This window comes from Ranitomeya imitator, chromosome 2 (assembly GCF_032444005.1).
Source record: "Ranitomeya imitator isolate aRanImi1 chromosome 2, aRanImi1.pri, whole genome shotgun sequence".
NCBI lineage: Eukaryota > Metazoa > Chordata > Amphibia > Anura > Dendrobatidae > Ranitomeya > Ranitomeya imitator.
The window spans coordinates 292983708-293127886 of record NC_091283.1 but is presented as its reverse complement, the minus strand read 5'-3'; the positions used below and the strand labels follow the sequence as shown (position 1 = coordinate 293127886).

At 46.5% G+C, this 144179-nt stretch overlaps 2 protein-coding genes across 2 annotated transcripts; both read right to left on the bottom strand.

The window, feature by feature from the left end:
* Nucleotides 1–34248: 34248 nt before the first annotated feature.
* Nucleotides 34249–122467, bottom strand: LOC138663264 (zinc finger protein 813-like). Its single transcript, XM_069749437.1, has 11 exons — nt 122404–122467; nt 117874–118023; nt 117565–117744; nt 117358–117481; nt 117181–117278; nt 48005–48154; nt 47696–47875; nt 47490–47613; nt 47313–47410; nt 47024–47114; nt 34249–36502 (listed from the first exon to the last, which is right to left on the bottom strand). The coding sequence occupies exons 2-11, from the start codon at nt 117928–117930 to the stop codon at nt 35040–35042; spliced, it is 2565 nt and encodes an 854-aa protein (XP_069605538.1). The 5' UTR covers nt 117931–118023; nt 122404–122467; the 3' UTR covers nt 34249–35039.
* LOC138666435 (gastrula zinc finger protein XlCGF17.1-like) lies at nt 34315–34810 on the bottom strand. The gene is made up of 3 exons (XM_069754656.1): nt 34800–34810; nt 34493–34678; nt 34315–34435 (listed from the first exon to the last, which is right to left on the bottom strand). Exons 1-3 carry the CDS (start codon nt 34808–34810, stop codon nt 34315–34317), a joined length of 318 nt encoding a protein of 105 aa, XP_069610757.1.
* Nucleotides 122468–144179: the final 21712 nt, after the last annotated feature.

Below are 144179 nucleotides of genomic sequence, written 5' to 3'. Positions count from 1 at the left end.
GGGGCAGCACATACCATAATGGATGCGCAGGTTGGGGGCAGTACATACCAGATTGGGGGCGCAGGATGGGAGCAGCGCATGACAGAATGGGGTGAAGAATGGGAGCAGCACATGACAGGATGGGGGCACATGATGGGAGCAGCTCATGACAGAATGGGGGCTCACGATGGGGGCAGCACATTACAGAATTGGGGAGCAAAATGGGAGCAGCACATGACAGAATGGGGGCACAGGATGGGAGCAGCACATGACAGAATGGAGGCGCAGGATGGGAGCAGGACATGACAGGATAGAGATGCAGGATGAGAGCACCACATGATAGGATGGGGGCACAGAATTGGAGTAGCAGATATCAGGTTGGTGGCAGCAAATACCATAGTGGGGGCGCAGGATGAGAGCAGCCCATGACAGCATGCGGGTGCAGAATCTGAGCACCACATGACAGGATGGGGATGCAGGATTGGGGCGTAGGATGGGAGCACATGACAGGATTGGGGCCTCAGGATGGGCGCACATGACAGGATAAGGGCACAGGAAGAGAGTAGCAAATGGCAAGATGGAGGCACACAAAGCAAGATGAGGGCACAGGGTGGGGGCTGCACTACAGGAAGGGGGCGCAGGATGGGGGCTGCACATGACAGGATTGGGGCGGAAGATGGGAGCACCACATGACAGGATTAAGGCCCAGGATGGAAGCAGCACATACCAGGATGGAGACCATATACCAGTATAAATGTAGAACGGGTCCAATAGCTAGTTCATTTATAAGTGCACAGTATCTATTGACCTTATAAATTGATTTCAAGTGATATATTACGAGACTGAAGTTGGCTTCTTCTTCGTCAGTTTCTTATTCAGCATTTTTTCCCCTTTTTGTTTTTTATAGGTTTAACAACAAAAAATAAGTAGCACAATAATAACATTGTTCTGTCCTCACTAAATGAGGCAGGCTCATACTTAGTTATACAGTCAGCTAAACCGCTATACCGGAGGTCCAATAAGGAGACTGTGGTTGAGTCTGTGCTTTATTAAACGTAGTGGTATATTGATGCGGTGAAACTGTGAACAATGATATACATAGAATCAGTGCATGGCATAGAACAGATACATAATACACATGATATACATTATGCATAACATTTAGAAAGCTAGTGACTAAACTAGGAGTACAACTGGTTAAACTAAGCTAATATAGAGCAGAAATATCTATAGGAAGCATAAAGACATACCGGCAATGCAATCGCAAGGGGGATGAAGTGAAGCGTCTTTCCTTGAAGGCAAACCAAAGAAAGTGAAAGGAAAAATGGAGGGAAATGGAGGCTGAGCTACCATAATGCATTGCAAAGGAGGAGGAGAATCAGACATGGATAATACAAAAACAAGATTGAACTGCCAACATAACTCTGACCGCTAGAGGGAGCCAAAGCACTAAAATCAAATAAAGATATGAACATCCATACTGAGAAACCTGCAATTACGCAAACAGATAATCAGGGTAACAATATTAGATGGCGGAGACAGAACACTCCCCGTCTGGCATCAACGGATGTCACTACTCCTTTCTTCCGAAGGCAACAATAGGACCAGTTCAGATACCGGTCTGGAAAATGTCTTAGGTTCATTCCCTTTGGTCATCCTTAGCTCAACTTTGCGGACGTTGCCGTCCCTGCTCGGGAACGTTGCGGTAACTAGACCAAGTGGCCACTGGTTCCGGTGAATCTGACAGTCTTTCACAAGAACAAGGTCACCTATGTTCAGATTAGGTTTAGTAGATTGCCACTTCGTCCGTGGCTGCAGGGTAGACAAATATTGTTTGCGCCACCTCTCCAAGAAAGTATTTGCAAGACTTTGTACCTGTCTCCATTGGCGCTTGTAGAGGTCCTTCGTGTCGAATCCTCCTGGAGGGGCACTGGACAGTCCTGTTTTCTGGGTAAGTAAAGTAGCTGGAGTCAATAACAAAGGCTCCTCAGGGTCGTTAGGAACTGGAACCAGGGGTCTTGCGTTAATTATAGCTGCAGCTTTAGCCATGAAGGTGATGACACTTTCGTGGGTGAGTCTCGCTGCTCCTTCTTGAAGAAGAGTGGAGTCAAGAATTCTCCGTACTAGACCAATCATTCGTTCCCAAGATCCTCCCATATGTAAAGAGTGAGGTGGGTTGAATGACCATGTGCAGCCTTGGTCACTGAGGAACCTCTCGAGAGTCTTATAGTTTAGATTTGAGGGTATTCCTAATTCCTTTGCTGCACCAACGAAGTTAGTACCTCTGTCTGAACGTATGTGCTTGATAGGACCACGGATGGCCATAAAACGTCTTAAGGCATTGATGAAGCTTGACGTGTCAAGGGACTCGATGACCTCTATGTGGACGGCTCTGATTGACATGCAAGTGAACATGACTGCCCAACGTTTACTATTGGCTTGGCCGCCTCTCGTACGACGTGTAACAACTGACCAAGGCCCAAACACATCGAGACCAACGCTAGTAAAGGGAGGGTCTGGGCTGAGTCTATCTGCTGGTAGGTCAGCCATCTTTTGGGTTTGAGTTGAACCACGAAGCTTACGGCAGGTAACACATTTGTAGATGACACTACTGATGAGTCTTTTTGCACCGATGATCCACAAGCCAGCAGATCTGATGGCTCCTTCTGTAAATAGTCTTCCTTGGTGCTTGACCAGATTGTGGTAATGTTGTACGATTAGGTAGGCAACATGACATTTTCCGGGAAGTATAAGAGGGAATTTCTCCACAAACTCCATCTCAGCTTCTTTGAGTCGGCCTCCTACTCTCAGCAGGCCGCTGTTGTCGATGAATGGGTCGAGTTTTCTCAATACGCTGCTCGCTGGTATTGGAGCTTTGTTAGTAAGACATTGGATTTCTGCAAAGTAGGTTTCTCTTTGAACAGTGAGGATGATGTGATTTCTAGAGAACTCTAAGTCGGAGGTAACGTAGGTATTTTTACAAAGATGCCAACCTTTACATTTTTCTGTGCCACAAGTTCTGGTAGCCATGAATGAGCGAGCTATATGTGTCAGGCAGGTAATGGCTCGAGTAAGTGACTTCCAACTTGAGAATCTGTCGAACCTGCAAGATCCAAGCTGGATAACAGAGGTCATTGTATGTAGTGTAGACACCTGAGGGCGGATTTCAGCATCTGAGTCCTCTCCTACAAGTTCGAAGGTGTCTGGAAAACATTCCTCAATGTACAATAGTTTTGGTCCAGAGAGCCACGTTGTGCTTCCTAGTCGATTTGCGTCAACTGCTCTAGTTGCATGATCTGCGGGATTCTGGTCTGTGGGTATGTAATGCCACTGCTGTGGGTTAACTGATCTCCTGATTCGTAGCACTCTGTTATTGACATAAACGTAGAATCGCCTGGTTTCGTTGTGGATATATCCCAGGACTACTTTGCTGTCTGAGTAGAACTTGGCCTGTGTCAGGTCGATATCCATTTCGGATGCGATGAACTCCGATAACTCAACGGCTAAGACTGCGGCACAAAGCTCTAACCTGGGTATAGTGTGCTCTGGTTGTGGTGCGAGTTTGGCCTTTCCCATGACGAAACCAATGTGGCACTGACATTTGGAGTCTACAGTTTTGAGGTAGGCAACAGCGGCAATTGCTTTGACAGAAGCATCTGCAAATACGTACAGTCTTTGGCTCTGTATCTCAGTAGATGGCACAGGGGTGTACGGTCTTGGCACATGCAGGTTGGAGAGTGCCGCTAAGGCTAGGTTCACACTAGCGTTGCGCCGCCCTGCGTCGGCGACGCAACGCGCGACGCACGTAAAAACGCGCGCAAACGCGTGCAAAAACGCGCGCGTTTTGCGACGCGTGCGTCGTTTTTGACGAAAATCGGACGCACAGAAAATGCTACAATGTAGCGTTTTCTTGCGTCCGACGCTAGCGTCGGAAACGACGCACGTGGCAAAAACGCCACCAAAACAACGCACGCGTCCCCTATGTTAAACATAGGGGCGCGTCGCCGCTGCGTCGCCGCTGCGTCGCCGGCGCAACAGCGACGCACATTGGCGGAACGCCAATGTGAACGTAGCCTAACGAGTTCTTCCACTCTTCCCACTGGATCCTCTTGTCAGGTGGCAGAGGTGCATCCCAGTCAGATGTTTCCCTAGTTAAGTCTCTTAGTAGGGCCTTGCCTTGTATAGTAACAGGAGCTGCGAAACCCAAGGGGTCGTACAGACTGTTGATGGTAGACAGGACGCCTCTACGTGTGAAAGGCCTATCTTCCTGGCTGACCTGAAAGGTGAAAGTGTCTGATTGTAGATTCCAGAGAAGCCCGAGGCTGCGTTGCATTGGTGCGGGGTCTGACCCCAGGTCCAGGTCTCTGAGACCATTACATAGGTCCTGAGAAGGGAACGCTTCCATGAGTTCTTGGCTGTTTGAGGCTATTTTATGAAGCCTAAGGTTCGAGCAGGCAAGCATGTCCTGAGCTCTCCTGAGAAGACTGATGGCAGTCTTATTTGAAGGCATGGCTTTTAGACAGTCGTTGACATAAAAGTCCTTTTCTATGAATTGTCTGACATCTGCTCCGTATTCTGCTTCTCCTTCCTGAGCCGACCTTTTGAGTCCGTAAATGGCGACTGCAGGTGAAGGACTGTTGCCAAAGATGTGCACTCTCATGCGATACTCCGTGACTTCTTTAGTAGGATCATTGTCTCTGTACCAGAAGAATCTTAGGAAGTTCCTGTCTCTCTCTCTCTCACAAGGAAACAATGGAACATTTGCTGGATGTCAGCGATGAAGGCAATGGAATCCTTACGGAAGCGCATAAGTACACCCAGTAGTTTGTTATTGAGGTCTGGTCCTGTCAGCAGAACGTCATTCAGGGAGACATCATTAAATTTAGCACTGGAATCAAACACGACTCTGATCTGGCCTGGTTTCTTAGGGTGGTATACTCCGAACATGGGTAGGAACCAGCATTCTTCAGAGTCTTTGAGAGTGGGAGCTAGTTCTGCGTGACGGTTTTCAAAAATCTTTGACATGAAGGAGAAAAAGTGATCTTTCATCTCTGGTTTCTTTTGCAGATTACGAATGAGAGAGGAGAAACGTTGTAATACCTGATTTCTGTTGTTCGGTAGACGTGGTCTGTGGGTCTTGAAGTGAAGAGGTTTGACCCAGCTGTTGGTCTCATCTTTAACGAGTCCCTTGTCCATTACCTCTAAGAACAAATTGTCCTCTACCGACATTGCCACTTGGTTGTCCTGCTTAGTTCTCTGGAAGACTGTGCATCCTAACTGATCCTCATAGCTTCCCGACACTATATTGCTGTCGTGAGTAAAGTCTATTAGATGGTTAGGCAGTTGGATGCTGTGCGGAAGTTCCCTGACATGGAACTCATTGTTACAAGGTTGAAACAGAGATGGCCGTCCTTTCTCCAATGTATTTGTCAGCATGCTTGTCACAGAAGATGGGGCGTGCATGCGTCCCAAGCATACGTTGCCAATTATGACCCATCCTAGGTCTAGCCTTTGGGCATAGGGAGCGTTGTGGAGTCCATTGATATGACGTCTCACTTTATGAACCTGCAGGATATCTCTCCCCAACAGCAGAATTATCTGGGCCTGATGGTCGAGTTCCGGTATAAGGTGTGCTATTCGTTTTAAGTGAGCGTGATGGATTGCTACATCTGGTGTAGGGATTTCAGATCTGTTGTCGGGGATCTGGTTACATTCGATGATCTTAGGTAGCGGTAGGCAGAATTGTCCATCTAAAGACTCGATCTGGTAGTCAGTAGCTTTCCTGCCTGCTGTTGTCACAGTACCTGCACACGTCTTTAAGGAGTAGGGAGTGCTTGGCCTTTTGATGTTGAATAGGTCAAAGAACGTTGATCTAGCCAAGGATCGATTACTTTGATCATCCAAGATAGCATACAGTCTTACAGCTTGGTCTCTATGGCCCTTCGGGTATACTTTGACGAGGCATATTTTTGAACAGGACCTACTGTCTATTGTCCCTTTGCAGACCTCGGTGCATTGTGAAGTGATCTCTGGCGTAGCTGTATCAGTGTTCCTTTCCTCCCCGCCATGATCACTGTCAGCAGGCGTGTTTTGTGTACTCCATGGAGCTGGGCCAGGGTGTAGAGCTGTGTTATGGTCTGTGGTGCCACATTCTGTGCATTTTACACTGACCTTGCAGTCCTTGGCGAGATGAGCTGTGGACGAGCAGCACTTGTAGCAGATACCGTTTTCTTTCAGGAAGCTTCTGCGATCTGGCATAGATTTTCCTCTGAAGGCTTTGCATTTCAGGAGAGGACGAGGCTTCTGATGAAGTGGGCACTGCTTGTCAGGGTCCTGCACCTTTGTCTCTGATTGGGAGCAGCCAGCAGACCTGTAATTAGAATCTGAAGAAGAAACATAAGTCTTGTGTACTGCCACAGATGTTCTGCGTGGATTTGCAGGTGGTGACGGTGTGGCATATGGTATTGCAAAGTCAAAGCTGGGATCGTTTCTAATTCTCGCTTGTTGGTGTATGAAGTCTACAAAAACGGAGAAGGGAGGGAATGGAACACTGTGTTTGTATTTGTACATGGAACCATGTGTGAGCCACCTCTCCTGTAGATTGTAGGGCAACTTCTGGACTATAGGGTTAACACCTCTGGCTGTGTCGAGAAATGCAAGTCCCTGTAGGTCGTCCTCGTATTTGGCAACTTGGACTTCCTTTAGCAAGTTGCTTAGCTCTCTACGTTTCTGGAGACCTTTGTTAGATATTTTAGGAAAGTCATCGATTCTTTTGAACAAGGCTCTTTCTATTACTTCTGCTGAGTCGTAACACTCATCCAGCCTTTTCCAGATCTCTTTGAGGCCAGTCTCAGGGCGGTTTATATTAATGTCTCTGATCCTTACTGCATGTTTGACTGACTCTTCTCCCAGGTATTTGACTAACAGGTCTATCTCTTCCCTGTGTTGCAGCCCCAAGTCTCTAATGACATTTTGGAAGGAAGCTTTCCAAGCTCTGTAACCTTCAGCTCGGTCAGTGAATTTCATGAGTCCCTTGGCAACCAGTTCACGTCGTGTGAAGAACTTGGCAAATTCTGTCGTGAACCGGTTGTCAGCAGAGTATACTGGTGATGGGTCGCCCTGATAGTGATGTGAGGTGCGTTCGTACCTGTTAGTGTCCTCATGGTAGCGCCAGCCGGTGTCGTATTGCTTCGGCCTGATGTACGGTGCGTCAGCAGGGTGATCCACGTTGGTTACCTGATGAGGGGCAAGGTAGTCATTAGCAGAGTTGTTTTGCCTCACATTTTCGAGTTTGTTTCTGTCCTGAGCCTCGTGACGACTCTCGCTCACTTCGCTGGAGGTGTCGTATTCTGGTTTTGGTACTGGTTCAGGGTTATAGTTTGGATCAGGAAGGTCATTAACATACTGAGATGTGCGTTGTGGTGAGTCTTGCAGTGGAAACTCCAGACTCGACGTACTGCTTTGGCTATGCAGCTTGGGATTTTGCGCGGCTTCTAGCGATTCTGCTTCGGCGAGGGCTGCGGCAGCTTCCCTTTTTGCTGCTAGGCTTTCTAAGGCGGCATCCACACGTGCCTTCTCTAACTGCGACCTTCTCTCTTGATCGGCTCTCTCATCATCTATGCGTGCTTTTTCTAACTGCAACCTTCTCTCTTGATCGGCTCTCTCATCATCTATGCGTGCTTTTTCTAACTGCAACCTTCTCTCTCTAAGTGGGACCTTCTCTCTTCGTCATCTAGGCGTGCTTTTTCTAATTTAAGTTGCATCTCTTGGTCAGCAAAGCTCGCTCGTATTTTGGCGGCTTCAGCATTTGCGCGGGCAATGGCGACAGCGCTGCTGATGGATGTTGTCTTTGTGGAGACGGAAGTAACAGATCTTGTCCTATGCGATTTGTGAGACATGGTGTCTTGGGAAAGTGCTTGGCTGTGCAGAGATTGCTGTAGCTGTATTTAGTCTCTGAGTAGCCGGTGACTTGAATCCCACTAGTTGGATGGCTGCCGTTTCACTGTTCTGTCCTCACTAAATGAGGCAGGCTCATACTTAGTTATACAGTTAGCTAAACAATTATACCGGAGGTCCAATAAGGAGACTGTGGTTGAGTCTGTGCTTTATTAAACGTAGTGGTATATTGATGCGGTGAAACTGTGAACAATGATATACATAGAATCAGTGCATGGCATAGAACAGATACATAATACACATGATATACATTATGCATAACATTTAGAAAGCTAGTGACTAAACTAGGAGTACAACTGGTTAAACTAAGCTAATATAGAGCAGAAATATCTATAGGAAGCATAAAGACATACCGGCAATGCAATCGCAAGGGGGATGAAGGGAAGCGTCTTTCCTTGAAGGCAAACCGAAGAAAGTGAAAGGAAAAATGGAGGGAAATGGAGGCTGAGCTACCATAATGCATTGCAAAGGAGGAGGAGAATCAGACATGGATAATACAAAAACAAGATTGAACTGCCAGCATAACTCTGACCGCTAGAGGGAGCCAAAGCACTAAAAACAAATAAAGATATGAACATCCATACTGAGAAACCTGCAATTACGCAAACAGATAATCAGGGTAACAATATTAGATGGCGGAGACAGAACAAACATACAATGCAGCGAGGTGCTCTAATGTGAATACACTTAATATCAGCTACAAAAATTATAAAATAGGCACAAAAATGCGCATCAAAGTGGGCACCTAAGGGTGTTAATGAAAGGGTTAAATGACTTTGGGCCACTGAGCTCACACTTTGAATACATAGATGGTGATGCCCCACATCAAAACCAGGTACCTCCAGCCAGCCTGTCCCAAATGCGTTCTGGACATCAGAACTGGAATCAAAGTTGGCAGGCACTCAATTTTGGCAATTTGAATAAGCAACTGGTGTTTTTAAGGGGTTAAATGACTTTAGGCCACTGATCTCACACTAAGAATACATAGATAGTGATGCCCTTCATCAAACCCAGGTCCCGTTAGCCTGGCCCAAATGGGTTCTTGGCATCAGAATTGGGATCAAAGTTGGCAAACAGCCCATTTTCACAGATTTGAATAAGTAACTGATGTTTTAAGGGGTTAAATGACTTTGGGCCACTGATCTCACACTAAAGGTACCGTCACACATAACGATATCGTTAACGATATCGTAGCTTTTTGTGACGTAGCAACGATATCGTTAACGAAATCGTTATGTGTGACAGCGACCAACGATCAGGCCCCTGCTGGGAGATCGTTGGTCGCTGGGGAAAGATCAGAATTTTATTTAGTCACTGATCTCCCGCTGACATCGCTGAATCGGCGTGTGTGACGCCGATTCAGCGATGTCTTCACTGGTAACCAGGGTAAACATCGGGTTACTAAGCGCAGGGCCGCGCTTAGTAACCCGATGTTTACCCTGGTTACCATTGTAAATGTAAAAAAAAAAAACACTTCATACTTACATTCCCGATGTCTGGTCACGTCCCTCGCCTTCAGCTTCCCGCAGTGCACTGACTGGTGAGCGCCGGCCGGTCGTAAAGCACAGCGGTGATGTCACCGCTGTGCTTTACGGCCGGCGCTCAGTCAGTGCGGGAAGCTGAAGGTGAGGGACATGACCAGACACCGGGAATGTAAGTATGTAGTGTTTTCTTTTTACATTTACAATGGTAACAAGGGTAAACATCGAGTTACTAAGCGCGGCCCCGCGCTTAGTAACCCGATGTTTACCCTGGTTACCCGGGGACTTCGGGATCGTTGGTCGCTGGAGAGCTGTCTGTGTGACAGCTCTCCAGCGACCAAACAGCGACGCTGCAGCGATCGACATCGTTGTCTATATCGCTGCAGCGTCCCTTAATGTGATGGTACCTTAAGAATACATAGTGATGGCCCGAATCAAATCCAGATCTTTCCAGCCTGGCCCAAATGGGTTCTGGGCATTAGACCTGGCATCAATGTGGGCAGATAGTCGATTTTTGCCAATTAAATAAGTAACTGGTGTTTTTAAGGGGTTTAATGACTTTGGGCCACTGATCTCACACTAAGAATACATAGTGATGGCCCGAATCAAATCCAGGTCTCTCCAGCCTGGCCCAAATGGGTTCTGGGCATCAGAACTGGCATCAAAGTGGGCAAACAGCCAATGTTCACATCTACTATATAATTGTCTAAGGGTCACTTCCGTCTTTCTGTCCTTCTGTCTGTTTTTCTGTCTGTCACGGATATTCATTGGTCGCGGCCTCTGTCTGTCATGGAATCCAAGTCGCTGATTGGTCTCACCAGCTACCTGTCATGGCTGCCGCGACCAATCAGCAACGGCCACAGTCCGATTAGTCCCTCCCTACTCTCCTGCAGTCAGTGCCCGCTCCATACTCCCCGCAGTCACCGCTCACACAGGGTTAATGCCAGCGGTAACGGACCGCGATATGCCGCCGGTAACTCACTCCGTTACCACCGCTATTAACCCTGTGTGACCAAGTTTTTACTATTGATGCTGCCTATGCAGTGTCAATAGTAAAAACATCTAATGTTAAAAATAATATAAAAATAACAAATCATTATATACTCACCTTTCGCGACGCTCCGGTGACCTCCGGCAGGTTCCGGTGCCAAGGATGGTATGGGAGAAGGACCTGCCATGACATCACGGTCATGTGACTGCGACATCATCACAGGCCCTGCGCGCCTGCGCGAGAAGGACCTGCCATGACACCATGATCATGTGACCGTGACATCATCACAGGGACTGTGCGAGAACGACCTGCCGTGATGTCACGGTCATGTAACCGCGACGTCATCACAGGCCCTGCATGAGAAGGACCTGCCATGACGTTACGGTCATGTGACCGCGATGTCATCACAGGGCCTGCGCGAGAATGACCTGCCGTGATGACACGGTCATGTGACCGCAACGTCATCACAGGTCCTGCGCGCCTGCGCGAGAAGGACCTGCCATGACGTCACGGTCATGTGACCGAACTACAAGGAGCCCTCGGAAGGTGAGTATATGTTTATTTTTTAACCTGTGACATACGTGGCTGGGGCAATATACTACGTAGCTGGGCAATATACTACGTGGCTCTGAGCTGTATACTACTTTGCTGTGCAATATACTACGTGGCTCTGTGCTGTATACATCACTGGGCAATATACTATGTCACTGGGCAATATACTATGTGGCTAGGCAATATACTACGTGGCTGGGTGTAACGGGGTCTACTGTGCTGTAGTACCTCTTTCAGCACCCCCCGTGTTTCAGGAGGTCCACTCTGCTTTTGCTGGATTCTGAATGAAGAACGCTGGCTGGAATTCCTTGATTACGTGAGAGCATATAAAAGCTGACTGCTACTCCACGTATTTCCAGTCTAAAAGAACACACTTTATTCACAGGACACAGAATATATAAGACAGATACAGAGGGCAAGCCAATAGAAAAAGCAGGCCAGACATACATTACAATAGCCGCAGGGGGCCGGAGCCTGCTGATATTTACTGTGGGAATTACAAAGGTGGAGGAGGTCAGAAGGAGAATATCTTGTCCCCTCTGACCAGGGGCGCAGCCTGTGGACTGATGCATTTCACATGGAACCTATTATACATAATATATACTGCATAACACATTCTTGGTGCTGGGGGTTCTGTAACACAGCTCCCCTCGGCATACACAGTCTGATCCTTAACGGATCGGTTTGGGGATGACCGAAGTTTATGGGGTTGGTTCAAGTTCCGTTTGTCGACTTAGTCCATCGGCATTACCGTTTTGTTTGCCGGGTCTGTAGTGGATGGTGAAGTCCAGAGGTTGTAGGGCTAAACTCCACCGCAGTAATCTGACGTTGTCTCCGGAGACCCGATTAAGCCAGACTTAATTATGGTCCGTTAGGAGGGAAAACTGTCGTCCATACAAATATGGTTGTAACTTTTTGAGTGCCCATACTATTGCCAGGCACTCCTTCTCGATGGCCGCATAGCTCACTTCACGGGGCAGTAGTTTCCGACTCAGGTAAGCTACCGGGTGTTCTTGGCCGTCCGGCCCGACTTGGCATAGTACTGTCCCCAATCCAAACATAGAAGCGTCTGTGTGAACAAGGAAACGTTTAGTTGGATCGGGTGCGGCCAATACAGGGGTATTGGTGAGGGTGTCCTTTAGCTGGCGGAAGGCTTCCTCACACTCTGGGGTCAAAGTTACCAGGCGGGGTTGGTTCTTACGGGTCAGATCAGTGAGGGGCTTGGCCACGCTGCTGTAATTGGGAATTAATTTCCTGTAATACCCCGCTGTCCCTAGAAACGCCATGACCTGGGTTTTAGTGCGTGGGGTGGGCCATTTGGCTATGGCCTCAATCTTGGCTGGTTCTGGTTTCTGTTTCCCACTTCCCACCCAATGCCCTAAATACTGAACCTCTGCTTTGCCCACGTGACACTTGTTTGGGTTCAGGGTGATTCCGGCCTTGTGGATCCTGTCTAATACTGTCTCTAGGTGATTTAGATGCTCTTCCCATGTCGCGCTGTAGATGGCGATGTCATCCAGGTAGGCACACGCATAGTCCTGGAGACCATCCAGAAGCCGGTCAGCCAGCCTCTGGAAGGTCGCCGGGGCAGTCTTCATCCCAAATGGCATAACTCGAAACTGGAATAAGCCAAACGGGGTGACAAATGCCGACTTGGGAATAGCATCAGGACAAAGGGGAATCTGCCAGTAGCCTTTGCATAGATCGATGGTGGTCAAATACTTTGCCCCTGCCAGCCAGTCTAACAAGTCATCCACACGCGGCATGGGATACGCATCCGTCACTGTTTTCTCATTGAGCTTACGATAGTCTACACAAAACCGTGTAGTCCCATCCTTCTTGGGCACTAACACTACGGGGGATGCCCAGGGACTATCTGACTCTTCAATGACCCCTAAACGTAACATCTCTTGTATCTCTTGTCGCATCCCTTCTCATACAGACTCAGGGATGCGGAAGGGGGGTTGTCGCACGGGGGTCTGATCCTGGGTCTCAACCTTGTGTTGTGCCAGGTGAGTGTACCCGGGTTTCCCCGAAAACATCCTCTGTCACTGCCTCAACAACTCCTCCGCCTGCTGTCTCTCCCGGGTACCTAAGTCTTCACCCCAGTGTACCTGGTCCCATGTTTTAGACTGAGTCCTCTCCCCTAAGACATCAGGCAAGGGAAGTCCGGCTAAATCCTCTGCTTCAGGTGCACAGATGGCCACTACCTCTTCAGGGCGCTCCGGATAGGGCTTCAGCATATTCACGGGGAACATGCGGATAACCCTGGGGTCGTCACAATCGGCGACATTATAGGTGGTGTCGGCTATTTTCCCCACTACCTGGTAGGGCCCCTGCCATGCAGCTTGGAACTTGTTCTGCCTAGTGGGCTCTAACACCAGGACCTTCTGCCCTATTTCCAAGGTGCGCTCTCTGGCCCTCCGATTGTACCATACGCGCTGGCGCCGCTGGGCCACCTGCATGTTCCCACGTACAGCCTGGGTCAGCTCCTGTAGGCGGTCCTGGAATTCCAGCACATAGGGTACGATCGGTACCTCTTCTATGATGCCCTCCCCTTCCCAGTGTTCTAGCACTAAGTCTAGGGGTCCCCTTACCCATCTCCCGTATACCAGTTCGAATGGGGAGAACCCCGTGGATTCTTGGGGCACCTCTCGATAGGCAAACAGGAGGTGAGGCAAGAATTTCTCCCAGTCCCTGTAGGTCCTGGTAAAAGTCTCAATGAGTTGTTTTAACGTCCCGTTAAAGCGTTCACACAACTCATTGCTTTGTGGGTGGTGCGGGGCGCTTCTAATGGACTTTACGCCGCACAACTTCCACAGTTGGTTGGTCAACTCTGCTGTAAATTTGGTACCCTGGTCTGAGATAATCTCCCGCGGAAATCCAACCCGTGAGAAAACCTGGAGCAGGGCAGCCGCCACCGTCTCTGTCAGTATGTTAGGTAACGCAACCGCCTCTGGATACCGTGTAGCATAATCTACCACTGTCAATATATACCTTTTCCCTGACAGACTGGGTTTGGCTAACGGCCCTATCAGATCGACTGCTACTCGGCTAAATGGTTCCTCCACAATGGTGAGGGGCGTAATTTGGCCTTGCATCAATCTCCCCTCTTGCCAATGTGCTGGCAACTGTCACAGGTCTGGCAGTATTGACGAACATCATAGGTTACCCCCGGCCAAAAGAAGTTTTGTGTCAGACGATGCCTGGTGCGACTGACGCCGAAGTGCCCGGCCAAGGGTATGTCATGAGAGATTCGCAGTAACTCCTGCCTATACTTCTTGGCCTGCCTATACTTCTTGGGAACTACCAGCTGTCGTTTTATAGTGGAGCTCGCCCCTGTGTGGTGCTGCTCTGTGATCTGGTAGAGGAGTCCCTGCTTCCATACAAACTGTTCCCCTTCCAGTACCCCTCTCCCCTCCTGTGCCTTCCCACGATATCCCTCCAATGAAGGATCCTCAAGTAACTCCCTCTTAAATTCATCTGGGGTGGCCCAAGAAATGTGTCTGGCTATGGGAATACGTGTAGGGCTGGGATGTCTTACCTGGGCCTCCTCTGAGTGTGATTCCGCCTCCGCAGCTCGAGCTTGTCTCCGGGTGGTCACAGGATATGTCTCAGCCAGAGGGGCAACCGAGAAGGCAGACAACATGGGCCCCAAGTCATTTCCCAGCAAAACGTCTGCAGGCAAATCCTCCATCAAGCCGACCTCAACAAGGCCATCCCCAACTCCCCAGTTCAGGTGAATCCTGGCAGTGGGCAGTCGATGTATGGCTCCCCCTGCTACACGGACTGCCACTGTCCGGTCCGTCTTCTCTTGGTCCCGGACGAGATGAGGCTTGACAAGGGTCAAAGTTGCTCCGGAATCTCTTAGTCACTGCATGCGTTTCCCATTAACCCACACAACCTGTTGATGCTGTTGTCGATTATCTGTACGGGCTGCCTGCACGGGGTCTACTTCATGCAGCACTTCCTCCATGTCTTCCATCCCTTGGTTAGTTGTAGCCCCCAATGCCGGGTCAGCTTCGCCTTGGTAGCATTGTACAGCGGCCCAGCGGAAGGTAGCGTTTCCCGCCTTTGGCCACTGGGTATGCAGAGTCCGGTTGAGACATTGTCTTTGCAGGAGGCCCAGCTGACGGCAGGTGTGGCATCGCGCCCCAGGGGAACTGTGGTAGGCCAGGTTTCTAGCTGGTACCCCTACAATCTTCGGTGGTTTGGGGCCCTCCAGGTCCATGGGCGGACCCTAGTGACGATCTTTGATCCGGACAACTGAGGCCTCCTGGCGTCATGATGTTCATCGGCCAGACGAGCGGCTTCCTCAAGAATCATTGGCCGCCTGTCCTGAAGCCATTCCTGTGTCTCGGGGTTTAGTCCATTAAAGAATCGTTCTAACAAGAAGAGCTGGAGGACGTCCTCCTTAGTGGTTGCTTGGCTCCCTTGTACCCACTGTAGCAGTGACCGCCGTAATTTACAGGCCCATTCAGCGTGGGTATCGGTTACTTGTTTTATAAGTCCGCGGAACTTTTGTCCGTATGCCTCTGGTGTCAGCACATACCGGGCCAAGATCACTTCTTTGATCCGTTCATAGTCCATACAGTCCTCATCAGGTAACGTGCAATAGGCGTCCGCTGCCCGGCCTGTCAGCTTGCTGGCCAGAATCTGAACCCGTTCCTCCGGCTTCACTTGATGAAGGGCACACTGCCACTCAAAGTCCTGCAGAAAGCCATCATTGTCTTCCTCTGCCTCCCCCAACTGCCGGAAGGCATTATACTGGATCTTTTTGTGGCTTACTGTTGAAGGTACCTGGGCGGAAGCCAGAACTCCCCTTGCTCACTGACTCTCCTCTCTGCCATCTCCATCTTGGCCAGCTCTATCCTGGTCCGCTCGGCCATCTCTTCCTTCAGATCAGTACGCACATCAGCCATCACCTCTCGTATGATCTCCACTACAGGGATTGGACCATAGAACGCCAGTCTGTTCTTTACCTCCCTCTGGAATTCAGTCTCCTCCACGTTCACATTGGGGGGCGCTGCACTGTCATGTTCCATGATGGCTGCTATCAAATCCGCTTTTGTTTTGTTGCTGGCGATTAAACCTTGGGCTTCCACCAGATCTTTTAATGTAGTCCTCTTTAACTTCTGGTAGTTGTCTTCCATTCATTCCTTTCCTCCTGTAGAAGGGATATCACATCCCGCTGTCTGCCACCAGTGTAACGGGGTCTACTGTGCTGTAGTACCTCTTTCAGCACCCCCCGTGTTTCAGGAGGTCCACTCTGCTTTTGCTGGAATCTGAATGAAGAACGCTGGCTGGAATTCCTTGATTACATGAGAGCATATAAAAGCTGACTGCTACTCCACGTATTTCCAGTCTAAAAGAACACACTTTATTCACAGGACACAGAATATATAACACAGATACACAGGGCAGGCCAATAGAAAAAGTAGGCCAGACATACATTACAATAGTCGCAGGGGGCCGGAGCCTGCTGATATTTACTGTGGGAATTACAAAGGTGGGGGAGGTGAGAAGAAGAATATCTTGTCCCCTCTGACCAGGGGCGCAGCCTGTGGACTGATGCATTTCACATGGAACCTATTATACATAATATATACTGCATAACATATTCTTGGTGCTGGGGGTTCTGTAACACTGGGCAATATACTACGTGGTTGGGCAATATACTTCGTGGCTGGGCAATATACTACGTGGCTGGGCAATATACTACGTGACTGGGCAATATACTATGTGGCTAGGCAATATACTACGTTCCTGGGCAATATACTACGTGGCTGAGTAATATACTACGTTAGAATCGGGCCACCATCTAGTATTTGAATAAGTAACTGATGTTTTTCTGGGGTTAAATGACTTTTGGCCATTGATCTCACACTATGAATACACAGATAGTGATGCCCTGCAACAAACCTAGGTCCCTCCAGTTTCTCTCTCTCTCTCGCTCTCTCAATCTCTTTATACAGAGGCATGTAACCTATTTTTGGACTCAATAAGTATCGCTCATTCAGTATTTACATAAGGGTAAAAATGGAGACAAGATCAAGTAGCATTGCTTGATTATGTAAACTATTTGCATAGTTTTTCCCTTTCTGCTTTATAAGTCAACAAACTGGCTCCATAATACAATGCATAATTAGCATATTAAGCAAACATCAGTAGTGATTAAGGATAAGCGCACAACAAAAGTCAATATTACAGGCTTAAACAAACAAAAGCATAACTAAATCCCATAATGGATACAATCCTGCTCCTATGTTTGTTCATCTTTTCATAGATGAACCATAAACACTGGGCCACAAAATCACAAAAGGACACTCCATACTTAGAGCATTAAACCATATACAACAACGGAGTTCAAGTCCAGATTAGTATATAAAAATATCAATTTTATTAATCTTCAATGTTAATAACAATCATAATAAAATACTATATATCTGACATTACATGCTCAGCAAGGGAAAGCAACAACGGTACCAGACCTGTGTGATCAGCCACTCACTGCCATAATCAAAATAAAGTGCTTAGTGCTACTGTCCAATATAGTGGGACAAGAAAAAGAACCCCAGGACCAAATATTATTATATATCTAACATCAAATGTAACTTATTCCTCCTGGCACTTTTCCTTACCCATGTAGCAGGCAGCGGATGGTCACACAGCACAGCCCCAACGCGCGTTTCGCGTTGGCTTCGTCAGGGGGCGGTACTGTGATGTGTGTAGGGGAGATATTTATATGGTAACTGATCGTCCCTAATGGCTGATCACACAGGTCTGGTACTGTTGTTGCTTTCCCTTGCTGAGCATGTAATGTCAGATATATAGTATTTTATTATGATTGTTATTAACATTGAAGATTAATAAAATTGATATTTTTATATACTAATCTGGACTTGAACTCCGTTGTTGTATATGATTAAACAAACAAAAGTCTGTTTTCTTAACCAACCAGAAATCAATACTTAAATTTGAAAGCCAACATACAGATAATATTCTATTATTCTTCGTTTGCTAAATATAGTCATCTGGTTAATTAAGATACAATGATGTATGTCTTCACAATGCCAAAAGTAAAAAAAAATGTTTTTAAAAATATAAAAAAAAGTAAAAAAACTACAAAAGTTCAAATTACACCCTTTCGCCCCATTCAAAATAAAATTTAAAAAAATCAAACATATACGCATTTGGTATCGCTGAGTTTAGAATCGCTCATTCTATCAGTATGAGAAAAAATTAACCTGATTGCTAAACTGCGTAACGAGAAAAAAAAAGTAAAAATGCCAGAATTAAGTTTTTAGGTCACCACAACATTGCATTAAAATGCAATAATGGGCGATCAGAAGATCGTATCTGCATCAAAATTGTATTAATTAAAAATGTCAGCTCGGCACATAAAAAGTAAGCCCTCACCCAACCCGAGATCACGAAAAATGGAGATGCGACGGGTATCGGAAAATGGTGCAATTCTTTTACACTTTACCTAATAAAGAAGAGTTATTTTTACAGATTTGGTTTATCCTATAAAACTCCCATATAAGGCTGGGGTCACACTGCGTTAGTGCAACCCGTTTAGCGCTAAGCGCTAGCGGGTTGAGCTAACGCAATGTCTTTTTCGGGGTCGCGTTAAACGTTCCCGCTCTCGCAGATCCCCGATCTGCGAGAGCGGGGAACGGACCTCGGGCGCGCCGCGGACGCTGCGAGCAGCGTCCGGGGCGCGCTACAAAAGAACGGCACATCGCTAGCGCGTGCCGAAAATGACACGCGCTAGCAATGCGCTTTTACATTGCGGGCAATGTGAGTGCTAACGGACGCGTTGCACGGCGTTAATTTCGCCGTGCAACGCTGTCCGCTAGCGCTCACATTAAAACGCAATGTGAACCTAGCCTTATATTCTCACCTTGAATTTATTCTATAAAACTCCCATATAATATTCCATCCTTGAACACAAGCCGCGCGCATCATGTTTTTACACAATTTGTCAATAACATATATAGTTTCTCACTGTCTGAGTTATTTTTGATGGTCAACAAAATACGATTTTCTCGTAATTCATTTCTCACACTCTAGGTATGATAATTAGTGGTGAGCGAGTGTACTCGTTGCTCGGGTTTTCCCGGGCACGCTCGGGTGGTCTCCAAGTATTTATGACTGCTCGGAGATTTAGTTTTCATCCCGGCAGCTGAATGATTCACAGCTACTATCCAGCTTGATTACATGTGGGGATTCCCTAGCAAAAAGGCAACCCCCACATGTACTCTGGCTAGTAACTGTAAATCATTCAGCTGGGGCGATGAAAAACCAGATTATTTACCGGTAATACTCTTTTATAGAGCCATGACAGCACCCACTTGACAGAGGGGATCTGCCCCTAGGAACAGGAAACCCTATTGAGAGATAAAAGGGGCGGTCCCCCTCACTCCCACAGTTGGGTTACAGAGATTGAAGGAACCGCCCACCAGTTGTAGTAGGCAATCCAATATTATTATTTATCTTTTAGCAAACTTAAATATGACTAACTGCAAGAACCATTCCGTCTTATCAGTGCTCTTATGAGAAAATAACTAATAGGGAGGGAAGTGAAGGGGTGCTATCATGGCTACCGGTAAGTAATCCGTTTTTTTCTCTTGGCCACAACAGCACCCACTTGAGAAACTTTCAGAGATAGTCATGTGGGGGATCATCGTGTTAAGAACTGATCTACCGAAAGATAAGTCAGATGAGGAAGATAAGTCCAATCTATAGTGACTACAAAAGGTAGTAGAAGACCAAGTTGCGGCCTTACATATCAGTTCTATTGGGACTTTTGCTCTCTCAGCCCAGGATGAAGCTATAGCCCGGGTAGAATGTGCCTTTACGGTTTCAGGCGGATTCTCCCCTTTTGATGAATAAGCCAGGCAAATTGCTTCCTGAATCCACCGGGATAACATGCTCTTCGTGACACCAGAACCATTCTTATGGCCGTGGAAGGAAACAAAGAGAGCCCTGCTCTTCCTCCAGGGGCTAGTTCTGTCTACGTAAGCTATTATAGCCCTTCTTACATCTAGTGTATGGTATTTTTCCTCTTCCTGATTTGCGGGGTTACTATAGAAGATTTCTTGATCTATGGAATTTGGAACCTACTTTAGGTAAGTAAGAAGGGTCTGTTTTTAAGACAATTCTCTCCTGGAATATTGACAGAAAGGGAGGATCTATTGACAATGCCTGGATGTCACTTACTCTTCTCGCTGATACTAGGGCAACGAGAAGAGCTGTTTTAAGGGAGACAAATTTTATGGGGGCCGAGTGTAGTGGCTCGATTGGGTCCCCTGTTAGGGCCTCTAGAACTAGACTAAGATCCCACGGTGGTATGTGGTGAATTTGGACTGGTTTTGACCTTTGGCATGCTGAAATAAATCAGGCTATCCACCTGTCTCCGGCAATATTGTGACAATACAAGGCTCCTAGAGCAGAAACCTGTACCTTCAAAGTACTGACTGATAGGCCTAAGTCATGCCCTCTCTGGAGAAATTCTAAGATAGCGGAAATGGGAATTTCTTTTGACAGAGCTGCTGGGTAGAAGGTAAGAAATTTTTTCCATTCTCTTACATATATAGTTGTTGTAGTTCTTTTTCTACTTAATAGAAGGGTATCAATCAATTTTCCTGAAAAGCCTCTTCGCTTTAGTAGCTGCCTTTCAAATTCCAGGCTGTCAACCGTAGGCCCTTCACATGAGGGTGGTTGAAGAGACCCTGGGAGAGGAGGTCCTGAATCTCTAATAGACCATTGCCCTTAAACTATCTGGTCTCCTAGATGTGCTCCCCAACCACTAGGACTGGCATCAGTAAAAATTGTTTTTGAAGGTTTAACTACCCAAGGAACCCCACCTAGAAGGTGATTTGGCTCTAACGACTAGGTCAGGGACTATATTACATTTAATGGAAGGTATAGGCGGCTACCTAAATGACCTTGTAATTTCTCTTCTTCCTGTAATATTGTATACTGCAATCGTCTAGTATGGAATTGAGCCCATGGGACTGCTGGAATGCATGATGTAAAGGAACCCAGAAGGGACATACCTTCTCTGAGGGAGATTACAGGGTTATTAATTACTGATTGTACTTTGTTTTTTATTGTTAACTGTTTGGATTCTGGAAGAAAAAAACTCTGACTTTCAGAGTCTAAGATAAGACCCAAGAATGTTTGACGGGTTGTTGGAGACAATCTGGATTTTTCCCAATTAATCAACCATCCCATTTCCTGTAGGGATGAAATCGTATTAAACAGGCGCTGCTGACATTGTGAAGGGGAATTTCCCACCACTTAAAGGTCATCTAAGTATGGAACTATGAGAGTATCTTTTAATCTTAAGTATGACATTACTTCTGACATTAATTTGGTAAAGACTTTGGGAGCTATTGACAGTCCAAAGGGCATTGCTGTATATTGGAAATGACATATCTGTACCTTCATCATGATCGCCACACGCAGATACTGCTGTTTGACATCAATTCGTAGATGGTAATACGCATCTTTTACGTCGAGGACTGCCATGAAGCACCCGGGGAACAGAAGTTTTACAGTGGATATGATAGACTCCATCTTGAAGGTTTGGTTTTCTAAAAAGATATTCAATTTCTTAAGATTTATTATAGTTCTATATGACCCATCTGGTTTTCGAACCAAGAATAAAGGGGAATAAAATCCCTTTCCTCTCTGATGAAACGGGACTTCTACTAATACTCTTTTGGATAGGAGATTTCTTATTTCCTGCTCCAAAAACTGTTGTTGAGATTGAGACTTTAAAGAGGTCAACAGGAATGAGTCCGGAGGGACTCGGGCAAATTTTAATTTTAGGCCTGAAGTTATGAGGCTAATTGCCCAAGAGTTGGAGGTTACTATACGCCATTGTGTGGAGAAAAAAGACAATCTACCACCTACTTGTAGATCTGTTCTAACGTGGTTTGTCTTCCATTTTAAATGGGCGTTTTCCGAAAAAAGAACCTTTTTGTTTGGTATCTCTATTGGCCCAGCGGTTCTGGTTTCTAAAATCCTTTCTCTTATTAAAAACTTGCTTCCGGAATGCTCTCCTATAAGATGGAAAATAATTATTAGGGAACCCCTTTTTCCTCTCACCCGCTTTGGTCAGGATTTCATCTAGTTTTGTACCAAACAGGTACTCACCCTGGCATGGAAGGCCACAGAGCTTTGATTTTGTTTGGGCTTCTCCTTTCCAACCCTTTAGCCAAAGCACTCGACATGCCGCGTTGGTTAAGCCCGCTGATTTGGCTGCTAACCGAATAGAGTCAGCAGATGAATCCGCCAGGAATGCTGTTACGCCTCTGATCAAGGGTAAAGAAGAGATTAGCTTATCTCTGGAGAGGCCGCCTTTTAGACCTTCTTCTAGGTCGTTTAGCTAGACTAACATGGACCTTGCCGTACATGTAGCTGATATAGCCGGTTTAAATGCCCCTGTACATGATTCCCATGCCCTCTATAACAGAGAGTAGGCTTTGCGATCCAGCAGGTCTTGTAGGAAACCAGAATCCTCTACTGGAAGTAAGGATTTTCTGGACGTAGACGCAACTGCCGCATCTACTTTTGGGGCTTTAGCCCAAGTAGACATGTCCTCGTCATTAAAGGGATAACGCCTCTTTGATGATGAAGGGAACCCTTTTTGCCCTTGGCTCTCCCATTCTTTTTAACTAAATTTTTGATAGCTGTTATTACTGGAAAGGTTAATCTTTTCCTTTTTGATAATCCTGCGAACATTATATCTTGTGGTGTTTTGGGGTCTTTGGTATCCTTAATACCCATGGTGTCACAGACAGATTTTACAAGATTATCAATGCTTTCTGTTGGAAAACACGTGTCTTGTTCACCTTCTGAGGAAATACATTCCTGGGAAATATCTGTATCTCTATCTTCATTACCAGTAGAACAGTCCGATTTTGGTGAATTATATTTCCTGCTTTTACTTTCAGGAATACTCTCTGAACTACGTAAGGCCCACAATTCGTCTCTGATCATGTCTGATGTCATCTGATCTTACTGAGGATTCTTCATGTAATGTGTAACACATTCTCTTTGTATTACTATCCAGGAGGGGCTGGGTACATAAAGCACATTGTGTTTTGATTTTTCGGTTCTTTTTGCCTAGGGTGCATAGAAAAAAAGAGGGACAACAATCAGCTTAATAGGGTGGAATACACACTCACCCCAATGAAGCTATCGGTCAAGGTACCAGCTGGAGAGGAGATGGAGGCACAGGCTGAGAGGTGGATCGTTCGGATCTTTTCTCCTTAGTGCTTCATGTGGAGGATCTGCTGTTTGGATCATCCGCTGCTTGTACGGCTGCGAGTTGCATTGGCTTTGTCTTCTAACGAAGGCACTGCTTAGTCCTGAGGTGATGCCATGATTGGACGCCGGGGTATCAGCGCTGGCGTCCTTTTACACTGGAGGCTGCCATCTTCTTCCTGTTGTACCCGGAAGTCTTCGTCACTTCCGGGTCACGGCCATCTTATGTGCACCTGTGCACTGCCTGCTTGCTGGTGCCATCTCTCTCCTTCACTCTCCCCGGAAGCTTTTGTTTCACTTCTGGGGGAACACACATCGGGCCCCACACTCGCGCGTACACCCCCCGAAAGCTGCGTCGTGGTTACCCGAGTACGTTTAGCTCTCCGCAGGCCAGCTGAAGGGTCCTCCTCAGTGAGCCAGGCGACTCCTCGATCCTGGCCTCACTGTGCCTGCCAGCAGAGGGGGTAGCTGAACCAGGACCCCCAACGCTGCTGGCAGCACTGGAGCCCCTGCCGTCTTCTAAGGTAAACCGTGCAAGTGGCGTACAGGCCAGGAATCCTCTTCTCCACGAGTTCCCTTAGGAACAGGAAACCAACTGTGGGAGCGAGGGGGACCGCCCCTTTTATCTCTCCATAGGGTTTCCTGTTCCTAGGGGCGGACCCCTCTCTCAAGTGGGTGCTGTCGTGGTGAAGAGCAAAACTAAATCTCCGAACACTAAGAAATACTCGGAGATCACCCGAGCATGCTAGGGAAAACCCGAGCAACGAGTACACTCGCTCATCACTAATGATAATGACTAGTGATGAGCGAGTGTACTCATTGCTTGGGTTTTCCTGAGCATGCTCGGGTGACCTCCGAGTATATATGACTGCATATATGACTAGCAACCAGGCAACCCCCACATGTACTAATCCTGGCTAGTAGCTGAAAACCATTCAGCCGCCGCAATGAAAACTAAATCTCCAAGCAGTCATAAATTCTCGGAGGTCACCCGAGCGTGCTCGGAAAAACCGAGCAACGAGTAAACTCGCTCATAATTAATGACTTCCCTCTGTGTGGGATTTTTGATGTTTAAAAAGGTTGTCCACTACTTGGACAACCTCTTCTCATTCCTCATGTTTGACCCTAATAAAATAAAAACACTTATACAAACCTCCCACACCGGCACCATTTCAGCAGTGTGGGTACTTGCATTCTTGGGTCTCTTGAGGTTTTTACGTCATGTGAGCCCTGTGCCCAAACAGCGCTGACATCACTGGCCCCACTTTCAGACAAATCGAGCATCATGAGGCAGTCAAAGACTAGTCTCAGCCCTGGCTTCCTGCTGATGTTCAATATGTCCGAAGGATGCCATTGATTGGCCGCAGAGCTCGTGTGATGTGATAAACTTACATAAGCCCCGGAACAGTGAGTCTCAACACCACTGAAGTGTAGCCAGCATGCCAGCAGAGTATGAGTGGTTTTATTTTAATGAGGCCAAACATGAGGAATGAGTTCACTGAGAAAAAAAAATATATGTATTTAATTATCCCTTGATTAGAAGATTCACTGACAAAAGGATAAAACTAAACTTTATTAATTCCATATGTAAAACTATACCCATAATTCCCCCCCCTGAAGGTTAGTCAGAAGGTGACCAATAGAAAAAAACATTTACCCCACATCTCAGTATATAAGTTGAGGTGACATATACAGTACACACTCCCTCTCCAAGCTTTCCGCCTCTGCGCTTTCATCGTCCTCCCCAAACATTACTCATCAAGAGACTATTTCATATTGACCTATATTCAAGTGAGACTAGACAAAAAAAAATTAAAATCATGTATCATGTTATCTGAAATAGTCAGAAAACTAGCCACATATTGGCAGATCACAGACTTCAAACTATATACTTCGTAAGTTTATAAGTCACTCCAGTGTCGGGAATGATAGTATGTGAAAATACAGTATATACCGCTCAGGGAACACAACTTCCAGAGATAATTTCCATATTCATACTAAATAATAGCACAGATCTCCCAGACATTATGGTTGCACATATCCCTAGTCTTTATAATGATATTGCACTCATTGCTTGACAGACCGCAGCATGGCCATTACTTACTGTAGAAGGTGGTAATGATCTTTGAAGCAGATAAGTTTCCCTGAGTGATACATATTTGGCCATCTGAAAACTGAGTTCAGTCTAGGACAATTTGCCTGCACTACTAATAGACAGCTGTTACAATACCAAACAAATAAAAAAAACAAAAATTATATTGTATTTTCACATACTTTCTATTCCTGACTGACCGCCACTGGAGTGGCTTATAAACTTACAAAGTATATAGTATGACGTCTGGGATCTGCCTATATATGGCTAGTTTTCTGACTGTTTTGGATAACATGATGCACGATTTTAGTTGTTTTTCCCCGTCTAGTCTAGCTTGAATATAGGTCAATATTAAATAAAGTCTCCCGATGAGTCGTCTTTGGTGAGGACGATCAGGGACGCTGCTTCCATTAGGCGATTTGAGCCCGTTGGCTCAGGCGGCAGAAGAGAGGGGGCGGCAGATTCCATAGTAACTGGATTTGCGCTGCTAGGTTTTTTTTTATTTTATATAAAACTCCGGGGTCAAGTGCCTGCCCCCCCTCCTCCCTCCCTCCTTTCCGTCCCCCCTCCTCCCTCCCTGAAGACGTAATACCTTCCTCCAGCGGTGGCTGCAACTGTGTCTCAGCGCCGGCAGCGCATCCTGTCTTCAGCGGTCACATGGTATCGCTCATTTAAGGTCATGAATATGCACATATTCATGACCTTAATTAGTGCTATCATGTGACCGCTGAAGACAGGAAGGAAGACGCTGCAGAAGAGATGCCAGGAAGTTCTGTTCTGTGCCGCGCGGTGAGAGGTGAGTATGACAGGGAAAAAGGATGGGGAGCCGTGAACGCAGGGGAGAAGGATGGGGGAGCCTGTTGTGAATTCCGCTCTTGGGCTCCCTCCGGTGGTTGTAAGTGGCACTTTTGTGAGTTCTGCTCTTGGGCTCCCTCTTGTGGTTTCTAGTGGTATGGCTGCTCCTTGGAGTTAGCTGTCTTCAGCTGCTTCCACCTGATCGTCGTTTCTGCTCGGCTATTTAAGCCTGGCTTTTCCTTCAACTTGTGCCACTTGTAAATGGTTTCTGGTTGGATTCACATCTCTTTGGATTTCCCTGTTATCCTGACCAGTTCAGCTAAGCTAAGTTCTTGCTTGCGCTTTTCTGTCCACAGATTGTGGACTTATCCATTCTGTGTTTTCTATGTTTGTCCAGCTTATCAGTATGAATTAATTCTGTCTTGCTGGAAGCTCTGGGAAGCAGATTTACCCTCCACACCTTTAGTCAGGTGTGGAGTTTTTAGTAAACTCTGCGTGGATTTTTGTAGTGTTTTATACTGACCGCACAGTAATCCATCCTGTCCTTTCTATCTAGCTAGACTGGCCTCCTGTGCTCATTCTGGTTTCATTCTGTGTATGTCTTTTCCCTCTCCACTCACAGTCATTATTTGTGGGGGCTAATCTATCCTTTGGGGATTTTCTCTGAGGCAAGATAGTTTTCCTGCTTCTTTCTTTAGGGGTAGTTAGCTCTTAGGCTGTGTCGAGATGTCTAGGGAGTGACAGGTACATCCCACGGCTACTACTAGTGTGGTGTTGAGCTTAGGGACTGCGGTCAGTACAGATACCACTTCCTTCAGAGCTCGTTCCATTTTGCTCCTAAACCACCGCATCATAACAGTACAAGTGGCCCAAAATGAATTAAATTCATCTCAAAAGAAGGAAAAAAAAAAAAGTTCTGAACCATTTTTTTTTCCTGTGCTCTGTTCTGTCTTTTTTTTCCTCTTGATATCTGGGTGGTGCAGGATATATGCTCTGGCATGGATGTACAGGGTTTTTTTTCTCGTGTGGATCAACTTGCTGCAAGAGTCCAGAATATCCAAGATTATGTTGTCCAGACTCCGGCTCTAGAGCCTAGAATTCCTACTCCTGATTTGTTTTTTGGGGACAGATCCAAGTTTTTGAACTTTAAAAATAGCTGCAAATTGTTTTTTGCTTTGAAACCCCGTTCTTCTGGTGATCCCATTCAGCAAGTAAAAATCATCATATCCTTGCTGCGTGGTGATCCTCAAGACTGGGCTTTTTCTCTTGAAACTGGGGATCCGGCATTTATGAATGTAGATGCATTTTTTCAAGCGCTCGGATTATTGTATGACGAACCTAACTCTGTAGAGCATGCTGAGAAAACACTGTTGGCCGTGTGTCAGGGTCAGGAAGCGGCAGTTATACTGCCAGAAATTTAGAAAATGGTCTGTGCTCACTAAATGGAATGAAGAGGCTCTGGCTGCTACTTTCAGAAAAGGTCTTTCTAAAACCCTTAAAGATGTTATGGTGGGCTTTCCTACGCCTACCGGTTTGAGCGAATCTATGTCTCTAGCCATTCAGATTGATCGGCGTCTGCGCGAGCGCAAAGCTGTGCACCATATGGCAGGATCCTCTGAGCAAAGTCCTGAACCTATGCAATGTGATAGAATTTTGACTAGAATAGAACGGCAGGAATTCAGACGTCAGAATATCCTGTGTTTTTACTGTGGTGATTCGGCTCATGTTATCTCTGATTGCCCTAAGCGTACTAAAGGCCCCATCACACATAGCGAGATCGCTAGCGAGATCGCTGCTGAGTCACAAGTTTTGTGACGCAACAGCGATCTCAGTAGCGATCTCGCTATGTGTGACACATACCAGCGATCAGGCCCCTGCTGTGAGATCGCTGGTCGTGTCGGAATGGCCTGGGCCATTTTTTGATCATTGAGGTCTCGCTGACATCGCTGAATCGGCGTGTGTGACGCCGATTCAGCGATGTCTTCGCTGGTAACCAGGGTAAACATCGGGTTACTAAGCGCGGCTCTGCGCTTAGTAACCCGATGTTTACCCTGGTTACCCGGGGACTTCGGCATCGTTGAAGACAGTTTCAACGATGCCGAAGTCTTTCCCCTGATCGTTGGTCGCTGGAGAGCTGTCTGTGTGACAGCTCTCCAGCGACCAAACAGCGACGCTGCAGCGATCCGGATCGTTGTCGGTATCGCTGCAGCGTCGCTAAAGTGTGACGGTACCTTAAAAGAGTCGCTAGGTCTGTTACCATTAGTACTATACAGCCTAAATTTCTCTTATCTGTGACCCTGATTTGCTCATTGTCGTCCTTTTCTGTCATGGCATTTGTGGATTCAGGCTCTGCCCTGAACTTAATGGACTTAGAATTCGCCAGGCGCTGTGGTTTTTCCTTGCAGCCTTTGCAGAGCCCTATTCCTTTGAGGGGCATTGATGCTACACCCTTGGCCAAGGATAAACCTCAGTACTGGACACAGATGACTATGTACATGGCTCCTGCACATCAGGAAGATTGCCGTTTTCTGGTGTTGCATAACCTGCATGATGTTGTTGTACTGGGATTTCCATGGTTACAGGAACATAATCCGGTGCTGGATTGGAAAACTATGTCGGTGACTAGTTGGGGTTGTCGAGGAGTACATAGTGACGTTCCTTTGATGTCGATTTCCTCTTCCCCCTCTTCTGAGGTCCCTGAGTTTTTGTCGGATTTCCAGGATGTATTTGATGAGCCCAAGTCCAGTTCCCTCCCTCCACATGGGGACTGTGATTGTGCTATTAACTTGATTCCTGGTTGTAAGTTCCCTAAGGGCCGACTTTTCAATCTGTCTGTGCCAGAGCATGCCGCCATGCGGAGCTATGTTAAGGAATCTTTGGAGAAAGAGCATATTCGGCCCTCTTCGTCACCATTGGGAGCGGGTTTCTTTTTTGTTGCTAAGAAGGATGGCTCCTTGAGACCCTGTATTGATTATCGTCTGCTTAATAAGATCACGGTCAAATTCCAATACCCCTTACCTTTGCTTACTGATTTGTTTGCTCAGATTAAGGGGGCTAGTTGGTTTACTAAGATTGACCTCCGAGGGGCATATAATCTTGTTCGTATTAAACAGGGTGACGAATGGAAAACTGCATTTAATACGCCCGAAGGCCATTTTGAATACCTTGTGATGACATTTGGGCTCTCTAATGCTCCATCTGTGTTCCAGTCTTTCATGCATGATATTTTCCGCAATTATCTTGATAAATTCATGGTCGTATATTTGGATGATATTTTGATTTTTTCCGATGGTTGGGAGTCTCATGTGAAGCAGGTCAGGATGGTGTTCCAGATCCTTCGTGATAATGCTTTATTTGTGAAGGGGTCTAAGTGCCTATTCGGAGTTCAGAAGGTCTCTTTTTTGGGTTTTATTTTTTTTCCCTCGTCTATAGAAATGGATCCTGTTAAGGTCCAGGCTATTCATGACTGGATCCAACCCACATCTGTGAAGGGTCTTCAAAAATTTTTGGGCTTTGCTAATTTCTATCGCCGTTTCATTGCCAACTTTTCCAGTGTGGTTAAGCCCCTTACTGATTTGACGAAGAAAGGCGCTGATGTGACGAATTGGTCCTCTGAGGCTGTTGAGGCCTTTCAGGAGCTTAAGCGCCGATTTACTTCTGCCCCTGTGTTGCGTCAACCGGATGTTTCTCTTCCTTTTCAGGTTGAGGTCGACGCTTCTGAGATTGGGGCAGGGGCCGTTTTGTCTCAGAGGGAGTCTGATGGTTCTTTGATGAAACCATGTGCTTTTTTTTCCAGAAAGTTTTCACCTGCGGAACGCAATTATGATGTTGGCAATCGGGAGTTGTTGGCTATGAAGTGGGCGTTTGAGGAGTGGCGACATTGGCTTGAGGGAGCTAAACACCGTGTTGTGGTCCTGACCGATCATAAGAATCTGATTTACCTCGAGTCGGCCAAGAGGCTTAATCCTAGACAGGCTCGATGGTCCCTGTTTTTCTCCCGTTTTGATTTTGTGGTCTCGTATCTTCCAGGATCTAAGAATGTTAAGGCTGATGCCCTCTCTAGGAGTTTTTCGCCTGATTCTCCTGGAGTCCTTGAGCGGGTTGGCATTCTTAAGGAGGGGGTGATTCTTTCTGCAATCTCCCCTGATTTGCGACGGGTGCTTCAGGAATTTCAGGCTGATAGGCCTGACCGCTGTCCAGTAGGGAAGCTGTTTGTTCCTGATAGATGGACAAGTAAGGTAATTTCTGAGGTTCATTGTTCAGTGTTGGCTGGTCATCCTGGGATATTTGGTACCAGAGATTTGGTTGCTAGGTCCTTTTGGTGGCCTTCCTTGTCGCGGGATGTGCGTGCTTTTGTGCAGTCCTGTGGAACTTGCGCCCGGGCCAAGCCTTGCTGTTCCCGCGCTAGTGGGTTGCTTTTGCCTTTGCCGGTCCCTGAGAGGCCCTGGACGCATATTTCCATGGATTTTATTTCGGATCTTCCTGTTTCCCAGAAGATGTCTGTTATCTGGGTTGTTTGTGACCGGTTCTCTAAAATGGTCCATCTGGTACCTCTGCCTAAGTTGCCTTCCTCCTCAGATCTGGTTCCATTATTTTTTCAGCATGTGGTTCGTTTGCATGGTATTCCGGAGAATATTGTGTCTGACAGAGGTTCTCAGTTTGTCTCTAGATTTTGGCGGGCCTTTTGTGCTAGGATGGGCATTGATTTGTCTTTTTCTTCGGCGTTTCATCCTCAGACTAATGGCCAAACTGAGCAAACTAATCAGACCTTGGAGACCTATTTGAGATGCTTTGTGTCTGCTGATCAGGATGATTGGGTGTCTTTCTTGCCGTTGGCCGAGTTTGCCCTTAATAATAGGGCTAGTTCGGCTACTTTGGTTTCACCTTTCTTTTGTAATTTTGGTTTTCATCCTCGTTTTTCTTCTGGGCAGGTTGAGCCTTCTGATTGTCCTGGTGTTGATTCTGTGGTGGACAGGCTGCAGCAGATTTGGACTCATGTGGTGGACAATTTGAGGTTGTCTCAGGAAAGGGCTCAACGTTTTGCTAACCGCTGTCGGTGTGTTGGTCCCCGGCTTCGTGTGGGGGATTTGGTTTGGTTGTCTTCTCGTCATGTTCCTATGAAGGTTTCTTCTCCTAAATTTAAGCCTCGGTTTATTGGTCCTTATAAAATTTCTGAAATTATTAATCCGGTGTCTTTTCGTTTGGCTCTTCCTGCCTCTTTTTCCATTCATAATTTTTCCATAGATCTTTGTTGCGGAGATATGTGGTGCCCGTTGTTCCCTCGGTTGACCCTCCTGCCCCGGTGTTGGTTGAGCGAGAGTTGGAATATGAGGTTGAGAAGATTTTGGATTCTCGTTTTTCGAGGTGGAGGCTTCAGTATCTTGTCAAGTGGAAGGGTTATGGCCAGGAGGATAATTCTTGGGTTGTTGCCTCCGATGTCCATGCCACCGATTTGGTTCGTGCTTTTCACTTGGCTCGTCCTGATCGGCCTGGGGGCTCTGGTGAGGGTTCGGTGACCCCTCCTCAAGGGGGGCGGGTACTGTTGTGAATTCCGCTCTTGGGCGCCCTCCGGTGGTTGTAAGTGGCACTTTTGTGAGTTCTGCTCTTGGGCTCCCTCTTGTGGTTTATAGTGGTATGGCTGTTCCTTGGAGTTAGCTGTCTTCAGCTGCTTCCACCTGATCGTCGTTTCTGCTCGGCTATTTAAGCCTGGCTTTTCCTTCAGCTTGTGCCACTTGTAAATGGTTTCTGGTTGGATTCACATCTCTTTGGATTTCACTGTTATCCTGACCAGTTCAGCTAAGTTCTTGCTTGCGCTTTTCTGTCCACAGCTTGTGGACTTATCCGTTCTGTGTTTTCTATGTTTGTCCAGCTTATCAGTATGAATTAATTCTGTCTTGCTGGAAGCTCTGGGAAGCAGATTTACCCTCCACACCTTTAGTCAGGTGTGGAGTTTTTAGTAAACTCTGCATGGATTTTTGTAGTGTTTTATACTGACTGCACTGTATTCCATCCTGTCCTTTCTATCTAGCTAGACTGGCCTCCTGTGCTCATTCTGGTTTCATTCTGTGTATGTCTTTTCCCTTTCCATTCACAGTCATTATTTGTGGGGGGCTAATCTATCCTTTGGGGATTTTCTCTGAGGCAAGATAGTTTTCCTGCTTCTATCTTTAGGGGTAGTTAGCTCTTAGGCTGTGTCGAGATGTCTAGGGAGTGACAGGTACATCCCACGGCTACTTCTAGTGTGGTGTTGAGCTTAGGGACTGCGGTCAGTACAAATACCACTTCCTTCAGAGCTCATTCCATGTTGCTCCTAAACCACCGCATCATAACAGGAGCCATGAACGCAGGGGAGAAGGATGGGAAGCCGTGAACGCAGGGGAGAAGGATGGGGGAGCCATGAACGCAGGGGAGAAGGATGGGGAGCCGTGAACGCAGGGGAGAAGGATGGGGGAGCCATGAACGCAGGGGAGGATGGGGAGCCGTGAACGCAGGGGAGAAGGATGGGGAGCCGTGAACGCAGGGGAGAAGGATGGGGAACCGTGAACGCAGGGGAGGATGGGGGAGCCGTGAACGCAGGGGAGAAGGATGGGGGACCTGTGAATGCAGGGGAGCCATGAACGCAGGGGAGAAGGATGGGGGAGCCATGCACGCAGGGTGGGAGGATAGAGGAGCCATGCACGCAGGGGAGGATGGGGGAGCCATGCACACAGGGTGGGAGGATGGAGTATAAATATGGAGTATAAACACTAGGCCCTATAGGGAGACACAGTGTGAGAGGACAGTGTGAAGAGGAGGCCGGTATAGAAAGGATAGGTCAGTGTGAAGAGCATGCACCATAAGAGGGACAGTGTGGGGGTCATATTTTGTGCAGACAATATAGTGAGGGGCAATTTTTTATTCCGGAGCATTATAATGACACTTGTATCTTTAAGGGCGTGTTGTGGAGATTTTCTGCAAAAGAGCGCAAAAGATGGAAGTCTGCAGAGACGGCTGTGGCTGAGAAAACTCATCATGGGGTCTGGACAAGATGAAGAAAAGAAGAACGGCTCCAGAGTCAACGCCATCTATAAGGTACCTGGATGTAAATGTTATTTGTGATACTAACTAATTCTCATGTTTTTATTTATGTTAGGAGCTTTAAAGGGGTTGTCCAGGTTTGTAATGAGTCTGCAGTCATTCTTTGTGACTGCAGACTTCTGACTTCTCACAGTGCGAACTGCACGCTGTCAGGATTCTCTCGTGCTGGTGATTTACATACATGCGGTCACGTGCTGACTAGACATGTGTAGCCTCCATCATTGAAAATGAACTAAGCGAGGCCGGGCACGTCTAGGCGGAATGTGGTCAGAAGTATACAAATCACATGCTTGTGCTGACATGACCGTCCACCGGCAAGGGAGAATCCTAGTAGTCTGCAGTGCATGCATTGTGAGAATTCAGAAGCTACGATGTCAGGATTCAGCTCTGCAGGTTCCAGTAGTCGTCACATGGACACTTCACTCATATGCGACTTTCATACTTATGGTCCTGTGACAACGAGCTTCTCTTCTGCTTCTCTCAGTTTTTCACTGAACATTGAGAGCATTAGGGAGAGGAGCTCGTGGGCACATGACTAAGTGTGCAAATCGCATATGTCCTTGGTGGAGGGGGGGCACCAAAATGAATTCTTGTCCCTGGTGCCAGAAACCCTAGATACACCTCTGCCGGTATGCCACTGCGAGCGGCGATTACCGGGTCCGGTGGAGGGATGTGTGTGCACAGGCAGTGAGGCAGGGACTGTGGGGGGGCGCCATTTTTCCGTTTGCCTCAGGCAGCAGAGAGGCTAGGTTCACCCCTGAGGACGATGAAACCCATAGAAGTGAGAGGCTTTGAGAGTGAGTGTGTATACCTCACCTCACCCTATATACTGAAATATGGGGTACATGTTTTTTCTATTAGTCACTTTCTGACTTACCTTCAGGGGGTGAATTATTGGTATAGTTTTACATTTGGAATTATTAAAGTTTAGTTTTATCCTTTTGTCAGCAAACATGAGGAATGACATGAGACAACCCCTTTAACAAGATCCAATTTTGGTTAAAACTATTCCAACATTATGAACATAAAAATGGCTTCTTCCCTATGTGACATCTCTGATGTTTATTAACAGTTGATTTCCAAGTAAAATATTTCCCACATTAAGAAAATCATAAAGGCTTCTCCTCTGTGTGACTGCTCTGATGTCTAATAAGATGCTGTTTCCGATTAAAGCATTTCCCACATTCTGAACAGGAAAAAGGCTTCTCCCTTGTGTGAGTTCTCTGGTGACTAACAAGATTTGCATTACAGTTAAAACATTTCCCACATTCTGAACAGGAAAAAGGCTTCTCCCCTGTGTGGGTTCTCTGGTGTCTAACAAGAAGATCTTTCCGATTATAACATTTCCCACATTCTGAACAGGAAAAAGGCTTCTCCCCTGTGTGAATTCTCTGGTGGTAATCAAGATGCGCTTTCGTGTTCAAACATTTCCCACATTCTGAACATGAAAAAGGTCTGTCCCCTGAGTGAGTTCTCTGGTGTATAACAAGAACCTCTTTCCGGTTAAAACATTTCCCACATTCTGAACAGGAAAAAGGCTTCTCCCCTGTGTGAGTTATCTGGTGGGTATCAAGATGCGCTTTTGTGTTAAAACATTTCCCACATTCTGAACAGGAAAAAGGTCTGTCCCTTGTGTGAGTTCTCTGGTGACTAACAAGATTTGCATTACAGTTAAAACATTTCCCACATTCTGAACAGGAAAAAGGCTTCTCCCCTGTGTGACTACTCTGATGTCTAACAAGAAGCGCTTTCTGGTTAAAACATTTCTCACATTCTGAACAGGAAAAAGGCTTCTCCTCTGTGTGATTTCTCTGATGTCTAACAAGATGCTCTTTTAGGTTAAACATTTCCCACATTCTGAACATGAAAAAGGCTTCTCCTCTGTGTGACTGCTCTGATGTCTAATAAGATGCTCTTTCCGATTAAAGCATTTCCCACATTCTGAACAGGAAAAAGACTTCTCCCTTGTGTGAGTTCTCTGGTGGGTATCAAGATGCGCTTTCGTGTTAAAACATTTCCCACATTCTGAACAGGAAAAAGGCTTCTCCCCTGTGTGTGTTCTCTGGTGTCTAACAAGAAGCTCTTTCCGGTTATAACATTTTCCACATTCTGAACAGGAAAAAGGCTTCTCCCCTGTGTGAGTTCTCTGGTGGTAATCAAGATGCGCTTTCGTGTTAAAACATTTCCCACATTCTGAACACGAAAAAGGTCTGTCCCCTGTGTGAGTTCTCTGATGTCCAGTAAGATGCTCTTTCCGATTAAAACATTTCCCACATTCTGAACAGGAAAAAGGCTTCTCCTCTGTGTGACTGCTCTGATGTCTAATAAGATGCTCTTTCCGATTAAAACATTTCCCACATGCTGAACAAGAAAAAGGCTTCTCCCCTGTGTGGGTTCTCTGGTGCTTAACCAAAACTGATTTCACGCTAAAACATTTGCCACATTCTAAACATGAAAAAGGTTTCACCCCTGTGTGGGTTCTGTGGTGCGTAACCAAAGCTGATTTCTGTTTAAAACATTTTCCACATTCTGAACAGGAAAAAGGCATCTCCCCTGTGTGGGTTCTCTGGTGCTTAACCAAATCTGATTTCCATTTAAAACATTTCCCACATTCTGAACATGAAAAAGGCTTCTCCCCTGTGTGAGTTCTCTGGTGCCTAACCAAATCTGATTTCCAGCGATAATATTTCCCACATTCTGAACAGGAAAAAGGCTTCTCCCCTGTGTGGGTTCTCTGGTGTCTAACAAGAAGATCTTTCCGGTTAAAACATTTCACACATAATGAACAGGAAAAAGGCTTCTCCCCTGTGTGAGTTCTCTGGTGGTAATCAAGATGCGTTTTCGTGTTAAAACATTTCCCACATTCTGAACATGAAAAAGGTCTGTCCCCTGTGTGAGTTATCTGGTGTCTATGAAGAACCTCTTTCCGGTTAAAACATTTCCCACAATCTGAACAGGAAAAAGGCTTCTCCCCTGTGTGAGTTCTCTGGTGGTTATCAAGATGCGCTTTCGTGTTAAAATATTTCCCACTTTCTGAACATGAAAATGACTTCTTTGCTTTAGGAGCAGTTTGTTTTTTAATGCCTCTTTTGTGACTTTGATTTTCCTTAGTAGCCGGTAATGAATCAGAAGACACGATCTGTTTCAAAGGATCAGCTGACAGATCTTTGCTGTGAATGGATGATTTTATAACTGGAGTAATAGCATTCACTTCAGTTGTATCTTGTAGGATCTCAAGATCATCATATTTAAAAATTGAAGAGGTCAGCTGTCCTTCTGATCTCCTGGTACAGTCATCTGCCAAGATAAAAAACAATTATTTTTTAATAAAATATTTTTGAGTTTTATATTTTTAAACATTTCTAATTAAACTGTCCATAAAAATGGCAGGCTATGTAAAAAAAACTTTAATTATTTACCAAGACAATGACAGTTCACAGTCTAATAGAAAACCTTATTAGATGAACCAGTAGTGTGTGGGGTTCAACTGTTTGTTCATTCTGCCTCCCAGATATAGAATAAAAAGAAACCAATCAATGTTATTTAGGCGAAAATAATACCAATTCTCATCTCCCAAAAAACAAGTCCAAACAGGTCCATGATCTGTCAATGGAAAAACATTAGGCTATGTGCACACATTGCGGATTTTGATGCGGATCTGCAGAGTTTTTGGACGCACGGAATTGCATCAAATCCACAGTGTAGTGCACAAGCAATATTAGTCAATGTGAAACTGACATTTGTAGTGCACATGCAGTGTAAAAATGCGCGGAATTGCAGTTTTTTTTCCCACAGCATGTCAATTATTTTTGCGGATTTCCAGCGTTTCTGAACCCATTGACTTCCATTATGTCAGGCCAATCCGCAGCAATATCGCAGGTTTAAAAAAGATCTGCGGAAGTGCTGCAGATGTGCCTGTGAGAAACACTGCAGATGGGGAGGGGGAAGAGTGTGGGCGGAGACTGTGTACGGAGAAGATGTGCGTGTCTGTGTGTGTATCTGTGTGTGTATGGCTGTGTGTGTGTGTGTATCTGTGTGTGTGTGGCTTTGTGTGGGCAGGCATCTTCCGATCAGACTACTAGTCCCATCCGGCTATGCCTGCTACAGTGACAGGAAGCCGGATAATGCGACAGTAGTAGTACCATCATCTGGCTACTGTGTTCAAGTTTAAAAAAAAAAAAATCATACACATCATACATACTGACCATACACCTAGTCTCCGAAGCCTTCGATCACCTGTAAAAAAAATAAAAATAAAAAACCAACAGTATACTCCCTGATCCGATGTGATCCATGTAATAATGAGCGTCCAACAACAATCTCCCGAGGACAGCTGTCATATCGGCAGATGCGACCGCTCTCCATTGGCTCCGGTGATGCAGTGAAGGAGGTAATCCTCTGCACTGTATCCCTCCGCCGTGAGTTCAGTATAGTTCATACTGTCAATTGCGGCACCGCTGCGGGGGAAAATTCTTACGCAGCGTTGCCGTAAAGTGAGAGCCTGAACTCAGGTAACCTCTTCAGTGTTGCACTGCAGGAGCCATTGTCTCCTGTCAGTGTGTCATTGGAGGCCTATAGTGCTGTCACATCTGCTGATGTGAACCCTCTATAGGGGAGATCGTCATGGGACAGTCATTATTAAATGGACTCCATCGGACCAGTGAGTATTTGTGTTGGTTTATTATTTTTTCTTTTTTTGCAGGAGATCGAGGGCGTCGCATGGATTGGCAGAACAATAAAGATGGCAAAACTGTGTAGTGTTTTATTTCACTAAAATACTTTTTTCTGGCTGTGTCTTTGCTTATTTAACCCATTAACAACTATAGCATTAGTAATGGATAGGTATCTTATTGACGCCTCTCCATTACTAAGCCGGCTTGATGTCACCTTACAATTCAAAGATGGTATCAACCCCCAACTACTACCCCATATGCCACCGTTACAGGGGAGTGGGAAGACAGGCTAAGTGCCGGAATAGGCGCATCTTATAGATGCGCCATTTCTGGGGCGGCTGTGAGCTGGTGTTTGTAGCCTGGGAGGGGGCAATACCCATGACCCCTTCCTAGGCTACGAATATCAGCCTGCAACTGTCTGCATAGCCATTTCTGGCTATTAATTATAGGGGGACCCCACATAGTTTTTTTTTTTGGGGGGGGCCCTATTTTAATAACCAGTAAAAACTAAATATACAGCTACAGAGTGATATTCATAACCTGGGAAGATCCATGGGTATTAACCCCTTCCCAGGCTATAAACATTGGCCCCTAGTCGCTGGCTTTCCCTCTATGGTGCAGAAAAGAGCACACGCCATTTTTTTTTATAAATTAAACAGATATTGCATTTAAGGCTGGGGTCACACTTGTGAGAAACTCGCATGAGTCTCTCGCGTGAATACTCGGCACTGCCGCCTGCACTCGGGACCAGAGTGTATGGCTGCATGTATTTCTATGCAGCTTACCACTCCAGTCCCGAGTGCCGGCGGAAGTGCCGGGTATTAATGTCCGAGACTCTTGCGAATTTCTCGCAAGTGGGACCCCGGCCTAACGCACATTTTGTGTGTGTCTTTATTTCACTTTTTTATGTACTATTTTATTATGTTTATTCCTAAACATAGGGCTTGGTATTATCTATCTATAGATCTATCTATTATCCATCTATCTATCTATCTCTTTCTTTCTGTGTGTGTAAACATTATTGTTCAATAGAGTATGTAAATGAAGAGGTTGGACAAGAAATGACATCACAATTCTTTTTTTTTTCTCTATATTTAGCTTTCAAAAACGCATACAAATCCGAATAAAAAAACGCATGAACATAAGCATCAAATCCGTGCGGATTTTTACCTGTGTTTTCTGCCAAGAAAATTTCACAGGCAATTCTGCAACGTATGCACATACCTGTAGCTTCTCAAAGGCTGTTGAGAAGCAACAGGGTTTCTATAAACCAATCCAGCAAAATGTCACCGGCGATGGTGGCACCTGTGCAGTACCATCTATAAGAGATAGATGCTACTGGACAGGTGCCTCCGGTGTCATTTTGCTGGATGTTATTTTTTTTCTAAGCCTCATAATAGCCACAATATTATAGGCAAAATCAACAATAATATCAACACTATTATATGCATTATGTAAAATAGGGGGCAGGTCACTGAGGGATCAGTGACCTGTCATAAGCCGATACAGATGAATATGTAATCAGAGTACAAAATAAAGCCCCGCACACAGCCCACACACAGCTCTGCCCACAGCCCCAGCCCCACCCACAGCCCCGCCTCAGAGCACGAGAATCTCATTAACTGAAAACTACAAATAAAGATTAAACAACAACCACAAGACGGATTTCATCACCAGGTATCAATGTGATCAGTATAACGGCGCTGACCCGACACTGTCTGTAGGTTACTGTGCACAATCCAGCTGACAGGTTCACTTTAATCCCTTCCCGACCTGTGACACAGCGTATGCGTCATGAAAGTCGGTGCCAATCCGACCTGTGACGCATATGCTGTGTCACAGAAGGATTGCGTTCCTGCGGGCCGGGTGACCGGGGTTAATGAAAGTTCACCCGACCCGCAGGTGCAGGGGGACCTATACTTGACCCGAGGGGGGGTTGCTTTGCCCCCCCGGGTCTACGATCACTGCTGCTGACCTTTTTGTCACCTCCCCTCTGATCTGATTGGAGCTAGCGTCCATGTGACGCTAGCCCTCCAATTAGATGTGGAGGGGCGGAGAAAAACAATGTCTGCCTCGCTCCTCAGCTTCATCCCATCCGTGGAAGCTGAGGAGCGAGGTGCCTGACTGCCCACCTGCCCCCCCAGACACCGCGATCGCCGCCGCACACCTCTTCACAGTGTCGGCGCCGCCGCTGCCACCGCCTCCCCCACTGCCACTACCGCCGCTGCTGCTACGGACAGGTAACTCCCATCTCCTGTCCTCCACTCCCCCCAACCCCTGATCACCCCCTGCTCTGGTGATCATCCCCCTGCCTCCCTTTGTCACCTGCAGCTGCAGTGCTTATTTCTGCTCTCCTACCGCCCCCTGCGCCTGTCTGCCCCTCCTCCCCTGGTGATCACTCTCTGCAGTGATCACCGCTAATCACCCCTGCCCACCCTGATCACCGCCTGCCCCACCTAATCACCCCCTGCCCCCCCCATCCACCTGATCACCCCCCTGCCCCCCTTTATCACCTGCTGCTGCCTGCTCTGTTTTCTCCTCTCCTACCCCCCACGCCTGTCAGCCCCTCCTCCCCTAGTGATCACCCTCTTTAGTGATCACCCCCTGATCACCCCCAACCCCCCCGCCGCCTCCCCCGACCCCCTAATCACCCCCTGCACCCCACTGATCACCCCCTGCCTCCCTTTATCACCTGCAGCTGCTGTGCTTATTTCTCCTCTCCTACCGCCCCCTGCGCCTGTCAGCCCCTCCTCCCCTGGTGATCACTCTCTTCAGTGATCACCGCTAATCACCCCCTGCCCCCCCTGATCACCCCCTGCGCCCCCACCCCCATGATCACCCCCTGCCCCCCACTGATCACCCCTGCACTCCTTTATCACCTGCAGCTGCTGCGCTAATTTCTCCTCTCTTACCGCCCCCTGCGCCTGTCAGCCCCTCCTCACCTAGTGATCACCCTCGTCAGTGATCACCACTAATCACCCCCTGCCCCGCTGATCACCCCCTGCCCCCCCTGATCACCCCCTGCCCCCCCTGTCCACCTGATCACCCCCCTTTATCACTTGCTGCTGCCAGCTCCATTTCCATCTGACGCTGCATCTCCTCAGCCCCTTCCTGCCCCCCCGTGCCTGACAGCCCCCTCGCGCCTGACAGCCTTCTCCTGCAGAATAGTTTCACCAAACACATGCAACACTATAATAAAGTTTAGATTTTTTTTTACACACGCACACACACCCCACACACAATGTCCCGCTCATCCCAGTCACAAAGGCTGTACTCAGCTGAGGAGGCATATTCCTTTCTTGCCTCCGAAGCTGATAGTGAGGGAGAGGACCCCACTTTTCTGTATTCCTCCCACTCTTCCTCCTCTAGTGACACCGACTCGCCACCCCCAAGATGTCGCAGGTCGAGAAATGGTCTGGAGCCCAGGGGAGGAGAGCCGGAGCCCAGGGGAGGAGAGCCGGAGCCAAGTGTAAGTAACCCCAAACCTAGTGCTAGTCACTCCCAACCTAGCACTAGTGCCCCCGTCTGGACCCCCATCCCTGAAAATTTTGCTCCACGGATTCCTGATTTCATTCCCCAATTAGGAATCCAATTCGAGACTGCCAACCTCCGGGAAATAGACTTTTTCAAAGTCTTTTTCTCTGAGTCAATCGTCAGTCTCATGGTGGAGCAAACAAATTTGTACGCCCTGCAATTTTTTTCCCAAAACCCAGTTTCATCATTTTCTGCTTGGAGTCCCGTTGACTCTGCAGAAATGTTGAAATATTGGGGACTGGTCCTTCACATGGGGATTGTGAAGAAACCAGAAATTCGCCAATACTGGAGTACTGATATTTTATATCAAACTCCAATATATGGCATGGTTATGAATCGCAAACGTTTTGAGGTGATTCATAAATTTCTCCACTTTAGGGACAATACGGACATCCTTCCTCGCGATGACCCGAATTTTGATAGACTGTTCAAAATTCGGCCAGTTATCGAACACTTCAGCAACAAGTTTGCTGAAGTGTACATTCCCCAAAGGGAAATTTGTGTGGATGAATCCCTCATCCACTTCAAAGGGAGGCTTCAGTTCCGTCAGTACCTGCCCAGCAAAAGGGCGAGGTACGGGATAAAGCTCTACAAGATCTGTGAGAGTACCTCAGGATACACTCTCAGCTTTAGAGTTTATCAAGGAAAGGACAGCAGTATCCAGCCCCCAGAATGTCCACCTGCTCTGGGGGTGAGTGGGAAAATAGTGTGGGATTTGGTCCACACACTGCTTGATAAAGGTTACCATCTGTACGTTGATAACTTTTATACAATCATCCCACTCTTTCAATCCCTCTCTGCCAGAGCTACCGTCGCTTGCGGTACCGTGCGCAGAAACCAGAGGGGTCTCCCTTTGTCACTAATTGAGCAGGCTCTCCCAAAGGGTGAGAGCCGGGCCCAATGTAGTGGCAACATGCTTGTGGTCAAGTTCAAAGACAAAAGGGACATCTTTTTCTTGACAACAATCCATGGTCCCGGCACCACGGCCACCACCGTTCGAGGTACCCCAGTACAGGTCCAAAAACCGGACTGTGCCCTGGGGTACAACAAACACATAGAGGGAGTTGATCTTTCTGATCAAGTCCTCCAGCCCTATAGTGCCATGCGGAAAACGAAGGTGTGGTATAAAAAACTGGCTGTGCACATCGTACAAATGGCACTGTATAATGCATAGGTGCTATCACGATGTGCAGACCAGACCAACAACACCTTCCTTCAGTTCCAGGAGGCGGTGATAAAGGCCCTGATGTTTGGAGGCGAGGAAGGAGCGGGCCCCAGCACCTCTGGAACTCAAGTTTCCCGTATGGTACTGGGGCAACATTTTCCCAGAGAGGGGATAAGAAAAAGGTGCCGAGTGTGCTATAAAAGGGGGACAAGAAAAACAACTCGTTTCCAATGTGAAACGTGTCCTGACAAACCTGGACTGCATTTGAATGAATGCTTCAAAATTCATCACACATCCATTGACTAAACACATCCTGACATGGACTCACCCACACCAGGCTTACATACACAACACCACACACACCAACCTGACGTACACTATACCACACCACACACCAACGTGACGTACACTACGCCAGACACACCAACCTGACACACTACGTCAGGTTGGTGTGTGTGGTGTAGTGTAGTGTATGTCAGGTTGATGTTTGGTGTAGTGTACGTCAGGTTGGAGTGTGTGGTGTAGTATACACCACACACACACCAACCTGACGTACACTATACGACACCAACCTGACGTACACTACACCACACACACCAGCCTGACATAGGTTGTGTACGTCAGGTTGGTGTGTGGGGTGTATACTACACCACACATGATGTACACTACACCACACAACAACCTGACATACACTACACCACACACACCAACCTGACGTAGCGTGTCAGGTTGGTGTGTGTGGCGTTGTGTACGTCAGGTTGGTGTGTATAGTGTATGTCAGGTTGGTGTGTGTGTATACTACACACACCAACCTGACGTACACTACACCATACCAACCTAACGTACACTATACCACACACCAACCTGACGTACACTACACCACACACAGCAACCTGACGTAGCGTGTCAGGTTGGTGTGTGTGGCGTTGTGTACGTCAGGTTGGTGTGTATAGTGTATGTCAGGTTGGTGTGTGTGTGTGTATACTACACACACACCAACCTGACGTACACTACACCACACCAACGTAACGTACACTATACCACACACCAACCTGACGTACACTACACCACACACACCAACCTGACATAGTGTGTCAGGTTGGTGTGTGTGGCGTTGTGTACGTCAGGTTGGTGTGTGGTATAGTGTATGTCAGGTTGGTGTGTGTGGTGTATACTACACCAAACACACCAACCTGACGTACACTACACCACACACACCAACCTGACATAGTGTCAGGTTGGTGTGTGGTGTGGTATAGTGTATGTCAGGTTGGTGTGTGTGTGGTGTATACTACACAACACACACCATCCTGATGTACACTAAACCACATACCAACCTGACATATACTACATACTTTCATTATGCAACGTGTCCGCTAATGATTGGAGCTAATTTTCCATTCAAAAAGTCAAATGGCGCTGCTTCCCTTCCGAGCCTTGCCGTGCGCCCAAACAGTGGTTTACCCCCACATGTGAGGTAGCGGTGTACTCAGGAGAAATTGCCCAACAAATTTTAGGATCTATTTTATCCTGTTGCCCTTGTACAAATTAAAAAAATTGAGGCTAAAATAAATTTTTTGTGGAAAAAAAGTACTTTTTCATAATTACGGATCAATTTGTGAAGCACCTGGGGGTTCAAAATGCTCACTATGCATCTAGATAAGTTCCTTGGGGGGGTCTAGTTTCCAAAATGGGGTCACTTGTGGGGGAGCTCCAATGTTTAGGCCCACAGGGGCTCTCTAAGCGTGGCATGGTGTCCGCTGACAATTGGAGCTAATTTTTCACTCAAAAAGTCAAATGGCGCTGCTTCCCTTCGGAGCTATGCCGTGCGCCCAAACAGTGGTTCACCCCCACATGTGAGGTATCGGTATACTCAGGAGAAATTGCCCAACAAATTTTAGGATCCATTTTATCTTGCTGCCCATGTAAAAATTAAAAAAATTGAAGCTAAAATAAATTTTTTGTGGAAAAAAAGTACTTTTTCATAATTACGGATCAATTTGTGAAGCACCGAGGGGTTCGAAGTGCTCACTATGCATCTAGATAAGTTCCTTGGGGGGTCTAGTTTCCAAAATGGGGTCACTTATGGGGGAGCTTCAATGTTTAGGCCCACAGGGGCTCTCTAAGCGTGGCATGGTGTCCGCTGACAATTGGAGCTAATTTTTTACTCAAAAAGTCAAATGGCGCTGCTTCCCTTCGGAGCCTTGCCGTGTGCACAAACAGTGGTTTGTGACCATATATGATGTATCGGTGTGCTCAGGACAAATTGCCAAACACATTTTAGGATCCAATTTATCCTGTTGCCCATGTAAAAATGAAAAAATTGAGGCTAAAAGAATTTTTTTGTGAAAAAAAGTACTTTTTCATTTTTACGGATCAATTTGTGAAGCATCTGGGGGTTCAAAGTGCTCACTATGCATCTAGATAAGCTCCTTGGGGGGTCTAGTTTGCAAAATGGGGTCACTTGTGGGGGAGCTCCAATGTTTAGGCACACAGGGGCTCTCCAAACGCGACATGGTGTCCGATAAAGATTGGAGCCAATTTTTCATTGAAAAAGTCAAATGGCGCTCCTTCCCTTCCGAGCCCTGTCGTGCACCGAGACAGTGGTTCCCCCCCACATATGAGGTATCGGCGTACTCAGGACAAATTGTACAATAACGTTCGGCATCCAGTTTCTCTTTTTACCTTTGGGAAAATAAAAAAATTGTTGCTAAAACATAATTTTTGTGACTAAAAAGTTAAATGTTCATTTTTTCCTTCCATGTTGCTTCTGCTGCTGTGAAGTACCTGAAGGGTTAATAAACTTCTTGAATGTGGTTTTGAGTACCTTGAGGGGTGGAGTTTTTAGAATAGTGTCATTTTGGGGTATTTTCAGCCATACAGACCCCTCAAACTGACTTCAAATGTGAGGTGGTCCCTAAAAAAAATGGTTTTGTAAATTTCGTTGTAAAAATGAGAAATCGCTGGTCAAATTTTAACCCTTATAACTTCCTAGCAAAAAAATTTTGTTTCCAAAATTGTGCTGATGTAAAGTAAACATGTAGGAAATATTATTTATTAAATATTTTGTGTCACATAACTCTCTGGTTTAACAGAATAAAAATTCAAAATTTGAAAATTGCGAAATTTTCAAAATTTTAGCCAAATTTTTATTTTTTTCACAAATAAACGCAAAAATTATTGACCTAAATTTACCACTAATATGAAGCCCAATATGTCACGAAATAACAATCTCAGAACCGTTAGGATCCATTGAAGCGTTCCCGAGTTATTACCTCATAAAGGGACACTGGTCAGAATTGCAAAAAACGGCCAGGTCATTGAGGTCAAAATAGGCTGGGTCATGAAGGGGTTAAATTTAGATCTTCAGCATTTGGAAGAGGCGATGGAGAGCTTTTTTAAGACTATCAGTTACACACTCACATAAGTGAGGTAGGCCGATCCCACCACAATCAAACTATCATACAGAATGAACAGGTAAAATAAACACAAAGAATAAAAAGTATGTTACATCCCCAACAACAACATATGTACGAGGGGAGAACTCCAACACTATACGAGAGTTGCACTCATTTATGGTGGACCATTGGAGCTACTATGAGTCCTGACCAGAAGAGTAGAGAAAGTATTAGCGCTCCCATTTCAGGAGAGATTGTGCAGTAAGGTAAACTCCTTAGGATCGAACACATAATGTCATTTAGGACGTGGAGTGAATCCATGAAACCAGGGCTCGAGCAAGGTCAACACATCTCCTGCAGGGGTGAATAAATGTATATTACAGCCATCAGCCACACACAGCTTAGAGAAATATCATGGCACAGGTGTAACGATTTTCCTGTAGTTTATCACAATCCTGTTTGAAGTTAGAAGGTTTTAAAAGAAATTTAAAAGTCAGGAGAAGGGAAACTGTTATTATTGTACAGAAATTCACACCTGGCCTCACCGCAAATTTAATGTTATCGATCATAAAAGTAAAATTTGCACAGGAAGACTGGACCTGGTCTTGTAGGGACCATATGAGCACATTCAGCAGCACAGAAGGGAGAGAAGGGAGATTCATCCAATAAGATATCAGGGATCTAGGAAGCCAGCAGCATCATTACCCTCTGCTTTCTCTTCCAGACCCATCATAATATAATTCTTCAAGTGATTTTTTAACTTGTCAGCACATTCTACTTGCGCTTTCTTGACTTTGTTGTTTACAGATCTGGGCAGGTAAGGTCAGTATCTTCAAATCCCAGGGGGTAGGTGGATCCTCCAGGTGGTAAGTTCTATAGAAAAGGGCTTTCAATACCCAAAGTCATTTGAACAGTTTTTGGTGGAGGAGAATGTCATGGTCGGGAGGCAATGATTGTGATACTGCCGGACTACACCACCGATAAAGCAGCCAAAGCCGATAGCGGAGAAGAATCTGTGACTTCTCTGCATTTAGTGATTACTACTCACCTGGGTAGTCATATGTAGGAAACTCCTCTTTACACCACTCATCACCCCTCACATATGTCTCTGTAGTATTACTATGGGTCAGATCTTCACCCTGAAACAAATATTGTAAAAGTCACAGACAGATGGAGAAGTCACATCTATGATCAGCTCTAATCCTGCAATCTCCACCATTCACATTACACATGTATAAAACATATAATACTGGGGGATAAAACAAGACTGAGCACAACACCTTCACAGCAGTCTACACTGCATAGGGGAGATCTCATGACACCTTCTCTCCATCTACCTGATGATCCTGAGGAACAATGGGATCTTCTTGTTTACAGTCCTGTAGAAGAAGAGGACGGGGACATCTCTCTGGGGTTGTCCTCTTACTGGATAGATCTGGAGGAAACACATACAGGGACTGAATTCATTCTTTACATACAGATAATTATAGGCCGTGTGTATTTAGTTCTATTACCTGGTGATGTGAGGGGCTGGGGAACCTCCATCATGAAGTCCTTAAACAGATCTTTGTGTCCTTCTAAATACTCCCACTCTTCCATGGAGAAATAGACAGCGACATCCTGACACCTTATAGGAACCTGACACATACAATGATACCGTCATCTCCTGATCCCTTCATAGTGTTACTGTATAATGTCCCAGCATTCCCAGCAGTGTCACCTCTCCAGTCAGCAGCTCAATCATCTTGTAGATGTGTTCTAGGAACTTCTGGTCATTGATGTCCTCATGTATCAGGGGGTGAGGTGGAGGCCTCGTGATTGGGCTCAGGAGTCTTTCGCATCCCTCAGAAAAGGGGTCCTGACAGCGTTCACTAGTGATCCTCTTCTCTACTGTGTAATCCTGGTTATGGAGAGACACATTAATAAATCTCACTACAGACATTCCCAGAGTCCTCACCTCTCCAGTTCTGTCCATCTGTTATTTCCATAGATAAGAATGATGTAATGTGACGTCATCAGAATCTCTCACCTCTCCAGTAAGACGGAAGAGGATCTCTAGGGTGAGGTGTAATATCCTCTCCGCCATCTTGTCTCTGTCCATATCCATCTTTGATGGGCGATTCAGAAAAATTATCTTATACAGAAGATCTTCACTGAGAGGATCCGATATTGTAGAGACCTGAATGAGAAGATGAGCCGATGTAACATCATAAAAATCCTGTGTAATAATACAATTACTGGAGATAATAAGGGAAACATATGAGAAGATTTATTATTTTACAGTATTTAGATTCCTTCTTTACATCTACTAATAAAACCTATATATTTAGGCCACAGACAACAAGCAGTTTCTTCATCGGAGTCGGCAGCTGAATACATTTCTCATAGACTCATCTTCTATAACGCTAATTCTTGTCTCATTTACCAAAATATTTAGAATTGAGAGTCCTCAGTGATTGATACCTTTTAATGGCTAACTGAAAAGATGGTAACAAATTGCAAGCTTTCGAGACTACACAGGTCTCTTCATCAGGCAAAGACTAAAACAAATTCTGAAGAATCACATATTTATGCACAACATGGCATAGAAAAAAAAGGGAAAAACCATGGATAAGACAGGTGATATGAAGCAGAATTACCATGGGTGATAAACAGTTACGTCCATAAATGTTGGGCCAATTTTTAGATAAGGATTGTTTTATTGTCCTGTGATTAGGGTCTCTGTTGTGATGACCCCACATGGTCTGAGGGGCAAGTTCCTTAGTTGATGTAAAAAGTCATAAATCCATGCGACACATTCATCCTGCAGTGTGAGTGTCAATTGGCCCAACATTTATGGACGTAACTGTTTATCACCCATGGTAATTCTGCTTCATGTCACCTGTCTTAGGCTGGTTTCACATTTGCGTTTTTTGCATATAAACGCATGCGTCGTGTTTTCCTATATTTAACATTAAAAATGCATCGTTTTTTTTGTTCGCGTTTGGCCGTGTTTGACGACGCATGCGTCGTTTCGATGCTTGCATCTTGGCGCGGAAATGCAACATGTAGTAATTTCTAGAGGCGTCTATTTGCCGCCAGGAAACGCATGCGTTTGATTGCGCAAGGTTTGCGTCTAAAAACCCATTGCTGTCTATGTAAACGCATGCGTTTTTAAGCACATGCGTTTTGTTGCGTCTTTGAACGCATGCGTTTCAATTGAGAAAACCATGTCTAGACACTGATAAGCCACCCCCCACCATCCAGGTGATAAAAGGGAGGGTGTGGACAGTTGCAGGTCACTTCTCACCAGACTCTGAAGCAGACGAGACACGACAGTCGGAAGTGGAGCATGTCAGCGAGGTGCGTATTTGCCTCGTCATACGTACGTATACAAGGCTGACTGTCCTCAGTGTAATATTCTTGAATCTTCCTTTCTTTCCACTCGTATTTCTTAATTTTTTTCTTCTGGAATCCTTTTGTATGTTGACTTTCCTATTCATGCCATTTCTCAGCATCTTTTTTCTTTCTTTTCCTTATGTAATTGAGCAAACTTTAATGACTTTCTTTAATTTTAAATTTTTAGGTTTCACAATGGGACGATGACCTGATAGACAATGACCTCCTTATCACCCTGGTCCAGGAGCGAGTCCCGTTGTGGGACAGCCGGGATCCACTGCACTCGAACAACACCACGCTCCGGTGGTTATGGAATGAGGTGGCCCTAGCGATGTGGGATGGCTGGGACAACGCCCCGGCACGGGTCCGAAGTGCATTTGGTAAGTATTGCACTGCAGTGTGAAGCAGCAGAGACCTTGGCCGTGCTCACTCGACTGTGTGTGATGAAAGAAACTCTCCGGAGTTTCTCTCATCACACACAGTTGTCTGAGCACGGCAAAAAGTCCATTTTCTGACCATAATGGTTTTTTTTTAACAGTGGACAAAGTCAAAACACGTTGGCGTTCGATGAAGGACCGCTTCAACAAGGACCTGCGTCAAGAGAGCCGTGTTCCCAGTGGTTCAGGAGCAAGGATCCGAACGTACAAATACCATCGCGTTCTGGCATTTTTAAGACCGGTCCTTGCCCAGAGAACGTAAGTATTTATCACATGCTTTAGGTTGTATTGTATTTCCATAATCTGTATTTTTAAATTCCACAGAATTTTGCTTCTGGTAAATTTTTGATAATAATTTTATTTTTCCTTTTTTCACAGCACATACAGCACGACTGTCAGCCCAGGTTCTGGAGCGGTCCTTCATCCGACAGCCACGGACCCATCCCAGCCATCCAGCAGCGCAGCAGTAAGTGGGCCTTCCACACTAACTGGATACCAGGGAGCTGGTCCATCAGGTCTTCCCCTTTCGCAGTCCTCTTCCACTGCCCCCTTTTTTTTGGGCTCATCCCGGCAGCGGCAGAGGGCTTCGGACAGGTCAGTCATGCCCGAGTTTTTGCACTTGAGCTCGGTTTTACACGAAGCAATCAAGGCTTTAGGTGACCGAATGGATGTTTCACATAACCTCTTGAATGCACGTATCCAGGTCACCAAAAGCCTTGATCAAGTGAAAGCCGACCTCCAGAGGCCAGCTCATCATTTTTTTAACCAAATTGAGCAGGGCATGTCGGAACACCTTACTCCTTATCTCCAGCTGAGTGTCATGCAGGTCTGCAATGCTGCTTACGTGCAGGCTATGCAGCAGAGTCGGTATTTCCAGCAGACAGTGGGGGCATATCCACCTGTGCCTTCACTGTCACGATTGTCCTCAATAACGACCTCTGCTGCATCCCACTGCACGGCCACCTCAATTCCTTCCACAGCCAGACACCACTACAGCACCACCATGCCGAGTGCAGTTGGACATCCCACCGCCAGCACCATGACATCCGCTGCTCCTGCTTGGACCTCCTCCACTGACACCACGATGCAGCAGGACCCTGGCATGGCATTCCGTACCGCCACCTCCACGATGCAGCAGGACCCTGACATAGCCTTCCGTACCACCACCTCCACGATGCAGCAGGACCCTGGCATGGCCTTCTGTACCGCCACCACCACGATGCAGCAGGACCCTCGCATGGCCTTCCGTACCGCCACCACCACGATGCAGCAGGACCCTCGCATGGCCTTCCGTACCGCCACCACCACGATGCAGCAGGACCCTGGCATGGCCTTCCACTCTACAAGCGCTATGGACTCTGGCATGGCTGCACGCTCTACGAGCACTATGGACTCTGGCATGGCTGCATGCTCTACGAGCACTATGGACTCTGGCATGGCTGCAGGCTCTACGAGCACTATGGACTCTGGCATGGCTGCACGCTCTACGAGCACTATGGAATCTGACACAGTGCAGCCAGACCCTGACAGGTCACCCGCCACCACGCCACGGCATATGAGCCCACCAAGAGCTCCCACAACCAGGCAAACAAAAAAAACCCAGAAAAAAAAAAACAGAGGACTCTTATTATTCCTCCCCCTTCACCTACCAATGTGTCTGTAATGTTAGGTTTGTCTCACCCTTCCAGTGCGTCTCAAGCCTCTCATGTGTCAAGCCCCATCACCGAACTTCCAGACCTTTCTAGTTTCATTGCCCCTTCTCCTGCCACCTCTGTGTCGTCCACAGATAGCCAGGCCTCAGTTCTTCACACCCCCCGTTTACATCACTACTCCAAGCCGGCGCAGTAAAAAATAATTTCAGTTGTTAACAAAATAAAAAAAAGTTTGATTTGCCACAATTAAGTTTGGTTTATTGTGTCTATCGCCGCCGGCAACACACACCGTGCGCCAAGAAACGTCGCCACACTCATTAGTTATGACACCTGACCTGTTGAGTAGAGAACTGCCTTGTATAACCACCATTTTCTCTTTTTTATACATAATCGATTACACACAAATTGATGGGACAATGGTGGTCACATGCTACATATCTATGCTCACCAGCACAGGTGTCAGAAATAGTGAATTCATGAGCCTGTATATGTTTATCATGAATTCATTATTTCTGACAGCTGACTTGATGAGTATAGATAGTGTGACAGTGATTGTCTCTTCAATTTGTGTCCAATGGATACAGGAGAAGACAATCATGACGCAATGACGTCAACAAGCTTACCAATAAAGCAACATGGCTGCCATTACTAGCAGTATGTGGCCAGTGTTTTATATCAGTATTTGTAAACCAAAACAAGGAGTGGAACAATTAGAGGTAAATTATGATATTAACATAATAACTAGCACCTCTGCCTTTATCACCCACTCCTGGTTTTGGATTACAAAAACTGATATTAAATACACATAAAATACTGCCAGTTTTAGGACAACCTTGATTTGGAGAGGAAAAAGATAGGAGAGACGGTCAACACAACCAAAACTAAAGTTTATGAATGAGAAATATTATTATCATTGTAGAAAATTACTGGTACAGATTTAATTATAACAGGACATTTACACATTGTCCTGCCATGACACACGTCCAATATCTGAATAAAAAAAGGCAGCAAATTGGTCCCGCATGTGACCAACGGCTGCAGTTGACCGCAGCGGGTGATGCTGGAAATCGGGCAGTGGGTGTGCAACTGGTTCATCCAGTTCAATGTTGGGTTGCTCCTTAACCATTATGTAATTGTGCAGAACCACACAGGCTTTGACCACCTCGTCGACTGTTTCCACTTTTAGATTTATGGCTGATGCAAGAATGCGCCATTTAGCGACCAGAATGCCAAAGGTACACTCTACTGTTCTTCGGGCCCTGGTCAGTCTGTAGTTAAAGATCCTTCTAGTGTGGTTCAAGTCCCGACTGGAATATGGCTTCAGTAGGTTTTCACACATCTGGAAGGCCTCATCCCCAACCATAACAAATGGCATCGGTGGACCTTGAGTGTTGGGGAGAGGTTGCGGCGGTGGAAAATTGAAATTGTTGCCATACACACGGCGGCCCATATCTGAGTTCTTGAAAGTCTGGGAATCATTGCCACGGCCAAAAGCTCCAATGTCCACGGCGATGAAGCGACAGTTCGCATCGGCTATTGCCATGAGCACCACAGAAAAATATTTTTTGTAATCGAAGTACTCCGATCCTGTCCTGGCTGGTTTGATAATGTGAATGTGCTTTCCATCCACCGCTCCTAAACAGTTGGGGAAATCACACACATTCCAGAAATTTTCCGCAATTTCAAGCCACATGTCCAAGATAGGTAGGGGTATAAACTCATCCCGGAGTACATTCCACAAAGCCCGGCAGGTGTCCGTAACTATTCCGGACAGGGTGGATATTCCAAGCCGGTATTGGAAGTGGAGGGATGATAAACTCTCTCCGGTGGCCAGAAATCTGGAAGAAAAACAAACACAAAAAAACATTACAATCTAATCTTTTTATGGTGTGGTTACGATAAAAAAAGAAAGGAAAATACACAAAAAATACATGTCAGAAAACACTAAATTTGTAGTGTCATTGGTTTAGATTTTGAACGTACCTTAATGTAACCAGCAGACGTTCCTCGGGTAGAATCGCTCTACGGAGCTGGGTGTCCTGTCGCCGTATGGCTCCTTGGACACGAGAAAGCAAATCCCGGAACGAGTCTTGCGACATTCGTGTGTATTCACGGAATTTCTCCGGGTTGGCATTAAGCTCGGCATAGAGCGTGTGATAGACTCCACGACTCTCACGTAGTTCGATAATGGGGTGCCTCCAAAAACGCCTACATTGTCTCCTTCTCCATCTTTCGCGACTTCTGTCTTGCTCCCAAGCAAAAGCACAGGCAAGAAACAGCTTGAAGCTGAAATCCATGTTGAAATAAAAGCTCTCCATGCGAAGATCCATCATGACACAGGATACAGTAGCAAACTGTTAAAATTTCAGTAGCCCTAGGGTCTATATATAGAGATCCCATCATACACGCCCTCTGTAGTCCCATTGGCGGTGTCTGGTTATCTTGATTTTTCTCTTGTGAAGTATCTCATCATGCGCATCAAAAACGCAAATGCAGGAAAAAACGCATGTAAACGCGTACAAACGCGGCGTTTTTTTAACCGCATGCGACAACGCATGCGTCTAAAAAACGCTGCGTTTGTACGCATTTATATGCGTTTTTTACACCACTTGCGGATGCGTTTTAAACGCTGCGGATTTAAACGCAAATGTGAAACCAGCCTTTTCCATGGTTTTCCCTTTTTTTTTTTATATGCCATGTTGTGCATAAATATGTGATTCTTCAGAATTTGTTTTAGTCTTTGCCTGATGAAGAGACCTGTGTAGTCTCGAAAGCTTGCAATTTGTTACCATCTTTTCAGTTAGCCATTAACTGAACCACTGAAGACTCTCAATTCTAAATATTTTTCTATCTACTGGCTAACACGGTACCAAGATATATTTCTTTCTCATCTCATTTACCGACACTGGAATCGGCATTAGCAATACTGCAAGAGATATTCATTACACATGACAGGAGAAATAACTACTTCATGATGAGGACGACATCTTCATCTTCTACTACGGCTCTAGAAACAAATTTGTCCAGAGTCCGTCACTGACTCCATCACCACCGGCCGTCTATATGAAGGTTTCCCATCTTCCCCGCACTCTAATCTTCTATCACGTTAGATCTCAGCTCTGATTCACACACAGATGTTTGAGGCTTTTATAAAAGCTTTTTTTTTCCCACAAACACCGCAGACAGAAATTATCTGATCTCAATGTCTCCATGTACAGTGTTTTATGGGGTTTATTTCTGTCATTAGGCTTTCCCATATTACAAGAAAAACACCAGAAAATAAACACATTGAAAATTGGCTCCAACAATTCTTGTAAAAAGAAAAATACATGGAAAAAGCAGAAAACACATTTTATTTTTTCACACAATAAACAATTGTTTAAAAAAAATTAAGTCTTTCGGGCACCAGAACATAGATGTTCACTGCAGGGACGGTACCGAGTGGCTGCAACAAAAACCCTGGCAGTTTAACCACTTACTGCTGCCAAAAGCAAACATGGCATCTAAAGGTACCTTCACACTAAACGATATCGCTAGCGATCCGTGACGTTGCAGCGTCCTGGCTAGCGATATCGTTCAGTTTGACATGCAGCAGCGATCAGAATCCTGCTGTGATGTCGTTGGTCGGGGCTAGAAGGCCAGAACTTTATTTGGTCGCTGGCTCTCCCGCTGACATCGCTGAATCGGCGTGTGTGACACCGATTCAGCGATGTCTTCGCTGGTAACCAGGGTAAACATCGGGTTACTAAGCGCAGGGCCGCGCTTAGTAACCCGATGTTTACCCTGGTTACCATCCTAAAAGTAAAAAAAACAAACGCTTCATACTTACCTTTCGCTGTCTGTCCTCCGGCGCTCTGCTTTCCTGCACTCACTGTGAGCACAGCGGCCGGAAAGCAGAGCGGTGACATCACCTCTCTGCTTTCCGGCCGCTGTGCTCACAGCCAGTACAGAGAAGCAGAGCACCGGGGACAGACAGCGGAAGGTAAGTATGAAGCGTTTGGTTTTTTTTACTTTTAGGATGGTAACCAGGGTAAACATTGGGTTACTAAGCGCGGCCCTGCGCTTAGTAACCCGATGTTTACCCTGGTTATCGGCATCTTTGGTCGCTGGAGAGCGGTCTGTGTGACAGCTCTCCAGCGACCAAACAGCGATGCTGCAGCGATCCGGATCGTTGTCTGGATCGCTGCAGCGTCGTTTAGTGTGAAGGTACCTTAAGGTGTGAGAGTTCGGCTGAATGCCCCTCTGCCCCCAAGTACTCGATAGTATGGGGCGGCCTAGTTACTACGATACTTACATGCCTAATAATGGTGTCTGGGCTGCAATGTATGAAGGTCTATTAGGCCGGGCCAGAGGCAGCGTCCAATAAGTTACCTTTCACCACCCCTATACACCTTAGAGTAAAGTTACATGAAAACACTGATTTCGGGGGGTTTGGCCGACCATACAATGTATTTCGGGGCCTCCCAACAGATGATGCTGGGGCAGAGAAGGATCTGGCATCCTGAATTTCAGAGGCTAATCCGTTTGTTCTTCCTGTAGATAATCCTCCGCTAGAGGAGTCTGGAGGCGACTCTCTCATACAGACCACAGGAAAGCTGGAATATTTGTGTGTATGGGGGAGTCGGGAGAGATAGGCGTCTGCCAAATGATCGTTCAGCCAACACTTATCTCATGTGTATGGGGCCGTTAGTATTACACTGACAGGCAGGGATGATACACGGCACTACAGTAGTACAGGGCATCACCGGAGCCATCAGAGGCTTGGATGTTGTATGATCGCAGTAATCAGAGGTGTTTAAAAAAGTTTTTAAAAAAGTTTAATGTGAAAAAAAATCACAGTTTTAGCAATAAGAAATATCCTTAACTATAGGGAAAACAGAATCACTGCACAATGTTAGTTAAGTCACGTCCATAACAATTTTGTTATACTTTATTATCCTGTACACTGTGGTGTAGATAGAAATCACAGGTCTGACAGCAATAGCTGGAATTGGACCCACAATCTCAAGAGGAAACTAAACCGTTGACTGATTTAACCAAGAAGGGTGCTGATGTGGTCAATTGGTCTTCTGCTGCTGTGGAAGCTTTTCAGGAGTTGAAGCGTCGTTTTTCTTCTGCCCCTGTGTTGTGCCAACCAGATGTTTCGCTTCCGTTCCAGGTCGAGGTTGATGCTTCTGAAATTGGAGCAGGGGATGTTTTGTCGCAGAGAAGTTCTGATTGCTCGGTGATGAAACCATGCGCCTTCTTTTCCAGGAAATTTTCGCCTGCTGAGCAAAATTATGATGTTGGCAATCGAGAGTTGCTAGCCATGAAGTGGGCATTCGAGGAGTGGCGTCATTGGCTTGAAGGAGCTAAGCATCGCGTGGTGGTCTTGACTGATCACAAGAGCTTGACTTATCTCGAGTCTGCCAAACGGTTGAATCCTAGACAGGCTCGTTGGTCGCTGTTTTTCTCCCGTTTTGACTTTGTGGTTTCGTACCTTCCGGGCTCTAAAAATGTGAAGGCGGATGCCCTGTCTAGGAGTTTTGTGCCCGATTCTCCGGGTTTGTCTGAGCCGGCGGGCATTCTCAAAGAGGGGGTAATTTTGTCTGCCATCTCCCCTGATTTGCGGCGGGTGCTGCAAAAATTTCAGGCTAATAGACCTGACCGTTGCCCAGTGGAGAAACTGTTTGTCCCTGATAGGTGGATGAATAAAGTTATCTCTGAGGTTCATTGTTCGGTGTTGGCTGGTCATCCTGGAATCTTGGGTACCAGAGATTTGGTGGCGAGATCCTTTTGGTGGCCGTCTCTGTCGCGGGATGTGCGTTCTTTTGTGCAGTCCTGTGGGATTTGTGCTCGGGCTAAGCCCTGCTGTTCTCGTGCCAGTGGGTTGCTTTTGCCCTTGCCGGTCCCGAAGAGGCCTTGGACACATATCTCTATGGATTTTATTTCGGATCTCCCCGTCTCTCAAAGAATGTTGGTCATTTGGGTGGTTTGTGATCGCTTCTCTAAGATGGTCCATTTGGTGCCCTTGTCTAAATTGCCTTCCTCCTCTGATTTGGTGCCATTGTTTTTCCAGCATGTGGTTCGTTTACATGGCATTCCAGAGAACATCGTTTCTCACAGAGGTTCCCAGTTTGTTTCGAGGTTTTGGCGAGCCTTTTGTGCTAGGATGGGCATTGATTTGTCTTTTTCCTCGGCTTTCCATCCTCAGACAAATGGCCAGACTGAACGAACCAATCAGACCTTGGAAACATATCTGAGATGTTTTGTTTCTGCTGATCAGGATGATTGGGTGTCCTTTTTGCCTTTGGCTGAGTTCGCCCTTAATAATCGGGCCAGCTCGGCTACTTTGGTTTCGCCGTTTTTCTGCAATTCTGGGTTCCACCCTCGTTTCTCTTCAGGGCAGGTTGAGTCTTCGGACTGTCCTGGTGTGGATACTGTGGTGGATAGGTTGCAGCAGATTTGGACTCATGTAGTGGACAATTTGACTTTGTCCCAGGAGAAGGCTCAACGTTTCGCTAACCGCAGGCGCTGTGTGGGTCCCCGACTTCGTGTTGGGGATTTGGTTTGGTTGTCATCTCATTATATTCCTATGAAGGTTTCCTCTCCTAAGTTTAAGCCTCGTTTCATTGGTCCATATAGGATTTCTGAGGTTCTTAATCCTGTGTCTTTTCGTTTGACTCTTCCAGCTTTTTTTTCCATCCATAACGTGTTCCATAGGTCATTGTTGCGGAGATACGTGGCACCTGTGGTTCCATCTATTGATCCTCCTGCTCCGGTTTTGGTTGAAGGGAAGTTGGAGTATATAGTGGAGAAGATTTTGGATTCTCGTGTTTCGAGACGGAAACTCCAGTATCTGGTTAAGTGGAAAGGTTATGGTCAGGAAGATAATTCCTGGGTCTTTGCCTCTGATGTCCATGCTGCCGATCTGGTTCGTGCCTTTCATGTGGCTCATCCTGGTCGGCCTGGGGGCTCTGGTGAGGGTTCGGTGACCCCTCCTCAAGGGGGGGGGGGTACTGTTGTGAATTCTGTGGCCAAGCTCCCTCCTGTGGTCGTGAGTGGTACTTCGGCTGGTTCTGTCTATGAGCTTCCTTTGGTGGATGAGAGTGGTACTGCGGCTTCTGAGTTTCCTTCCTCAGGTGTTGAGGTTAAGTCGTTAGGTGCTGCTCTATTTAACTCCAACTAGTGCTTTGATCCTGGCCTCCAGTCAATGTTCTAGTATTGGTCTTGCTTCCTCCTGGATCGTTCCTGTGGCCTGTCTGCTCTGCATAAGCTAAGTTTTGCTTGTGTTATTTTTGTTTGCTATTTTTTCTGTCCAGCTTGCTATATTGGTTTTTCTTGCTTGCTGGAAGCTCTGGACGCAGAGGGAGCACCTCCGTACCGTTAGTCGGTGCGGAGGGTCTTTTTGCCCCTCTGCGTGGTTGTTTGTAGGGTTTTGTGTTGACCGCAAAGCAATCTTTCCTATCCTCGGTCTGTTCAGTAAGTCGGGCCTCACTTTGCTAAATCTATTTCATCTCTGCGTTTGTATTTTCATCTCAACTCACAGTCATTATATGTGGGGGGCTGCCTTTTCCTTTGGGGTATTTCTCTGAGGCAAGGTAGGCTTATTTTTCTATCTTCAGGGCTAGCTAGTTTCTCAGGCTGTGCTCGAGGCGCATAGGACTGGTCAGGAGCGCTCCACGGCTACCTCTAGTGTGGTTGGATAGGATTAGGGATTGCGGTCAGCAGAGTTCCCACGTCTCAGAGCTCGTCCTATGTTTTTTGGTAATTGTCAGGTCACTTTGTGTGCTCTGAACTTCAAGGTCCATTGTGGTTCTGAATTACCTGTTCATAACAGATCTGGATGCCGCATGCTGTACAATGTGTGAGTGTGGACACTAAAACACGTTTGCTATGAACTTTTCCTGTGGTCACTGTCTGCACACTGAACAATCCCCGCTCTCACATAGCAACAACAGCAACAAACTAATAACCAGTTGCTGCAGCAAATTGCAGCCCTGCGTGAGGCACCTCTACCGCCGACCCTGGAATGTCGCGAGGCCCAAGTAAAGGTTTGCTCCGCTTTGAGGAAATTGAGTCTGGAAGACGACGTGGAAGTTTTCCTCACCATCCATGAGCACATGGCAGAGCGGGAGAACCTGCCAACGTTCCAGTGGGCCAAAATGGTGGCTCGATTCCTGAGGGGTGACGTGATAAACGCTTACTTTGACCTCAGTCGGACGGACGCCCAGGACTACACCATGCTAAAAGGTGAGATCCTTGCCTGACTAGGGGTTAATACCTTCATGCCATACAGCATTGGGTGGGGACCCGGGCACTGTGGACCAGGTGGTCAGGGCCGGCATCAGCACCCGGGCAAGTTCCGGGGCCCTGGCAAGACAGGGGGGCCCATTCAGGGCTGGCATTAGGGGCAGGCAGCTGCCTAGGGCCCCCGGTCCCCCAGGGGCCCTCAGCTAGCGGCTCATCACAAGGCCGCTATGGGGCCTCTGTGAGGCATGGGGGCCCGCCTGTCGCCAGCGCCAACTCCCCCGCCGCTGCATTGAACTATACAGGCAGTATACCGGTGTCTGCCTATAACAAAAAGGCCATGGTTCGCTCCTTTAACGTGGGAGATCGGGTGTTGGTTTTGGTGCCCACTACCAAAAGCAAAATTATGGCCAAGTGGCAAGGGCCGTATGAAGTTTGGGAAAAAGTGGGCGAAGTAAACTACAGAGTTTACCAATCCGGGGAAAGAAAACCTGAACAGTTGCATCACATTAATCTGTTGAAAGCGTGGAAGGACCGGGAGTGTATGCTTACGGAGGTGACTCCCAACATATCATCTGGGGACCCTCCGATATCGGCCCAGACGGAGGCCGAGGGAGAGGTAAAGATAGGATACACCCTCTCGAAACAGCAGCAGCAAGAGGTGCGGAAATTGGTAAAAGGGAATACTGATGTATTATTGGGTTTACCCAGTCAAACCTATGTCATCCAGCATGACATTGTCACCGAGCCTCACGTGACGTTATAAATGAAACCGTACTGTGTGTCCGTGGCACGCAGACAAGCGATCGTAAGTGAGGTGAAACAAATGCTTCTGTTGGGAGTAATTGAGGAATCCTGGAGTGACTGGGCTAGCCAAGATGGTGCTAATCCTGAAGCCGGATTGGTCATACTCATAACTATTCTGTATTGACTTCCGTAAGTTAATTGAGGTGTCAAAGTTCGACCTTTACCTAATGCCCAGGGTAGACGAGCTGATCGAGCACCTGGGTCAGGCCGGGTACGTCACCACGCTTGAACTGACTAAGTGATATTGGCATTTGCCTCTTACAGAGTCGGCAAAGGAAAAGACCGACTTCATAACACCGGAGGGTCTCTACCACTATGTCGGCCTGCCCTTTGGACTACATGGGGCCCCAGCCACGTTCCAGAGGTTAATGGACATAGTACTGGAACCCCATTGGAAGACGTTTTCATCTTTAGTACTGACTGGCATACCCACTTGTTCTAGGTGCAAGCGGTAGTAGATTTGCTCAAAGCCGTGGGCCTGATGGCGAATCCCAAGAAATGTGCTGTAGGCAGGAGGGGGCTGGGTGGCAGAGAGGCATTTGCCCTGAGCCAGTTAATTAGCACCTGCCCACCCTGTAGCGTGTACAATGAAAGAACACCTGACTGCGGCCCGCGGTAGTGGAGAGCGGCCAGCCACACACAGCTGACAGCGGGGCGGGCGGGACTCACTGCAGGCTGAGAGCGCGTTGCTATGGCACCCAGCGGGCATGCTGGGATTGGATCTGGATGGGGTTCAGAGAGTCTTGTCATGTACAGCGTGCTACGTAAGCATGCCTCTGAACCCTGATCTGAGGTTGAGAAGACAGGCAGTGGCCACCATTACAGTTTGCCACAGGCCCACAGCTCAAAGGATAGTCTGAGTTCCACTTCTACTCCAGTCCCTGCTGCTCAGTGCCTGTGCCCTGCGGTAAGTGGTGTCCATGTCCAATATTATCCCAGATACCTTTGGGTAGTATTATGCCATTTTTTGAATAGCAAACTGAATTAGATGGTATTAACATGAATATATGGTACGATAGTGTTTGTGCCAGTCTTATTAGTGCATTTGCTCAGTTGAATACTTAAAGGGAACGTGTCACCTCGTTTTGCTGCTGTAAGATGCGGCCACTGGCTTTTGGGGCTTATCTACAGCATTCTATAATGCTGCAGATAAGCCCCCGGTCCACCCTGAAAGATAAGAAAAACAAATTTTATTATATTCACCCAGGGGGCGGTCCGATGCGGTCCAGTCTGATGAGAGTCGCAGGTCTGGGTCCGGTGCCTCCAATTTCCATGCGATGTCGTCATCCTGCTTGCTTCGCATTGTGCTCCTGTGCAGGCGTACTGATCTGCCCTGTTGAGGGCAGAGCAAAGTCCTGCAGTGCGCAGACGCTGGGAAAGGTCAGAGAGGCCCAGTGCCTGCGCACTGCAGTACTTTGCTCTGCCCTCAACAGGGCAAATCAGTACGCCTGCGCAGGAGTACGACACGAAGCAAGCAGGATAACGACATCGCATGAAAATGGCAGGTGCCGGACCCGGACATGCGACATCCATTAGACTGGACCGCCCCTGGGTGAGTATAATAAAACTTGTTTTTTCTTATCTTTAAGGTCAGACCGGGGGCTTATGTACAGCATTATAGAATGCTGTAGATAAGTCCTGAAAGGCAGTGGCCGCATCTTATAGCAGCAAAACGCGGTGACAGGTTCCCTTTAAAATCGTCTATCTGATATTTATTGATTTAATGATAAAGGCTTGACTTGCTAGGAGAATATTTTAGTATGGGATATCAGAACCATCTGATGGCCAATTGTGGAAATAGCAACTACTACTTCATATTATGATTGTATTTGAGGCACAAATGAAATGTTAGTACATTTTTCTGCACTAAGCACTTTATAGCATTATAGCACCTATTTTGCACATGTACCTTTTTAATTAGGGTCAAGCCCAAAAATAATCATTGGCAACTACTGATATAAGCTATATGTTCTATGTCATTAAAAATTAACATTGGACTTTTTGTTCCTGTTATTTTAATCAATTTTTGTATGAATTAATACATTTCATCATTTTAATATATTTTCTTTGGTCACTTCAATTTAATTTTTGTTCCTAAATGGGATATGCAAAAATTTGTGTTTAATATATACTGCACCCTGTATGTAGTACCTGTGTATACTGCACCCTGTATATAGTACCTGTATATACAACACCCTGTATATAGTACCTGTGTATACTGCACCCTGTATCTAGTACCTGTATATACTGCACCCTGCCTTGCGCAGGCGTGTACTACGGAGGACAGAGAATGAACTTCAATCCAATATTGCGGACAGCATGCAGCCAGCGAGTAAGGAAAGGGTGAATCAAACACCTGAAAACTCCGCCCATATGACCGAAAACCGGTCCCGCCAAATTCAGGTGACAGGTTCCCTTTAAGCTGGTCACAGGTTTCAAGCAATATGGGAAATAAAAAGGATCTCTCTGCTGCTGAAAAGCGTTAAATAGTGCAATGTCTTGAACAAGGTATGAAAACATTAGATATTTCACGAAAACTTAGAGTGATCATCATACTGTGAAGAGATTTGTGACTGAAACAGAGCACAGACAGAGTTCATGCAGATAAAGGCATAATGAGGAAGGTTTCTGTCTGACTAGTTCACTGGATTAAGAGAGCAGCTGCCAAAATACCATTACAAAGCATCAATCAGTTAATTGAAGCTGCTGGTGCCTCTGGAGTCCCTCGAACCTCAAGGTGCAGGATCCTTCAAACAGTTGCTGTGGTGCATAAACTTACTATTCGGCCACCCCTAAACAGTGTTCACAAGCAGAAACGGTTGCAGTGGGCCCAGACATACATGAAGACTAATTTTCAAACAGTCTTGTTTACTGATGAGTGTCGAACAACCCTGGATGGTCCAGATGGTTTAGTAGTGGATGGTTGGTGGATGGCCACCATGTCCCAACAAGGCTGTGAGGTCAGCAAGGAGGTAGAGGAGTCATGTTTTAGGCCGGAATCATGGGGAAACAGCTGGTAGGGTCCTTTAAGGTTCCTGAAGGTGTGAAAAATGACCTCTGCAAAGTATATAATTTCTGACTGACAACTTTCTTCCATCGTATAAAAAGAAGAAACGTGTCATCAGGAGCAAAATCATATTCATGCTGACAATGCTCCATCTCATGCTGCAAAGAATACCTCTGAGTCATTGGCTGCTATGGGCATAAAAGGAGATAAACTTATGGTGTGGCCACCATCTTCACCTGACCTCAACCCTATAGAGAACCTTTGGAGTCTCATCCAGCACAAGATCTATGAGGGTGGGAGGCAGTTCATATCAAAACAGCAGCTCTGGGAGGGAAGAAATACAAGCAGAAACTCTCCAAAAACCCACAAGTTCGATGGAAGCAAGAATTGTGAAGGTGATATCAAAGAAGGGCTCCTATGTTAAAGGGACTCTATCACCTGAATTTGGCGGGACTGGTTTTGGGTCATATGGGCGGAGTTTTGGGGTGTTTGATTCACCCTTTCCTTACCCGCTGGCTGCATGCTGGCTGCAATATTGGATTGAAGTTCATTCTCTGTCCTCCATAGTACACGCCTGCACAAAGCAATCTTGGCTTGTGCAGGCGTGTACTATGGAGGACAGAAAATGAACTTCAATCCAATATTGCAGCCAGCATGCAGCCAGCGGGTAAGGAAAGGGTGAATCAAACACCCAAAAACTCCGCCCATATGACCCAAAACCAGTCCCGCCAAATTCAGGTGACAGGTTCCCTTTAACATGTAACTTGGCCTGTTAGGAGGTTTTGGAGTTAAATAGCTTTTTTGTTCAGTGAATGTGACCTCCTAATGCTGCAAATTCAACAAATGAGCATTTTCAGTTCTTTAAAACATATCAAATGCCTAGAAATTCTACTGTGCCTCATAATTTGGAACAGTGCATTTTGAGATTTTATTCATTTTGGAGATTATACTGTTATTATTGGGAGGTTTCTTCAATAAAATTCGATGTATACTCTAACGGGTGATGACTTTTATTAGACTGACTTATTTGCACCGACCATTTAGGAAAATCCGAGAAAAATGTCATTTGCATAATAATTTGGCACATGGTGTATATACTGCATCCTGTATATAGTACCTGCATATACTGCACCCTGTATATAGTACCTGTGTATACTGTACTATATATATATCTACTATATAATTGTCTAAGGGTCACTTCCTTCTTTCTGTCTGTCCTTCTGTCTGTCACGGATATTCATTGGTCGCGGCCTCTGTCATGGAATCCAAGTCGCTGATTAGTCTCGCCAGCTGCCTGTCATGGCTGCCGCGACCAATCAGCGACGGCCACAGTTCGATTAGTCCCTCCCTACTCCCCTGCAGTCGGCGCCCGCTCCATACTCCCCGCAGTCACCGCTCACACATGGTTAATGCCAGCGGTAACGGACCGCGTTATGCCATGGGTAACGCACTCCATTACCGCCGCTCTTAACCCTGTGTAACCAAGTTTTTACTATTGATGCTGCCTGAGCAGCATCAATAGTAAAAAGATCTAATGTTAAAAATAATAAAAAATCATCATATACTCACCCTCCGGCGCCTTTCCCGCTCTTCGCGACGTTCCGGGGCTAAGGATGGTATGCAACTAGGACCTTCCATGACATCACGGTCATGTGACCACGACGTCATCACAGGTCCTGCGCGCCTGCGCGAGAAGGACCTTCCATAATGTCACGGTCATGTGACCGCGACGTCATCACAGGTCCTGCGCGCATACGTAAGAAGGACCTGCCATGACGTCACGGTCATGTGACCGCGACGTCATCAGACCCTGGGACCGGAAGCTGGCGATAGAACTACAAGGGGCCCTCGGATCGTAAGGTGAGTATATGTTTATTTTTTATTTTTTAACCTGTGACATACGTGGCTGGGCAATATACTACGTAGCTGGGCAATATACTACGTGACTGGGCAATATACTACGTGGCTCTGTGCTGTAGACTACGTCGCTGTGCAATATACTACGTGGCTCTGTGCTGTATACTACGTCACTGGGCAATATACTACGTGGCTCTGTGCTGTATACTACGTCACTGGGCAATAAGCTCTGTGCTGTATACTACGTCGCTGGGCAATATACTACGTGGCTGGGCAATATACTATGTGACTGGGCAATATACTACGTAGCTGGGCAATATAGTACGTGACTGGGCAATATACTACGTGGGCTGTGCAATATACTACATGGCTCTGTGCTGTATACTACGTCGCTGGGCAATATACTACGTCGCTGGGCAATATACTACGTAACTGGGCAATATACTACATAACTGGGCAATATATTACGTGGCTGGGCAATATGCTCTGTGCTGTATACTACGTCGCTGGGCAATATACTACGTGGCTGGGCAATATACTACGTGACTGGGCAATATACTATGTGACTGGGCAATATACTACGTAGCTGGGCAATATAGTATGTGACTGGGCAATATACTACATAGCTGGGCAATATAGTACGTGACTGGGCAATATACTACGTGGGCTGTGCAATATACTACGTGGCTCTGTGCTGTATACTACGTCGCTGGGCAATATACTACGTGGCTGGCAATATGCTCTGTGCTGTATACTACATCGCTGGGCAATATACTACGTGGCTGGGCAATATACTACGTGGCTGGGCAATATACTACGTGGCTGGGCAATATACTACGTGGCTGGGCAATATACTACGTGGCTGGGCAATATACTACATGGCTGGGCAATATACTACGAGGACATGCATATTCTAGAATACCCGATGCGTGAGAATCGGGCCACCATCTAATATATATATATATGTATACCTGTGTATACTGCACCCTGTATATAGTACCTGTGTATACTGCACCCTGTAAATAGTACCTGTGTATACTGCGCCCTGTATATAGTACCTGTGTATACTGCACCCTGTATATAGTACCTGTGTATACTGCACCCAATACATAGTACCTGTGTATACTGCACCCTGTATATAGTACCTGTGTATACTGCACCCTGTTTATAGTACCTGTATATACGGCACCCTGTATATAGTACCTGTGTATACTGCACCCTGTATATAGTACCTGTGTATACTGCACCCTGTATATAGTACCTGTGTATACTGCACCCTGTATATAGTACCTGTGTATACTGCGCCCTGTATATAGTACCTGTGTATACTGCACCCTGTATATAGTACCTGTGTATACTGCGCCCTGTATATAGTACCTGTGTATACTGCACCCTGTATATAGTACCTGTGTATACTGCGCCCTGTTTATACGGGTGCTCTGAGAGCTCTGATGCTGGGAGGAAATTAACTTTATTCCATCCGACAGTCTCGCTCTTTCAGTCACGTGTTCACTGACTGACAGCAGGTTCTAATGCATAGTTAGCTGTCAGTCAGTGCAGCGGGCACGGTCGCAGACACTGCTCCCTATACACAGAGTGATGACTGAACCCACGCCGGCAGTAACCACATGGCTGAAAGAGTGAGACTGAAAGATGGAATAAAGTGAATTTCCTCCCAGCATCAGAGCTCTCAGAGCAGGTGCCTCACGGTGTCAGAACACTACTAAACTACAGATTATCCACATATCTGCAGCGTAATAGTTTTGGGGACATGCTAGGTTTCCTTTAAGGCCGGTTTCACACTAGCGTGTGTGATGCGAGAAACTCACATAGAAATACATGGAGCCGCACGCTCCGGTCCGAGGGCAGGTGACAGCACCAGGTGAAGATGTGAGAGACTCACATAGAAATACATGGAGCCGCACGCTCCGGTCCGAGGGTCGGCGGCAGCGCCGGGTGAAGATGTGAGAAACTCGCATAGAAGTACATGGAGCAGCAAACCAGTCCGAGGGCAGGCGGCAGCACCGGGTGAAGATGTGAGAGACTCACATAGAAATACATGGAGCCGCACGCTCCGGTCCGAGGGCAGGTGACAGCACTGGGTGAAGATATGAGAGACTCACATAGAAATACATGGAGCCGCACGCTCCAGTCCAAGGGCAGGTGGCAGCACCGGGTGAAGATGTGAGAGACTCACATAGAAATACATGCAGCCGCACTCTCTGGTCCGAGGGCCGGCGGTAGCGCCGGGTGAAGATGTGAGAGACTCACATAGAAATACATGGAGCCGCACGCTCTGGTCCGAGGGCAGGCGGCAGCACTGGGTGAAGATGTGAGAGACTCACATAGAAATACATGGGGCCACACTCTCCAGTCCGAGGGCAGGCGGCAGCACCGGGTGAAGATGTGAGAGACTCACATAGAAATACATGGGGCCACACTCTCCAGTCCGAGGGCAGGCGGCAGCACCGGGTGAAGATGTGAGAGACTCACATAGAAATACATGCAGCCGCACGCTCCAGTCCGAGGGCAGGCGGCAGCACCGGGTGAAGATGTGAGAGACTCACATAGAAATACATGGAGCCCTATTGTCCGGTCCGAGGGCAGGCGGCAGCACCGGGTGAAGATGTGAGAGACTCACATAGAAATACATGTGGCCACACTCTCCAGTCCGAGGGCAGGTGGCAGCACCGGGTGAAGATGTGAGAGACTCACATAGAAATACATGGAGCCGCACTCTCCAGTCCGAGGGCAGGCGGCAGCGCCGGGTGAAGATGTGAGAGACTCATATAGAAATACATGTGGCCACACTCTCCAGTCCGAGGGCAGGCGGCAGCACCGGGTGAAGATGTGAGAGACTCACATAGAAATACATGGAGCCGCACGCTCCAGTCCGAGGGCAGGCGGCAGCACCGGGTGAAGATGTGAGAGACTCACATAGAAATACATGGAGCCGCACGCTTCGGTCCAAGGGCAGGTGGCAGCACAGGGTGAAGATGTAAGAGACTCACATAGAAATACATGGAGCCGTACGCTCCAGTCCGAGGACCGGCGGCAGCACCGGGTGAAGATGTGAGAGACTCACATAGAAATACATGGAGCCGCATGCTCCGGTCCGCGGGCCGGCGGCAGCATCGGGTGAAGATGTGAGAGACTCACATGGAAATACACGCAGCCGCACGCTCCAGTCCAAGGGCAGGCGGCAGCACAGGGTGAAGATGTGAGAGACTCACATAGAAATACATGGAGCCGCACGCTCCGGTCCGAGGGCCAGCGGCAGCACCGGGTGAAGATGTGAGAGACTCACATGGAAATACACGCAGCCACACGCTCTAGTCCAAGGGCAGGTGACAGCACCGGGTGAAGATGTGAGAGACTCACATAGAAATACATGGAGCCGCACGCTCCAGTCCAAGGGCAGGCGGCAGCACCGGGTGAAGATGTGAGAGACTCACAAAGAAATACATGGAGCCGCACGCTCCGGTCCGAGGGCAGGCGGCAGCACAGGGTGAAGATGTGAGAGACTCACATAGAAATACATGGAGCTGCACGCTCCAGTCCAAGGGCAGGCGGCAGCACCGGGTGAAGATGTGAGAGACTCACATAGAAATACATGGAGCCGCACGCTCCGGTCCGAGGGCCAGCGGCAGCACCGGGTGAAGATGTGAGAGACTCACATGGAAATACACGCAGCCACACGCTCTAGTCCGAGGGCAGGTGACAGCACCGGGTGAAGATGTGAGAGACTCACATAGAAATACATGGAGCCGCACGCTCCAGTCCAAGGGCAGGCGGCAGCATCGGGTGAAGATTTGAGAGACTCACATAGAAATTCATGGAGCCGCATGCTCCGGTCTGAGGGCCGGCGGCAGCACGGGTGAAGATGTGAGAGACTCACATAGAAATACATGGAGCCGCACGCTCCAGTCCAAGGGCAGGCGGCAGCACCGGGTGAAGATGTGAGAGCCTCGCATAGAAATACATGGAGCCGCACGCTCTGGTCCGAGGGCAGGCAGCAGCACCAGGTGAAGATGTGAAAGACTCACATAGAAATACATGGAGCCGCACGCTCTGGTCCGAGGGCAGGCGGCAGCACCGCGTGAAGATGTGAGATACTCACATGGAAATACATGGAGCCGCACGCTCCAGTCCGAGGGCTGGCTGGCTGTGACTTTTGATTAAGTTATACAGATAGAATAAAAAACATAAAATTGGCAACCCTGATTTCATATCAGCTGGTTATAAGACAGGTATCTATTGTCGTTTTGTAAGTGTGGCATTTAAAATACAAATGAAAATGCCAAGTTACTTCATCTTTTTTAAAGGGAACCTGTCAGCTGTTTTGGCTGATATAAGACACTGCCACTGCCTTTCAGGGCGGTCCGGGCTTATGGGTGTCACAGGTACGGCACCTCCCATCTTATGATCGCCGCCATCCTGCTTGCTTCATGGCTACCCTGCATCACATTCCTGCACACACATACTAATCTACCCTGTTGAGGGCAGAGGAAAGTACTGCAGTGCGCTGGCACTGGGCCTCTCTGACCTTTCCTGGCGCCTGCGCACTGCAGTACTTTCATCTGTCCTCAACAGAGCAGATAAGTACTCCTGCGCAGGAGTGCGATGCCAAGGCCCATTAAGCAAGCAAAAAGACGGCGATCATAAGAAGATGGGAAGTGCTGGATCCGGGACTGCGACACCCATCGGACCGGACCGCCCCCGGATAATTATTGTCAGGAAATATGACGTATTTCATTGTATATTATCATGCACACTGAACTCTGCTACATCCATTAGGTCTGTGTAAGTCACATGCTACAGTTGTGGTTCCCCTCCACAGCTCCTCCTTCTCACTGCCTAGAAAGCTCCCCTTCTCAATCTGCGTAATTTTATACCACTCATTCCCCCTCCCTCAAGAATGTGTTGGTTAGCAGAAACCAGTTCTTTATTTGCAGCCATGTGCTTCCATTTGTGTATGAGAGTTATTCAAGATGGAATAACTCGAACCCCAAGTAGTGGTATAGGTGTGAAAGTTACATATTTGGGATGTGCAATGATAGAGCTACACACCAGTGCGTTGCCTAATTTCCCGTACCGGCAGAATCCAAGTAGTGGATTACAGCTTAACCGAGGCATATACCCAAATCGTGTTTAGACTTAGATGAACATCCCTTTGATGCTGAGAAAAATGATAATTTTGTCTTCCTTCTACAGGCTTCCCCTGCAGGAATTATGGCAAATAGCTGGATTTCCTAGTAACTAAAGCGGGGGCACCACAAAAGAAAAGGGGATCCAACCAGGTCTATATAATACTGGACCATGAGAAACAAAACAAGAAATAGACCATGAACGGGGATCACCCAAGGCAATGGATTGAGTATAAAAAATACAATCTTTATTGAAATAACACTTATGGACAAACAAATAACCACATGGGGCACACAATTAAAAACATTTAAAATTGGTCGCACATAGGACCTATAGACATAAACAAATGGCCCATAATAGAGCCCTCCCCCTTGTACGATCCCTCCCAAAAACACTCTATAATGGCTTATTAATAATGTGTATAGTGTGGGATGTCTGCATGAACAGCACTAAGAAGGATATCAGATAAAATACCCATACCCTAAGACAACAAATTTATCCAATAAGAGTTATGCACTAGTTGACGGATGCCTTATACCAGCAGGCTAACTTATATAGCATATAAAACAGATAAGTGTGGAAAAACCTAATTACAATGTCGCAGAAACATAAAAGAAGCTATAAATGAAGCATGCACAATGGATTAAGTTGGTTCTAAACCACAAATGTAACAAGTAAATCTGCTCACTTAGAATGTAACAATGTGTTATAACACAAAATAGGTTATATAGCGATTCCACTGATCTGGTCTGCCATATTATGAGACCTAAATCATGAGACACCAAAGCCTCCTATAGTGAGGCAAATAGGAAACCTGCTGGAAAATGAAAACTTATATGGCCAATAACAAAAACTTGTAAGCAAACCCAAGTGCTGTTCAAGCCCCGTACACAGCCAGGGGGGGTATCGACAGGAGGAGCAGAGACCCAATAGCTGGATTTCATAACTTTCAAAAAAGGGGAGTATCCAGCCCCTCAGTGATGTCACGAGCCGAGGGTATAAGAGATTCAGCCTCATTTTAGGAGTGTCTTTTGCCCAGGAAGTCAGCTAACAGAAACTCTGCAATCTGCTCTGATGCATTGGAATGTGTTGCCCTTCCCGCCAGCCACACAGCCTGCCATGATATGAGAGAACTGTAAGTGTTTTTCAACTTTAATCCCTTTTAGTTTGTAATCGTTTTGTACATACTATAATTGTTTCATCTCGTAATATCATTTTTTATACTTTTTGTAAACACTGGCTAATCTTTTTGAAGTAAAAGCTAAAATATCTACTAGTCTTGTTCTCCTTGCTCTAAAACGTACGTCCTCTGAAGTAAATCACGCTACTGATTGGGTTGGCTCCTGACTCATTATTAGTCATAGTAATAGGAGCTGGTGGCAGCGAAGCGTTCTGAGCTGGTTGGGCAAAACTGGCAGCGACGGACAGCGTTTGATAATTATAATACCTGCCTGAGCGGGAGTAGTTATATCGTCTTCGCTACAGTGTGTCCAATAGCCAGTACATAGCAAGGCAGCCTTTCTGGCGAATAATTATCCTAGGTGCAGTTCCCTGACTGACCTGAGGGCAAGGGGGCGCCAGAGAGCTGCAAGTTCCAAACCGGAACTGGGAAGTGGGATATAAATAAATCCCTGAAGAAAGAACTGGGGCAACCAAACAACCCCGCTTCATGACAAGTATAATAAAACTTATTTTTCTTGTCTTACAGGTCAGATCGTGGGCTTATCTATGGCATTCTAGAATGCTGTAGATAAGCCCTGAAAGTCAGTGGCCACATCTTATAGTGGCAAAACGAGGTGACAGGTTCCCGTTAAAAAATGTCAGAAGGTCGTAGGGCTGTATGCAGTCACTCTTACTTGTTTATAAAAATAAATTACTTGTTACTTTATCTATTTCTTTAAATTATGGCTGAAAATGTTTAAAAAGTACCAATCATATGCAAACATTTTTTAAATATTATAAAGGCTTTTGTGCTTCCAGTCATTGGGGTTTCCCGATTAGTCAAAAGAATGCTCTGAAATGCCTAGCTCCTGCATAGAGCATTGTATGGGCTCAATAGTAAGTATATTGGTCCACATACCTCTCTGGCATGAGATACACCATAAGTGTGCAGTCAAAGGACCGTATAAGTCGGATTAAAATCTGCCCACTATATACAGATTGGCCTGCAGCTTTCCCAAGCAGAACCTGGCAGATACATATGCAGCTGTCGTGCCCGACTCGAGAGAACTGCGGGCCATGGTAACATTGTGGGCAAATTTCAGTCCAACTTATATGGCCCTCTAACTGCACCTTCAGAGGGATATGATATAGCATGCTTTAACATAATCACAATGTTATAGAAAGATACTACAAATATTATGCTAACAATAATGGTAGTGATTGTAAGAGTGAACCCAATCTTTGCACGATGTTTTACCTTGAGTTCATGGATTTTCTTGTTGAAAGTCCTCAGTGGTTGATACCTTTTAATGGCTAACTGAAAAGATGGTAACAAATTGCAAGCTTTCGAGACTACTCACGTCTCTTCATCAGGCATAGACTATTTATGCAGAACACATCACAGAAAAAAAAACATAGATAAGACAGGTGACATGAAGCAGAATTACCATGAGTGATAAACAGTTTTGTCCATAAATATTGGACTAGTTCTTAGATAAGGAAGGAATGTTTTATTGTCCTCTGGGGTTTGGTTCAGTTGTGATGACCCCACATGGTCTGAGCGGCAAATTCCTTAGTTGATGTAAAAAGACATAAATCCATGCCACACATTCATTCCTGCACTAAGTGTCAAAGATCATCATCAGCTCATATTCCCAAACTCTTCTGTCTCTTTGAGATTTGAAGTTACTTTACCTGAAGTTACACCATCATTAAAGGGGTTGTCCACTACTTTCATGTAACCCCCCAATGTATCCCCCCAGGGCCCCTATTGTATTGTGTAAATACCTTGCGTTGTCGTTTTTGCCTGTGAGCGGCGCTATGGCTGCAGCTGGGTACGGGTCACATGACCCCCAGACTGCAGCCGCCGCTCATTTCCGCCGACGTCACGTCAATTTCCAGGCTCTGAAAATTGACGTGACGTCAGCAGCAGGCGTGACCAGCCCCCACAGTCTGCAGTCACTCAGCAAAAGTGACTGGGCTGGGGGCGGGGCTGCCTGCAGGGCTGTGCTGGGGGCGGGCGGGGCTATGTGTGCTCACTGCTCACGCTGGGATCTGAGGACAGGGCTGTGCTGGCTCTGCTGGGGGGAGTGCGTGGATGCCTGACGCTGGGGTCTGGGTGCCGGCATGTGCCGCTCGGCGCCGGCGGTCTCCTGTGCCGCTCGGCGCCGGGGGTCTCCTGTGCCGCTCGGCGCCGGCGGTCTCCTGTGCCGCTCGGCGCCGGGGGTCTCCTGTGCCGCTCGGCGCCGGGGGTCTCCTGTGCCGCTCGGCGCCGGGGGTCTCCTGTGCCGCTCGGCGCCGGGGGTCTCCTGTGCCGCTCGGCGCCGGGGGTCTCCTGTGCCGCTCGGCGCCGGGGGTCTCCTGTGGGGGGTTGTTGGTGTGTGTGTGTGTGTGTATGTATATATATATATGTGTATGTATGTGTGTGCAGGCATCGTCCGATGGGACTACAAGTCCCATCGGGCTCTGCCTGCTACACTGACAGTGACTGGCACATTAGCCAATGATGGGACAGTTGTAGTCCCATCATCCGGCTAATGTGTTGAATGAAAAAAAAAAAACACTCAGTACATACATACAACACACACCATGTAACATGCGACGACATGCACCATGCGACGACATGCTACATGCACCATGCGATGACATGCACCATGCTACATGCACCATGCTACATGCACCATGCGACGACATGCTGCATGCACCATGTGACGGCATGCGACATGTACCATGCGACGACATGCACCATGCGACGACATGCACCATGCAGCGACATGCACCATGCAGCGACATGCACCATGCAGCGACATGCACCATGCGACGGCATGCAACATGCACCATGCAGCGGCATGCGACATGCACCATGCGACGACATGCACCATGCGACGACATGCGTCATGCACCATGCGACGGCATGCGACATGCACCATGCGGTGACATGCACCATGCGGCGACATGCTACATGCACCATGCGCTGGCATGCACCATGCGACGACATGCAGCGGCATGTGACATGCACCATGCAGAGGCGTGCAACATGCACCATGCAGCGGCATGCGACATGCACCATGCGACGACATGCACCATGCAACAACATGCGCCATGCGACGGCATGTGACATGTACCATGCGACGACATGCTACATGCACCATGCGATGACATGCACCATGCGATGACATGCACCATGAGACGACATGCACCATGCGACATGCTACATGCACCATGCGCCGGCATGCGACATGCACCATGCAACGACATGCACCATGCGACGACATGCGACATACAGTACATACATACTACAGACATACAGTACATATAACATAGAGTACATACTCACCATCACTTGTCACTTTGTTCCCCGAAGCCATTGTCACCTGTAAAAAATATTAAAATAATAAACAAACAATATACTCCCTGTCCGCAGAAATCCAATTAAAACGAGTGTCCCACGACGATCTCCCGTGGAGAGCAGGAGCATCAGTTGATGCGACCACTCTCCAGGGGCTCCAGGAACACAATGATGGAAGGTATCCTTCCATCATGTATTCCTCACAAGGTATTCCTACGCCCCTGTGAGAAAATAGTCCCTAGTCTCACTATTGGCATTGCTGGGTGAGACATTTTCCCACGCAGCAATTGCCATAAAGTGAGACGAGTGACCTAGAGTAACCTCAGTGATGCACTGCAGGAGCCATTGTCTCCTGTCAGTGTGTCACTGAGGGTCCTATAGAGCAGTGACATCACCCGATGTCACTGTTCTATAGGGGAGATCGTCGTGGGACACTCGTTATTAATTGGACTGCGTCGGACAGGTAGTATACGGTTTATTATTTTACTTTTTTTTGCAGGCGCAGAAGTATGGTAAGTATGGTTAAATGAAGAATATTAAAATATTTTTTTCCAAATGTGTGTGTTTTATTAACCCTTTCTTACTATTGGATTAGTAATGGATAGGCGTCTTATTGACGCCTCTCCGTTATTAACCCGGCTTCATGTCACCTTACAATAGCAAGGTGACATTAACCCCTTATTACCCCATATCCCACCGCTACTCGGGAGTGGGAAGAGAGGGGCTAAGTGCCGGAATTGGCGCATCTTACAGATGCGCCATTTCTGGGATGGCTGCGGACTGGTATTTGTAGCCGGGGGGGGGCCAATATCCATGGCCCCTCTCTAGGCTATGAATATAAGCCCGCAGCTGTCTGCGTAGCCTTTCTGGCTATAAAATATAGGGGGACCCCACATCATTTTTTTGGGGGGGTCCTCCTATTTTAATAGCCAGTAAAGGCTACGCAGACAGCTGCGGGCTGATATTCATAGCAGGCTACAAATATTGGCCCCCGGCCGTCGGCTTTCCCCCTCTGGCGCAGAGAATTGCACGGGAGCCCACGCCGTTTTTTTCTTTATTTTTAAAAAATTCAACGCTCATTAAGGCCTCTTTCACTCTTGCGTCGGTACAGGTCCGTCGCTATGCGTCGGGCCGACGTACCGACGCACGTTGTGAAATTTGTGTACGAAGTGGGCAGCGGATGCAGTTTTTCAACGCATCTGCTGCCCATTCTGAAGTGCGGGGAGGAGGGGGCGGAGTTTCTGCCGCAACGGCCAAAAAAACGTTCACTTGAACGTTTTTTCGTGCCGACGGTATTCCAAAACACGACTGATCCGTAGCACGACGGACGCGACTTGTGGCCATCTGTCGCTAATACAAGTCTATGGGTGAAACGCATCCTGCGAGCACATTTGCAGGATCCATTTTTTTCCACCGGGATGTTTTTTTTCCGCCGGATCCGTTTTTTTCCGCCGGATGTTTTTTTTTTTCCACCAGATCTGTTTTTTCCACCGGATCCGTTTATTTTCGCCGAATCCTTTTTTTTACGCCAGATCCGTTTTTTCTCATAGAGTTGTATTAGCGCCGGATTACACCTGATGGCCACACGTTTCATCCGTTTTTGGCAGGATACGTCAAAAAAGCTGTTTCCGCCGGACGGAAAACACATACAGAGAAACGGTTTTTCGGTACGTCGAAAAAATGCACAGCGACGGATCTAGCAAAAAACGGATGAAACGTGTGGCCATCAGGCGCTAATACAACTCTGAGAAAAAACGGATCCGGCAAAAAAAAAAAAGGATCCTGCAAATGTGCTCGCATATAGTATATAAGACAGCCTCCCCCATAGAATATAATATACCCCACATAGTATATAAGACAGCCTCCCCCATAGAATAGAATATACCCCCGCAGTAGTATATAACACAGCCACATCTATAATATAACACTGGGAGCGTCACTCTGTCCGAAGCCTTTATAGACTGCGCAAGCGCCGGCGCAGTCTGGACCCCACAGAGTGACGCTCCCAGGAGATCGAGGTATGCGTAAACACTGAACGCACACCACGATCTCCAACGGAGAGGCAGGGACGCGCCAGGAGGGTAAGTATAAGCTATATTCACCTGTCCCCCGTTCCAGCGCTGCGTGCGGCTCTGTCTCCCGGGTCCTCTGCCTGTGATTTTCACAGTTCAGAGGGCGCGATGACGCGCTTAATGCGCGCTGCCCTCTGACTGAACAGTCACAGCCAGAGGACCGGAAGAAGTGGCGTGCAGCGCTGGAACAGGGGACAGGTGAATATAGCAAGTGTCGGGGGCCTGAGCTAGCGGCAATACCGGCACCTGACCCCCACAGCGCGCCGGTGTCCCCGCCTGCTCAGGCCCCCCAGCACTCGGTGCCCAGCGACGATAGGTGAGTATGTTATTTTTTTTTTTTTTATATATATATATCGCAGCAGCATACGGGGCATATAATACTATGAAGCATCTTATGGGGGCCATCAACATTTATGGAGCAGTGTATGGGGCATATACTATGGAGCATGTTATGGGGGCCATGAACCATAATGGAGCAGTGTACCGGCCATATGCATGGGAGCAGCAAATTACAGAACGGTGGCGCAGGATGGGAGCAGCACATGTCAGAATGGGGCTGCAGGATGGCAGCAGCACATGACAGAACAGGGGTGCAGGATTTGAGCAGCACATGACAGGATGGGGGCGCAGGATGGAGCAGCACATGACAGGATGGAGACCATATACCAATATAAATGCTCGCCACCTGGGCGTAGAACGGGTTCAATAGCTAGTAGTATATAACACGGCCTCCCCCATAGAATATAATATACCTCCCATAGTATATATCAAAGCCCGCATATAATATAGCACAACTTGCATAGTATATAGCACAGCCCATGTAGTAGTATACAGCACAGCGCGGGTCGTAGTATATACAGCACAGCCCGAATAGTAGTTTACAGCACAGCCCGTGTAGTAGTATACAGCACAGCCCGTGTAGTAGTATACAGCACAGTCCGGGTCGTAGTATATACAGCACAGCCCGCGTAGTAGTAAATACAGCACAGCCCGCGTAGTAGTATATACAGCACAGCCCGCGTAGTAGTATACACAACACACAGCCCACACAGTGGTATATACACAGCACAGCCCATACAGTGGTATATACACAGCACAGCCCACACAGTGGTATATACACAGCACAGCCCACACAGTGGTATATACACAGCACAGCCCACACAGTGGTATATACACAGCCCAGCCCACACAGTGGTATATACACAGCCCACACAGTGGTACATACACAGCCCAGCCCACACAGTGGTATATACACAGCACAGCCCACACAGTGGTATATACACAGCACAGCCCACACAGTGGTATATACACAGCACAGCCCACACAGTGGTATATACACAGCCCACACAGTGGTACATACACAGCCCAGCCCACACAGTGGTATATACAGCACAACCCACATCTCATCCCCCCGATAATGGCTCCACACTCTCCTCACCTTTCCTCTTGCCCGCGCTGCTCCTGGCTCCTGTCTCGGCGGCTGCAGTCTGCCCGGGACACAGCAGGTGTGCGATGATATGACGTCATCGTGCACCCGCAGTGTCAGAGGCAGAGCGGGGAATGATGGGAGAGGGAGCGTCAGCGGACGCTCTCTCCTCCATCATTGCATTGAACTATACCGGCGTCATGGACGCCGGTATAGTTGAATGCGGCGGCGGCACTGGCGGGAGTAGGGGGGAAAGAGTGCAGCGGCCCACTACTGGCACCGGCCCTTCTGGCATTTGCCAGAAGTGCCCGATGGCCAGTTCGGCCCTGGTCACCACCCACACACTTCCCTCCTCCTGAACTGCAGCGTTTCTTGGACCCACATCCGCAGCAAAACTGCAGATATTTTTTACATCTCAATGAAAGTTTGAGGCCGGAGTCACACTACAGCGAGATACGGCCGAGTCTCGCAGGTTAAATACAAGCTCTGGCACCGGCACTCTGGAGCGGAGCGTGCGGCTCCATGTATTGCTGTGCGGCTGCACGCTCCGCTCCAGAGTGCTGGTGCCAGAGCTTGGTTTTAACCTGCGAGACTCGGCCGTATCTCGCTGTGTGTGATCCCGGCCTAAGGGTGCAGAAACGCTGCAGTTCGGCACAAAAGAAGTGACATGCTGCGGAGAAAAAAAAAAGCTGCGTTTCGGTGCGGCCTTTTCCGCAGCATGTGCACAACAAGTCTGCGGCTCCCATAGACTTACATTGGTTGTGCACTACAATGCGGATTTGCTGCAATTCTGTGCGGCAAAAAACGCTGCGGATCTGCAATCAAATCCGCAACGTGTGCACACAGTCTTAGCATTTAGTGAGCCTAGCAAAAAGGCCAAGCAAAAAACAAGTGTGGTATTGCACTTTTTTTGCAATTTCATCGCACTTTGAATTTTTTTCACATTTCCTGTTACACGACATGGTGAAACCAATGGTGTCGTTCAAAAGTAGAACTTGTCCCGCAAAAGATAAGCCCCCACATGGCCATATTGACGGAAACATTATGGCTCTGGAAAGAAGGGGAGCGATAAACGAAAAAAGCTCCAGGGGTGAAGGGGTTTAGAAACATGGATATGGACATATCTATGGAAATAGATATATAGATATATCTGTATGTATCCATCTATCCCATATCTATCTAATTCTATCCATCTGTCTGTGTCTATCTATCTATCTATATATCATCTCTCTATCCCATATCTATCTATCTATCTATTATCTCTCTATCCCATATCTATCTATCTATTATCTGTCTGTGTCTATCTATCTATCTATCATCTCTCTATCCCATATCTATCTATCTATTATCTGTCTGTGTCTATCTATCTATTATCTCTCTATCCCATATCTATCTATCTATCTATTATCTCTCTATCCCATATCTATCTATCTATTATCTGTCTGTGTCTATCTATCTATCTATCTATCTATCTTCTGTCTGTCTATTATCTATCTATCCCACATCTATCTATCTATCTATCTATCTATCTATCTATCTATCTATCTATCTATCCCACATCTATCTATCTATCTCATATCTCTCTCTCTCTCTATCTAATATCTATCTATCTATCTATCTATCCCATATCTATCTATCTCTCTATCTATTATCTATCTATCTATCTATCTATCTATCTATCTATCTATCTATCGCTCTGTGTAATGGAGTGTGGGTTGGACAAATGTAAAAGAGGAGTTGGACAGAAATGACACCACAAATCTTTTTGAAGAGAGAGGAGGGAGAGGAGGGAGGGGTTTGGGTGTGTTTTTGGAGGGGGTGTGCTAGATTCGGGCTTAGTGGCATTGCAAAGCATCATGGAACTTGTAGTATTAGGTCACAATAAGGAAGTAGTCGATTAACCCCATGAGAGCTGAATCCAGCACTGAAGATGTGCTGCTACAGCATGATAACAGCTAATATTGCTAAAATAAACACAGTAGATGTTTTCAGTGGCACATAATAGCAAGATTTATGAAAAAAAAACAAAAACTTTATAGTAGTGGATAACTTCTTTAAGCTGCTGAACAATGAAATAGAAACATCCCTGTATCAGAAGCAAATCGACCGTCCAACATAAATGAGACAGTTTCCATACAAAACACATAAAAAAATTATATTGTCTACAGCCAAGCCATCAGATACAATTGTATATATGTTCATACCCCATGGATAGAGATGAACACCTTGGTCGCCTTACAAAGACCTTTTTGAATCAGGGCTACCATCCAAGAGCAACTGAAAACCAGATTACAAGAGCCACCAGAATATTAAGGAGTCATCTGCTACATTACAAAGCTAAAGAAGAAAACAACCGGGTGTCTCTAGTAATCACCTACAATCCAAATCTGGAGGTGCTAAGGGGAGCTGCACGGAAATTACATCCTTTACTACAAAAAGATGCCCGCTTACAATCCATTTTTCCAGACCCCCCCACTACTGTCTTTTAGGCAGCCCCCAAAGCTAAGAAGTATCATAGTCAGAAGCTCCATGTCCTCTCCAATAGCTGCAGGAACCTTTCCTTGCAATCAGAAAAAATGTAAAACTTGTTCATGTATAATGACCACGGACAAGATAAAGATCCCCAATTCACATCAGGACTACAAGATACCAGGTTCTTTCAGCTGCATCACTTCTAATGTTGTGCACCTAATCATTTGTACTAAATGTCCAACTTGGGGTCTGTATGTGGGGGAGACAGGGCAGAAACTAAGAACAAGGATGAACTCTCATCGCAATACAATGAGAAAAAAGATTGGACCTACCTGTAGCAATACAATTTTTGTCTCGCCAATCATAACATTATGGACATGAAATTATTTGTATTAAAAGGTAGCTTCAAATCTCAAAGAGACAGAAGAGTTTGGGAATATAAGCTGATGATGATCTTTGACAGTCTTAGTGCAGGAATGAATGTGTGGCATGGATTTACTGTATGTCTTTTTACATCAACTAAGGAACTTGCCCCTCAGACCATGTGGGGTCATCACAACAGAACCAGACCCCAATCAGAGGACAATAAAACATTCCTTCTGTGGTGAAATATGTGTATATATATTATATATATCGGTGTGTGATTTATGCTCCCCTTACAGCATAGGACAGAGGTTGAATGTTGGACTGAGAGTGGGGAGATAGATTAACCCTTGCAGGCACAACCCAAGTCACGTGTGAGAGCAGGCACTTGACTAATAAGTGACACCATGGAGCAGCGATCCGTGACAATTGGTGGCAGCGGTGGCCCTAAAGTCGGCATTGGTTAGTTCACCCGTCCTGCAGGCCCCAGATTTCACTCGCCGGTTTGTAGTGCAGACAAATGCCAGCACCTATGGGCTAGGTGCAGTTCTCAGCCAGGTGAACCAACAAGAAGAGGAACACCCAATTCTGTACCTAAGCAGGAAACTCCTGCCCAGAGAAGTGGCTTATGCCACCATTGAAAAAGAATGTTTGGCAATTGTGTGGGCTCTGCAGAAGCTGCAACCATACCTCTATGGGCGCAACTTCACTGTGATCACAGATCATAACCCACTGAGTTGGCTCAACCGAGTAGTTGGGGACAATGGGAAACTGCTTAGATGGAGTTTGATACTTCAGCAATATGATTTCACAATTCAGCACAAGAAGGGAGTTGATCATGGCAATGCCGATGGCCTTTCTCGCCAAGATGGGACAGAACCAGATACGTGCTCGGGAGCTGGCCTGTAAGTCAACCCCCATGCACGTTCATAAGGAGGGAGGTGTGGTGAAATATGTGTATATATATATTATATATATATATCTATATGTGTGTAGTGACCTCTGGCATCTGTCTAGGGTTATATGTATGACAAGTGATAATGTAGCATCTGTCCTGAAGGCCAGTGGTACCTAGGTGTTAATATGTACTTCCTTGGGAAGAGTAAGAATTCTGTCTCCAGATCTCACCAGGGGGTCTGGCTAAGGCCAAAGAACAAAAGGAACACTTGACACCTCTGAGGTCTTGGAGGGGAGATGCTAAATCTGAGGGAAGGTATCCCTGGGAACCATTTCACACGTGTCCCAGAGGAAAAGAATATATATTCATTGGTAGAGCGGCTGTGCCCAATCAAACAGACCGCAATTATGATATTAACCTGGGAGGCCGGTCTAGAAACCTGACCTCAGACCAAAGTTATAAATTTAGGCTGCAGACAGAGAATTGTGTTCACATGATGAGGGCAGCCTGAAAAGCTGATGTGTTCCACAACTACACTCACCCCCCCTCAGGGAGCTGAAAGCAGACTACAAGTTAGATGATTTCTGTAAGTTTTCTCCTGTTTATTTTGATACTGTTTTGCATAAGTTGTATGTCTTTTATTATCATATTTTTATACCTTTTTCTATTGTAAGCATTGAACCTTTTTCTATTAAAGTATAAACCTTTAATAAGTTGAACCTTGAATGTTCTAAAGAATCCATAGCCTAGAGGTGTGTGAGCCTTATGAGTGATAAACATATTTTTATTAGTATTATTTCTGGGACTCATCGCCCGTGTATTCGATGAATGGTGGCAGCGTGTATGAGCGGGTGTGTGGACTGGGTCGGTGTGCGATTTATGCTCCCATTACAGCATAGGACAGAGGTTGAATGCTGGACGGAGAGTGGGGAGATAGATTAACCCTTGCAGGCACAACCCCAAGTCACGTGTGTGAGCAGGCATGTAACGAATAAGTGACACCACGGAGCAGCGATCCGTGACACCTTCCTTATCTAAGAACTAGTCCAATATTTATGGACATAACTGTTTTATCACTCATGGTAATTCTGCTTCATGTCACCTGTCTTATCTATGTTTTTTTTCTGTGATGTGCTGTGCATAAATAAGTGATTCTCCAGAATTTGTTTTAGTCTATGCCTGATGAAGAGACCTGAGTAATCTCGAAAGCTTGCAATTTGTTACCATCTTTTCAGTTAGCCATTAAAAGGTATCAACCACTGAGGACTCTCAATTCTAAATATTTTCCTATCCACTGGCTAACACGGTACAAAGATATACATCTTTCCTGTATCAAAATGGATTTTCTTGAGCATATTACGTTCATTTGGTTTCTGCACGAATATCTTTAAGCCGCAGTAACACCTAAATATATGATCATTTTCATTATCCACTAAAAATGGTTGAGCTTTTGGCAGTTTCAAGACCAATGAAATGTCACCATGTCCATATTGCTTTAAAGATTTACACTTCAAATGTTTAATAGTAAAACCTACTACCTTGGATTGCGACCACATCCCATTTAAGGAGGCAGATTTCTATTATCGGAGGAAACAAAATGGAGATCATGTTATGCGCTCTTGGCTAACCTTAAAGGTGATAAATCGAAAAATTTAAGCATTTTTCTGCAGCATATGCATTGGCTTTTCAAATGCTGCTTCACCTTTTACTGATGGCTCTACAAATTTTAGACACTGCTACCAAGCTGTTGTAAAACATGAAGAACAACCAAAAAAACCAATCAATGGATCACCAGAGAAGCACCACACAGGTAATAGATTATAAAATGCCTTTATTAATTATTGATGGCAATATTAAAAAACAACAAAATATCTGTATATCAAATCCAAATGTAAAAATAATATCATATATAAGGTGCAGGGTGCACAACTTGCAATGTGCAAATATGCAACTGTGCAAAGTGCAGTGTGCAAAAAGCAGCAATGAAAATCTGATCACACAATCAAGTGTTTCAATAGAACAAAAGGTGCAAAGTGCAAAAAAGAGGGTTAAAAAATGCTCAATATCTACCTGATGGGGTCGCCACGTCCGATAATTGCGCACCCCGACTCGCGTTTCAGAAGCTATCCTTCATCAGGGGTGCACAATTACGGGACGTGGCGACCCCATCAGGTAGATATTGAGCATTTTTTAACCCTCTTTTTTGCACTTTGCACCGTTTGTTCTATTGAAACACTTGATTGTGTGATCAGATTTTCATTGCTGCTTTTTCGCACACTGCACAGTTGCATATTTGCACATTGCAAATTGTGCACCCTGCACCTTATATATGATATTAGTTTTACATTTGGATTTGATACACTCCCTATATTTTTTTGAAGTCTTTGAGCACACAATTATATATTGGCACATTTTTGTGTTTTTTTTGAGGGACTCTTATTTATAAATATATATACAGTAGGGCAAAAAAGTATTTAGTCAGTCAGCAATAGTGCAAGTTCCACCACTTAAAAAGATGAGAGGCGTCTGTAATTTGTATCATAGGTAGACCTCAACTATGGGAGACAAACTGAGAAAAAAAAATCCAGAAAATCACATTGTCTGTTTTTTTAACAATTTATTTGCATATTATGGTGGAAAATAAGTATTTGGTCAGAAACAAACAATCCAGATTTCTGGCTCTCACAGACCTGTAACTTCTTCTTTAAGAGTCTCCTCTTTCCTCCACTAATTACCTGTAGTAATGGCACCTGTTTAAACTTGTTATCAGTATAAAAAGACACCTGTGCACACCCTCAAACAGTCTGACTCCAAACTCCACTATGGTGAAGACCAAAGAGCTGCCAAAGGACACCAGAAACAAAATTGTAGCCCTGCACCAGGCTGGGAAGACTGAATCTGCAATAGCCAACCAGCTTGGAGTGAAGAAATCAACAGTGGGAGCAATAATTAGAAAATGGAAGACATACAAGACCACTGATAATCTCCCTCGATCTGGGGCTCCACGCAAAATCCCACCCCGTGGGGTCAGAATGATCACAAGAACGGTGAGCAAAAATCCCAGAACCACGCGGGGGGACCTAGTGAATGAACTGCAGAGAGCTAGGACCAATGTAACAAGGCCTACCATAAGTAACACACTACGCCACCATGGACTCAGATCCTGCAGTGCCAGACGTGTCCCACTGCTTAAGCCAGTACATGTCCGGGCCCGTCTGAAGTTTGCTAGAGAGCATTTGGATGATCCAGAGGAGTTTTGGGAGAATGTCCTATGGTCTGATGAAACCAAACTGGAACTGTTTGGTAGAAACACAACTTGTCGTGTTTGGAGGAAAAAGAATACTGAGATGCATCCATCAAACACCATACCTACTGTAAAGCATGGTGGTGGAAACATCATGCTTTGGGGCTGTTTCTCTGCAAAGGGGCCAGGACGACTGATCCGGGTACATGAAAGAATGAATGGGGCCATGTATCGTGAGATTTTGAGTGCAAACCTCCTTCCATCAGCAAGGGCATTGAAGATGAAACATGGCTGGGTCTTTCAACATGACAATGATCCAAAGCACACCGCCAGGGCAACGAAGGAGTGGCTTCGTAAGAAGCATTTCAAGGTCCTGGAGTGGCCTAGCCAGTCTCCAGATCTCAACCCTATAGAAAACCTTTGGAGGGAGTTGAAAGTCCGTGTTGCCAAGCGAAAAGCCAAAAACATCACTGCTCTAGAGGAGATCTGCATGGAGGAATGGGCCAAAATACCAACAACAGTGTGTGGCAACCTTGTGAAGACTTACAGAAAACGTTTGACCTCTGTCATTGCCAACAAAGGATATATTACAAAGTATTGAGATGAAATTTTGTTTCTGACCAAATACTTTTTTTCCACCATAATATGCAAATAAAATGTTAAAAAAACAGACAATGTGATTTTCTGGATTTTGTTTTCTCAGTTTGTCTCCCATAGTTGAGGTCTACCTATGATGTAAATTACAGACGCCTCTCATCTTTTTAAGTGGTGGAACTTGCACTATTGCTGACTGACTAAATACTTTTTTGCCCCACTGTATATAGGGTCGACCATTATTATTTTTCTTTTTTAAGCAACTACATATGTTGCTCTTTGGTCCTGTTATGCGCACAGATATTTTGTTGTTTTTTAATATTGCCATTAATAAAGGCATTTTATAATCTATTACCTGTGTGGTACTTCTCTGGTGATCCATTGATTGGTTGTAGAGTGGAGGAACGGAGGGATCGCAGGCCAGACCGAGGAGGTGCGCGTGCGCTGCTGAAGCTGGAGTGCGAGATACGCACGCGCACCCGACGAGATCCAGGGACCGACAGTGAAACAGGAAGAGAGGACGTCGGGTGACGCACGCACACTCCAGGAGCGCGCCGAGACAGGTAAGTATACCGGGAATCAGGGAAGGCAGCGGCAGGCACGTCGGCAGGAAGAGGCGACGTGACAAGGTGAAAGCTCAGTTGATGAACGGCCGGCTGATCAAACACAACATTTTCGTGTGGAAGTATACAGGCCAATTTTAGATCAGGTTTTGACAAGCCTCACTGAACGATTTTCAGAAAATAAACAGTTGATAATTGATACTCAATTTTTGCAGCCAAAATTGTTTTTAAATATTCGAATTGACCCAAACCTACTCAAGGAAGGCAAACTAACAAGAATCTCAGAGTTATCAAAAGTTAATGAAGAAGCTCTTATTAGTGAGCTCAGAAGTTTTGCAAATCTCTTTCCTAAGTTGATGGTACACTTGGATGAACCAGAAAAAGCAACTGCAGCTACAGAAGAATATGGAGGAGATGGAGATGAATGGGGTGTACCTACAGACGTTGTCAAAATGAAATGCAAGTCATGCAAAAATTGCTTCCTCTGCTGTCACCGATTACTCATGAAGTACAATCTCTACAGCTGCCTACGAGACTCTGTCTGTGGCATATGAGCACTTACTGACTCCATCTTTTTCACAAGTTGCATGTGAAAGAGCATTCAGCAAGCTTAAACTCATGAAGACAAGACTGCGGGTTACAATGGGACAAGACCTGCTTGAAGCCTTTAAGATCATGTCCGTGGAGCGAGATCTCTTGGAACTAGTTCAATTTCAAGATGTGCTGGAAATTATTCGTGAAAGTTCACCTCTGATGAGATCTTTGCTAACTGTATGAGAATTCTCGGTGTTTAGAGCACCACTCTAGCGATTTGTTTTTCTTCAGTGCTGGAGTGGTGATCTAAATGTAAGTCTCCTGCTCCCTGCTTTACACTCACCCTCCGCCATCATCATCTATTTCCAGTGTTGCTCCCATTGGGCTCCTTTGTGACCTTCCGGCAGATCCAGCGTTTCATGGAGTGTATCGGAGGTCACAACTCAATACATTTCTGAGAGCCTCACTGGCACCGTTCTGGCTCTCATAGAGATACATTGATATAGAGATACATACGTAACTGGCCAGTCAGAAATTATGGGCACAAACTGCTAAAAAAGGATGGAGCCACTACAGGGTGAGAATAAGACAGGGGGCTTACATTTAAAGTGCTATTCCATCCATAGCTGAACAAAAATGCTGGAGTGGTGCTTTAACCCCTTTCTGCCATTAGACGTACTATTGCGTCCATGTGGGGTGGGCTTTACTTCCCAAGGACGCAATAGTACGTCATATGCGATCGGCAGCGCTCACGGGGGGAGCGCCGCCGATCGCGGCCGGGTGTCAGCTGCCTATCGCAGCTGACATCCGGCACTATGTGCCAGGAGTGGTCAAAGACCGCCCCCGGCACATTAACCCCCGGCACACCGCAATCAAAGATGATCGCGATGTGCCGGCGGTGCAGGGAAGCATCGAGCAGGGAGGGGGCTCCCTGCGGGCTTCCCTGAGCCCCCCGCAGCAACGCGATGTGATCGCGTTGCTGCGAGGGTCTTACCTCCCTCCCTCCCTGCTCCAGGCCCGGATCCAAGATGGCCGCGGATCCGGGTCCTGCAGGGAGGGAGGTGGCTTCACAGAGCCTGCTCAGAGCAGGCACTGTGAAGCAGCCTGCACTCCTATCAGATCGGTGATCTGACAGAGTGCTGTGCAAACTGTCAGATCACCGATCTGTGATGTCCCCCCCGGGACAAAGTAAAAAAAAAAATTTTTCAAATGTGTAAAAAAAAATTTAAAAAAATATTCCAAAATAATGAAAAAAAAAAAAAATATAATTCCCATAAATACATTTCTTTATCTAACGGCCCGACCTATAAAACTGGCCCACTAGTTAACCCCTTCAGTAAACACCGTAAGAAAAAAAAAAAAAACGAGGCAAAAAACAACGCTTTATTATCATACCGCCGAACAAAAAGTGGAATAACACGCGATCAAAAAGATGGATATAAATAACCATGGTACCGCTGAAAGCGTCATCTTGTCCCGCAAAAAACGAGTCACCATATAGCATCATCAGCAAAAACATAAAAAAGTTATAGTCCTGAGAATAAAGCGATGCAAAAATAATTATTTTTTCCGTAAAATAGTTTTTATCGTATAAAAGCGCCAAAACATAAAAAAATGATATAAATGAGGTGTCGCTGTAATCGTACTGACCCGATGAATAAAACTGCTTTATCAATTTTACCAAACGCGGAACGGTATAAACGCCTCCCCCAAAAGAAATTCATGAATAGCTGTTTTTTGGTCATTCTTCCTCACAAAAATCGGAATAAAAAGCGATCAAAAAATGTCACGTGCCTGAAAATGTTACCAATAAAATCGTCAACTCGTCCCGGAAAAAACAAGACCTCACATGACTCTGTGGACCAAAATATGGAAAAATTATAGCTCTCAAAATGTGGTAACGCAAAAAATATTTTTTGCAATAAAAAGCATCTTTCAGTGTGTGACGGCTGCCAATCATAAAAATCCGCTAAAAAACCCGCTATAAAAGTAAATCAAACCCCCCTTCATCACCCCCTTAGTTAGGGAAAAATTAAAAAAATGTATTTATATCCATTTTCCCGTTAGGGCTAGGGTTAGGGCTAGGGTTAGGGCTAGGGTTAGGGTTGGGGCTAGGGCTAGGGTTAGGGCTAGGGTTAGGGCTAGGGTTAGGGTTGGGGCTACAGTTAGGGTTGGGGCTATAGTTAGGGTTGGGGCTAAAGTTAGGGTTAGGGTTTAGATTACATTTACAGTTGGGAATAGGGTTGGGATTAGGGGTGTGTCAGGGTTAGGGGTGTGGTTAGGGTTACCGTTGGAATTAGGGTTAGGGGTGTGTTTGGATTAGGGCTTCAGTTATAATTGGAGGGTTTCCACTGTTTAGGCACATCAGGGGCTCTCCAAACACGACATGGCGTCCGATCTCAATTCCAGCCAATTCTGCGTTGAAAAAGTAAAACAGTGCTCCTTCCCTTCCGAGCTCTCCCGTGTGCCCAAACAGGGGTTTGCCCCAACATATGGGGTATCAGCGTACTCAGGACAAATAGGACAACAACTTTTGGGGTCCAATTTCTCCTGTTACCCTTGGGAAAAAAACAAACTAGGGGCTAAAAAATAATTTTTGTTGGAAAAAAAAAAGATTTTTTATTTTCACGGCTCTGCGTTATAAACTGTAGTGAAACACTTGGGGGTTCAAAGTTCTCCCAACACATCTAGATGAGTTCCCTGGGGGGTCTAGTTTCCAATATGGGGTCACTTGTGGGGGGTTTCTACTGTTTAGGTACATTAGGGGCTCTGCAAACGCAATGTGACGCCTGCAGACTATTCCATCTAAGTCTGCATTCCAAATGGCACTCCTTCCCTTCCGAGCCCTCCCATGCGCCCAAACGGTGGTTCTCTCCACATATGGGGTATCAGCGTACTCAGGACAAATTGGACAACAACTTTTGGGGTCGAATTTCTCCTCTTACCCTTGGGAAAATACAAAACTGGGGGCTAAAAAATAATTTTTGTGGGAAAAAATTTTTGTTTTATTTTTACGGCTCTGCATTATAAACTTCTGTGAAGTCCTTGGTGGGTCAAAGCGCTCACCACACATCTAGATAAGTTCCTTAGGGGGTCTACTTTCCAAAATGGTGTCACTTGTGGGGGGACTCTACTGTTTAGGTACATTAGGGGCTCTGCAAACGCAATGTGACACCTGCAGACCATTCCATCTAAGTCTGCATTCCAAATGGAGCTCCTTCCCTTCCGAGCCCTCCCATGCGCCCAAACAGTGGTTCCCCCCCACTTATGGGGTATCAGCGCACTCACGACAAATTGGACAACAAATTTTGGGGTCCAATTTCTCCTGTTACCCTCGGGAAAATACAAAACTGGGGGCTAAAAAATAATTTTTGTGGGAAAAAATGTTTGTTTTATTTTTACGGCTCTGCATTATAAACTTCTGTGAAGCCCTTGGTGGGTCAAAGCGCTCACCACACATCTAGATAAGTTCCTTAGGGGGTCTACTTTCCAAAATGGTGTCACTTGTGGGGAGTTTCAATGTTTAGGCACATCAGTGGCTCTCCAAACGCAACATGGTGTCCCATCTCGATTCCAGTCAATTTTGCATTGAAAAGTCAAATGGCGCTCCTTCGCTTCCGAGCTCTGTCATGCGCCCAAACAGTGGTTTACCCCCACATATGGGGTATCGGTGTACTCAGGACAAATTGTACAACAACTTTTGCGGTCCATTTTCTCCTGTTACCCTTGGTAAAATAAAACAAATTGGAGCTGAATTAAATTTTTTGTGAAAAAAAGTTAAATGTTCATTTTTATTTAAACATTCCAAAAATTCCTGTGAAGCACCAGAAGGGTTAATAAACTTCTTGAATATGGTTTTGAGCACCATGAGGGGTGCAGTTTTTAGAATGGTGTCACACTTGGGTATTTTCTATCATATAGACCCCTCAAAATGACTTCAAATGAGATGTGGTCCCTAAAAAAAAATGGTGTTGTAAAAATGAGAAATTGCTGGTCAATTTTTAACCCTTATAACTCCCTAACAAAAAAAAATTTTGGTTCCAAAATTGTGCTGATGTAAAGTAAACATGTGGGAAATGTTACTTATTAAGTATTTTGTGGGACATATATCTGTGATTTAATTGCATAAAAATTCAAAGTTGGAAAATTGCGAAATTTTCATAATTTTCGCCAAATTTCCGTTTTTTTCACAAATAAACGCAAGTACTATCAAAGAATTTTTACCATTGTCATGAAGTACAATATGTCACGAGAAAACAATGTCAGAATCACTGGAATCCATTGAAGCGTTCCAGAGTTATAACCTCATAAAGGGACAGTGGTCAGAATTGTAAAAATTGGCCCGGTCATTAACGTGCAAACCACCCTTGGGGGTAAAGGGGTTAAAGAGATACCTGTTATATCTCCTGTGATGCCTTTTTGTATATTTTTTTTTCTTCCCCAAAATAAAAATATGAGGCTGAAATATTGGGTGGTTGTATAGGCACTACTACAACCACTACCGATAATTTAGTAAAATTAGTATTAGCATGTACTGACGGTGGTGTTATAGCGTGCCGAGGGTTGAGAGCTGGACCTGCAGCAAGGCAGGATTTGTGCTGATGACAATGTTATGGTATGCTGTGGACCTCTGGCTGACACGCTGATGTGAAGCAAATGAGAGAAATACATTTGTTAATTGAGCACTTACTTGCGTTATCGGTGGTGATACAATAACAGGGCATAACATTAAGCTGTAAAAATTTAAAAAAATCAAATTTTTCCGACAAAATATCTTTTTTTAGCTACAAATTTTGTATTTTCACAAGGGCAAAAGGAGAAAATGGACACAAAAGTTTGCATTGCAATTTCTCCTAAGTTCACCGATACCCCATATGTGGTCGAAAACTACTTTTGAGGCCCAGTGCAAAGCTCAGAAGGAAGAGCGCCATATTACAGTGCAGAGGTACCCCCCATAAGGGACCCCATTTTGGAAATTATAACCCTTTGGGAATTTATCTACAGATGTAATGACGATTTTGACTCCATGGGTGTTTTCCAGAAACAGGCAGCAGTGGATGATGCAGAGTGAAAATTGCAAACAGCTATTGTAGTGACCAGTACACTGTAGGGACCAGTACATTATGCCCAGCTCATGCTTCTGGAAACTCGCACCTGTAAATTAGTCGGGCTCTCGTCACTACAGAAATGCCAAACATGTGGGTGCTAATCGTTGTTTAGGCACATTGGGGCTCAGAAGGGAGGGGGCATTTGGTTTGGGAGCGGAAAATTTGCTGAATTTCTTTTGGCGGGTCAGGAGCCATTTTGCTTTTCCAGAGCCTTTGTACTACCAGTAACGTGGAAGCCCCCTATATTTCCGTTAACAGATGACAGATCTGAGTGGGGACTTGCTTTTTTTGTGGATTGAGTGATCTGATCTGAAACTTAGCACTGCAGAGTATCAGATCAGCGATCTGTTAGGCAGTGAAGGAGGCTTCTCAGGTCCTGCAAGCCACCTCCCTGCAGGACCTGGAAGAAACCCTCGGCCTTTTTGGTGCTGGCGTCTCCATGGAGACCCTCAGGACAATGCGATCGCATTGTTCTGAGGGAAGCGCACAGGTAGCCCCTTCCCTGTGCGATGCTTCTCTATGCCGCTGTCACTACTGATAGCGGCATCAGAGGGGTTAAACACCCATGATCGGTATAGCACCGATCGTGGGCATTGCTGCCGGTTGTCAGCTGTCACATACAGCTGACACCCACACGTGATCGCCGTGGCCACGGTAATCGCGGCGCTGTACTAGTATTGCTCTGGGCACAATAGCACCTCCTGCAGAGCAGTACTAGTATTATTATTTATTTATATAGCACCATTGATTCCATGGTGCTGTACATGAGAAGGGGTTACATACAAGTTACAGATATCACATACAGTAAACAATGACGGACTGATACAGAGGGGCGAGGACCCTGCCCTTGCAGGCTTACATTCTATAGGATTATGGGGAAAGAGACAGTAGGTTGAGGGTTGCAGGAGCTCCGGTGTTGGTGAGGCGGTAGCTCCGGTGTTGGTGTTGGTTGGTGGTAGTATAGAGCATGTTGCGAAGGGGTTGTATTTGGGAATGTTTATCTTGAAAAAAAAGGCTAAGGCCTCTTTCACATTTCCGTCGGTACGGGCCCGTCGCAATGCGTCGGGCCGACGTACAGACGGACGTTGTGAATTCTCTGCACGACGTGGGCAGCGGATGCAGTTTTTTGACCCATCTGCTGCCCATTCTGAAGTCCGGAGAGGAGGGGGCGGAGTTTCGGCCGTGCATGCACGGTCGAAAATGGCAGACACGACATACAACAAAACGTTATATTGAACTTTTTTGTGACGACAGTCTGCCAAAACACAACGGATTCGTCGCACGACGGACGCGACGTGTGGCAATCTGTTGCTAATATAAGTTTATGGGCAAAAAAACTCATCCTGCGAGCACATTTGCAGGATCCATTTTTTGCCCTAAACGACGGATTGCAAACGACGGAAGTGTGAAAGAGGCCTAAGAGGAGACTTAATAACAGTCTACAAATATTTGAATGGATATTTCTATAATTGTTCTCTTGTTTCTACAAGACTGGGGAGTCCACCACTCCTCTGTGGGCTATTTGCATAGAAGCTGTTCCACCCTGGATGTCCACATGGATATTTTCTCTTTGAACCCTGCTTATACAGGTACTATACAGATGATCAGGTTTTTAATACATCAGATAGGGATTATATACATTAGATAGGACTGCTCTATTATGGCGATTGGTGGAGCAGCTTAATATACATTTTTTTGCAAAAAAAACGTATTAACTAAATACCCTGTATTTTATTGATTTTTTGACTAGCACTTGCTCATTTACTATGACTAGAGTTGAGCGACCTTTACCTTTTTAGAGTCGAGTTTCGCGAAACCCGACTATCTTAGAAGTCGAGTCGAGTGGAATCGGCCGATTATCACGAAAAGTCGGGTATCGCCCGAAACACGAAACCCAATGCAAGTCAATGGGGGAGCATAGTCGGCAGTGAGTGGAGGCCAGGAAAACACCTACACTGCCCATTTTAATGGCAAAAACATCCATTCTTGTTACAGAAGCTTGTCAATCGTAATTTAGCTTATAATAATTGGAAGGCATTTGAAATTGGGGGTCATTTGGCTAAAGTTGTGGGGGGTAGGGCTGGTTCAAGTAATTAGTGGGCCCAGTAAATCTGGACCACGTCACGGCAGTGGAGCAGGGAGAGGTAAGTATTTCAACTTTGCAAGTGCTGTGATCCTGAGCAAGCAGGGGGGGCCCACTCGTTGGCATTGGCACTGGCACAGGGCCCCTCAAAGTACAGCGGTGTGTTTGCACGGCGGGGGCGCCTCCCACCGGCAGCAACACTTTTGCTTACTATGAGAGGCCCTGTGCCAGTGACGTCGCCAACTAGTATTCCTCCCCCCACCTGATGAAGGAACCTGCAATTTCATCTGCACCTTCCTCTTTGTCCCCGTGTAAGGTGGTATGGTATGCGGGAAGAGGAACCTGACTTTCAGCAGGGTCACAATCTTGCTGTGTAGCGTGCACGGGGAATTTTGCGTTATGGGTCAATGTACCAACAGACTCATCTATCACTGGCTGGGCAATGGGCAGGATGAGGAGGAAACACAGATATAGGCCCAAAGAATAAAGTTGGCTAAATGCAGTTCAAAATTGGTAACACAGGAATAACCAGGGGGCATTGCAGTGGAGGACAACTGGAATGAGAGGCTGACACAGAGAGTAGGCCCAAATCAGTAAGTAGTCGAAATGCAGTTCAAAATTGGCAACCGTAGTAAACAGGCGGCACAGCTTTGTTCAGTGGAGGAGAACAGCAAGGAGTGGCAGACACCGATAGTAGGCCCCAACCCAACTAGTAGGCCAAATGCAGTCTAACATTAACAACTACTTAACGAGAGCCTGAAAATGGAATTTCAGGACAGGAAACCAGGAGAACAGCAAGGAGTGGCAGACACCGATAGTAGGCCCCAAACCAACTAGTACGCCAAATGCAGTTGTTCCATTTAACCACAATTTAATGAGAGCCTGAAGATAGAAGCTCAGGAAAGGCAACCTGGAGAACACATTGGAGTGTAACACACCATCTCTCTACACCCCATACCCAATTTGTAGGCCTAATGCAGTGTAGTTTCCAACAACTACTAAACTAGAGCATTAAGATCGAAGCAATGGCGAGGAAACCTGGGGAACACCTTGGAGTGTAACACACCGTCTCTCTACACCCCATACCCAATTTGTAGGCCTAATGCAGTGTAGTTTCCAACAACTACTAAACGAGAGCATTAAGATTGCAGCAATGGCGAGGAAACCTGGGGAACACCTTGGAGTGGAACACACCATCTCTCTACACCCCATACCCAATTTGTAGGCCTAATGCAGTGTAGTTTCCAACAACTACTAAACGAGAGCATTAAGATCGCAGCAATGGCGAGGAAACCTGGGGAACACCTTGGAGTGGAACACACCATCTCTACACCCCAGACCCAACTTGTAGGCCGAATGCAGTGTTGTTTTCAACAACTACTTGAGAAGAGCCTGAAGATCAAAGCTCAGAAAAGGCAACCCGGGGAACACCTTGGAGCGACAGACACTGGTAGTAGGCTGTAAACCCCAAATTTTGGTCAATGGAGTTTATGAAATGTTCCAGGGGTACACAGGCAGCATTGGTGTGGTAAGCGGAGGACAATTTATATTTGGGACTGCAGACAGACTTTGTAGGCTGTCCCCTGTGGACCATGCATCCACAACATTAACCCAGTGCGCCGTAATGGACATCTAACCTTTCGTGGACATGCCTACTGGTCCATGCATCTGTTGTCAGGTGCACCTTTCTACTATTAGATAGCCAGAGCGCATGGACAATGCGGATTTTTACATGATGCTGGAGTGCTGGGATGGCTTTTCTCGCAAAAGAAGTGACGACTGGGTAGATCTTACCGTGGTACAGCGTAGTCCATCTGGGCTTTATAATTGTAAAATAGAGAAAAAAAATTGGCTGTATGCACTTTAAAATAGGTTACAGGGGTACACGGGCAGCAGTGGTCTGGTCAGTGTAGTAGTAGTAGAAAGAAGGGACCGCAGACAGGCTTCGAAGGCCTAACATAAAAAATTGGACAGGCTGTAGGCACTTTTACATTGGTTCCAGGGGTACACGGGCAGCAGTAGACAGGTCAGTGGAGACCTAGTGGAAGGAGGGACCGCAGACAGGTTTCGAAGGCCTAACATAACAAAATAGGGCTGTTGGCAATTTAAAATTGGTTCCAGGGGTACAAGGGCAGCAGTACAATGGTCAGTGGAGGCCTAGTGGAAGGAGGGATCGCAGACAGGCTTCGAAAGCCTAACATAACAAAATAGGGCTGTTGGCAATTTAAAATTGGTTCCAGGGGTACAAGGGCAGCAGTACAATGGTCAGTGGAGGCCTAGTGGAAGGAGGGACCGCAGACAGGCTTCGAAGGCCTAACATAACAAAATAGGGCTGTTGGCAATTTAAAATTGGTTCCAGGGGTACACGGGCAGCAGTACAATGGTCAGTGGAGGCCTAGTGGAAGGAGGGACCGCAGACAGGCTTCGAAGGCCTAACATAAAAAAATAGGGCTGTTGGCAATTTAAAATTGGTTCCAGGGGTACAAGGGCAGCAGTACAATGGTCAGTGGAGGCCTAGTGGAAGGAGGGACCGCAGACAGGCTTCGAAGGCCTAACATAAAAAAATAGGGCTGTTGGCAATTTAAAATTGGTTCCAGGGGTACAAGGGCAGCAGTACAATGGTCAGTGGAGGCCTAGTGGAAGGAGGGACCGCAGACAGGCTTTGAAGGCCTAACATAACAAAATAGGGCTGTTGGCAATTTAAAATTGGTTCCAGGGGTACACGGGCAGCAGTACAATGGTCAGTGGAGGCCTAGTGGAAGGAGGGACCGCAGACAGGCTTCGAAGGCCTAACATAACAATATAGGGCTTTTGGCAATTTAAAATTGGTTCCAGGGGTTCACGGGCAGCAGTACAATGGTCAGTGGAGGCCTAGTGGAAAGAGGGACCCCAGACAGGCTTCGAAGGCCTAACATAAAAAAATAGGGCTGTTGGCAATTTAACATTGGTTCCAGGGGTACACGGGCAGCAGTACAATGGTCAGTGGAGGCCTAGTGGAAGGAGGGACCGCAGACAGGCTTCGAAGGCCTAACATAAAAAAATAGGGCTGTTGGCAATTTAAAATTGGTTCCAGGGGTACAAGGGCAGCAGTACAATGGTCAGTGGAGGCCTAGTGGAAGGAGGGACCGCAGACAGGCTTCGAAGGCCTAACATAACAAAAGAGGGCTGTTGGCAATTTAAAATTGGTTCCAGGGGTACACGGGCAGCAGTACAATGGTCAGTGGAGGCCTAGTGGAAGGAGGGACCGCAGACAGGCTTCGAAGGCCTAACATAAAAAAATAGGGCTATTGGCAATTTAAAATTGGTTCCAGGGGTACACGGGCAGCAGTACAATGGTCAGTGGAGGCCTAGTGGAAGGAGGGACCGCAGACAGGCTTCGAAGGCCTAACATAACAAAATAGGGCTGTTGGCAATTTAAAATTGGTTCCAGGGGTACACGGGCAGCAGTACAATGGTCAGTGGAGGCCTAGTGGAAGGAGGGACCGCAGACAGGCTTCGAAGGCCTAACATAACAAAATAGGGCTGTTGGCAATTTAAAATTGGTTCCAGGGGTACACGGGCAGCAGTACAATGGTCAGTGGAGGCCTAGTGGAAGGAGGGACCGCAGACAGGCTTCGAAGGCCTAACATAACAAAATAGGGCTGTTGGCAATTTAAAATTGGTTCCAGGGGTACACGGGCAGCAGTACAATGGTCAGTGGAGGCCTAGTGGAAGGAGGCACCGCAGACAGGCTTCGAAGGCCTAACATAACAAAATAGGGCTGTTGGCAATTTAAAATTGGTTCTAGGGGTACACGGGCAGCAGTACAATGGTCAGTGGAGGCCTAGTGGAAGGAGGGACCGCAGACAGGCTTCGAAGGCCTAACATAAAAAAATAGGGCTGTTGGCAATTTAAAATTGGTTCCAGGGGTACAAGGGCAGCAGTACAATGGTCAGTGGAGGCCTAATGGAAGGAGGGACCGCAGACAGGCTTCGAAGGCCTAACATAACAAAATAGGGCTGTTGGCAATTTAAAATTGGTTCCAGGGGTACACGGGCAGCAGTACAATGGTCAGTGGAGGCCTAGTGGAAGGAGGGACCGCAGACAGGCTTCGAAGGCCTAACATAACAAAATAGGGCTGTTGGCAATTTAAAATTGGTTCCAGGGGTACACGGGCAGCAGTACAATGGTCAGTGGAGGCCTAGTGGAAGGAGGGACCGCAGACAGGCTTCGAAAGCCTAACATAAAAAAATAGGGCTGTTGACAATTTAAAATTGGTTCCAGGGGTACAAGGGCAGCAGTACAATGGTCAGTGGAGGCCTAGTGGAAGGAGGGACCGCAGACAGGCTTCGAAGGCCTAACATAACAAAATAGGGCTGTTGGCAATTTAAAATTGGTTCCAGGGGTACACGGGCAGCAGTACAATGGTCAGTGGAGGCCTAGTGGAAGGAGGGACCGCAGACAGGCTTCGAAGGCCTAACATAACAAAATAGGGCTGTTGGCAATTTAAAATTGGTTCCAGGGGTACACGGGCAGCAGTACAATGGTAAGTGGAGGCCTAGTGGAAGGAGGGACCGCAGACAGGCTTTGAAGGCCTAACATAAAAAAATAGGGCTGTTGGCAATTTAAAATTGGTTCCAGGGGTACACGGGCAGCAGTACAATGGTCAGTGGAGGCCTAGTGGAAGGAGGGACCGCAGACAGGCTTCGAAGGCCTAACATAAAAAAATAGGGCTGTTGGCAATTTAAAATTGGTTCCAGGGGTACAAGGGCAGCAGTACAATGGTCAGTGGAGGCCTAGTGGAAGGAGGGACCGCAGACAGGCTTCGAAGGCCTAACATAACAAAATAGGGCTGTTGGCAATTTAAAATTGGTTCCAGGGGTACACGGGCAGCAGTACAATGGTCAGTGGAGGCCTAGTGGAAGGAGGGACCGCAGACAGGCTTCGAAGGCCTAACATAACAAAAATGTCAATACAATGGTATTGTCAGTGCCAAGAATTGAAGGATGTCAGCGCATAGACTAAACATTGGTGGAGCTGTGAGAGATAATTTTGCAAGTGGTAGAGCACTGTTTGAGCTGGGGGGGGGGGAACTGTCTTCTGGCCGGCAGTACAGGCCCAGGGCCCCTCATATTACAACGGTGTGTCTGACGTTGGGTGCGCACCACCACCGCCAGAGACACTTTATTGTACTATGAGGGACCCAGTGGCAGTGCCGTCGACCAAAAGCGGGCACACCCACCTCTTCAGACAAACAGCACTCTCACGGGTGCTGGCGCCAAGTGGCGATACCACGGCCCCGTGTGGGGAGTTTGGCCATTTAGGGAGGTGTAAACATGTCGTATGCTGGACAATCAGGTGCAGAAAATTACGAGATTGGAAAAGTCATTCAGAATAGGGGGCGGTCGGGCAGATCCCCTGGGCCATCCCTGTATTCCCGAATCCACCGGTAATCATGTACTTTCTATGTACTCTATGTACTTTGTGTATATCGCATTGTTATATTCAGCATTACCATTAGGCTGTTGGAGGTGGGACTATTAGGTCCATATTATATACACCTCTACGCCTGGTGGATAAATATGTTACACTTTATGTGTCCTACTCTTTTGTGATATACCTTAGGTGGAGAGAGATTTACATGGTTAATTTGGGGTATTGTGATCAGCTCAATGTCCTTTTTGTAGTACGCTTATTTTACATATGGCCCAGTCGGTATGCTGCCGACCTCTAGCGTTTATTTTTAATGTTTTCCTTATGTGATTTTATTGTTGTTGCCACGTTCTCCTACATTCTGTGCATTTTTCAATAAAGTTTATATTTTTTATATACATACATTGGACTGCTTTGTATCGTGAGGTGTTCTGCCTCTTTTTTTCTGTATCCCCCAGCGACGATTGTCCATATTGAGTCCATATAACATTGGTGTATATATTATCCTCTATCTTTTTGGATATTTCACAGATATTTAACCAATGATTTTCATTAGTGTTTGCCAGAATAGTCCACAGGCAAGACCTTTTCATAGGAAAGCTAGGTGTCAGCCGGGCAAGGTGGGGCAAAAGATTTCGAAATCCAGTTGTGTTTCATTTTAATGAAGGTTAGATCATCTACATTTTGGGTAGCCAGACGAGTCCTTTTTTCTGTTAGTATTGAACCTGCAGCACTGAATACTCTTTCTGATAGGACACTAGCTGCCGGGCAAGCAAGCTCCTGCAATGCATATTCTGCCAATTCTGGCCAGGTGTCTAATTTGGATGCCCAGTAATCAAATGGGAATGACGGTTGAGGGAGAACGTCGATAAGGGATGAAAAATAGTTTGTAACCATACTGGACAAATGTTGTCTCCTGTCACTTTGAATTGATGCTGCAGTACCTGTCCTGTCTGCGGTCATAGCAAAATCACTCCACAACCTGGTCAGAAAACCCCTCTGGCCAACGCCACTTCTGATTTCTGCCCCTCTAACACCTCTGGTCTGCTGGCTCCTGCAGCTCGTGTGAGAACGATCACGGGCGCTGTGTGCAGGGAATGCCAGAAGCAAACGGTCAACAAGAGTTGATTGTTTGGTTGCTAATATTAGTTCCAAGTTCTCATGTGGCATTATATTTTGCAATTTGCCTGTATAGCGAGGATCAAGGAGGCAGGCCAACCAGTAATCGTCATCGTTCATCATTTTAGTAATGCGTGTGTCCCTTTTGAGGATACGTAAGGCATAAACCACCATGTGGGCCAAAGTTCCAGTTCTCAAATCTGCAGTTGTGCTTGGTTGAGGGGCAGTTTCAGGCAAATCCACGTCACTTGTGTCCCTCAAAAAACCAGAACCCGGCCTTGCCGCGCCACCAATTTCCAGTGGCCCCGGAAAAGCTTCCTCATTAAAAATATAATCATCCCCATCATCCTCCTCCTCCTCTTCGCCCCCTACCTCGTCCTGTACACTGCCCTGGCCAGACAATGGCTGACTGTCATCAAGGCTTTCCTCTTCCTCAGCTGCAGACGCCTGATCCTTTATGTGCGTCAAACTTTGCATCAGCAGACGCATTAGGGGGATGCTCATGCTTATTATGGCGTTGTCTGCACTAACCAGCCGTGTGCATTCCTCAAAACACTGAAGGACTTGACACATGTCTTGAATCTTCGACCACTGCACACCTGACAACTCCATGTCTGCCATCCTACTGCCTGCCCGTGTATGTGTATCCTCCCACAAAAACATAACAGCCCGCCTCTGTTCGCACAGTCTCTGAAGCATGTGCAGTGTTGAGTTCCACCTTGTTGCAACGTCTATGATTAGGCGATGCTGGGGAAGGTTCAAAGAACGCTGATAGGTCTGCATACGGCTGGAGTGTACGGGCGAACGGCGGATATGTGAGCAAAGTCCACGCACTTTGAGGAGCAGGTCGGATAACCCCGGATAACTTTTCAGGAAGCACTACACCACCAGGTTTAAGGTGTGAGCCAGGCAAGGAATGTGTTTCAGTTGGGAAAGGGAGATGGCAGCCATGAAATTCCTTCCGTTATCACTCACTACCTTGCCTGCCTCAAGATCTACAGTGCCCAGCCACGACTGCGTTTCTTTCTGCAAGAACTCGGACAGAACATCCGCGGTGTGTCTGTTGTCGCCCAAACACTTCATAGCCAATACAGCCTGCTGACGTTTGCCAGTAGCTGAACCCATAATGGGAGACCTGGTGTGCAACAGTGGCAGCTGTGGATGGAGTGGTTGTGCGACTGCGGTCTGTGGACGAGCTCTCGCTTCTGCAGGAGGACGAGGAGGAGGAGGAGGGGGTGCGAACGCCTACAGCCAACTGTTTCCTAGACCGTGGGCTAGGCAGAACTGTCCCAAAATTGCTGTCCCCTGTGGACCCTGCATCCACAACATTCACCCAGTGTGCCGTGATGGACACGTAACGTCCCTGGCCATGCCTACTGGTCCATGCATCTGTTGTCAGGTGCACCTTTGTGCTCACAGATTGCCTGAGTGCATGGACGATGCGCTCTTTAACATGCTGGTGGAGGGCTGGGATGGCTTTTCTGGAAAAGAAGTGTCGACTGGGTAGCTCGTAGCGTGGTACAGCGTAGTCCATCAGGGCTTTGAAAGCTTCGCTTTCAACTAACCGGTAGGGCATCATCTCTAACGAGATTAGTCTAGCTATGTGGGCGTTCAAACCCTGTGTACGCGGATGCGAAGCTAAGTACTTCCTTTTTCTAACCATAGTCTCATGTAGGGTGAGCTGGACTGGAGAGCTGGAGATCGTGGAACTAGCGGGGGTGCCGGTGGACATGGCAGACTGGGAGACGGTGGGAGATGGTATTGTTGCCGGTGCCCTAGATGCAGTGTTTCCTACTACGAAACTGGTGATTCCCTGACCCTGACTGCTTTGGCCTGGCAAAGAAACCTGCACAGATACTGCAGGTGGTGCGGAAAATGGTGGCCCTACACTGCCGGAAGGGATGTTGCGTTGATGACTAGCTTCATTGGCCGAGGGTGCTACAACCTTAAGGGACGTTTGGTAGTTAGTCCAAGCTTGCAAATGCATGGTGGTTAAATGTCTATGCATGCAACTTGTATTGAGACTTTTCAGATTCTGCCCTCTGCTTAAGGTAGTTGAACATTTTTGACAGATGACTTTGCGCTGATCAATTGGATGTTGTTTAAAAAAATGCCGACTGCACTCTTTCTAGCATCGGATACCTTTTCAGGCATTGCAGACTGAGCTTTAACCGGATGGCCACGCTGTCCTCCAACAGGTTTTGGCTTTGCCACGCGTTTTGGGCCAGATACGGGCCCGGCAGATGGAACCTGTTGCGATGTTGATGCCTGCTGCGGCCCCTCCTCCTCCGCTTCAGAACTGCTGCCGCCTGCACCCTGTTCCCCCAATGGCTGCCAATCGGGGTCAACAACTGGGTCATCTATGACCTCCTTTTCTAGCTCGTGCGCAACTCCGTCTGTGTCACCGTGTAAGTCGGTGGGAGAGCGTTCGTGACGGGGCAACATAGTCTCATCAGGGTCTGATTCTTGATCATTACCCTGCGAGGGCAATGTTGTGGTCTGAGTCAAAGGACCAGCATAGTAGTCTGGCTGTGGCTGTGCATCAGTGCACTCCATGTCAGATTCAACTTGTAATGGGCATGGACTGTTAACTGCTTCACTTTCTAAGCCAGGGACAGTATGTGTAAAGAGCTCCATGGAGTAACCCGTTGTGTCGCCTGCTGCATTCTTCTCTGTTGTTGTTTTTGCTAAAGAGGACAAGGAAGCGACTTGTCCCTGACCGTGAACATCCACTAATGACGCGCTGCTTTTACATTTACCAGTTTCACGAGAGGAGGCAAAAGAGCTAGAGGCTGAGTCGGCAAGATAAGCCAATACTTGCTCTTGCTGCTCCGGCTTTAAAAGCGGTTTTCCTACTCCCAGAAAAGGGAACGTTCGAGGCCTTGTGTAGCCAGACGACGAACCTGGCTCCACAGCTCCAGACTTAGGTGCAATATTTTTTTTCCCACGACCACCTGATGCTCCACCACTACCACTACCCTCATTACCAGCTGACAATGAACGCCCCCGGCCACGACCTCTTCCACCAGACTTCCTCATTGTTTTAAAAACGTAACCAAACTAACGGTATTTGTTGCTGTCACACAACTTACACGGTGAGCTATAACTTCAGTATGATTTAGCTACCCCTTTACAGGTGGGTGAGACCACAACGAAAATCAGGCACAATGTTACACACTCTGTTTTTGGTGGCACCAAATGAGAGAGATGCCACACACGCAAGACTGTCACTGAAGCACAAATGTAAATATTAATCTCCCACTGTTTTTTTTTTTTTTTTTTTTTTTTTTCAGGGAGACTTTAGAAACAAAATAAAATAAAATGATTTTTTCAGGAAGAATTTAGAAACCAAATAAAATAAAATGATTTTTTCAGGGAGAATTTAGAAAACAAATAAAACAAAAAATAGGCTTTCTATGGCCCACTGAGTGAGAGATGACGCACACAGGAGTCAGGAGTGGCACACAAGCCCAGAGGCCAATATTTATCTCGCACTGATTGATTTATTGATTTTTTCAGGTAGAATTTAGAACCCAAATCAACCAAAAAAATAAATAGGCTTTCTATGGCTCACTATCTCAGAGAGAGAGAGATGGCACGCTTAGGACTGGCACACAAGCCCAAAGGCCAATATTAATCTCCCTTTTTTTTTTTCAGGGAGAATTTATAAAACCAAAAAAAAAAAAAAATAAATAGGCTTTCTATGGCCCACTATTTGTGAGAGAGATGGCACGCTCAGGACTGGCACACAAGCCCAGAGGCCAATATTAATCTCCCACTTTTTTTTTTTTTTCTTCAGGGAAAATTTATAAACCCAATAAAAAAATAAATAAATAGGCTTTCTATGGCCCACTATCTGAGAGAGAGAGATGGTACGCTTAGGACTGGCACACAAGCCCAAAGGCCAATATTAATCTCCCTTTTTTTTTTTTCAGGGAGAATTTATAAAACCAAAAAAAAAAAAAAAAATAGGCTGTTAGGAGTCGAGTTTCCTCTGCTGCACAGGGGGAATCTCGATCCGTCTCCGCTGCGGTCTCCCATTCTCCTCCAGCCGCAGTGGAGTCTGCTCAGCAGGGACGTCGCTCCCAGTGTCTTGCTCGCTCTCACTCTGTACAGAGAGTTACTGCTGCTTCTTCAGCTCCTGCCATTAAAGTCAGTGCTGGTCAGCGGCGAGCGGACTTCCCTGGGACTAAGTCCTTGTTTGCGCACACTGAGCATGCCCAGAGCAACATCTCCCGTTGGAGATCGAGGGTCATGTGCTCTGGCTCTGCAGCGCATTCCATTGGTCCTCTTGGCAGGCCCTGGAAGGGCAAAGTTTCTGTGGCCACTTCCTGTCCTGCAATTATATAAACTGCGCATGACCGCACGGCCATGCGCTAGTGTACAATTGAATATGTGTGTTTGTTGTGAGTGCAAGTCGTTCATTAAATACCCCTACCCTATTGTATGACTGTTCGCGTATGGAGTATGGCTGCTATCTAGCGCCCGACAAATCACTCAACGTGTCACACGTATCAGCGTCTATTGCTGTGACCGCCAGTGCGGCGCCACGCGCCAGCAGTGCGCTTCCTGACCCACATCTGAGTGCTTAGTGGTGCCTGCCAGCACGGCACAGTTCGCACTACGGTGCTCTAATTATAAGAGTTGCCTAACACACCCTGTTGCGGTGTTGTGTCAGCAAGTGGTCTAATCGGACTTCAATCCTAGTTGGGGTTAAGTTCGCTGACTGCTTGCTCGCCTTCTATGTGCGGTACCGCGATCCTGTGACGCAACAGGATCACTTCCTTCACGTTGGGTGAAGTTTAACCCACGCGAGTATACTTATGAGTACCGCCATATAGTCCGTCATTACTCAGCAGCAGGTTCCATCTCTGCACGGTGGACCCCGGGCTACGAACGCACCGTACACTATCAGTCTTATTATTTGGTGCGTTCCGCTAGCCCTAACATTACACTAGCGCCAGGGTCTGGCTAGTGATGACGGACAAACAGCAATCCCTGCGGTATATACAGCAGCTGGAGGGTAGGTTGGCGGCTCTCGAGAGCGCAACCTCAGCTGTGGATGTTACCGCAGTTGCTGTACAGGCTGCCAGCGTGGCTGCAGCAATTTTGTCCATTGCCACCCCTGTTCCGACATTTTCTCGCCTCCCGCTGCCAGAAAAATTTTCTGGTAATAGCAAATTTTGTAGGGGATTCGTGAGTCAGTGCTCTATTCATCTCGAGCTTCTGGCTGCACGTTTCCCCACAGAGCGGGCTAAGGTGGGATTTATTGTGTCTCTATTGTCGGACAGGGCGTTGGAATGGGCTACGCCGCTGTGGGAGCGTGGCGATCATGTGGTGCAGAGTGCTCCTCTGTTTTTGAGCACTTTAAAACAGGTCTTTTTAGGACCTCAAGTCACCCATGACACTGCGCTCCAACTGCTGGCATTAACTCAGGGTGAGTCCTTGGTCAGTCATTTTGCCGTCCAATTCCGCACTTTAGCATCTGAGCTGGAATGGTCGGATAAAGCTCTTATCCCCATATTTTGGAGGGGCTTGGCTGATCATGTAAAGGACGCTCTGGCCACTAGGGAGATTCCTGCCACACTGGAGGAGTTAATAACAGTCTCCACTCGAATTGACCTCCGTTTTAACGAGCGGAGGTAAGAGCGAGCCCAGTGTAGCCAGAGGTTTCGGCTGGCTCCTACTTTCGCCAAACCTCTGGAATCTCCGGTCCTGGTTCCTGAGTCACATGAGGCCAGGGAAGTGTCACAAGCGGGACCTAAGTCCCGGACCGCTTGTGCACTCAGGATCTGTCATGTTTGCCAGCAGTCTGGACATTTAGCCACCAGATGTCCTCAGCGGTCGAGGAAACGTGGAAACGTCAGCGTCTAGTGGTCGTAGGTGGAGGTACACTAGACACGGCGACGTTTGCCTCTAAATTGTCCTTTAAGGGGACAATTACTATAGGCTCATTCTCCCACTCGGTAGAGCTCTGCGTGGATTCTGGGGCGGAGGGCAATTTTATGTCTTCTGCCTTCGCCCAACGCCACGCAATACCTCTGGTTATGCTAGCTCAACCTGTAACGGTACGAGTGGTGAATGGGTCGACTCTGCCCTCACAGATAACTCACCAGACCATCCCTTTTACTCTGTCCATGTCGCCATCTCATCAGGAGATTATTTCTCTGCTCGTCATTCCAGAGGGAATTGATGAAGTCCTGTTGGGAATACCTTGGCTATGGTACCACTCTCCTCATATCGAGTGGTCCTCAGGCAGAATTCTGGGATGGGGTGAATCTTGTGGGGGTAGGTGTCAGAGGGAGTGCGTTCAGGTAGCTACAACTGAGGTACCCGCAGATCTTTCCTCTCTCCCCAAGCAGTATTGGTCGTATGCAGACGTATTCTCCAAAAAGGCGGCGGAGACCCTTCCGCCCCATCGCCCCTATGACTGTCCTATTGACCTCTTGCCTGGTGCTGAGCCTCCCCGGGGTCGAGTCTATCCGCTATCTCTCCCGGAGACGGAGGCAATGTCACAGTACATCCAGGAAAATCTGGCAAGAGGGTTCATCAGGAAGTCAGTGTCACCTGCTGGGGCAGGGTTCTTCTTCGTGCAGAAGAAGAGTGGGGAATTGCGTCCATGCATAGACTACAGGGGTCTTAACGCCATCACCGTTAAGAATAAATACCCTTTGCCTTTGATATCTGAACTGTTTGATAGGCTTCGGGGAGCAAGGGTATTTACTAAATTAGATCTGCGGGGTGCTTACAACCTGATTCGCATCCGTGAGGGGGACGAATGGAAGACGGCTTTTAACACCAGGGATGGGCACTATGAATATCTGGTGATGCCCTTCGGGCTCTGTAATGCCCCAGCCGTTTTCCAAGACTTTGTGAACGATATCTTCCGGCATATGCTTTCCACCTCGGTCGTAGTCTATCTGGATGATATTCTCATCTACTCTCCAGATATTGACTCCCACCGGAGAGATGTTTGCAAAGTCTTCGACCTCCTACGGGCAAACTCCCTCTATGCCAAGTTGGAGAAGTGTATGTTTGAGCAGGAGTCCTTACCTTTCCTAGGCTACATCATCTCAGCCCAGGGATTGGCTATGGATCCTGCCAAACTACAGGCTGTGATGGACTGGCAGGAACCCCATTCTCTTAAAGTGGTGCAGCGCTTTATGGGGTTCATCAATTATTATCGCCAGTTCATCCCGCATTTCTCAACTTTGGTAGCTCTCTTGGTTGCCCTCACCAAGAAGGGGGCGAATCCCAAATTGTGGTCTGAGGAGGTCTCCAAGGCTTTTATCTCTATAAAGTCACACTTCGCTAGCGCTCCCATTCTTCATCGCCCCGATGTTGAAAAGCCATTTATCATGGAGGTGGATGCCTCTTCTGTTGGTGCTGGAGCAGTCCTCTTCCAAAAGGATGCTCAAGGTCTGAAGCATCCTTGCTTCTTTTTCTCCAAGACCTTTGCACCAGCAGAGAGGAATTGTTCCATCGGGGACAGGGAGTTGCTAGCCATGAAGTTGGCTTTCTCGGAGTGGAGACATCTCTTGGAAGGAGCACGTTTTCCCTTCCAAGTCTTCACAGATCACAAAAATTTGGTGTATCTGCAGACAGCTCAGCGGTTGAATTCTCGCCAGGCCAGATGGTCCTTGTTCTTCTCCCGGTTTCATTTCACCCTCCATTTCCTTTCTGGGGAGAAGAACATTCGGGCCAACGCTCTCTCTCGCTCCGTTGTGTCATCTGCGGAGGAGGAGGAGGAGCCTCGGCTTATTGTCCCCACCGAGAGTTTGAGAACCGTGGCCCCGGTTTCGCTGGAGTCTGTGCCCCCGGGCAAGACTTTTGTTCCATCTAGTTTGCGACCGGAGGTTCTCTCTTGGGCGCACTCGTCCAGAGTGGGTGGACATTTTGGTACTAAAAGGACATCAGAGTTACTGGCGAGGACATACTGGTGGCCGCATATGGCTCGTGATGTCGCAGAGTACGTTCGGGCGTGTGTCTCTTGCGCCAGGAACAAGACTCCTCGGCAACGGCCAGCTGGTTTGCTTTATCCTCTGCCCGTGGCTGACAGGCCCTGGGAGATGGTCGGGATGGACTTTGTGGTTGGCTTACCCAAGTCTCGTAATTGCACCATTATCTGGGTGATCACCGATCATTTTTCCAAAATGGTGCATTTGGTGCCTCTTCCACGGCTACCATCTGCACGGGCGTTGGCTGTCTTGTTTATCAAGCATATCTTTCGCTTACACGGTATGCCAGACAAAATTGTTAGTGACCGGGGTCCCCAGTTTGCGTCTCGATTCTGGAGGGAGCTATGTCGTCTACTCAGTATTGAGTTAAATCTCTCTTCGGCATATCATCCCGAGACGAATGGGTTGGTAGAAAGGGCCAACCAGACCTTGGTCACATATCTGCGACATTTTGTTTCTGCCAGACAGGATGACTGGGCATCCTTGCTACCGTGGGCAGAGTTTGCACTTAACAATGCCGTAGCCGACTCCACCGGTCAGACTCCATTCCTCTTAAATTACGGCCAGCATCCGCGTGTTCCTGTGCCCATGCCTGTGTCTTCCGCTGATCTCAGGGTGGCAGACTGGGCTGTGGAGGCACGGGACATTTGGGATCGCACGCAGGATGCCATTCGGGCCTCCAAGGAGAGAATGAGGTCCTCCGCCGATGTTCATCGGCGCCCCGCTCCGACTTTTGCCCCTGGCGACTTGGTGTGGCTCTCCGCCCGTAACATCAGGCTGCGAGTTGAGTCCACTAAGTTTGCTCCTCGCTACTTGGGTCCCTTCAAGGTTCTCGAACAGGTTAATCCTGTGGTCTACCGCCTGGCTCTTCCTCCACGCTTGGGTATCACCGACACCTTTCATGTGTCCCTCTTGAAACCCGTATACATGTCCCGGTTTTCCGAGTCATCTGCCGGGACATCGGGTTCGTCTACGGACGATTACGAGGTGAACGCTATTTTGGGGTGCAAGGTGGTACGCGGCAAAAAGTTTTATTTGGTGGATTGGAAGGGTTATGGTCCAGAGGACAGGTCTTGGGAGCCTGCTGAAAACATTCGGGCCCCACAGCTCATTGCTGCCTTCGAGCGTAGCGAGGCCCAAGGAGGGGGGGTAATGTTAGGAGTCGAGTTTCCTCTGCTGCACAGGGGGAATCTCGATCCGTCTCCGCTGCGGTCTCCCATTCTCCTCCAGCCGCAGTGGAGTCTGCTCAGCAGGGATGTCGCTCCCAGTGTCTTGCTCGCTCTCACTCTGTACAGAGAGTTACTGCTGCTTCTTCAGCTCCTGCCATTAAAGTCAGTGCTGGTCAGCGGCGAGCGGACTTCCCTGGGACTAAGTCCTTGTTTGCGCACACTGAGCATGCCCAGAGCAAGATCTCCCGTTGGAGATCGAGGGTCATGTGCTCTGGCTCTGCAGCGCATTCCATTGGTCCTCTTGGCAGGCCCTGGAAGGGCAAAGTTTCTGTGGCCACTTCCTGTCCTGCAATTATATAAACTGCGCATGACCGCACGGCCATGCGCTAGTGTACAATTGAATACGTGTGTTTGTTGTGAGTGCAAGTCGTTCATTAAATACCCCTACCCTATTGTATGACTGTTCGCGTATGGAGTATGGCTGCTATCTAGCGCCCGACAAATCACTCAACGTGTCACACGTATCAGCGTCTATTGCTGTGACCGCCAGTGCGGCGCCACGCGCCAGCAGTGCGCTTCCTGACCCACGTCTGGGTGCTTAGTGGTGCCTGCCAGCACGGCACAGTTCGCACTTCGGTGCTCTAATTATAAGAGTTGCCTAACACACCCTGTTGCGGTGTTGTGTCAGCAAGTGGTCTAATCGGACTTCAATCCTAGTTGGGGTTAAGTTCGCTGACTGCTTGCTCGCCTTCTATGTGCGGTACCGCGATCCTGTGACGCAACAGGATCACTTCCTTCACGTTGGGTGAAGTTTAACCCACGCGAGTATACTTAAGAGTACCGCCATATAGTCCGTCATTACTCAGCAGCAGGTTCCATCTATGCACGGTGGACCCCGGGCTACGAACGCACCGTACACTATCAGTCTTATTATTTGGTGCATTCCGCTAGCCCTAACATAGGCTTTCTATGGCCCACTATTTGTGAGAGAGATGGCACGCTCAGGACTGGCACACAATTTCACGCCACCTCCCCCCAAGCAAAATCAAGGGGAGTATTGATAGCCATAGCTAAAAATATTCCCTTCTTACTACACGACCAAAAAGTAGATGCAAATGGCCGCTATATACTGATAAAAGGAATCTTGGCGGGGGTGGCTGTCACTATTTGCAATGTGTACGCCCCAAACAGGAAACAATTAAAATGGCTTCTGTCCATATTTAAAAAAATAAAAGACTTTGGAGAAGGCTCACTCATGATGGGAGGAGACTTTAACCTGGCCCTTGAACCATCTATTGATACAACTAAGAAAAAAAGCGCAATCTCTTTGAGAGATTTAGCAAGGTTGAAGCAAGCTCTTCTCCCCCTAAATTTAATCGATATCTGGCGCTACATGCAACCAGCTAAACGTGATTATACCTTCTTCTCTCACCCACATGGCTCTTACCATAGACTTGATTACTTGTTTGTTCCACGGTCCTTGTTACCCAATATACAACAAACAGATATAGTCCCCTCACTCTTCTCTGATCACTCGTATGTAATAATGGAGCTAACCCTATCTAAACAATTCAGTCCTAGTAGATCCTGGCAATTAAATGACACTCTATTAGACAATCCCACGACCAAAGATCGTATTAAAAAAGCCATAAAAAGATATTTTGAACTAAATCATACAGCCGAGCTATCTCCCTTAATATTGTGGGAAGCGCACAAATCAGTAATACGAGGAGAACTTATCTCTATTGCGTCCTACTTAAAGAAAATAAAAAACAAAGAATTAGATTCCCTCTATAGTGAAATAATATATCTAGAATCTCAACATAAGAAAACATTACAGTCGCAAATACTATTAGAACTCACAGGAAAAAGACAGAGATTAAAAGATATCCTTAGGGAGCAATCGGCTAAGCTCTTTACCTCTTGGAAAAATCGCATTTTTGTACACGGGGATAAAGCTTCTAAATTAACCATGTCACTAATTAAAAAGAGACAGGCTCGCACTTTCATTCACTCTATTAAAACGAAAACTGGTCACACAACCCAGAATTATTCCCAGATAGAAAAAGAGTTTTTAAACTACTACAAATCTTTATACCAATTGTGCCCAAACGAGGGGGGAAAAGAGAAAACCCAGAGAAAGCAAGAAATCCAAACTTTCTTTGAAACCTTAAATCTCCCAACTCTCTCCACTTCCCATCAAGAACAATTAATTAAACCATTTACCCTTGAGGAGCTACGGACGGCCCTGTCAAAATGTCCCAAAGGGAAAGCCCCAGGACCGGATGGCTTTACAACTCAGTATTATAAATCCAATTCAGACATCCTACTTCCTCACCTCCTAAATGTGTGTAATTCCCTACAGAAAGGTGAAAAAGCGCCACGCCAATTTCTGGAAGCCAGAATTTCTCTGATCTATAAAGAAGGAAAAGATCCAGAACAATGTGGCAGCTATAGGCCTATATCATTGTTAAATATGGATCTAAAGCTGTATGCGAGAATGATGGCAGACAGAATCGCGATCGTGCTACCACAATTAATCTCTCCAAACCAATCTGGATTTGTGAAAGGTGGAGAGGGGAAAGACAACACATATAAAGTATTGCACTTGATGCAATACGCGAAGCTGAAGAAAATACCATTGGCGCTAATGGGTATAGATGCTGAAAAAGCATTTGATAGGGTTGACTGGACGTTTCTGCAGGAAACTTTATCAAAATTTGGCATCCCCCTGTCAACCACAACTGCAATAATGGCAATGTACTCAGAGCCCACAGCTAGAATTAGACTAAATGGGGCCATTACAGACTCTTTTCAGATTTTCAACGGTACAAGACAGGGTTGTCCGTTGTCTCCTTTACTCTTTGTTCTGTCATTGGAGCCTCTTCTGCAGGCCATTCAACAATGCGCTAGTATAGAAGGTTTGCAAATTAAGGGCATACATTATAAAACTGCGGCATTTGCAGACGACTTATTATTAATCATTTCTAAACCCTTAAGGAGCATTCCAGCCATAATGAATATTATGGAGATCTATAGCAAATTATCTAATTTCAAAATAAACGAAACAAAATCTGAACTATTAAATTTAGGATTACCAGTCAAAGTAGTAAATAACCTTAAATCTGCATTTCCCTTTCCCTGGCAAACGAAAAGTCTAACATATTTAGGTATACAGCTATGTGCATCTGACAAAGATCTCTTTACTCTTAACTTTAATCAATTATTACCGACCACAACATCACGAATCCGTTCCTGGAAAGACACTTTCCTGTCTTGGATAGGGAGGAAAAACATCTTAAAAAGCTTAATAATACCAAAATTTCTTTATATCTTTAATATGCTCCCAATCCAAATCCCCCTCTCTTACCTATCCAAATTACACTCCTTATTCTTCAGCTATATCTGGCAAAAAAGAAAACCACGCATTAATTCTAAGACCCTTACTCTGCCGAAAGACTTCAGAGGAATGGGTGCCCCGGATATTGTAAAATATTACCAAGCAACACATGTAACAAGAATGATCTATTGGATTAGAAAATCGGATGATAAACAATGGTTAAACATAGAAGAAGCAATGTCTCCTCTCCCTTTGCGTTCCATTCTACTTGGACAAAACAAAGATCTGTCCTCATACAAAATAACAAATGTACACACAATAGCCACAGTTAAAATTTGGGAGAAACTAGGCATGGCCTTAGCCCCACCTCTATCTCCACTGACTAAAATCTCAGATCTCTTAGACTCACTTCCCAGTACCGCTATGCACATACCAATAGAACAGTTGTTTAAGGATGGAGTACTACTATCCTTACAAGATTTAAACAAAATACCTGGACTCTCGGGTCTAACGTTCTTGCAACATGGCAAACTCTCCTATCTTTTTCACCAAAAGTACCGGTTGATTGACACTAATAGATCTCTAACCCCCTTTGAAATCTTATGTGCAAGAGCGAAAACCCCTACCCGAACCCTTTCAATAATATATCAATCATTAATTAGTATTGATACACCATTGAAACGTGCTTATTTGGCTAGATGGGAAAAAGACATAGGTACCTCCTTCTCTGAAACACAAACTAAATATATATATAGAAACTCGCATGGTCCATCTACATGTGTGCGGATTCATGAAAATTCGTATAAAATTATCTCCAGATGGTATATAACGCCCAAACTCACCCAGAGATGGCTTTGCAATATAAATACCAACTGTTGGAGATGTGAAGTAGCGGATGGTTCCTACATACACATGTGGTGGTCCTGCTCGCAACTTACTCCAATTTGGAGTGAGATTAACTCTATTATATATAAGGTTTTGGGAAAACAGACAACTCTGAAACCGGAAAATGTCCTTTTAAATTTTCCTCTTTGGCCAAATGAAAAGAACGTCTCCAAAATGGCTCAATTCATTATAGCGGCTGGGAAATCTTTAATTCCGTCATATTGGAATACTAAGAACATACCCACCTCCAGCCAGCTTTACTCCAAAATTGAGCAATTGTTCCACATAGAAGAATTAGCTGCAAGAGTGAATCATACCACTGATAAGTTCTATAACACTTGGAATTCATGGATCCAATTCAGAACCCAAAATACTTTTTACTTTGCAATAGCATAATAAACCATTCAATCCTCAAGGTGTCATCCTAATCCACCCCCCCACCTCCTCCCCCCCCTATCTTACCTCTATCTCTCTCTGTTCCCCCTTATACCTTCTCATCTCTCTAAATCTATAAAGTTACTCACGTATTAACAATTTTGAACGAGTTGTTAGGCTCATTTTCTTTAAAAGTATATGGACTTATGAGTGTCAGTTGGCCTGAGTTTATATCGCTAACTTGTCACATGTTCTTTTGCACTTTGATATGCTCATTCATAGTTCTTGATGTTCCACTTGTCTGTAATTATTAAAACTTCAATAAAAAGAAAATTGAAAGAAAAGAAAGGACTGGCACACAAGCCCAGAGGCCAATATTAATCTCCCACTGATTGATTTAGTGATTTTTTCAGGTACAATTTAGAACCCAAATCAACCAAAAAAATAAATAGGCTTTCTATGGCCCACTGAGTGAGTGATGATGCACACAGGAGTCAGGAGTGGCACACAAGCCCTGAGGCCAATATTTTTCTCCCACTGATTGATGTAGTGATTTTTTCAGGTAGATTTTAGAACCCAAATCAAGCAAAAAAATAAATAGGCTTTCTATGGCCCACTGACTGAGAGATGGCACACACAGGGATGGCACTCTAGCAGAAATGCCAATCTTAATCTCCCACAAAAAAAAAAAAAAAAAAAAGAACAGGGACTGTCCTACAATTACTATCTCCCTGCAGTAATCTCAGTCAGGTATGGCAGGCAGCAATAAGGAGTGGACTGATGCACAAATTAAATAAAAAGTGTGGACAAACAAACAAGATAGCTGTGCAGAAAGGAAGGAACAAGAGGATTTGTGCTTTGAAAAAAGCAGTTGGTTTGCACAGCGGCATACACACAGCAATGCAGCTATCAGGGAGCCTTCTAGGGTAGCCCAATGAGCTACAGCGCTGAGAAAAAAAAAAAAAAATGTAGCTTCCACTATCCCTGCACACCGAAGGTGGTGTTGGACAGTGGAAATCGCTACAGCACAAGCGGTTTGGTGGTTAATGGACCCTGCCTAACGCTATCCCTGCTTCTGACGAAGCGGCAGCAACCTCTCCCTAGGCTCAGATCAGCAGCAGTAAGATGGCGGTCGGCGGGAACGCCCCCTTATAGCCCCTGTGACGCCGCAGACAGCAAGCCAATCACTGCAATGCCCTTCTCTAAGATGGTGGGGACCAGGACCTATGTCATCACGCTGCCCACACTCTGCGTTTACCTTCATTGGCTGAGAAATGGCGCTTTTCGCGTCATTGAAACGCGACTTTGGCGCGAAAGTCGCGTACCGCATGGCCGACCCCGCACAGGGGTCGGATCGGGTTTCATGAAACCCGACTTTGCCAAAAGTCGGCGACTTTTGAAAATGAACGACCCGTTTCGCTCAACCCTAACTGTGACTTCTTTACAACAGAGTATTTTTGACCTCGCTGTGCTCTTTTTGTGTCTTCAAGTTTCTTGGTGGTGTGAACAGGTTTCTACAGACTTGTTCACTGTGCAAGTAGTCCATGTGTTTTTTGGTTCTACAAATATTTGAATGGATGTCACAGTGTAGAGAGATCATCCTTATTCTCATTTGCATATGGAAACACGAGGAGCAATGGAATATAACTGAAACTATGTTTCTAAGTATAAAACATATACCGTATATACTCGAGCCCAGGGGTCGGCAGGGGAGCGGGAGCAGCAGCTGTCTAATACTCACCTGCTCCTGGCACAGTCTCTGGTTACCCGGCATCAGCAGCGTCTTCCTGTAGTGAACGGTCACATGGTACCGCTCATTACAGTAATGAATATAGACTCCCATAGGGGTGGAGCCGCATATTCATTACTGTAATGAGCGGTACCATGTGACCGATCACTACAAGAAGAAGCTGCCGGTGACGGAGAACCAGGGACTACACCGCGCCAGGAGCAGGTGAGTATAACGCAGTGCGCAATATTCAACTGCTCCCCATTCCACCGCCGCCGCTGCGTTCCCTGTCCTCTGCAGTAACGCTCAGGTCAGAGGGCGCGGTGATGCGATTAGTGTGTGCGCCGCCCTCTGCCTGAACAATCATTGCAGAGAACGGGGAACGCAGCAGCGGCGGTGAAGGGACGAGAGGTGATTATGAGATTTTTTTTTTTAACGCAGCAACAGCATATGGGGCAAATGTCTACAATGGAGCATCTTATGGGGCCATAAGTAATATTTGTGAAGCATTACATGGGGCAAATAACTGTTTGGAGCATCTTATGGGGCCATAAGCAATGTTTGTGGAGCATTACATGGGGCAAATTTTATTGGTACCCATTTTTATTTTTGACATTTATTGGTAGCTGCTGCATTTTCCACCCTAGGCTTATACTCGAGTCATTAAGTTTTCCCAGATTTTTTGTGGCAAAATTAGGGGCCTCGGCTTTTACTCGGGTCGGCTTATACTCGAGTATATATGGTAATACTGGTGGATAAAACAAGACTGAGCACAAGACCTCCACAGCCATCTACACATCATAGGGGAGATCTCATGACACCTTCTCTCCATCTACCTGATGATCCTGAGGAACACTGGGATCTTCTTGGTTACAGTCCTGTGGAAGAAGAGGACTGGGACATCTCTCTGGTGTTGTCCTCTTACTGGATAGATCTGGAGGAAACACATACAGGAACCGAATTAATTATTTACATAAAGAAAATTACAGGCCGTGTGTATTTAGTTCTATTACCTGGTGATGTGATCGGCTGGGGAATCTTCATCATAACGTCCTTGTACACATCTTTGTGTCCTTCTAAATACTCCCACTCCTCCATGGAGAAATAGACGGCGACATCCTGATACCTTATAGGAACCTGACACATACAATGATACCGTCATCTCCCTGATCACTTCATAACATTACTGTATAATGTCCCAGCATTCCCAGCAGTGTCACCTCTCCAATCAGCAGCTCAATCATCTTGTAGGTGAGTTCTAGGATCTTCTGGACATTGATGTCCTCATGTATCAGGGGGTAAGGTGGAGGACACATGATTGGGCTCAGGGGTCTTCCCCATCCCTCAGACACAGGGTCCTGACTGCGTTCACTAGAGGTCTTCTTCACTACTGTGTAATCCTGGTTATAGAGAGACACATTAATAAATCTCACTACAGACATTTCCAGAGTCGTCACCTCTCCAGTTCTGTCCATCTGTTATTCCCATAGATAAGAATGATGTAATTTGACGTCATCATAATCTCTCACCTCTCCAGTAAGCCGGAAGAGGATCTCTAGGGTGAGGTGTAATATCCTCTCCGCCATCTAGTCTCTGTCCATATCAATCCTTCATGGATAAATTAGTAAAATTCTGTTTTATAGAAGATCTTCACTGAGAGGATCTGATATTGTAGAGACCTGAATGAGAAGAAGATGAGCCGATGTAACATCATAAAAATCCTGTGTAATAATACAATTACTGGAGATAATAAGGGAAACATATGAGATTTATTATTTTACAGTATATAGTTTTCTTCTTTACATCTACTAATATAATATTCTAAGGGTCACTTCCATCTTTCTGTCTGTCTGTCATGGAAATCCGAAGTCACTAATTGGTCGTGGCCACGAACAATCAGCGACGGGCACAGTCAGGCCGCGAAATGGCCGCTCCCTACTCCCCTGCCGTCAGTGCCCGCTCCATACTCCCCTCCAGTCAGCGCTCACACAGGGTTAATGGCAGCATTAACGGACCGCGTTATGCCGCGGTGTAACGCACTCCGTTAACGCTGCTATTAACCCTGTGTGACCAACTTTTTACTATTGATGCTGCCTATGCAACATCAATAGTAAAAAGATCTAATGTTAAAAATAATTAAAAAAATAAAAAATCATTATATACTCTCCTTCTGCCGGCCCCCGGATATAGCCCAGGCCTTTCCTGTTCCTCGCGACGCTCGGGTCCATGCATTGCGGTCTCGCGAGATGATGACGTAGCAGTCTCGCGAGACCGCTACATCATCATCTGGCCGAACCGCAATGCACTCTTGGGACCGGAGCGTCGCGAGGAGCATCAGTAAATGCCTGGGCTGGATCTGGGGGCCGACAGAAGTTGAGCATATAACTATTTTTTATTTTAATTCTTTTTTTAACAGGGATATGGTGCCCACATTGCTATATACTATGCGGGCTGTGTTAGATACTGTGTGGGCTGTGTTATGTACTACATCTCTGTGCTATATACTATGTGGACTGTGCTATATACTACGTGGCTATAGTATATATTACGTGGCTGGGCAATATACTACATTGCTGTGCACTATACTATGTGGCCTGGGTTATATACTGCATGGCCAGTGTTATATACTTTGTCTCTTTGCTATATACTATGTGGCTGTACAATATACTTCGTGGCTGTGCGATATATTACGTGGCTGGGCAATATACTACTTGGCAGGGCAATATACTACGTGGCTGGGCAATATACTACGTGTCTGGGCAATATGAAAAGTTCCCAGGCTCGAGTTCATATGAGGACTCGAGGTAACTACAGGTCATTGACCTACATTCCATTCATTCCCCGGGGTTTTACAGCCACGAGCACAGCTGCATTAGCAGAGCTTCTACTTGTAAAATTAGTTAACCCCTTCAGATGGATTTACATCGTTGGACGTGAAAGAACGGCGGAAGGTATGGGATATTGTTGTTTTTTTATTTTACCTTTTTTACAGAACGAGGGTCTTCAGGTGGATTACCAGTATAATAAAATATTACAAAAACCTGTGTATTTATTTCATTAAAATACTTTGTAATAATGTGTGTGTGTTTTTTAACCATTTCATACTATTGGATTAATAATGGATAGCAAAAACTGTAGAAAAAAGTGGGCACTCACCATCTGCTAATATTCAGTCTTCATTGTGCCACATGCCAAATGCAGAAATAGCAGGGAGAAACGTGAAATAAAAAGACCTTTTTATTTCACGTTTCTCCCTGCTATTTCTGCATTTGGCATGTGGCACAATAAACACTGAATATTAGCAGATGGTGAGTGCCCACTTTTTTCTACAGTTTTTGCTATTGCATGGATTATATTTCTGTGGCAGCACCCTAGTTCTGCAAGTGGCATATACGCTGGATATCTGACACACACATGTACAGGTGTTTTCACTAGCGGTTGGTGCGGCAATCTGTTTTTCTTTTTGCTTTGAATTAATAATGGATAGGTGTCATATTTGAAGCCTCTCCATTATTAATTTGGCTTAATGTCACCTTACAATAGCAAGGTGACATTAACCCTTCATTACCCCATATCCCACCGCTACACGGGAATGGGAAGAGAGTGGCCAAGTGCCAGAATAGGCACATCTTCCAGATGTGCCTTTTCTGGGGTGGCTGGGGGCAGATGTTTTTAGCCAGGGGGCGGGGGCCAATAACCATGGACCCTCTCCAGGCTATTAATATCTAACCTCAGTCACTGGCTTTACCACTCTGGCGGAGAAAATTGCGTGGGAGCCAATTTTTTCCGCGATTTAACCCTTTAATTTAATAGCTAGAGCGCCCAAGTTTTGCACATACACACTACTAACATTAGTAGTGTGGAATATGCAAAAAAAAGGGATATGAGATGGTTTACTGTATGTAACCATGTTTCATATCATGTCGGGTTTGAGAAGGAGATAGGAAAAGCCGGCCTTACACGGAGAGGCAGTGAGATACACAGCACTACAGTAGTACAGTGCATCACCGGAGCCATCAGAGGCTTGTATATTGTATGATCGCACTAATGAGAGATGTTTAATAAAAATTTTCAAATTGAAAAAATTTTTTAGCAACAAGAAATATCCAAAAAAAGCGTCACTGCACAATGTTAGTTAAGTCACGCCCATAACAACTTTATTATACCCTATTAGCCTATATGACTCTATATGAGTTTCACATTTTGTATTGAAGAACTGAAAGAAATTAACTTTTTGATGATATTCTAATTTTGTGAGATGCACCTGTATGGGTGGGGGTTCGGTGAAACTGTGGAAATATATTTTGTGTGAGAAATGCCAGTACTGTGGAAACTTTATACTGTGTGAGGGGAATCATAAGGGGTGTAAAATGGTGTGTCATAAGAAGAAAGAATCCTCAGGGCTGTGCTGCATTTGTACAAAATAACTGCCATCAGTCGTCCAGATGGGACCCTGCGGAATCAATGGGAAAACGGAGAGTTTCAGGAAGAAAGAGTCTAGAGGGTACACCAGGTCAGGTGACCTTGATGACACAGGCCATGGTAAAGTGCCCGAGGTAGCTGGTTGTGGCAGCAGAACCCAGGCGGCACCAGATGAGTCTCAGAGTCCAGATTACGTCAGCCAAGGCCCGAGAACCTGACCTGCGTCAGTCAAGACCCAGAGTCCAAACTATGCCTGTCAAGGCCTGAGAATTTGACCTGCGCTGGTCAAGACCCAGAGTCCAAACTATGCCAGGCAAGAGCAGAGTCACAGCTCTAATTATTTCTGGGACAAGACACATCCGCCTTCGGTCAAGCACTGAAGATCTGTGAGGAGATTCCGCTCAGTAGTACAGGCCTGCAGAGAAGAGCAGGAGGGGCGACTAACAGGGGCTATTGCTTCCAGCACTGACATCAGTACAGATAAAGAAGGTAAAAAAAACAGCACCAGGTGATTTCCATAAAAAATTCACATTTGTCTTTTTATTTAATCCATAGTTTGCAAAAAGTTAAAAACATAAGTGTAATTAAATATCAAGGCATCTGTGCCTATGAGTAAGGACATGAAGTCTGAAGCGCGTTAGACATGTGGGTGACGTTTGCCCCTTGACATTTACTGACACGTATGTTTTTAACTTTTTGCAAACTATGGATTAAATAAAAAGACAAATGTGATTTTTCTATGTTAATGACCTGGTGCTGTTTTTCTTCTTCTTTGCCTGCATTTACAAGTTGATTCCAGCCATATTTAACCTGGCACCCATGGTCCAGTGATACTCTGGTCAGCACTGATTTAATTCCTTTTTTCCTTTCATTATGTTGAGTCAGTACAGGTGTTGGTCCAGGGTGACACAACAGACAAGGTGAAAGATGACTGAAGTGAAGGCGGCCCAGCGAGCCCTGATAGGCCATAAGTCCTCCTAATAAAGTCTAACGGGAAGAGGTGGAGACCCCACTATGGCCGGTGTTCGCAGAGTAGAGTGTTGTGGACTATATGTATCAGTAAAATCACCCTTGTCAGTAGCTAAAGTAACATGTGGTTAGAGGCTGCTAATACAGTGAGAGTGAGGCGGAGAATTCATTGTATATCTAATATTGTATATTTCACCTCGTAATCACCCTGTTCTGCATTATTCACTGTTGCCATAGTGATCACAATTCCCATTATCAGGAAATAAATAATTATATTGGTTACTTCCGCCTTGTGTTTGTCGGTGTGTTGTATCCGGTCATCTGATTACAGGGGCATAATGGGGGCATTATACTGTGGGGGGGGGGGGCATTATATATACTACATAAGGGGCATATTGGGGGCATTACACTGTGTGGGGGCATCATATATACTGCATGAGGGGCATATTGGGGGCATTACACTGTGTGGGGCCAAGAAAGGGGCCCTGTACTGTGAGAACAATCCGTTCCCTCACTTCCTGTCTCCCATAGTTGGGTCGTATGTATCTATTACAGGAAGCAGAAGAAAAACACAATAATTCCTATAAAGTGGCAACAAAAAAACCTCAAAAGAGTCTCAGTGGGTTAATGTCCCCCGTGCACAGTAATGGGGAATCTCCAGCACCTACCTCCACCCGCAGAGCCGCACTCCACATATATGGCTGCTCTGTGCACAGGACCTGTGATGAGGTCACAGGAGGGGAGGAGTCAGGGGTCACATGATCAGGGGCCTCAGTAAATGATTATCATATCTGGAGTGCTGTGAACCAGCCATGGTCGTGGAAACTTCTCCTCAGTCAGTGACATTTCCGCCATTATTCGCCCCTCACTACTGGCACAATTACCCCGCGCCGCCTTTTCTACACAGTGTTATGTGTGGAATGTAACGTGTGATTTCTCTGGAGACAAATAGACCCCACACATGAGGGAATTATCACCAGTTACCAGACGTCTACTATATGGCGGCATATGATTGTGCTATCGACTCCATATAAGGAGCTAAAATGCCGAAATCTCATTTATTTAACCCCTTCCTGAGTCCGGCTAAGGATCATACATGACCATCCACCTCTCCAGTCACTGTGTTTTGTTTTTTTTAAAGGCTGGAGGGCTGTGTTCATGCTTGGATTTTAGAGAGATTAGTAAAATCACAGCTCACCTTCCCTATCCTTTACCCCTTATACGTGACCTGTTTAGCCTATTACCTGGAGATAAATGATTTTACAAACTCAACGTGAGAGGGGCATATAACCTTATACGTATACGCCATGGTGACGAATGGAAGACCGCCTTCAATACACCTGAGGGGCAGATTGAACATTTGGTGATGCCATTCGGATTAAGCAATGCTCCAGCAGTCTATGAACTTTTCATAAATTATATGTTTTTCTCACTGGTTGGTAGATTTGTGGTAGTTTACCTGGATGATATATTGAGTTACTCGCGTACTCTGCAGGAGCATCATGAGCATGTCAGACAGCTGAAGTGGGAAAAACATTACCTAGCAATCCCTTTTTGACATTTCGAATAGAGCTCCATCATTAAAAAATGTTCTAGCACCAAGAAAGATAAAAAAAATGGAAGATTCACTAAAAGTGGCCTGTCTTCCAAATAAAGTCATTACATGCAATCTGAAAAATTGTCTATGTTGTCACATGATCTGCCATGGTCTCTCTAAATTCACCCTTAATTCTACAGGTGAAATTTTCCCTATCACAAGTCCCTTGTCATGTTCCACCAGTTATGTTATATATGTGATTATATGCTAATGTCGGAATTTACATGTGGGAAGGACGACCCAACCCCTCCACAAAAGGCTGAACTCACACCATTCCAATATTCAATAGGGTTTTCTCAATCATGGGCTTTCACTCCACTGCACCACCAAACACAATAAAGATTACTAACAACCGAAAATATTCCCCATAGAGGAGATTCCCCCACAGGTTCAGAATCGCACTGGACAGCTTAATCAGAAATAAATCTTTTGGATTTATAAACTAAACACCCTTACTCCAAATGGACTCAGTGAAATTACAGATGTAGTTTTGTCACCACCTATTTTACTTCATAAATTGTATTATTTATTATAACATATTATTGTCATATTCATCATACATTTTTTGGTCTATTCATTGGGGATCTTAGTTATTTTAATATTTTTAACATACTTCTAATACATTCAGACATTTGTCATTTTTTATTACCTTTATTTATAATACAGTTTTAATACATTTCTATTATAACACATAGTTTGTTTATATCAAATTGGGTAATTATTCTTTTCATATCCCGATATATACTATATTATATACTACATAGCTGCCACCAATTTCTGTGTATGTAGTACATTCCCCCAGTGTTTTTTGTTGTCTCCAGCATCCAGAGCGCTCCTCCAATGGATCCTCCGTTCTGTAGCCTGAGTGATCAGCCGACGCTCCTTGTATCGCATTCTTCACCTCAACACCTCCCTCATTTTCCCTCACTCCCATTCACTACACGTTCTATCAGTTTCCACCATAGTAGCTTGACCCTGATACATGCTCGCTAGGTTTATGTCTCCTGTTACCAGAACAGCGGCGATAAGGAACCAACACGCGCTCATCGAATAGAGAGCCGTCACATACAAGATTCAATCACATTCTAGATGGGGGCAGGAGTAGGGCGTAGCTAGACGGAGGTCCCCATGACTGCTTTGGGCCGGGCGGTCTTTTAAATAATGCTACAGTTCAAGGTAGGGGGATGGCAGTGGGGGGAGGAGCTATAAGGGGGGGGAGTTGGGAGGAAAAGTGCGGGAAAACCGCCATTCCATTCCATAATCCAGGCTTAGGCAGACGTACCTGATGGAGTCTGCCGAATCAATGATGTCCCGGCTGCAGGAGATGGCTCGGTCCAGGAGGGGAGGTTGGCTTGAAGCCCAGCTGTCCTCGATCCTGGGAATGGCAGAGGGATCCAGAGTGAGCGCACGGGGCAGGAGGACCAGGCCCCCAGAGAGACTTTCCCCCGAAGTGGCGGCGCGTGGCAGGCGCAGGCTCCGAAGCCTCTCCAGGGACCCTGTAGGTGGTGAGTCCAGCGGCGCTGCCCCCTCCCAACGCTCCCGCTCCGGCAGGAATCCACCTACCCGGCTTGCATGCGCCCGTCGTCAGGCCCAGAACATCGCTGCTGCTGCTGGGAGCGCTGGACCGGAAGTGCGGCCTGTGCGAGCCAGGCAGCGCGCAGCCGCCGCTCCCCCTGATTCCAGCAGGTCCCCGGCGACCAGGGGGCGCACGGCAGCAGGAAGACGAGGTGTGCAGCAGGAACGGTCAGAGGCGGCGGTGAGGAATGCGGACCCTCCACCTGCGGCAGGCACCCCCAGCGCATCTCCTTCCAGGGTGCCTGCTGGGGTCGCAACCAGAAGGGCACAAGCTGCAGGCAGGCAGCAGCTGGGAGCTCCTCCGCTGCCTGTATCCAGGGCACGGCGCAGTGAGGAGAGAGAGACAGGCAGCAGTGTCGAGCTGCCTGCCTGGCAGCGAGGAAGGGTGTACGACCGTGCTGGCTTGTCCGGGTCTGCGCATCAGGATTGTTCGAGGTCACCTGTGAACCCATCGAACGGCGAGGTGGCTGGGGATACTGGCCGCGGACGGAGTAGTGGGTCGGTCCAGCAGCTTCACCACGCTCGGGTCCCCCTGGTGATGAGGAGGCCAGGGGCGCGGGCCTGGGGCAGAGAGGGCTAGCGGAGCAGCGGTCCCAACACGCTCGGGACCCCCTGGTGAAGAGGAGGCCAGAGGCGCGGGCCTGGGGCAGCGACGCAGCGAGGAGGTATCGGCGGCCGGCAGCGATCGTCACGGAGGGGCGGAGCAACAGGGATCCGGAGGTCCGGCTGGCGGGGACACAGCACCCGCGCAGCAGTGTGAGTATGATTCTATGTCTGGTTTGTCGCCCACAGGGGCAGGGTTGCATGAGGCTAGGGGGGGCCGGGTGGTAGGGATTGAGGACCAGCAGAGGGGTGGGCCGATTGTGGCGGAGGTGCCAGGCCTGCAGGATTTATTGCAAGGTATGTCGCAAATTTTGCGGAGACTAGATGTCGGGGCAGCGACTGGGGTCGCTACATCGCCAGTTGGGGTGTGGATGCCTGAGCGGGGGGTGGAACCCCCATCGGAGATTGGGTTGCTAAGTCCTGGTCGGGTGTTGGAGGTAGCATCGTCAGGTGTATCAGTTTCGGTTCAGACAGAGAAGGAAAAAGGCGATACGGTAAAATAAGACGACAGAGCGAAAGGGGAAGTCTATGTGTGCTTTGAGGGGCCGCTGGGAGCTCATTTGAAGAAGGAGGTAAAAGAGAAGATTTGGCGGGATGAGTACGTGGACATTTTTTCCCTGCCTCCTTTGGAAAAGTTTAACTTAGATAAAGGAAAAAAAGAAGATAGCAAAAAGGAGGAGGAAGGCATTTGCAATATCGGCGAGTGTGGTGGGGGAAAAAGCGCCTGAGAATTGCTCGGGATTGTTTTGCTATTTAGACTCGATTGGGGAAGCACATCGTACATATGGCAGTCAGACGTGGCTGCGGTATGATGAGCAGTTTAGGCAGAGAAAGGCGGTGAGGCCGGAAATTAGGTGGGACCAGAAGGATATAGGCCTTTGGCTGAAGGTTATGGCCCCAGCTAGACATGGGCAGTCCTTTCACGGGGCTGGACGTGGGGGCAATCAGCAGGCTGGACACGGTAGCGGTAGTCAGGGTACACAGGGAGCAAAGGAGAAGTCTGGAACCTGCTGGCAGTTTAATGACGGCCAGTGTAAATATGAGAATACCTGTAAGTTTAAGCACGTGTGTTCCCACTGTAACGGAAGCTCCCATGGGGCTTCAAAATGTTTCAAGAAGGGAAAGGGAAAGCCAGCATTGGGTGCCGGTCAAGGGGGAGAGCCCGGTGAGGCTTCACGAGATGGCCCCCTTTCTAAATAGGTACCCTGATGAAGTGAAGGCGGGTATTATTTTTAATGGTTTTGCGGATGGTTTTAGGATTCCTCCCCGGGTCACGAGGTTCCTTTCTCGATTAAGAATTTGCGGTCGGCAATGTTACATGCCGAGGTTGTTGATGCTAAGCTCAAAAAAGAAGTGGAATTGGGTAGGATGTCGGGGCCATTTTTGCACCCGCCGACGGAAGGGATGGTTGTTTTCCCTTTGGGGGTAGTGCCTAAAAAAGAGCCGAAATTTTGGTTGATTCAGCATTTGTCATATCCGAAAGGCCGGTCAGTAAATGATGGCATCGCCCAAGAGCTGTGCTCTGTTGAATATACATCATTTGACGCAGCGGTGCAGTGGGTGAGGAGACACGGCCCTGAGGCTTTGTTGGCAAAGACGGATATTGAATCGGCCTTCCGTTTGCTTCCTGTGCACCCGCAGAGTGTTCCGTTGTTAGGTTGTTTTTGGAATGGTGGTTACTATTTGGATAGATGTTTACCAATGGGTTGCGCCATTTCTTGTTCCTTGTTCGAGACATTCAGTTCTTTCTTGGAGTGGGCGGTTAGGGAAGTTGCGGGAGTTCAGTCAGTTATCCATTATTTGGATGATTTTTTGTTTATTGGTCCGCCTGATTCCATGGTATGCCGGAATGCATGAACGGCTATGTTTTGGGTTGCGGAGCGTTTTGGGGTTCCGCTAGCAGCAGAAAAGACGGAAGGCCCCAGTACAGTTTTGAGTTTTTTGGGCATTTTAATTGATTCAGAGAGAATCGAGTGTCGGTTGCCGGAGGACAAGCTGGCCCTCCTGCAACAGGAGGTGGGTAGAGCTAGGAAGATGCGGAAGCTGACTGTGAAAGAGTTGCAGTCTTTGTTGGGTAGGTTGAATTTTGCCTGCAGGATCATACCCATGGGTAGGATATTTAGTCGCAGGTTGTCGGTCGCGACGGCGGGGGTGAAGGCGCCGCTGTTATGAAAGGTAATTCAGTACCACAATGGACATAGAGGTCAGCGCACATACAGTGACCTGGCAATAACCCAAAAAAACAAGAACGAGCTCTGAGACGTGGGAACTCTGTTGACCGCAATCCCTAATCCTCTCCAACCACACTAAAGGCAGCCGTGGATTGCGCCTAACGCTCCCTATGCAACTCGGCATGGCCTGAGAAACTAGCTAGCCTGAAGATAGAAAATAAGCCTACCTTGCCTCAGAGAAATACCCCAAAGGAAAAGGCAGCCCCACATATAATGACTGTGAGTTAAGATGAAAAGACAAACGTAGAGATGAAATAGATTTAGCAAAGTGAGGCCCAACTTTCTGAACAGAGCGAGGATAGGAAAGGTAACTTTGCGGTCAACACAAAACCCTACAAAAACCACGCAAAGGGGACAAAAAGACCCTCCGTACCGAACTAACGGCACGGAGGTACACCCTCTGTGTCCCAGAGCTTCCAGCAAGCAGTAAAAAACAAATTGACAAGCTGGACAGAAAAAAAACAGCAAACAAATAGCAAAGAGGAACTTAGCTATGCAGAGCAGCAGGCCACAGGAACGATCCAGGAGGAAACAGGTCCAATTCTAGAACATTGACTGGAGGCCAGGATCAAAGCACTAGGTGGAGTTAAATAGAGCAGCACCTAACGACTTCACCACATCACCTGAGGAAGGAAACTCAGAAGCCGCAGTACCACTTTCCTCCACCAACGGAAGCTCACAGAGAGAACCAGCCGAAGTACCACTTGTGACCACAGGAGGGAGCTCTGCCACAGAATTCACAACAGTACCCCCCCCTTGAGGAGGGGTCACCGAACCCTCACCAGAGCTCCCAGGACGACCAGGATGAGCCACATGAAAGGCACGAACAAGATCGGGAGCATGGACATCAGAGGCAAAGACCCAGGAATTATCTTCCTGAGCATAACCCTTCCACTTAACCAGATACTGGAGTTTCCGCCTTGAAACATGAGAATCCAAAATCTTCTCCACAATATACTCCAACTCCCCCTCCACCAAAACCGGGGCACGAGGATCAACAGATGGAACCATAGGTGCCACGTATCTCCGCAACAATGACCTATGGAATACGTTATGTATGGAAAAAGAATCTGGAAGGGTCAGACGAAAAGACACAGGATTAAGAACCTCAGAAATCCTATACGGACCAATAAAACGAGGTTTAAACTTAGGAGAGGAAACCTTCATAGGAATATGACGAGAAGATAACCAAACCAAGTCCCCAACCCGAAGTCGGGGACCCACACAGCGTCTGCGATTAGCGAAACGTTGAGCCTTCTCCTGGGACAAAGTCAAATTGTCCACTACATGAGTCCAAATCTGCTGCAACCTGTCCACCACAGTATCCACACCAGGACAGTCCGAAGACTCAACCTGCCCTGAAGAGAAACGAGGATGGAACCCAGAGTTGCAGAAAAACGGTGAAACCAAGGTAGCCGAGCTGGCCCGATTATTAAGGGCGAACTCAGCCAAAGGCAAAAAGGACACCTAGTCATCCTGATCAGCAGAAACAAAGCATCTCAGATATGTTTCCAAGGTCTGATTGGTTCGTTCGGTCTGGCCATTAGTCTGAGGATGGAAAGCCGAGGAAAAAGACAAGTCAATGCCCATCCTACCACAAAAGGCTCGCCAAAACCTCGAAACAAACTGGGAACCTCTGTCAGAAACGATATTCTCTGGAATGCCATGTAAACGAACCACATGCTGGAAAAACAATGGCACCAAATCAGAGGAGGAAGGCAATTTAGACAAAGGTACCAAATGGACCATCTTAGAGAAGCGATCACAGACCACCCAAATGACTGACATCTTTTGAGAGACGGGAAGATCTGAAATAAAATCCATAGAGATATGTGTCCAAGGCCTCTTCGGGACCGGCAAGGGCAAAAGCAACCCACTGGCACGAGAACAGCAGGGCTTAGCCCGAGCACAAATCCCACAGGACTGCACAAAAGTACGCACATCCCGCGACAGAGATGGCCACCAAAAGGATCTAGCCACTAACTCTCTGGTACCAAAGATTCCAGGATGACCAGCCAACACCGAACAATGAACTTTATTCGTCCACCTATCAGGGACAAACAGTTTCTCCGCTGGGCAACGATCAGGTTTATTAGCCTGAAATTTTTGCAGCACCCGCCGCAAATCAGGGGAGATGGCAGACACAATTACTCCCTCTTTGAGGATACCCGCCGGCTCAGATACACCCGGAGAGTCGGGCACAAAACTCCTAGACAGAGCATCCGCCTTCACATTTTTAGAGCCCGGAAGGTATGAAATCACAAAGTCAAAACGGGCAAAAAACAATGACCAACTAGCTTGTCTAGGATTCAACCGCTTGGCGGACTCGAGATAAGTCAAGTTCTTATGATCAGTCAAGACCACCACGCGATGCTTAGCTCCTTCAAGCCAATGACGCCACTCATCGAATGCCCACTTCATGGCCAGCAACTCTCGATTACCCACATCATAATTTCGCTCAGCAGGCGAAAACTTCCTGGAAAAGAAGGCGCATGGTTTCATCACCGAGCAATCAGAACTTCTCTGCGACAAAACAGCCCCTGCTCCAATCTCAGAAGCATCAACCTCGACCTGGAACGGAAGCGAAACATCTGGTTGACACAACACAGGGGCAGAAGAAAAACGACGCTTCAACTCTTGAAAAGCTTCCACCGCAGCAGAAGACCAATTGACCAAATCAGCACCTTTCTTGGTCAAATCGGTCAATGGTTTAGCAATACTAGAAAAATTGCAGATGAAGCGACGATAAAAATTAGCAAAGCCCAGGAACTTTTGCAGACTTTTCAGAGATGTCGGCTGAGTCCAATTATGGATGGCTTGGACCTTAACAGGGTCCATCTCGATAGTAGAAGGGGAAAAGATGAACCCCAAAAATGAAACCTTCTGAACACCAAAGAGACATTTTGATCCCTTCACAAACAAAGAATTAGCACGCAGGACCTGAAACACCGTTCTGACCTGCTTCACATGAGACTCCCAATCATCCGAGAAGATCAAAATGTCATCTAAGTACACAATCAGGAATTTATCCAGGTACTCTCGGAAGATGTCATGCATAAAGGACTGAAACACTGATGGAGCATTGGCAAGTCCGAATGGCATTACTAGATACTCAAAATGGCCCTCGGGTGTATTAAATGCAGTTTTCCACTCATCGCCTCGCTTAATACGCACAAGATTATACGCACCACGAAGATCTATCTTGGTGAACCAACTAGCCCCCTTAATCCGAGCAAACAAATCAGATAACAATGGCAAGGGTTACTGAAATTTAACCGTGATCTTATTTAGAAGGCGGTAATCTATACAAGGTCTCAGTGAACCATCCTTCTTGGCTACAAAAAAGAACCCTGCTCCTAATGGCGACGATGACGGGCGAATATGCCCCTTCTCCAAAGACTCCTTCACATAACTCCGCATAGCGGCGTGCTCAGGCACAGATAAATTAAACAGTCGACCTTTTGGGAATTTGCTACCAGGAATCAAATCGATAGCACAATCACAATCCCTATGCGGAGGTAGGGTATCGGACTTGGGCTCATCAAATAAATCCCGGTAATCAGACAAGAACTCAGGAACCTCAGAAGGGGTGGATGACGAAATAGTCAGAAATGGGACATCACCATGTACCCCCTGACAACCCCAGCTGGACACAGACATGGATTTCCAATCTAATACTGGATTATGGACTTGTAGCCATGGCAACCCCAACACGACCACATCATGCAGATTATGCAACACCAGAAAGCGAATAATCTCCTGATGTGCAGGAGCCATGCACATGGTCAGCTGGGTCCAGTACTGAGGCTTATTCTTGGCCAAAGGCGTAGCATCAATTCCTCTCAATGGAATAGGACACTGCAAGGGCTCCAAGAAAAACCCACAACGCCTAGCATACTCCAAGTCCATCAAATTCAGAGCAGCGCCTGAGTCCACAAATGCCATGACAGAATACGATGACAAAGAGCAGATCAAGGTAACAGACAGAAGAAATTTTGACTGTACCGTACCAATGGTGGCAGACCTAGCGAACCGCTTAGTGCGCTTAGGACAATCAGAGATAGCATGAGTGGAATCACCACAGTAGAAACACAGCCCATTCAGACGTCTGTGTTCTTGCCGTTCAACTCTGGTCAAAGTCCTATCGCACTGCATAGGCTCAGGTTTAAGCTCAGGTAATACCGCCAAATGGTGCACAGATTTACGCTCACGCAAGCGTCGACCGATCTGAATGGCCAAAGACATAGACTCATTCAGACCAGCAGGCATAGGAAATCCCACCATGACATCCTTAAGGGCTTCAGAGAGACCTTTTCTGAAAATAGCTGCGAGCGCACCTTCATTCCACTGAGTGAGTACGGACCACTTTCTAAATTTCTGACAATATACCTCTATTTCATCCTGACCCTGACGCAGAGCCAGCAAATTCTTCTCTGCCTGATCCACAGAATTAGGCTCATCGTACAGCAATCCGAGCGCCAGGAAAAATGCATCGATATTACTTAAAGCAGGATCTCCTGATGCAAGAGAAAATGCCCAGTCCTGAGGGTCGCCACGCAAAAAAGAAATAACGATCCTAACTTGTTGAACTGGGTCACCAGAGGAGCGAGGTTTCAAAGCCAGAAATAGTTTACAATTATTTTTGAAACTCAGAAATTTAGTTCTATCTCCAAAAAACAAATCAGGAATAGGAATTCTCGGTTCTAACATAGAATTCTGAACCACAAAGTCTTGAATACTCTGTACTCTTGCCGTGAGCTGATCCACACATGAAGACAGACCTTTAATGTCCATTGCTACACCTGTGTCCTGAACCACCCAAATGTCTAGGGGAAAAAAAAGGCAAAACACACTGCAAAGAAAAAAAAATGGTCTCAGAACTTCTTTTTTCCCTCTATTGGGAATCATTAGTACTTTTGGCCTCCAGTACTGTTATGAAAGGTAATTCAGTACCACAATGGACATAGAGGTCAGCGCACATACAGTGACCTGGCAATAACCCAAAAAACAAGAACGAGCTCTGAGACGTGGGAACTCTGTTGACCGCAATCCCTAATCCTCTCCAACCACACTAAAGGCAGCCGTGGATTGCGCCTAACGCTCCCTATGCAACTCGGCACGGCCTGAGAAACTAGCTAGCCTGAAGATAGAAAATAAGCCTACCTTGCCTCAGAGAAATACCCCAAAGGAAAAGGCAGCCCCCACATATAATGACTGTGAGTTAAGATGAAAAGACAAACGTAGAGATGAAATAGATTTAGCAAAGTGAGGCCCAACTTTCTGAACAGAGCGAGGATAGGAAAGGTAACTTTGCGGTCAACACAAAACCCTACAAAAACCACGCAAAGGGGGCAAAAAGACCCTCCGTACCGAACTAACGGCACGGAGATACACCCTCTGCGTCCCAGAGCTTCCAGCAAGCAGTAAAAAACAAATTGACAAGCTGGACAGAAAAAAAACAGCAAACAAATAGCAAAGAGGAACTTAGCAATGCAGAGCAGCAGGCCACAGGAACGATCCAGGAGGAAACAGGTCCAATACCAGAACATTGACTGGAGGCCAGGATCAAAGCACTAGGTGGAGTTAAATAGAGCAGCACCTAACGACTTCACCACATCACCTGAGGAAGGAAACTCAGAAGCCGCAGTACCACTTTCCTCCACCAACGGAAGCTCACAGAGAGAACCAGCCGAAGTACCACTTGTGACCACAGGAGGGAGCTCTGCCACAGAATTCACAACACGCCGCACCATGTTATTCGTTTGAACAAGGAGCACAGGGATGACTTTCTCGTGTGGCAACGTTTTTTGACCAATTACAATGGGCGGTCATTGACTCAACAGGAGGTTTTAACCAATTTTGACTGCGAGATATACACGGACGCAGCTGGTTCGGCTGGTTATGGGGCCTATTGCAAGGGTCGGTGGTGTGCGGGACGTTGGCCGGACCATTGGAGGGAGTTGGGCCTTACAAAAAACCTGGCTTTGTTAGAATTATTTCCTATCGTCGTGGCGGTTTCCATTTGGGGGGTATGTTCTCTAACAGGAGGGTTCGTTTTCATTGCGACAATATGAGCGTCGTGTCAGTGATTAACAGTTTATCGGCCTCGTCTCCCCTTGTGATTAAGTTGGTGAGGGAGTTGGTTTTCAGGTGCTTGGAGCTGAATGCTTGTATTTAGGCGGTTCATGTGCCAGGTGTCCAGAATTCAATTGCGGATGCGTTGTCTCATTTTCAGTGGGAGCGTTTTCGGGAATTGGCGCCGGACGCGGAGATCTCGGAAGAGAAATGCCCTTTGCCTTTATGGAACGTGATTATGGACGAGCGGGCTGGTTGATTCAAGAGTCTGTTACGAGCCAAACCTGGTCATTATACGAAGCCTCGTGGTGGGTATATTGGGTGTCTGATTGGGGCCAGTTGGTGTCCGAAGAAGATAGGATGTTGGCGGTTTTATTTTTAATTGGCAAGGCGGCCGAGGTAGGTTGGTCGATTTCTAAAGTAAATAAATTCGTTGCTGGACTGGCTTTTGCTTTTAAGTTGCAGGGGTTGGCGGACGCTACGAAACATTTTTGGGTTAGACAGGCACTAACGGGTTTTAGGAGAGGTAATCAGACGATTGATCGGCGCTGCCCCATTTCTTTTAACCTTTTGGAACGGTTGGGCGGAGTTTTGGAGACTATTTGTGGTTCTAATTTTGAGTTGGCGTTGTTTCGACTTGCTTTTTCTTTAGCATTTTTTGGGGCAATGCGTGTTGGGGAGCTTGTGTCAAGCTCCAGGGACAGGGCAGGGGGTTTGTTGGCAGAGGATTTGGAATTTTGGACGGGGGGTATCGTCTTTTGGATTCGGCGTTCGAAGACTGACCAGTTTGGGAGAGGACAACGCGTGGTGTTGGGGAGGGTTGACGGGTCATTGATGTGCCCTAGGGGATGTCTAAAAGCATACTGGCGATTGTGGTCAGGCAGAGCAGGCCCTTTGTTGTGTCACGCGGAGGGGTCATTTCTGTCTCGTTTTCAGTTTATTGCGGTGTTGAAAAGGGGTTTGCAGGATTTGGGCCTTACTTTCGGATCGGGGCGGCATCAGAAGCTGATAGTTTGGGTTTGGGAGCGGAGGACATACGGAGAATTGGCAGGTGGACTTCGGATCGCTACTTAAGTTACGTTCGTCATTTTTTGTTGGTGGTGTGTTACGATTTTGTATTTGATTTGAGTGTTTTTCTTTGTGTATCTTGTTGCAGGTGGTTTCCCCTACTTAGCCTGGATCTTCGGACATTCGTTCGTTCATTGGGGGGCGCTGCGTGCCGATGTGAGGCCGGACGGTAGGCAACTGGGTGTTAGTAGGCGGCAAGTGGTCATTCGTTGGTTGGGATATAGCGGGATGGTTTGGAGCAGGGCCCTTTCTGAATTTTCCAACGCTGTTCGCTTGGATAGACAGCCTGACATTTTGATTGTGCATTTGGGGGGGAACGATTTGGGAGTACGGCCTGTCAGAGAGTTAAATAGGGACATACGTTTTGATTTCTTGAGGTTGCGGGTATCGTTTCCTGGTGTGTTGATCGTGTGGTCGGATATTGTGCCTAGGAAGCGGTGGAGGGTAGCTAGATCTTTGAAGGGTATTAACAGAGCTAGGGTTAAGTTAAACAGGGCAGTATCAGGTTTCGTTTCCAGGAATGGGGGTATTAGCGTCAGGCATTTTGAATTGGAGTCGGGGGTTGCTAACTACTGGTTGGAGGACGGAGTTCACTTAAATGCGATTGGCATTGGTTTGTGGACTTTGGCATTACAAGAAGGGGTGGAAAGGGCGTTGGTGGCGTTGGGCACTCACGAGCCTGAGGTGGTCAGGGCTGTTCGTGTGTGGTGGGGGGGTGGGGGTTCATGGAGTTGACGCTGATTGGTTGGGGGAAGGAATTGGAACATAATTACATGCAATTTAAAATGTTGTGGGGTTTGATCTGGCATTTTGGTATGGGCTCTGGACGGGGTTTTACCCTGGGAGCTGTTGGTGGTTTTTCTCTTGCCGGAACGGGATGTACGGTGCCCTCGAGCTGGTGATGTATGGCTGAGGGTGATATGGTGGTCGATCTTCTTTTGTGGGATTTTGCCAGATCTTTTAGCTCCAAGAACCCTCCCCTCGAATTTATATATTGTTGTATTAATGTTTATGTTAATTTTGTTAATAAAAGTTGGCCACTGTGGCCAAAATATCCAAAAGAATATAATTGGTTGTGTTTTATTTAGGGAATGGGTTGTGACAGTGGGTCAGGGTTTGGTGGTTTAGGATTACACACGAAGAAAAAGACCGTACTCGGCATACACGGTCATGTTTTGTCAGCACTTCCATTTCTCACTATGTAACACCCCAGGCTGACATTCATTCTTATTACTTATCAACCATTGGGGTAAGTATTTGTCTTCTGGTTCAATTAATTATTTTCCAATAATCCTATTTTTTTAGTCCGATGCTGCTCCATCAAGTTCAGTAATGGCGCACAGCTTTACACCACTATACCTGTGACTTCAGAAACTTACTGATCACCAGTTCACATCTCATATAGAAAACTACTGACATAACTAAATAAAACCATTTATAAATGATTGATATAATGGCAAGAATTTTTTCATTCATTTCACATACTGTATTTTTTGTACGAGGTGCATTTTTTTCCCTAAATTTTTTTGGGGAAAATGAGGGTGCGTCTTAGGGTATGTGTCCACGTGCAGTAAACGCTGCGTGTTTGACGCTGCATAGGGACGCAGCGTCAAACACGCAGTGTCCAGATGTGACAGCATAGTGGAGGGGATTTAATGAAATCCCGTCTCCACTATGCATGGTAACACGCACGCGGCAGCCCTGCGACTCCGGACATGCTGCGCGTCTTTTCAGATCGCAGCATGTCCGTATATCTTGCGGGGACGCTGCGTCGCCGCAAGATATAGCACAGGGCCCTATGGTGGGGAGCGATGATCCCGGATGCGTGCTATGAACACATCCGGCATCATCACGTCCCAGAAAGGGTTTGCCGCTCCGACGATACCGCCGGCCATCCTGAACGTGGACACGCAGCCTGCTAGTCCAGATGTACTTACCCAGAGTGTGGCAGCAGCAGGAGTCGGGTGATTCTGCCAGCTTTGGGATGGGAAGAGGGGGTGTTCAGGGGTCCAATGCTGCCGGGCGATGATCTGACTCCCATCCTAAGCTGGTGCTGCAGGTTGGTGGTGCTCAGTGCTGCGGGGGCTCCACCAACATTTTGTGCCCCCACACTTCCACTGCTGCAATGTGGTGGCCTCCGAGAAAATGGCCAAAGAGATCTCATTCAGCACATGCACCGCTTCTGACCGTCATTTTCCCAGAAGCCACTGCATTCAGCAATGGCTGTGCAGGGGCTCCGAGCTTTCACAAAATGTCGGCTGAGCCCTCAAACCACCAAGCACCGCTGAACCTGTTGCACCAGCCTGGGATGAGAGTCAGATCATCCCTGACCACCGAACACCTCCTATGACCCTGCTCCATCAGCGCTGCCAATTCCCCCCCCCTCTATAAGCTGAATTCAGACTGTAAGACGGCCGCCCATTTGACGCATTAATTTCTTCCCTATTTTCCTTCTGAAAATTTAGGGTGCGTCTTATGGTCCGAAAAATACGGTACATTTTTATTAATTCATTTAGTTGACCTCATTTAACTCGTAGGTACTTTTTAATATAGTTAAAGTATGTGTGTTTTTTCATGAACTATAATTTATCTTTGTTTGACAGACTTTCTCATGAACTGTGACATATCGTGCTTTGTCGGTAATTTAAAAAAAAAAAAGACTACATATAAAACGTTCCAAGCTTGACATGTTTATCCATTATCAGGTTTTGTCCTGAGGAAGAGGTCCTGCGTGACTTTGAAACGCGTTGACTTTGAAAACCTATTTAAATAAACGTTTTTAATGAAAATCTCCATATCCGGTAGTCTTCACCAGCAGCACAGGTACAGACACTTTTTACATGGATCAACTATTGTGCTTGGTCTGGACCCATGTTCTGCAGCAGCTGATTTATGTGTTGAACATGTTGCAAAGGCGCAACTGCATCAGGTGAGCGTAATACTCCCCTATTTTCATCTTGTCATCGATTATTTTATGCATCTTTCCAGTATCTCGTTTTCAAGAAATCTCTGTAACGCTTGGTAAAACCAATCAAGGCCTGCTTGGACGTTAACAGGATCCATCTGAAACCCCAATGCAGAAGTCAAATGTCCCAAAAACTGTACCTCAATTTGACATTTCTCCAGTTTAGCAAATAAATAGTTGTCAAGTAGAACCTGGAGAACCTGTCTGACATTCTCACGATGCTCCTCCAGAGCACGCAACTAACTCAATATATCATCCACATAAATTATCACAAATCTACCTATCAGTGAGAAATAAATATAATTAACTCCTTTACCCCCCAAGGGTGGTTTGCATTTTAATGACCGGGCCAATTTTTACAATTCTGACCACTGTCCCTTTATGAGGTTATAACTCTGGAACGTTTCAACGGATCCCGGTGATTCTGAAATTGTTTTGACAAGACATATTGTACTTCATGTTAGTGGTAACATTTCCTAGACATTATTTGAGCATATTTGTGAAAAAAATGGAAATTTGGTGAAAATTTTGCAATTTTCCAACTTTGAATTTTTATGCCCTTAACCCCTTTCTGCCAGCTGATGGAATAGTACGTCAGCTGGCAGATCCCCTGCTTTGAGGTGGGCTCCTTCGGTGAGCCCACCTCAAAGCCGCGACATGTCAGCTGTTTTGTACAGCTGACATGTGTGCGCAATGAGCGCAAGCGGAATCGCGATCCGCCCGCGCCCATTAACTAGTTAAATGCCGCCGTCAAGCGCTGACAGACGCATTTAACTAGCGCTCCCGGAATGCTCGCACTGCTGACCCCCGTCACATGATCGGGGGTCAGCAGTGCATTGCCATAACAACCAGAGGTCTTCTTGAGACCACTATGTTTGTTGATGGCCGATTGCTTTGAGCGCCACCCTGTGGTCGGCGTTCAAAGTGCACCTGCATTTCTGCTACATAGAGGTGATCTGTACTTCACCTCTATGTAGCAGAGGCGATCGTGTAGTGCATGCTTCTAGCCTCCTATGGAGGCTATTGAAGCATGCCAAAATTAAAAAAAAAGTGTTTAAAAATATAAAAGAAATAAAAAATATATAAAAGTTCAAATCACCCCGCTTTCGCCCCAATCAAAATAAAACAATTTAAAAAAAAAATCAAACATACACATATTTGGTATCGCCGCATTCAGAATCGCCCGCTCTATCAATAAAAAAAGGATTAACCTGACCGCTAAATGGCGTAGCGAGAAAAAAATCAAAACGCCAAAATTACGTTTTTTTGGTCGCCGCGACATTGCATTAAAATGCAATAACGGGCGATCAAAAGAACGTACCTACACCAAAATGGTATCATTAAAAATGCCAGCTCGGCACGCAAAAAATAAGCCCTCACCTGACCCCAGATCACGAAAATTGGAGACGCTACGGGTATTGGAAAATCGCGTAATTTTTTATTTATTTTTTTTAGCAAACTTTGGAAATTTTTTTCACCACTTAGATAAAAAATAACCTAGACATGTTAGGTGTCTATGAACTCGGAATGACCTGGAGAATCATAATGACAGGTTAGTTTTAGCATTTGGTGAACCTAGCAAAAAAGCCAAAAAAAAAACAAGTGTGAGATTGCACTTTTTTTGCAATTTCATCACACTTGGAATTTTTTTCCCATTTTCTGTTACATGGCATGGTAAAACCAATGGTATCGTTCAAAAGTACATCTCGTTCCGCAAAAAGCCCTCACATGGCCATATTGACAGAAAAATAAAAAAGTTATGGCTCTGGGAAGGAGGGGAGCGAAAAACGAAAATGAAAAAATGGAAAAAGCTCCGGGGGTGGAGGGGTTAAATCACAGGGATATGTCACACAAACTACTTAATAAGTAACATTTCCCACATGTCTACTTTACATCAGCACAATTTTAGAACTAAATTTTTTTTGTTTGTTAGGGAGTTATAATCATTTTTACAACACTATTTTTTTAGGGACCACATCACATTTGAAGTCACTTTGAGGGCTCTATATGATAGAAAATACCCAAAACCACATTCAAGAAGTTTATTAACCCTTCAGGTGTTTCACAGGAATTTTTTGAATGTTTGAAAAAAACGAACATTTAACTTTTTTTCACAAAAAATTTATTTCAGATCCAATTTGTTTTATTTTACCAAGGGTAACAGGAGAACCTGGACACCAAAAGTTGTTGTACAATTAGTCGTGAGTACGCCGATATCCCATATGTGGGGGTAAGTGTTGTGAATTCTGTTGTCGCACTCCCTCCTGTAGTCGTGAATGGTACTTCGGCGAGTTCTGTCTATGGGCTCCCTCTGGTGGCTATGAGTGAAGCTGCTGCTTCTGAGGTTCCTTACACAGGTGACGTGGTTTATCCTTTGGTTGGCTGCTCTATTTAACTCCTCTCAGATCGTTACTCCATGCCAGCTGTCAATGTTTTTGCATTTGTTCAGTTCGCTCCTGGATCTCTCTGGTGACCTGCCTTCTCCTGCAGAAGCTAAGTTACTGATAGTCATTATTTGTTCTCTGTTTTCTTGTCCAGCTGGTTATCATGATTTTGTCTTGCTAGCTGGAAGCTCTGGGATGCAGAGTGGCCCCTCCGCACCGTGAGTCGGTGCGGAGGTCTTTTTTGCACACTCTGCGTGGTCTTTTGTAGGTTTTTGTGCTGATCGCAAAGTTACCTTTCCTATCCTCTGTCTTTTTAGTAAGTCTGGCCTCCCTTTGCTGAAACCTGTTTCATTTCTGCGTTTGTGACTTTCATCTTTACTCACAGTCAATATATGTGGGAGGCTTCCTTTACCTTTGTGGAATTTCTCTGAGGCAAGGTAGGCTTTATTTTCCATCTCTAGGGCTAGATAGCTCTTAGGCTGTGAGGAGGCGCCTAGGTCTGGTCAGGAGCGCTCCACGGCTATTTCTAGCGTGTGTGTATAGGATTAGGGCTTGCGGTCAGCAGAGTTCCCACATCCCAGAGCTCGTCCTGTATGAGGTTTAACTATCAGGTCATTCCGGGTGCTCCTAACCACCAGGTTATAACAGGTAAGCCACTGTTTGGGCGCATGGCAGAACTTGGAAGGGAAGGAGCGCCATTTGACTTTTCAATGCAAAATTGGCTGGACTTGAGATAGGACGCCATGTCTCGTTTGGAGAGCCCCTGATGTGCCTAAAGAGTGGAAACCCCCCACAATTGACACTATTCTGGAAAGTAGATCCCCTAAGAAAATTATCTAGATGTGTGGTGAGCACTTTGAACCCCCAAGTGCTTCACAGAAGTTTATAATGTAGAGCCGTTAAAAGAAAAGATCTTATTTTTTTCACGAAAATGAATTTTCACCCCCAATTTTTTATTTTCCCAAGGGTAACAGGAGAAATTGGACCCTAAAAGTTGTTGTGCAATTTGTTCTGAGTACGATGATACCCCATACGTGGGGGTAAACCACTGTTTAGGCTCATGGCAGAACTCAGAAGGGAAGCAGCGCCATTTGACTTTTCAATGCAAAATTGGCTTGACTTGAGATCGGACGCCATGTCTCGTTTGGAGAGCCCAATGTGCCTAAACAGTGGAAACCCCCCAAGAGTGACCCCATTTTGTAAAGTAGACCCCCCCACGAGTGACACCATATTGGAAACTAGACCCCCCAAGGAACTTACCTAGATGTGCTCTGAGAACTTTGACCCCCCAAGTGTTTCACTAAAGTTTATAACGCAGAGCCGTGAAAATAAAAAATCTTTTTCTCTGTCGCCCATGACGGCACCATGGAGAGAGGGGATCCGCCCACCAAGGACAGGAAATCTACAGATAAAAAGGGTGGTTCCCCCTCTCCCGCATCAGTTGGTTTCCTGTCCTTGATGGGAGACCTACAGACTTACCAGAAGGAAGATCATCGTGGGATTCCGGGGCCAATCAGTCCGACTCAGGCAGCTGGGGTCCCTCTGCCTCGGCTGGTGTGGTAACCAAAGCGCCACCGCTGGGGCTAGTGGGCCTCTAGGGTGTGCGGGGGAGGTGACATGGAGATCGCGGTCACCTCCCTAGGTAAGATGCAGCAGCGGCAACATCCAGGGGAGTCCCTCTGTGGTTGCGGGAGGAGCGGCGCGGCTCTCCCTTTAGAAGCGTCAGCCTGCACACTGCATAGCCGACCGGCGTGCAGGGCCGCACGTTAGGGCAGGCTGCAGGCTGCAAAGAGACTGGGAGCTCCGGTGGGCAGCGGGTCATGTGCAGCACCATCTTGAGCAAACTGCGCGAGCTGGATAACACGGGCTGCTTCAGTAATCCGTTGGTAAAGGAACTGCAGGAGCAGCACGGTGGCCTAGTGGAAATCACTGGTGTTTTGCAGCATGGCAGTCCAGGGTTCAAAGCCCAACATTAGAAATTACAAATGGACTTTTGCTAGTTTTTCCTGAAGAAAAAAAAAAAAAGCGCAGCACAGGCCGCAGCGCAAACCGCAGCACTAGCCACAAAAAAAAAAAAATGCAGCAGCAGTGATAAACATACAGGGGGGGGTCCCTCTGTGGCTACGGGGAGAGTGTCGCTCTCCCTCCTGCAGCGTAAGCCCGCAATCTGCAAAAGCTGGGGCCCCAGGTGTGCAGCAAAAAAAAAAAAAATATGCATGCTGCCTCTCCCAGAATCTTCTCCAGAGAAACACCGGTGCTGAGCCTGGGGCTGAAACCCTCCTGTGGGGAGTCCCTCAGCCACAGAGACCAGTGAAGAGACTCCTGAGTGGAGCGCTTCCGCCCGCAGTGGAGGCACTCTGCGCCAACGCCGACTGGCAAGCCACCGCTACTTCGGTTGCCAGGCCTGGACCTCATGGGGGAGAGAAAATCATTGACAGCAATACAGCATTGCTGATGGGATGCCGCTTCCCCTAATGATGGGCTCTCGGCGTTACCAGCTCCCCCTGTTTTTTAGCAGGTATGGAGCCAGCACAGGTAAGTGCATGGTGGAATGTTCCGTTGATAGCTCATATCTTTGTGCATAGCTGTGCTAGAGCTTCATATGCGAGGTATGTTTTCACATATACACAGCCAGACCTTGGACCTCTAGGCTATGATAAGGCCATATGTCCAGGCTACATCTCATGATTTGGCTTAAGTTAGTTGCATGTCTTGTCCGTGCAGAGCCTTATGATTGGACTTCAAAGTGACCTTTGGAAGCATGGTTTTCATTTTTTTGGGGGGGTCTGATAAACAGGTGTCTCACTTTTCTTTGCAACTTAACTACAATACAAATATCTCGCTGAGGATCTGTTTATACCAAGGAAGGTGACGGGCACAAGGGGGCATTCTTTGCGTCTGGAGGAGAGAAGGTTTTTCCACCAACATAGAAGAGGATTCTTTACTGTTAGGGCAGTGAGAATCTGGAATTGCTTGCCTGAGGAGGTGGTGATGGCGAACTCAGTCGAGGGGTTCAAGAGAGGCCTGGATGTCTTCCTGGAGCAGAACAATATTGTATCATACAATTATTAGGTTCTGTAGAAGGACGTAGATCTGGGGATTTATTATGATGGAATATAGGCTGAACTGGATGGACAAATGTCTTTTTTCGGCCTTACTAACTATGTTACTATGTTACTATGTTACTATGTTACTCTATGCCTTGGGAGGACATATAGTGTTAATGAAGTACTTTGTCTCCATGAAGACTGCCCTTCAGCTGAGGCTCATTAGTTAGCTCCTTTGGGTGGGGTCAGTCTGACAAATGAGGTGTACTATTCAAAGTGGAGTGTTATCCGTATCTCTGAGAGATTGTTCTTTTGCTTTTAACTATTAGCCGGTTTGACATTTTCAAGCATGACTGTAGCTCTATGCTTTATATTGTGTGTGGCTGGACATCATATGGCATCATGATACTTTTATGCATTATATTGACTGCAACACGTTGCATCATGATTCCTCTATGCATCATATTGAGTGCCTCTGTGTGTCACATTGCATCTTAGAGCCTCTATGCATCTTACCGAGTGCCCCTGTGTGTCACGGTGCCTCTATGCATTATATTGCGTGTCTGTGTATCATATTGCTTCTATGCATATGACGACTTCACTGTATTCAAACAAGCAACACTCGCTTTTAAATCTGTTCTCACCTCTGCTAAACAGGCCTACTTCACAACCCTCGTATCTTCCCTATCCCACAACCCCAAACAGTTATTCAAAACATTTAACTCCCTCCTCCGCCCCCCACTGCCCCCTCCAACCTCCCTCATCTCTGCTGAGGACTTTGCCATACACTTTAAAAATAAGATCGACCAGACAAGGCAAGACTTTATTGTTCAACCACCACAACCCCTTTGTATACCAGACCAATGCCCAAACCCCATAACCTCCCTATCCAACATCAC

What these genes read in the sequence shown, in the direction of transcription:
- LOC138663264 (XM_069749437.1), bottom strand. Translation starts at nt 117,930, where the DNA reads ATGGCGGAGAGGATATTACACCTCACCCTAGAGATCCTCTTCCGGCTT. An exon ending in TCTTCCGGCTTACTGGAGAG is followed by an intron (nt 117,745 to 117,873) that starts GTGAGAGATTAT and finishes CTCTATAACCAG; the next exon opens with GATTACACAGTAGTGAAGAA. An exon ending in TTGTTCCTCAGGATCATCAG is followed by an intron (nt 47,115 to 47,312) that starts GTAGATGGAGAG and finishes TATTTGTTTCAG; the next exon opens with GGTGAAGATCTGACCCATAG.
- LOC138666435 (XM_069754656.1), bottom strand. An exon ending in AGAACCCACACAGGGGAGAA is followed by an intron (nt 34,436 to 34,492) that starts GCCTTTTTCCTG and finishes AAATCTTGTTAG; the next exon opens with TCACCAGAGAACTCACACAA.